Source organism: Daphnia magna, linkage group LG3 (genome assembly GCF_020631705.1).
Source record: "Daphnia magna isolate NIES linkage group LG3, ASM2063170v1.1, whole genome shotgun sequence".
NCBI lineage: Eukaryota > Metazoa > Arthropoda > Branchiopoda > Diplostraca > Daphniidae > Daphnia > Daphnia magna.
Genome location: NC_059184.1, coordinates 3,850,685 through 3,963,624, shown reverse-complemented (window position 1 = coordinate 3,963,624; position 112,940 = coordinate 3,850,685). Strand labels below are relative to the sequence as shown.

Sequence of the window (112,940 nt, the reverse complement as noted above, 5' to 3'; positions counted from 1 at the left end):
GCTTTTCTGGCTCTTCTGGGCTTTATCTGTTTGATCACAAAAATTATTCTCGATCACATTGAGACGCTTGCCGAGCTCGTGGGCCCTTGAACGCCACGAAATTTTCTCTCATTGACTTGCAAAATTGCATTTGATAATAAAAAAATAAAAATAAATATAATTTTGTATTGTTTTCATTTTTTGTGTCTGGGCGCCCCCTTACGAGATGGAATGACGGAAGCCGAATGAGAAAAAGTATTCTATTACTCTGCTATGAGCTGCTCCAATTTCAAATCCTTTTTCTTTTTAGACCATGGCAACACTGGTGTAGGAGATATATATTAATAGCCGTTTGAAAAATGACGAAATGTCAAGATCCGAAACGGATTAGCAAAATTAAATGGGGAAAATCACAGTAGACAATGTGGAAAGATTACACATACTTAAGGTATGCATTGGTGCATCGATTCAAAATTGAATGATAATCACGGAAATCAATCTTGTTTTAATCAATAATTGAATTACCCTTCCCACTTTTTCATTTTTGGGCAAATTTTAAATGTTGCTTTAAATACATGATTTCGGAAATTGGTTTAGCGTTGAATATGTTTCTTTATTGCAGTCAATATGCTTGTCATGTTGTGTATTGAAACCGTTCTCATCAGTTTAGCAACATAAACAAAACTTAATTACATGACAATATCTTCCTTAATAGGCATAATAAAAAAAAAAAAAACTAAGTTCATGTATCACTAACGAAAGATTTGAATATGGAAAAATCTCACAATGGATTCGGAAAACATGTACAGTGTTATGTTAACTTTAAGTAATACTGTCACTTTTGAAGTGTGTGATGAATGGTCGTTTACAAGAACGTTCGCAGCTCGTCGAAAATTGCTGTGTTGAAATTCACGTCGCACGTTTCCTGTATAAACAAATTGAGTACATGAATACCATTACGATGCTGTCTGCGAGATCGTCCATATTTTCAGGGCCTCGATCATGCTCTCGAGCGCAATATTTTTATTTCGTCTTCCGTTCACATTTAATTGTATACTATTTTTTTATTTGTTTTTTTTTTTTTTTTTTTTCAGACGAAGCAATTTATAGATGTCTGAAGTTTCATGCGGTATTGCATGCCAATAAGTAGTCGAAACCAGAAACAAAACGAAACTTGCCACAAATTCCGCAAACGACACAGTTGATGGTACTTACTTTCGTTGTAGTGTGCTCTCTACCATGGGTGAGAGGATCATTTCCAGGCTGGAGGCTCTTCGATTTTTATTCATCGCATTCTCCGGATGTAGTGAACTCGATTGATAACCAACGGCCAAGTTGTCATTCTGATTTAGCATCCCACACACCAAGGCCAAAGCAACGCAACCCAACACGGACAACAACAACAACAAAAAAAAATCCATAAATATGATATGCGAAAGCAGTTGCATGCCAAATCCAAGAATCAACACACTTAACAGGGAACCAATTAACACTCGCCACACCAAGCACTGTATAGAATTACACGATCAACCAAGCATAACGTTAAAAACTATATCCAATCGTCCATATTCACGAAAGTAACGTAACGCTTCTAACAAGCATTATCCTTAGTTTAATGTATGCATAAGTTATTTTCATAATTGTGCTTGTAGTAATAGCAAAGGGAACGATTGGATAAAATTCAAGATTACTAACCGCGACCCATGCCAATACCAAGACTTTGAATTCTAAAAGTCATCTTACCTGTTGCGCAGCTGCGGGAAGATGTCGGACCAGACGGGGTAGGCTGGCATGCCAATTGGCAGGAGGATTATGGTCAGGGAAAACAAACGTCGGCGAAGGTTGAATAGCAAATTTGCCGTCCATCACATAGTTCTGGCTATTAATTCGTGCGTTGCCAGACCGGTTGCCCCGGCCCGGTAAGGTCTGACACTGAGACTGGGGAAAGCGTTGGTACTGCCCAGGTTGACCAGGATAATGAGGGTGAGTAGTAGTAGTAGTAGTAGTAGTAGTAGTAGTGGTAGGGTTCATTGCAAATGTCTGAGGTGTGACTGGCGTCTGCGGTCGTGTGACATATTTCGTCTGCATTGTCTGGCGCGAGAGCATGTCGCTGAAATGAGACTGCAACTGGTTGGTTACCGTAACACCGTTGGCAAGCGGAGACATGGGCATCGACCCTTTGTTCTTCTCCATTGAATGAACGGAATTGTTGCTACTACCACCGCTACCGCTGTGGATAGATGGAGTCGGCGTGCTGGGTACGTTCAAGCGAGGCAGGGCCATCGGGGCGGCGACTGAAGTCTTGCTAGCTTGTTGGATTGAACCGGCTGGAACAACCTGAGGACTGTTGCGAATAAACCAACGTGTTACACTACAATCCTATGAAGAACGTCAGCTATTAGAGCAGGCGAAATTCACTTACGAGGGGATGGAATGGTTAGCCGAAAATGCAGTTAAAGGTAGACCAACATGATGGGGGCTGATGGGGGCCGACGCGTTGGCCTGCGATGAGTACGGGTAGTGAAATCCGTTAAACGCCGATGACGAAGATGATGACGACGTCGAAGAATTGCTTGCTGACGGAGGTGGCACGGCTGGCGGCCCAGTTGCGGTTCGTCGATTGTCCTGATGATGATACTGCATATTGTGGTGGTTCATGCTGCTAGTGTTGTTGCCATACTGCTGTGCCGGAACGTGACCTGGCGTAACGCCAGGCTGTGCATAGTGGTAGCCGTTGGGAACCGCGCTGTTCCCCGGATGGTGCACCGAAGTGTTATTGGCCACGGAGTATTGAGGCGAATAAGAGGAAGACGTTTTCTGGCCAGCCGAGAAATCACCTTGCGGCCTCGTTGGTTTATTGGGCTTTGGTCCGGGTATCGGTGCTGGAGGGGGCCTGGACGGCAAAATAGGACATTTAAAAAATTAATTGGATGATTGCAAATATTTATCAGCGTCTCATCAAACGGCTTTTGCATGCCGTAAATTGGATAACACAACGGCATTAACTCCGTCCGAAGAAAAACAAAAGGAGCATGCCAAAATGGCCATGCAATCAAATGACGGCCATCGAGACGGAATGTCGATCGTAATCCCGCATCTTTGATGGGCTCAAGAATGCCATGTTTTTCTTTTCTTTCACAGATTTCTATTTTCGTTTAGGGAAGTGATTCGACCATATAAAGAAAAGTCATGCTGACAGTGCGCCCTTTTTTTTTCCTTTTTTTTTCTTTACCTTGTTGCAATAGGAGGAGGATTCGCATTGGGCGCTGTTCGAGCTGTTCGAGAGTGAGTAATAGATGAGTTATTGGTGTCACTGTCCGGCCGTCCGCGTGAGCGACTGACAGGCGGGATGGTCAGTGATGCGAGGGACTGCGCCAGCGCGTCCACATTTTGCGGAGGGGAGTAAGGCGGGGGTGGGCTATCGTTGTCCACTGATATGATCTTCCTCTCCTCCGGATACCTAATGGAAAATAAAAGCACAAAGTCAAGTGGAGTGCTACTTTGGTCATTTAAAATTGAGTTGAAAACATCAGACGAAAGGGAAATTATTCGATGAATAATAGATAAAGCTAGAATAATAGGAAAGTTTCTTTTCGATTGAATCATCCGTAGATGATGGACTTCCCACGTCTCTTATTCAATAAAACATGACCATTTGCTTGTTATTCAGTTGTTTTTTTTTATTTTTATCTTTTTTTGTTTTTTTTGTTGTATTATTATTTTACTCCGGCATCAAAGCTGCCATCTACTTTCTACTTTCTACAGAGGGGGGAATCAACAGACAATCCGAGAAACGGACAGGTGAATTTAATTTTGGAAGTCCTGATTCAACTCGTCATGGTCATAGGAAAGAAAACGTTAAGACTATATCCGAATCTTTCAATAGGCTGAAGCCTTGGCTTTTTAGATTGGCACAACATCTCCTTTTCCTCCATCATTCACCCGTCGAGAAACCTGTTGGCCGTTCCGAATAGAACAACGACTTTCCTTGTATATATTGAGGCTATTGTTGCGTTGTTATATTATCATTATCTTTCAGACGTTTGTCTATCGGCGGGGGAGCTCTAAAAATGGGGGTCCTGCGAATAGTTCTTTTTCATCAGGCGATTTTCAAGGATTGACCTCCTCCCAACTTTTCCATCATCAAAGCGGCCACATATGGAATGGGCATCGTCGGAAATCGCAACACCCGAGAGCCAATCGCCAGTGAATTATTGCCAATTTTTCCGTGTGTCGATTTTCGGACCATACGCTCTCCTCTGACAGGCCGGCCAAAACGGCCACAAGGTCAACGACATTGTACCAAAACAAGACAATCAGCTTTTTAATCACGTCATCTCATCAAGGAGTACGGACGTTGTCCAGCTTTACAGATGGCCCGACGCTTCATCCCAGTTTTTATTAAGTTAATCAAGTCTAACTGCATTAACGGACTCGTTTCAGTTTGGCGTGCAACTGTAGACGACCGCCACCTAGTGGGCCTTTTTTAAAACGGCTGATAAAAACCAAAACCAAAACCCCCCCTCAAAAAAAAAAAAAAACTTACGTCGTCGGATGTAAGTCACGATGTCGTTTTCGATTGAGATTATCAGCCAATTTACTCTGGTGGTCATTGCTGTCGTCCACCGTGTGGTGGAGGGCAGAAGACGGAACGGGCTGCGGACTGGTTACAACCTGGTAAGGAATTTCTCTCAGCTGGTCCGATGTGGAGCCGACTGGAGGATCTACCAGTTGGAATTGGAGATGCGGCATGATTTCACTCGGCAACAAGGGCTTGGCACTCTTCTCGGAATGGCGAGAGTGAGACCTAAATCATAATACCAATAATAATAATACAAATATTCAAAGATTTGTGAAGATTTAAAAGAAAAAAAAAACAAACAAAAAGGAAAACGATTGAAGTTAAACAAACGCGACCAAGCGGACAGAGTTTCAGAGCCGGTTTCACCTGAACTCGTACCTGTGCTTGTGATGATGCCTGTGATTGTGTTTGCGATGGTGGCGATGGCGAGAAGACGAAACCTGGGAATTGGTCTCCACTGTTGTCAAATCGCTTTGCGATTGATCCAGTAACGAATCATTGGCGCTTGACGTTGAAGTATTGGCCGCGTTCGTCGATGATTTGCGTACGGTGGCCTGTTGAATGGGCGGCTGTTGCACGGGAGTACTGGAAGCCGCCGGACGGACAGTTGCCGTCTGGCTTTGTTTTATACCTTGGCGTTCTTGAATTTCACGCCATTGGGCCTCCGAGTCTACAAGTTCATAAGTCGATCCTTGGCTACTCCGCCGTCTTTTGTCGTTTAAATAACAAAATTAGTTCATTTTTTCCCCCTCCCCCAATAAACGAAGGCTGTGCAAAATAGGAAAATTATAAAAGAATGAAGAAATTACCTGTTTCTCCTGTGAGAACGGCGGTTAGAACTCTGATGATCAGACTCGCTACCAGACGAGTCACGTGAAGAGCGATGTCTCCGTCTTCGGCTATTGCTGCGGTCCGACTCCGAAACACGTGATCCTTCACTTTCGTTGTCTGAATTATGTCGACTTCGACTTCGGTGATTCTTTCTGCTCACGGCCAAAAACGGAGCAAAAGAAGAAGCAAAAATGAAAAAACAAAACAAAAAACAAAATAATAAATCATTTTTCTTGAGAAATACAACGCCAAAGAGATAAGACCAAGACTGCTGCAATGTAAAAATTGATTCCGACTGACTTGCTCTAGCCATAAAAAGGAAAATGAAGTAAACAATAACGGCTATCGGGTAACGCCCCTTCTTTAGGTCGAATTTCAATATTCAGATCGAATTTATGAAGAGAGAACATAAGACAAAGACGCATCAGTTTTGTTTTTATCGTTCGTTTTTTTTTTTTTTAGAGTCACGGCAGCCAATTATGCAAATGGGACCAACAACAAGCTTGGAATTCAAATAGAAGAGTTGCGAAAATAGCGCATACCTGCGGTGCGATCGTGATTCGACGCTACTATCAGCGCTACTCGGACGTCTATTCTCTTTGCGATTGCGGCTGTGGCTTCGGCTGCGGCTACGACGCGAGCGCACCGACGACGCTTCCGTCCAGTTGTCTACTCCATTGCCCCCACCACCCAACACGGGTGGCTTCGCTTCGCCAATTTTCCTTTAGACATTGAATTAAAAAATAAACAAATCAATAAACTGATTAAACGACTGCATTCCGACCGCTAGACGAGGACGCCGTGTCATCCATCAGTGGATGAACAATTCCATAAATCAAATGAAATATTAGTTAGTTCAAACTTACGAATGATAGGGTGAAAGTAAGTTAGCCGTTGATGCGACGTCCAAGGTCTTGTCGCTATCGCTCGTACTGCACTCGTCCATCGGCGGAGGCGCCGCTGAAAAGGACAAACCAACAGATCAAATATTGAACTAACAAGTCCTCTTGATTAAACAACGACGCATCTTTCAGTCTCGAGCTTTTCTCAAGTTTGTACAGCAAATTTCGCTCGATTCTATTTTTTAAAATTCAGATTTCAAAAATGACACGCCGAAGCACCAGACGTTCGGCTGAAGAAAACACAAATAAATCACGAAGGTTGGCTAGAAAAAAAAAAAAATGAACAAGGCGATCACACAATGTTGTAGAGAGAAAAGAGCCGATTCACGGTAGGCAATTGTCGGCTTGAGCCACCTTCTTTTTCGCAGCGGCAAGGACACCCAGTACATTCGTCAACATTTCCCCATATGGTTATCGCTTTTCGGTGGTTGCTTCAACCTTTTTTTTTCTTCTTGTTTTCGGTATAAACAAATCAGATTCCCATCCTCCACGACCCCCAAAGTAACTTATTTTGGCAATTCTTTTTGAAATATCCCACTTGACTACGCTCTTCATTGTTGTTACGTTGAGGGTTATCTCGTGTGTCAACGTACATTTGCGTGCAGTACGCACACGTTGTGTGTCTGCGTTTCCTTGAACTTTTTTTTTTTTTTTCGTTTCTGCTTTGTCAGCGAATTTCCGAATAAGGCGGACTCTTCCGATGCCGACTAATTGCCGGTCGGGGCCGGCCGTTCGGTCAAATTGATAATTGGAGAGGAAAGAAGGCGTTCGATTCGGAATCCCATGTTCTCACCGTTCGTTATCCGTTTGTGTTTTGTATTTGGTATGCTGTTTCAAAAGAAACAAGGCCAATGTGTCATGTCTTTGTTCAGTCAGTCGACGTCTAGTGGGAGTATATGTGTACCAAACAAAGTTATAGGAGGCTCCGCTCCCGGCGAATGATGATGATGATATGCTCACTGCCTGACCTCGGCATTATTTATTTATTTTTTTTTTACCTCTCTACGAGACTCCCCTCCCGAGATGCTCCGACATTATCATTTTTTTTTGTGTGTGTCGGGTTGTTGTTATTGTTGTTGTTCCTATTGGCTTGTTTTCATTTACCGACTCGTCTCTATGCTAATCCTATTAAGGCAACTGACATCCCAGAATTTTTCAATTCTTTTGGGTTTTCCTCCTGTCCCGAGTCCCAAGGAGAACATGTAGGATAGAGATAAGGAGCCGCTTGTTTCCAGCTTCGGTCGACCACCTCCGCCAGTGTAACAAGCAAAGACAGCGGAAAACAAACAACCAACTTAATAGACAACAACAAGGGGGCCAAAAGTAAAAAAAAAACAAAACACGGAATGAAACAAAACGCAAACAAAATAGATATCATCAGTTTTAGCCAAATGAACAGACAGGCAAGCCTCCAAACAGAAAACAAAAGAACCCCGAAGACCAACATGCAAAAAAGAAAGAAAAAAAAAAAGGTGCATGATTATATGTGTTTATAGGTATAGCCTTCTGAAAGATTGAAGGGGGGGAATGAATAATGGATGAAGGAGAGTTCGCTCGAAAAAATTTGAAAAAGAATTTTTTTTTTTGTTAAAGAAAAGAGAAAAAGCGAAAGGGAATTTGAAAGAAAAAAAAAATGATATGGGAACAAACTTACGGTGACTGGCTCCATCGACGATTCTTCGTTGGTGGCGCCGCGATGGCATCCGCCGGAACTGCGGGGGGGAATTGTTTTGAGATTCCTGTTGGCCGTTGAACGACGTCGGCGCAGCGGCTCCGCTCAGTTTCAGAAATTTGCTACCGATGCTGTTAAGGCTATTTTGATTGCCATTGGTGTTGGTGCCGGCAATGGTGGAGGTCGACGCGGACGTCAGTAGCGGCCCCGACATCTGGACGAGACGGAAAAAGGCCAAATGCTGCGAACAGCATTTGTACAGCGATTTGCAGGCACTCTTTGACGGAGTTTCGAAACCGAATGTGCTCTCGTCATTCTACAAAAACCAAACAAAAACGGGGAAAAGTTAAACAACAACAACAAAAAAATATCTTCTAAAATATGCAAACAACATGAGCAAAAAAAGAAAAATGTAATCACAATGATAAGTAGAAATGAAAGGCAGTAAGATTGAGAGGCGTAGAAAGAGCCCCCCAAAAAAATGAACACAATACAAGGTTCCATTGCGCCATTAATAACAGTTCTCATCATCCGTACGCCAGCCCCAACAACAACTTTCTACATCCACTACGGTGCTAATTTCCAGCCGTTAAGCTTTACGCTTTATTTGGATGCGAAAAAAATAGATGCAACTACGCATATTATATATATATTTTTTTATCTTCTTCTTCTTCTTTTTGCTGTACACTCTGTTGTTGCACGCTCATTTCTGACTCCGAGCGATGCCTTACAAGTTAACTCTTAAGGTTTATGTACAGTGCTGGAACCCGCCTACTATCCAGCTAGCGTGTCACGGGCTAATTAAATCACCGAGCGAGAAAACGGTACGTTCCAAAAGAAAAAGAAAAATGAAAGAAAAAGATGAAGGGGAGAGAGAGAGAATGAACGGCCAAGAAAATGGGGTTTCCGTGTGTTGTTACTAGAAAATGCTCCGTGAGTGGGCCATTAGACGATGCGACCAACCGACCGCAGACGTGGACGCTCCAAGGAGAGAGGCAATGAATGAAAAAAAGAAAAAAAGAAAGAAAGCGATGATGAGGACTGAAGAAGAGGACGAAAAATGAACAAGAGCAAAGGCACCAGAGCAAAAGAGAAATTACGGGGGGGAAAGGGGTCCGTTGCCTGGAATGACAATCTACCGCTGGAATCAGAGCGCTCCTCCCCTCTTTAATGACTTCAATTACACAGCGTCATTATCGTCATCATCATTATCAACACTGTAACACTCTTGTCCCGAGAAAAAGTTTCAAAAAAAAAGAGAGAGAAAAAATCGTTAAAAATTTAAAAAAAAAGTCGGACATCTGCGTCTTTGTGCTCTGCTCAAATTCTAAATTGAAAAAAAAAAAAAATGGGAGAGGGAAAAAACTAAACACGTCCAGTAATTTCAGTGGACACCTTCTCCAGTTTCCCCTTATTTCTTGTCCCCCCTCTTATTTTTTTTTACTTTAAATTTTAACACGAAAACATTAAACGTTGAAAATGACTTTTTTTTTTGTTAACGTTTCAAATTGTTGTTAGTTGCCTGTTGTAAAACGCTCTGCATCTTTTCGTTGTGTACAGTCTCCTAATTTTGTTCCCCCCTGCCCCCTTCCAACAGGGAGATGCTAATCGATCCTCGTCTCACATTCACAATTCCCCCCTCTGTGTGTGGGATTTATTTATTTTTAAATCTTATTCTACGGCTCTGTCTTTTTTTTTCCAACCCGAAATAAGAATTTCTCTAAAAGTGGAACGTTCGATGTCGCCTTACTCTTTAAAAAACAAACATGGACGGAATGGAATGCGACGAGAAAATGCAATTTGTTTGTATACTAACGGTCAGAGTTCAAACGTCTCACCGGCGCCGCAGCCAATATCTTAGCGGAATGGATGAGCTGGACAGGGCCACGGGCCAAGTGGTGTAACCTCCATACCATAAGCCAACGCTTAATTTTTTGTTTTTTTTTCGTTTTGTACGAAAATATAAATATATAGTGTGTATACAGACCCACAGGTATAGTTTATTGCCTGCATGAAACCTACCTCCCCCCTTCCCCCTTTTCTTCCCCCCACTGGTCACTTAAGGTAAGAGACAGAGTTAACAAAAGACATTTTGATACCGAAGGTATTTAGAATTTTGTTTTTTTTTTTCGTTTCTTTTCTTGGGGGGTAAAGTGAAATGGGAAAAAGGAAAAAAAAAAGAAAATGCTTGTTGAGTTAATGCCCGAATCGAATGGCCACACAGGCACGCCAAGCCAAGAACATAACTGTCTGTCCCATTTTGAAAAGAAATCGAATAAATCGACCAACATGGCTGGAGCCAATAGCCATTATAAAGAGCCCAATCTGCCAATATAGCCAAATATTAGTCTTCTGACTGTAAAAAGATGTTGCAACATTATACGCATTCACACGTAGCCAACGTTAGGGGAGAAAAGAAGAATAGCTAAGAAGAAAAAAAAGAAAAATGTGTTGAAAAAAAAGGAGGAAGAAATAGACAATAAATAGTGGGAATAGGTGTGTGTGTAAAAATGACTCACGCTCTTGTCACGGACGCGCAGCATGAAGTATCGGCCCTTGAACTGGATCTTGCTGATGCGCGGCCTGTTTAAATCGGGTAAAAACAAGACAAGATAAGCAAATGAGCTTGTCAAACATCATCATCGCGAGTCAACCAAATTTGCCCAATCAAATGAGGGACACAAACACATTTGAATTGCGCCTGCTGTCGGATATCTACGAAAAATGCATACAAGAACAACGAGATAAAAACAAAACAAAACCAATAACAAATGAAAAGTCTCTTTGATTATTCCGTCTCCGTTTTGTTTTTTGCGGAGAAGACAAGACACAACAAGATGTATGACCATGAACGAGGAGTGCCATAACTGCCATATAGTGGCAACAACACCAACAACAACACACACAAAAAAAAAAAAAAGGTAATTTTTTTTGCCCCTGTCGTTATTGGAAAATTACATAGCGATTTTTGCATATCTTAATGTTAGGGAGTTCACCTCGCGGCCATTCATCTTCTCATTGTGATGCAATCTCTTGCGAATCTCAATAGGGCACGTTTCGTCATCCTCATTACTTGGATGTATTTTGTGTTTTTCTACCTTTTCTTTATCAAGCTAACAACTTTCTAGACGAATTTACATGATGTCGTTCATCAACAATCAGCTTGAGAAACTGTGCTCGTGATTGCCTGAACGCGTATACAGCTACCGGAGCAACGATGGCAGCCATGACGCTCAAGCGAGTCTATTTCTTTTTGAATAAAATCAAAAGAAATGGGAAACAGGCACGCTCAATGCCCATTAACATCACCCATCATTGTTGAAAGTAAGTTTTGTTTTAATTAAAAAATTAAAAATTCTGTTTTTTTCGTTTGAACTTCCGACTGTCTGAGCTGCGAAAGTTTCAAAATTTCCTTTTCAAAACGAACTTCTATTTTGAAAAAAATCGTTTGTTTTGAAAATGACGGCTGCAACAAAGAAAGCCAAGGTCTTTTAAGAATCGTTCAATATAGTTCGCGATCGACGTTGAAGACGAAAGGCAACAACATTTGCAAGAGCGCCCCAAAGACGACGCAAGGTTCGTTTACTTTGAACAACGTCTCCGTCGGCTGATGCAATCCAAAATGGGCTCGTTTGGCACAGCCGTTCCTAGCCATTGTGTAGGTTAAGTATCGGCAAAAGTAGCCCGAGGAAAAAGAGAGGCAATTTTCTTATTTTTTCTTTCTCTCTCTCGACATGGCACACATTTTTTTGTTGCTTTGTTAAAGGACCAAACATTTCCTTTTTTTTGTTGCGTATCTTCCTTTTGCCAACCAACGAGGAAATGTCTATAAAAATAAAAATACGGGACGGTAGAAGGACAGGGACTTACCAAAAATAATTGCCCACTTTGGTCTTGTTGCGTAGAACGATGATGCCGCTCGGTGTGAGGCCCAGGAAATATTCCACCGTATCTTCACCCTAAAACATGGAAAAAAAAGAGAGAGAGAAAGAATTACACGCGTTGAAAAAAAATATGATGTTTATTGACCACCTGTTAAAAGTTTTTTTTTTTTTTTTGAAGTTAAAGTTTGTTTGCCAAAAAGAAATGAAACAAACGCATACAAAAAAAGGGGCAGATTTTGAAAATGTCATTTCCTACACGACATTTTTTTTTTTTTTGAAATGTGTTTTGTTAAATGTCGAGAAAATTCTAAATGGCTGAATATTTTTCAATTTTTTTTTAAAAAGACGTTCGTCACACAAACACTGAAGACTTTTTCTTTTTGAATATTAATGGCGGGTTGCGGCATCGGACGAAAGGAGGGCTTTGATTGGCTGGGCGGACACTGTCGGTTTATTTATTTACTTTAAGTTTATTCTTTTTTATTTTATTTCTTTTTTTCGTGCATCTGTGAACGGAAAAAGTTGTACTCTTTAAAAAAATAAAAAAAATAAATGAATGTGAATTGCCCGCCAATCTCTTTTTCCTTATCCACCTTCTGTTCCCGTACGGAAAAGAAAAGAAAAAATGCTGAATAAATAATGACCGTCGTTTGCAACTGTTGATGTCGAATCCATCATGTACTCGCATGAATATACTACACGAAATCACGCACAAAAAGAAAAAGAAAACGTTACTGGCGGCGGCTTGTTGGAAGGGAGGCGCCATGTTTGTCAGGCGGACGGGGCGAAAACATCAACCGGCCTAACGAAAGTGGACGTGGCCATCCACTTCAGAGCACACACACACACACACACACACAAAATGGTCGTGTTCACGATCTACGTGCATAACTAACTCGCAACTTGTTTCGTCGGGACAAAAGAAAAAAACAAAAACAAATTCAAATCAAATAATAAAAAAATAAAATAAAAGGGCGCCAACAGTTTTTCAAAAGTTAGATGGGGGTGCAAAACGGGTAAAAGCTTTCAACCCTCTCTGCTCAGTTTTATCTTTGGTATCTTTTGATTTTTAGAGTTTCTCAACAGGTAAGAATGAACCCCCCCCCCCCTCGACATAGTAAAATAAAAATTCTCCCTTTTTATTTTCAAGGCGATTCATTCGACACGCTGTAAATTATCGCTTTACCTTCGCCCCCCCCCCTCTCTACACACTCCATTCCTACACGTAGGGAAAACTTGTTCTTAAAAAAAAAAAAACATTTTTTTCATCGACATTAGACACGCACAGAGAGGGTAGCATTGGTATCAAAGTGGTGTACACCCTCTATAAATATACTGTGCTATGCTCATCCGGATGGGGTGGGGGGCAATATAAAATGACGACTGTTAGTTCAATTGTGTTCGACTTTTCATTTTAGAAATTCCTTTTTTTTTTAAGTTTTCGTTTGAGTTCTATGGATAATAAAACAACACACATTTTTTGTCGTTTTCAAACAACGAAAAGAGGGCGAACAACAACAACAACAAAAAAAAAGGAGACCTGTGCGTGCACGGTGTCTACGACTGTCTACATAATAAGCCACTTCTTTTTTTTTCTGTTGTTGACGACTTTGAGTGCAACATTCAAAGAGAAATGCTACCCAAAAGTTGTTTGTTTCTTTTCTTTTTTGTTGTTCTAGAAGAGAAAAGGCACAGCAACGTAAAATGGTAGCCAAGTCAAACCGCCAAACAATTGAATTTTCATTTGTGTACATTTCGTTTTTTTGTTTGTTCGCTACTTCGTTGAGAAATTTTGAAAAGAAAAAGTCACAATTTCTTAGAAAGAAAAACGAGCTCACGGTCCCCCCTCCCTCCTACGTCCGACAGGTGCGTTTGTGTGTGTGTGTGTGTGTCATCTATAACGCCGTAGCATGTACAGTATATATATAGGAGAACAAACACACACACATAACAAAACAAAACAATACGAAAACCTTGGGAGATCTGATTTCACCGCCTGAGGGACGTCAGTGAGCGTCGTCTCACCATCAATTCATTCTTTGTTTACTTCTTTCATTCCGTTGATTTTCGCAAAGATTTCTCACATGTGCGTATTCTCAGTATTATTATCCTCTTTCTCACGCCACCACTTTCATTTGAAATGCCAATTCTTTTCAAGTCTGCTACCTATACCAGTGCTACCTACTAAATCACGGCTAACTAACAAACAATGTCTCTTTATGTGTGTGTGTTTCTTGTACGCATCTATTATGTGGCCCGGCTGTTTGGCCAGTCAAGACAGAGACACCTACGTAATCCAAAAGGAAAACACCCAACGCTTGTCTTCCCATTTTTTTTTTAAACTCTCGACGCACTTGCCCCCAACGAGATAGAGAGGAGAGAGATATGGCTCATTCATCACCAGTCCAGTAGACGTCTAGAGCTGCGATATGCTGGCCCAGTCCGCAAGCAGTGTCATAAAGTCCAGGACCTTTTTTTTTTCGTGGACATACGGGCGGCTATAAAAAGCTTCAATAAATTTTCTTTTGTCCGTTGCTGTACGATTCTTAAGGGAGGGGGAATGAGATGGAAAATAGCAGTGAGTTGCTCGCTTCTAATGGGCCAATCCAATTTCAATTTTCTTTTTTTGCTTCCATTTTTTGAAAAAAAAAAAAAATGTTTTTAAATACCCCCACATAAAGAAATCCCGATTCTTAGTGTACCCCCATATATTTCTGTACGAACCCCACTTATGTCCCTATGTTATTGGCCATATCCATCGAGCCCTAAAAAAAGGAGAAGTTTATGGTGACTCTGCTCACAATAAATTGGCCCATTCAAAAGCTTCAGGTAAGTTCAACGTATAGGCAAATTCCAAAGCCCCACGAAACGAAATAAAAGATAAAAAAAACGTTGCGGAACAAATTCAAACGCAATTATTGCTCCACGGCTAAGTAAAACGACATATTCAGAGCGAAAGTTGTGATGAAAAAGCCCCCCCTTTAACTAAAAAAAAAAGGAAGGGATTTCAAAGATAAAGCAAACAAACCAAATTGCATGGCGTGCAAAAAGGGGATCGAGCTGGAAAGAAAATTGCAAGACCCTGCCCAATGAAATGGTGTAAACAGCCGATACTTGTTCAAGTGGTTAGACAGCGAGGGAGGCAAAATGGGAACTTTCTAAAATAGCCGAAGGTCCCAAATAACGAAAGAAAACGACCCCGAAATTGAAAAGGGCTTTCAAAAAATCAAACAACATGAAAAAAAAAAAAAACTCATTTTCTCCCAATTTGTCGACATTCTGATGTGACGGAACCGATGCGAACGTCAACAGCTCACGGGGCAAAATTAGAATTTTCACAAAACACACAAAGGAAAGAAAACATAAAGGAGAAACGGTCGATTGACATTGACGTTCGGCTTGCGGGATTCGATGAGCGAAATTAGCTGCTGTTCGTGTTTTTTTTTTTTTGTTCACTCGGTGCAAGAATAGAAGAAACGCGACAAGTTCTTATTTTGAAAGTGATTTTTCTTTTTAAGGGGGGAGGTGCAGAAAGCTGGGCAACTTACCAATACTGGATGGAGATCGACGCCGTACAAGTCGAGCCATTTGACGCGATCCAGATAACGCATTTCGGCCACAGCTGGAACGAGTCCCCTGTTCACATCGCGTTCGTTCAAGTTATAGAAATTCAAGAAAAGAACAAACAAATCAATCGATCACCAAACAAAAAAACCGTTTCAAAAAAAAACAAAACAAAAACAAAACAAGACCAAAACGAATAGTTTCCTATGCACCAGATGCATCACAGTCTCATGGAATTCAAGGTCTTTTATTTATTACGATTGGTTTTGTTTTGCTTATGTCATTCAGGTTTTCCCATGATGTACACACGTAGGAAGAGCAACAACAGGAATAGAAGAATGCTCGAGTGTACCTCATCGTCTTGTGGAGTTCGTCTATTTTGGTTTCGAGATCAGGACTCTGGTGGGCCAGGAATCGGAACTCGCTGACGTAACCCGGTTTGTAACGTTGAGGATCGTAATCTCCCAGCTCGGCTACACAACACAAGGAAACGACAAACAACAAGAATAAATATATTATACACGTAGCATACGTATGATGGGTGAATTATGCATTCGACACGGTTCCAGCCGTGGAACACACGAAGAAAAAAAAAGTCGGTCGGACGGGCAAAAAGGAGCGCGCGCGCGCCAGTTCCAACAGCGGACGTCATGGCGTTTTTTCAAAACTGCGCCCGGGAAAAAAAGAGGCAAGATCAATGGATGCAACGCAATAGCTTTCGTCGCTCTTCAATATACGTAACCTCAAACTCTCCTCCTTCTTGTTTTTTCCCCTACGCCAAAGACGGTGTAGGAGAGTTTCTTTTCACACACACAAACTGGGGGGGAGGGGAGGGTTTTAACCAAAAGATTTTTTTTTTTTTTTTTTTACTGTTACAACCAGAAAAATGATCAGGATCCACAGGTGGGATGTACAGCCCTAACGGATACACCACATCTCCCTCTTCTTTTTTGGAAAAAAGAAAAGTTCATTCCGCCTGCTGACCCCTTATGACACGTGTTTCTTGTTCTTCCTCTTCTTCTTCTATTTCTTCTTCATAAATATATTATGTAGGAATGGGCTGGAGAAGAACAAGACCTACCCTAGCCCTGTGGTTTGTCTTCGGCACGGTATGGAGGCTGTCGTTCATAACCACGGGGGTTTGAAAACAAGAGGGATGAATTAGGAAATGTCTTTTGAGAAAAGAAAACTCCACCCTATTACAACGATTGGTCCTGTCGATCGGGGGTCATTCAAATTTTGTATACAAGCTGTTGGGGGGAAATCGGAAGAATTTGTTTTTGTTGGTTTGGAACGGATGAAACATTCCATCACACACCCTGCGGCTAGTGTGCGGCTAATGCGAGTTGGACGAGTTTCTAACGAGTGTTCCGCACAATGTGTAAATACGTGATGCGTGTTTTGACTCAAGTACGTGAATGTTGATTTGAATGGTTCGCATTCCGTCATTTCCCCCCTTTGATTATCGTTGGTAAAAATGAAAAGAATGGCAAACTTCAGAAATCAAAACGGAGGGGGGAATTGACTTACATTGAAGGGCCAGGGCGGCCAACTCGGCGGCCAACTCCGTCGTCACGGGCAGCCGTCCTTGCAGTATATCTTTCTTGACTTGCAGAAAGAATTGATACCTGAAAAAAACAAAACAAAAAGAAACAAAAGCAGAGCGAGATTAGAAAAAAAGAAACCCATGAAATCGAATCCGAGGTTATGAAAACGCTGTAAAACGAAAATAAACTAGAAACATGAAACATTTCACACACGAAATCGAGACGTCTACGTTTATTTCTCCCATCTTTTCCTTCCAACTTGAAATTCATTTGAAACTGGGAAAAATCCCCTCGTTAACCCCCCCACTTTTTTTTTTTTTTAAAGTTCTAGACCAACACGCAATGGGTTTCCAGGTCCAGTAACCTTCGTCCCCGCCTCTCGAAAAAAAACTTAAGAAATAAAGGCCAGTCGGAGAAACGAATTTCATTTGATTGTGATTTTCATTTCTCTGTTCAAATGAGTCGGGGGGGGGGGGACATGCGTACATAATGTTACAAGCAATTTACATACTTACGAAGAGTATCGGTATACACGGCGTAGCCTTTACGGAATATAACGACTCTCAGTCACGAAACTCTTTTTCTTTGTTAATTCGAACGCGAAAACATTTAGAACCCCCCCCAGTATACAATTATATTCCCCACTCCGCCCCTTACTCATCTTCACCTTTTTTTTTTTTTCTTTCTTTCTTTCGGTTTGTGGTTTTCAACCCTCCATAATGAAAATAAGAACATTTTGGAGGGGGGCTTTAAAAAGTATGGGTAGGGGATTTCGAAGGGATGTTATAAAAACCATCGGCACAGACCCGAATATTTAAGAAAAGGTCGAATCATTTTTTATACGACGGGATCAGGCTCGTAAAAAAAAAGGGGGGGGGGGATTCGAAAAAAAAAAAGATGATGGAAGAAAAAATGTATAAATGTGTGTGTATGCATTCCTGACGAAGATTTCAACGCATAAATCGATTGTGAATAGGAAATAAATTTTTAAAAAATGCTGCCGAGTTCTTTTGCTCCGGGCTCCCTTTCTTCGTTTGACTTTCGATCTCGATCCGAAACGAAATGCCATTTGCATGTTGTGCTCTGTTTCGTCTGATTTAAAAGAAAAAAAAACCAAAGAAAATGGAGAGAGAAAGGTTTACACTTTCTCTAGGACCCCATACGAGGAGCCAGCGTCTATTGTAATATTAACCTCGATTCGCACCAGGCTCCTTGATAAAGATGACTGGTAATGAAGAGGCGATAAAGAGGGAGGCGGTTGATCTATACACGAAAATGGCCCCCGTAACAAAAACAAAAGGAGAGAGAGAGAATGGATAGCCCTCAGACAAGAGAAGGAAGGCTGGAACAAACGAAGAAAGAAATTGCTGGAAGATGATGGGGCCCGAGCAATTCCCCGAGACACGCAACACGTAAAACTCCTCCATTTCCATCAGGCCGATATTCAACTCTCTGATTTTCTATTCCGATAACAAGACAAAAGCGAGCGCGCCAGCTGCCGTTCACAATTGTCGGGGGCCATCTTTGTTTCGTTTCTTTTCAGTTTCAACCGTTCGGCATCACGCAAAAGTCAGCAATGCAAAACATGGACAGTAAATAAATAGCGGATGAATATGAACGTGTTGCACAAGAAGGAAAAGCAAAAAACAAGTAAGAGACGAAAGAGATCTGGCAATGGGGACCGATGCAGCCTCCAGCGTGACCACCCGTGAATGGTTTCACGATAAAGAAGAAGAAGAAAAATAATAAGACGATAAGAAGCGCACCTGGTTTACATATCTGTGCTTATCTTTTCCTATTCCAAAAAAAAAAAAAACAAAAAAAAGTCAGTTTGAATCGTCTTATCTCTTGATTTAAGAACGAAAGCTCACACGAAGGAGAACACACCTTTTTCTTTGGCTGCTTCACTTTCTTTCTCAATGCTGTTGTTGTTTCAATTTTGATTTCGAATTTGTTTTTTTTTGTTTTTTTCTTTTTAGATTAAATCGGATCGATCGTTTCATTTTCATGTCATCGTTGTTTCTTTTTCGTGCGAGATTGTAATCGCGCGGACCAAGGCGTCTGGTCCTTCTCAAATCGACGCACAAATTACAAACACAAAAACAAACACAAGGAAATGAAAATAGAAACATCCACGCCCTTTTTAAAATATTATCACTAAGCAAATCAGGTGACGGCTAAATAGTAAGAGCCCATACGTCCTACGTTACAAGGCCATCGTATAAGCGCATTAAGTTTGTCTTTTAAAAGCAAACGAAAAGACACGGTAGTAGCGTAGTTTTGACACGCACCAGTACAGTCATTAAGGTCAAGAGTTGAATGGTTGTTTCTATGTTATACCAGCTGATTACAGCTGCCCATAGACACAACAACATGACTTCACACAAATTTGCCCTAAAGGTGGAGGGAAAAAAAAAAACTGAAAACGTACACACATAACGCGATATCATACGGGCAAAAGGCGAAACGTAGCCTTCAACCCAATCAAATCGAAATTCCACTTAAACTGTGTTAACCATTTAATAAATAAATTAACTGTTTTCATTTTTGAAATGTTTTTTTTCTTTCTAACAATTCCTTCCTTTGTTTTCACGCCGCCGAATAGAAATAAAAAAAGGGGGAAACAAAAAAAGCCAATTGATCACGTGAAAAGGGGGGCCTCCCCCACCACTCTTTTCCGACAGGCTCTTTAACTGGAATTGAAACAGCAAAAAGAAAAAAAGAGAGGGGGACAGGTAATTTCTTCTTTTCCTCTCTCACCGCATCCATCCGTTTCCAAGTTCCAATTTTTTGTTTTAAATGGGAGAATACAGAAAGGAAAACAACAACAACATTTTAAGGTGGAAAAAAAGAAAGAAAGATGAGGGGGCGGCGGATCTCATCCAGGCGTATAAAGAGATGAACGTTTATCAGAATTCATGAGACGAGAACAACAACAAAAAAAAAAACTCCCGCCCCATATTACACGATGAAAATAATTGTTAGGCAAAACGGTCCGAAACAAACGACCATCATCGCGCTGCGCTCTTTGAGCGTGGGAAGAAGCCAACAATAAAACAAATTTTTATATTTCTATCTTCTTTTTTTTCTTTTTGAACACATCTCTCTTTCCTTGTTTTGCTCCTTGTTTTCAAATTGATCTCGACCGCGCCTTTTTGTTCAGTTAATCAAAGTTGATTTCTCTTCTTTAATAAGAACTTTTGTTAGGTCGAATTTAAAGAGGGAAAAAAAAAAAAAGAAATGACGAAGAAGATTAGCATTTCCTACGGAAACAGACAAAAAAAGAATCGAGACAGGAAACGTCAAATGTTTTTCCTTGCCTTCCTTCATCCGGTCAACATTCCCCCCCGCGCCTCGTACCCCTGCGCTATAGACGGATGCTATAAATATATGACACAAAAGGTTCGAAACAACAACAAACAAAAATTGGTGGAAAGTAGGGGGGAGGGGGAGGGGGGTAGCCAAATACTTAAAAAATGGGGAGAGAGAGAGAGAAAGACGGTACCTGGTCAATTCCTCGACGAGTTTGCAAGGGTCGACGGCGTAGAATTTCACGGCGAAATACAAAGTCTGTGATCCAGTTCCTAAACAAAACAAAACAAAACAAAACCCCCCCAAAAATTCAGAATTAAATGCCAAAACAAATTAAACTTTAAAAAATTGATGAAAAAACAAACAAAAGAGGGTTGAAAAATCCAGAAAGGTTTCGTGACAAATGACCAGTCGCGTGGAAAAAAGAAAAATATATTATCGCTATTGCGTTTTCCCTTTAAGTTGATGTGGCAACGAGGAGGGAAAGTAGTTGGCACCGTGGCGCGACATTTCTCTTATTCATTCCCTTTCGAACCAATTTTTATTTTTTATTTCTGATTCCCTCTTTAGATTTTTCTTATTCGGCCATCACGACACGTTGAAAAGGAGCCAACAACAATCACAACAACCCGAATAAAGAAACACAAAAAAAAAAAAAGAGAGAGACGAAATGTCGAATGTTAAAATATTACCTTTCAGCTGTTGCAGAACTCTTTTGTTCGGGTCCAGCCATTGCTGCAACAAGAAAAAGAAAGAGAGAGATCAAATAAAAAAATAAAAATGCATGACGCGAATCATTGAGATCACACGGGAATTTCAACAAGTCACGATACAACTGAAATGGATATCATGTCCATATCAAATCCGAGCCGGAGATATATGTACACACAGCGACCGAGAGACCAAACAACACGATGCATTTCTTATCGTTTCTATTATGGATTTTTTGTTGTTGTTGTTTAATTTATTATTTTTGGCGTTGAAGGGTAACGTACCGGTTGGTGAGTGGCATCGACGTAGCGAAGCCCGAAATACGCCGTCTCTAGCAAAGTGGATCCCAGGTGTTGGTAGACGACGTTCAGCACATCCTGGCCCGTCGAATCAGCCTATTTAAAATCAAATCAAATCAAATGGAATGGATGAAATTCGTTTTTGTTTTCTTCACCCTGTTTACGGTGAATCAAAAGAAAATACATCTCTAATCATTCGATAGTCTATAATCATCATCAGGTATGATTAGCATAGGCATAACACTGACCCGACCACGCAAAGAAATGAACGCGTCTTCCCATTGTATTTCTCATTTCGGAGGGGAACAAATCTAACGGAATTCAACAACATTTCAGTCGATTTTCTCTCGTTCTTTTTGGCCGTTTATAAATCAAAAGAAATGCGCATCCCCCCTCTCTTAATCTTTGAATGTTGTTGCCGGACTTACAGGGAAATAAATCCTGCGGCAATTGAGTAAAAAAAAAAAACAACATGACGAACGAGAAGGATGTGATTAAAAATGCATCGTCTGAACGCGCGGCTCTTCTTGCTCGATGCCCCGGTGAGATCTATTGACAGATGGATTATGCACCACATGCACACGAAAAAAAATAAAAATAAAATGAAGAGGAGGAATGATTTCGTTGATGCTCGAACGTACCAGCAGCCGACAGACGGACAAGAAGGGAAAAAAAAAAAAATTATTCGATCCATCAACCAACACACACTAACACACACACACACACTAACGCAAGTCCCACATGCCACACAGCCTAACGGCAAAATGTTGTTTTCGAGCCGGAGAGGCTTTTCTCTCACATCAGACAGACACACAAGCACAAAATTGTATAATGTCGTCGGTTGATCGGTTCGGAAAAAAGAGAGGGAAAATGAGAACCAAAGGAACAATGATCAATGCCTTTTCCTCCATCTTTTTCTTGATTTATTTCTTTGTGTGTGTGTGTGTGTGTGTGTGTGTGTGTGTGTAAGCGGATGAAATGGAAGATTCAAAAAGCCTCGAGCGAGTTGAAAAGAGAGATGGAAGAGTTCCGGGTATATTCTTTCAACGGCTGTTGATGAGATATTGAATTCGAAAAAGAAAAAAAGGAATTGCGTGAGCAAACGCGGGACAAGCCACCACTCTAAAAAAAGACAAGAGATAAATCAAAAGGAATTCAAAATTCGAGAATGGCAGGTGTCCCACCCCTGCGATGTAACTTATCTGACACGCGTATTTTAGAAAAACCCTTAACGTACCAATGAAATCCAAAAATCAGGTGACAGTTAAAAAATTAGGAAATATAAAAACGAATATTAAATGAAATGGACGAGAGAAAAAAAAAATAAAAGCAGGACAACTTCGGTGTCAGAAAATCGTTCACTCACACACGTCATTCTCGCTGTCTGCCTCCCCCTGTGTGTTACATAAATGGAGCGTGCGATAGTAGTCGAATGAGCAATCGAAGTCAATCGACTTTGATTTATGTCACGCGCGCTAACGCGCAACAGCGGCCAAGTCGGGCGCTCTCTTCTTATATTAACACACACACACACAAAAGACAAACGAGAGAGAGCAAACAAAAAATGGAACAAAACCGCAGCGCTTAAATGGGGTGCGCGTAGTCAGAACCCCCCCCCCATTTCTTATATTTATGTACCTATATAATAATATCCAAGTATATATACACAACAATATCCTACATATTTATTCCCAGACGCTCGCGATTTAAAAACATAAAACAAAAAATTTGACATGAACCGACAAACAAAAGCCGCTGGCCATTCACCGGACAATCAAAAGAGTTGGGGGGGTAGTAGCATGGCGTGCGACAGTAACACTGATTCAATCAGCTAACGAAGCGTTATCCCCCCCCCCCCACCCAAAAAAATAAAGAAGAAGAAGAAGCAACTGTTGGATTACAAGACATTCTTCTACCTTTCCGCTGGGTGTATACCGTATTATTATTATTAGGCATTGTTGTTGTTGGTGTAGTGTAATTTTTAAAGTGACTTGAGTTATTTATTTGATTTTTTTTTTTTTCAAAATGTGTGTATGTGTGTGTGCAAAAGGAATGAAACAGTTGACGAGCAAACTACAGCAGATGGTATGTCTTTTCTTAATATCTTTGCAATCCGAGAGTAGTAGACGTTTCCCTCAAGCGAAAGAAAAACATACAAACAAACGGGAATAATCAGTGAGTTTCTCCCCCCCTTTTTTTTATTCCTGGACATTTTTTTTTGTTTGTTTTTCCAATCTGGTTTTGGCGGTATGTACAACGTCAGTCAGCGGGAAGTCAAATAGCAGCAGCTTGTAAGCGAGCAAGGTTATAATGTTTGGTAAAAAATATGTACATATGAAAAGAACGAGAAATGTATTCATATTTTTTTTTCTGGTTTGTTTGTTAACGACTACTAACGAAATGAAATTAAGCAAGCCGAAATTCCAATCGTATCAGGCAAGGATTCGTCCTATCTCTTTGAGCGGAAAGGAGCCATGCAACAACGTCGATGACAGAAATGCCGAACATGCCGCAAAAAAAACTGGACGAAAAGAAAAAGGAAAAAAAAAAAAAAAATACCGCACAAGATTCTTCTTAATCCTACCCCCTCCTACACCCTGACGTACTGTTATATATACTATTATACACCCATACGTACTAAGTACAGTACCTCTATAGTTGCGGCCGGAGTATGCGGTACGCCTGGGCACGTAGATCGACTACGGTATATTTGCATAGCAAATGGATATGCAAATAGACACGCCCTCTCACCATCCAACTATTGAATCATCATTAACATAACTGTGCGTTATGACGATGGTGTTGGTTCCCCCCCCTTTTTTTTTTTTTTTTTGTTTGGTCAAACAATTCGATTGCCGTTGCTGCTGTGGCAGAAACGGATTTCCCTCGTTGGCGGTTGCGGTTGGGGCGGATGAGAATGGATAGATTTTCATACAATTTTCTTTCATTCTTCACGCAGAGAAGAGCGTGAAACGAGAATTCCGAAAGAAAAAAGCGGGAAAAAAATTCAATTTTCTTGAAAAAAAAAAATCACGCCGAGAAGTCCAGCTACTCGAGGGGTGGGGTGAGCGTATCGAAAGTCATGTTTCATCTGTTTGAAAAAAAAAAAAAAAACTGGCCATCTAACGTGCATAATACATCACGTTCTTAAGGCCCGAGAAATGGAACAGGCAATAAGAGGAGAGGTGTGTAGACGTTACGGTCTGAGAGTATCGTGACTGTACTGCGCCCCGCACATCTTTCAGCTTCTTATTCAAATTGAATTGGCCTCTCATAATACGCACATGAGCCACAATATCAGCAGCTTATCCGCTATATGCTGCCGTGCCTATCATCACGCACGCTGGGTTTTTCGGGACAGCGCCCGGGCATTTTCTTTTTTTTTTTGAATGTCCTCGATCTTTTTGTACGGAAAAAAATTGATGGCCTTTATCCTTTTTTTTAAAGCATCAAATGCGCACATTTCTTTCTTCTTTTTTCAGATGCTAATTATTCAGAATCGCCATCATTTTTCAAACATCAGCGTCATCGTGCATGTCTAACTGTCCAGTTTTTTTCCAAGCGATCGATCCGCACTAAAAATTGATTGACCGCTCCCTTTCACACACACACACACAAAAAAAAAGAAAAACACGCGGAGGAAACCACCGCCAAAATAGCCGGAAGATAAGCAACAAGATATTGAATATAGTATTACATGATGTACTGACGCTATCGAACTGGCCGCAAGTCATCGTCGGCCAGGGCCCTTCATCATAATATATAAAAACCGTGGTATGTTTTCCTGGGAAAATGTAGAAACAGAATGGGTCAATACCAGCAGCGCCCAGTAAGGGCGTCATAGGCCTTTCGTATGACGTCAAATCTTTCAATCAAACGCAACAAGTTTGCGTTGCACAGCAGCACTGGATGGAGGGAGAATAAGGCCCAGCGAAACACGCAACAATTTCAAGTAGTCCCTTGCAGCATTAAACATTTTTTTTATTATTTTTTTTTAAGGTTTTAGTGGAGCCTTTGCCCCAGGCCGATTAGTTGATCATTTGGGCAATCTATAATAATAAAACAAAACAAAACCCAAAAACATTCAGATACGAAAAACTATTCAAATGGCCGTGAGGTGCAGCTGTTGTTTCACCTGATCACGCCCGGCTGTTGTTGCCGTTTAATTGGTAATCAAAGACTTTAAAAAAAAATGCCTTCCGTATGCAAAAGAGGGGGGATAAAAAAAAAAATGAGTTGGGAGTTCTGGAACAAAACTCCTAAATTCGATTGACACTGAAAATGATTGGATAGGAGTGTCCAGGCTTCTCTATCTTAATGGAAATTTACAAAAAAAAAAAAAAACAGATGATGAATATGGAAGAAAAGAAAAAAGAAGAGATTCGAACTGTGTGTGTGGTATAATGGTGGCATCGGGAGTCGGTAGCGTGAACGCTCCTAAAAAGACACATCCCCCCCACCCGATACAAATCGAAACTGATGGAAGGTGGGATAAAAGAAATATTTTTTTTTTTTTCGATTAAAACAAAAAAGAGAAAGTTTTGACTTTCGTTGATCGTTGTCGAGCGCTGTGTGTGGCGTGAAACAGGTTCGTTCGTGACTGATCTTTTCTCCGTCTCTTTTCACACCTACAAAAGCTATAAAATAGTTGAGCTTTCCATTTGTTTTTGTTTCGATTCTCTTTTTTTGTTGTTGTTGTTGTTGTCCATTCGAATGAGTTATCCTTAAAAGGCGTACGCCATGTCTAGTCATTTTCAAATGAATATTCTCATTTTTAACTCTTATAGATCTTACTCTGTTTCGTATGGGACATGGGAGCGCAAAGCGAAGAGAGTTGAACGAATGGAGCGGAACACCGATGGCTGACATGCCGAGTGAACAGCGGCAGCTGGCGGGGACATCTTCCCTCCAACATGGTAAATATTATATATAAAAAAAAAAAGACACGCACAGAACAGACCCGCAGAGAATGAAGGCAATGACCGGCACCGGAGCGCCAAACTTTAGACCTTTCCACCTAGCGCTTGAATTTCCTTTTTTTCCTTCACAATTCTGAATCAAAACATATTTCAAAGACGTAAACACAACAGACGGAAGAGGCCGCCAACTTGTCCGTTCGTCGAGGCATATTTATGTATTAAATACACCTTAGTATATATATAGTACGATTGTTACAAAACCCGGTGCGCGCGCATTCTTTTTTTAAAAAACTATTTCAGTTATTTAATGCATTCTGGCAAAGATGGAACAGATGGCGTGTTCCGAGCTGGCTACCAAGGAAAGAAATAAAAAAAAAAACATACGACCGGACAACGATAACAACGTATCGTTCATCGTACGCCTTAGCCACCAACGTTCAGCCGTGAAACATGTCCAATAAACTTGAATTGAAGTAAACATATAGGAAGAGAAGCGTGAAATAATAATAAACGGCCCATCAGTTTTCTACTACTTTATATCGCTTCGAATTCAATTAGCGGTTACAGTGGCTGGATTTAAAAAAAACAAAACTATCGTTTTAAATGCGCGACGGTCATCTGGTCATCCCTTTTTTAATTTAAAAAAATAAAAAATAAAATAAAACGTAGCGACATTGGATTGCACCTTTCATCAGTCTCGGTACGTTGGTCTTCTTCTATTCATCATCGTGATAGAGCGTCATGGTTTATATATATATATATATACAGAGAGAGTTTTCCCGACCGTGAACTTGATAAAAGAAGAAGAAGAAAATAAAATGGCTGGCGCTATCGGGGAGGACAACGGCCTCTCATCTGTTGGACTTTCTTCATCTCGCGCTACAACATCCAACGGCAATTCTTTTATCTTGGCTTGAAAAAAAAAAAAAAATTATTATTTATCGCATCTTCATTCCCCCCCTCCAACTATCCCCTTTAGCAACTGTCTCGTTATTCTAAAGAGAAAGAAAAAAAAGGCGCGTTTTATTTTTTTTTTTCAAACCGGGATCAGATTTTCGTTCACAACAGCACACACAATAGTTTATGATACATCCATCTCGTCAGTGACGAAGAGATGCAACATGGCCCCCAGTGTGCCCCCCCATCACCATCGAACATAGTACTGTTAGCCGACATGTTTTTTTTTCTGTTTAGCATTTGATATGAAAGGAGAAACGATAGGATCCGGACGCTCAACGACCTCTCACGTGACTCGTTGATAAATGATGGCAACTTGCAAATGGGGGGTAGAGAAAATGTTTTTTATAACGAAAAATACGGAAGAAGAAGAAGACCAAACAAATAAGAAATAAAAGGAAAGAAATCGAAAAGAAGATTAAAGACGAGAAGCCAAAACAAATAGACGAGGACTTATTAGATAACGAATACAAATAATAAAGAGAAAAATCGAATAAATTAATAAAAATCAAACTAAATCAAAACAAAGAGGTCGCAAACGGTTTCGACATATTTGGAATGGAGAAAAGAAGGAGAGAAGAATTTCACGTTTTTCTTCTATTTTGTCAATCGCGCGCGTCGGTTGACGTTGGGCGACGATATTCGAAGCAAACGCCGGGGACACGCATAACAATATATTTAAAAAAAACAACCAAACAAAACGGGTTTAGTTTGACTAAAAAAAGCCTTTCATTTATTCGATCTATTATCAACGTAAACCCGAACGAGGAAAAACTATTTTGTCAGGCACCTGTGCTCCCGATCCGTCAGTTAGCGCGGCCGAAATGGGAGCTTTCCACTCGTTGACTTGCGCGGTCACGTCCTACCCCCTAACGACACATCGTCTTTAATGCGCGTTCATAACAGCACATCCAATAGAAAAATACGTCGTATAATACGATCGTGCGGTCATGAGGGACCGAACGCGGCCCGTCGTCTACCGAGCGAATCGCACCAATAGTTTTCATCGTCGTTCAACTGACATTTTTCTCCACGTTGTCAAAGAGACACAAAAGAAACTTGCGATCGCCATATATTGCAGCTTGAGGTTAATCGCTGCTGCCGCGTGAGAGAAATCCATTTTATACGTGGAACATGTTCCAGTTCAACTGGGCCCGTTTCGCATGACTCGGTTTCCTCATTCTCCCCCGAAATGTTTTTTTTTTTTCTGTTTCTCGAACACACCAAACTGACGAATGCTTTTTCAACGGTACATCGACATTGCCCTACTAGAGAGACGCGTGTCAGGGTAAGGCAAAAGTTCGTGCAAATTGCTGCGAGAGGGCTCCCCCCCCCCAAAAAAAAAAAAGAGAAATAAAATAAAGAGCGACGAACTCATCGTTTGCTGGAAAAGAAAATCTCACAAGAGTGCGTCCGCCCTTGCCACATAATGTCATAATTAGATGACTTGGCCTTAACGTTGTGCTTTTTCCTGTTTCTGGTTGCTGACTCTCTCAACCCCCCCTGCTGATTGTGCCGGGAAAAGTTGGGTGGATTAGCCATCCAACTAGCCATAAAACATCGTCAAGTGTCTTTATTCTTTCCCACAACATTAACGACCTCGCTGGCGCTGTTGATTGACGTGGAGAAGCGCGCCAGTGCGCGCCCCCCCCCACACACACACACAAATAAAAATAATACAGAACGAGCCAGCTGTTGGATTGACGCAATTTCCAGCCGCTCTCCCAACCCACCTGAAAATCTCTTCATTTTCATTTCTTTACGTTTATCCTTGCCGTTTAGTTTTCTCTTTTTTTTTTTTTTTTTATTGGCGCGCTCTTAACGACGGCTATGTTACGTAAAACAAAATAAGGAAGCAGATGACTGTCATCATCCGTAATAATTGGCGTCCATCAAGGAACCGAAAAACCAGATGAACGGGAACAACGAGAAAGACTATGAACATGGCCCGACTAATCAACAAGCGCTTAACTGGTCAGACGAGCTTTTGTTTTGTTTTTTTTTTTTTTGCTTTGGCAGTTCATTTTATTTAATTTTTTTTTTTTATTCTATCAAGCCGAAACAGTTACGACCTTTTTCTCTTTTGAGGGGTGGGGGGGCACACGTTGGACACATTGTGTATACAACTGCACTTTGCTTGGACCGGAATTTGTTTGCTGTTTGATTCCAAATTTCAAAAATGAAATCTCGTTTTCGAGCCCCTGCGCAAAACAATTCGAGAGAGTGGAGTAAAAAAAAAAAAAAGGGGGACAAATAACGTTGAAAGAAAAACAGGTCGACAATTGGAAGTCAAAAATGTTTGAAAAAAACAGAAATGAAAAGAGAAATAAGAGAAAAACCAGATTCAAGTTGACATCATTCAACAAGAGCAACAAGAGCAAATAGTACCGTAGTAGAACGAGAATGGCCATTTGAGGCGCTATCCTTTTAAAGGATGATGTTGTTATTCACCGTCGCTAACGTGCACTGGCTTGCGAGCGGTGCTAACAGGCGATTGCTCTCTTGACCCGCTTCTTTCAGTTCTATATCGATCAAGTTTGTTTTCTTTTTTTTTGTTTCTCTTCAAAATGTTTTTGGACGTTCATTTTCTCTCTAGCGAATTGCGTGCGAGCTCCGCTTGAACACATCGGGTCACTGTTCCCCACGAAAGAAAGAGTTACAACCATTACAACTGCGATGTTATCTGATTGTTCGCGCGATCGCATCTCTCCGCGACCGATACTTCAAAATAAAATAGAATGGGCAAGAGAGCTCAGTGATACGAGTCAATAGCCAAGCCAACAATAACAACAGCAACAACAAAAAATATATCTTTATATTTTTATTGTTATTACGGATCCCAGGAGCCCGTGCTGCTGCATTTAGCCGCAAACCGCCGCAACACGGTTGGATTCGTTACACCGCCAAACAACGGACTTTTTGGGCTTCCATTTTTATTTTTCAAGATATTTTTTCAACTGATCATCAACGGCGACACTTTTGGTTTTTTTTTTCTTCCATCCGCAACCGACTGGAAAAAAACCAAAAATCCCTCCCCAAAAAAAACTGACAAGAGAAACTGAAAAACACAAATAAACAAACAGGACGAAACCTAACGTCATTTCAAGACCAAGGGCGAAGAGAAAGAGAGAGAGAGGAAAACTCGAATAACGGAGATAGAGGCGTGTGCTTCTTCATCCAGCAACTGACACACCAGATGCCATCAGTCTTTCTTCCAGATCCGTGAACGAAAGTGCCGCTATGACTTAAAGGCATAATCCCATCTTTCTATCTTTTTCATTTCATTTCTTATTCATTTTTTGTTTTTTTGCCTGTTGTACTTTTCCATTAAAAATCAACTCTGATACGTTAGGGCGGCCCATCCGGTTGGAAATGGAGGAGCCTATGACAAGTCAGCTGATCCGGCAAGTTGATGGACGTTTTCAACCTTTTACACACATGCCATCAGTTTGTTTTGTTTGTGTTTCTTTTTCCGTGTGTGGAATTGTTTTGCTTGTTTGTTTTGTCTCGTTGGTCGACGTAATAGATGGTCGTTGTCGTATCCGCCCGTCTGTTTACGTATTCGTCAAAGGTATTTCCAGTTTCTACCGTCCTCCCCGAACAAGACTGAAGAAAGGAGGGACAAACGAACACGTCGGGGTAGGTAGATAGGCTTTGCCGAAAGGTAAAGGTGACCAAAGTTTCCTCCTCTCTTCTTCTTCTTCAAAAAAAAGAAAAGACATTCCATCATGGCCAAAATAGTTTTTTTTTTTAAATAAGAAGAATAATTTTCGAGGCGATGGGAATGACATCGACATCCATCCGGATGGGAGTAGTGAGAGGGGGGGAGGTAAATCATATGAATCAAAACAAAAAAAAAGAAAATGAGAAAGACCATTCTCTTTTTGAGTGTCTCACGCTTGTCAGAAAGTCATTGCCATCCCCACCCATTCAGATGTGTGTGCAATTGAAAAGAAAAAAAGGGGAGAGGCAGATCGAGTGGCTTCGTAAATCACATGCCCATCGCACACGCAATGATCGAACTCGAAAGTGTTCAATGAAGAAACAAAAGAAGAAATTGCCATTCACTTTTTTTTTGCAGATGATTGGCGTGCGCTTCGTACAAAGCGTAAAAACACAATTGAATGAATACGCCCCACATCAAGATCAAGGCTTTGATGTTGTCCTTAAATAATCAAGGCCCCCAAAAATTTGAAATCATTCGGGAATTCGAGAAACGGTATAGTTCCGCGAATCATCAACCGGATGAAATCAATAAGACATTCTTAAATTCTTTTGTTGTGTGTGTGCTGGACAATGCGCTAATGATGAGTTATTGAGCTTGGTTTGTTATGTTTTTCTTTTTGTTCTCGAAAAATATCCATTTCACACAGAACCATCACCGCATGTAACATACGAGGGGCAAATTGGAGCGGGAAATGCGACGCCTTCTGCCAGGGTTTTTGGATCGCACACACACACAATTCATTAAAAACACGGAAGAAAATGAATGTGTGTTGGTTAAGAATAACCAAACATTCGTACCGAATGCCTCACGCTACTGCCCGATGGGTAATATCGCTTTGTCATTTTCATTTTTCTCTACTTGTCAGTAAGAGAAATATGAAAAAAATGAAAATGAAAATTCTGTCTGCCATTACGGTTTGTACGAGACGCGAGTTACACCAAGGGTATAAAGGTTTTCAGTTTCGTATGATGCGCGCACCTCGGGCTCTTGGATTCCCAGCGATCAGCACCTCCTCTTTGATGTAACCCAACCATCCTCACACACACAATTTTTTTTTTCTTTGTTTGTATCTAACCTTTCTTTGTGTGTGTTAACTGGACGTCGGCGTGAGATAGCGGGCGCAGCTAGAGGTGGGGAAATGATAACGAGGGACGCACATAGGATCTTGTCTGTACAGGTAACAGAGTCCTACACTTTTATACACACACACACACACACACAAAAGATGATAGAAGAGCTGTTGTTTTTCTTCTTCCTGATCCGACACACGTTATTTGATCGTAACCTGAAGGCCCGGATCTTGTCTGCCTCACCTATAGTCTCTCTAATGCAACATTTCAAATGTATTTTTTTTTTCGCTTCTTCTGCCATGGATATTGAACCTTTTCCTACTGCATTTCATTTGATTTTTTTATAGCATCGTCATATCCAGGAAGTCATATTTGAGAAGACACACAAATACAAATGGATAGAAGGGGCAACGTCATGGCGGCAAGTGCCACAAAAATTTAAAAAAAAAAGTAAGAATTGCGAAAACAATACCGACGTAGATGAAGCGCGGCAAAGACCTTGAGGGATGTACGCACATGAGGAGTTAGCGTACATGTTGATATTCCCGTTTTACGCCACCGGGATTACCAATTTGAGAAGTACAAGGGGAAGAAATAAAAAAAAACAAAAAACAAATGAACGATACTGACGGTCTCTGTTTGCAAAAATAATTTAATGCTAAATAGTTTCCCGTCCGAAATGGAGAGGCCAATTGTTATTATTATTGTGCCTCACCATTTTCGAAACGAGAAAAGCTTTTTCTTTTTTCATTTTTAACTTTCTGGCCTTGCTTTTTTCTTCTTCCTCTTCTGTTGTTAAGGACGAGGCACGAAATGCAACACGAAGAGCAACACCTAAGTGACAAAGACAATCTTCATCAGCCTATCGATATCCTTTCCTCACCCAACCCCTTATTAAATAAACTGTCCACGAAATTCGTGTGCCGACAGTTTCCACGTAGTTTTTATTCTCCTTTTCGTCTCGACTGCATTTTTTGTTTTGTTTTTTTCTATTTAAAAAAAAATTTTACCGGCACGTTTTCCTCATGAAAGTTCAGCCCTTCCTCCCCCTCCTTCCTTGGAAAAAGAACCCTAACCTTACGTGACTGTTAAAGGCGCATCTACAACAACAACCCCTCTCGTTGTGCTGTGCATTTTCGTTTCGGAGCATTTCGGTACATAGAGCCGAATAATATAAGACAACCTTCTTTTTTTTTTTCTCTTTTCCTCGTGTCATGTTGGCATGGCCGCAGGACGTTCCCAAGACCTTTGCTTTTCACCTCTGGCCACACAGCACACATCCATTTAAACGTTACCCGTGTGTGTGTGTGTGTGTGCTCTCTTTCCTTCCTTGCATGACGTATATACGCGTACGTATTGCAGCACATTATAAAAAATATATATAAAAAAAATAAAACAGTTCTATCCTTTTTTTCTTTCTTTTTACTTCGACCAATCTTTTTTTTTTTTTTTATTATTATGATTATTTCACAATTTGGACCGTTCTAAGCTCCGCCTCTTGTTCCAAGCCCAACTAAATGTTGAGACTTGTTTCTAGTTACTTTTTTTTTTTTTGGCAAAGGGAAAAAAATAAATAAAATAAAATAAAATGAAAAGAAGGAAAAGAAAGAAAAAAAAATATTTGATTTTTTGTTTCAACTTGGCTCAATTTGAAGAGGTAATTTTTTGTTTCTTTACTGCCGGTCGTTTGGGGGCAATGAGGTCATTTATATCAGCTTAACCACTCACAAGACTCTTCTTCCTCCTACACACGACCTGTGATTTAATGATCCACTTTTATTCCTTTTTCTCTCTCTTTCCCTCTCGTAATTCTTTTTTTATTCTTGTCTTTCTCTCTTTTCTTCTTCATATAAAAAATAACAAAAAAATGAAAAATAACAACAAAAAAATAAAAGTTTATAATTCCGTGCTAAATCAAGGCGGTTTTAAACGCGTTCTGCTTCGCATTAGTTCATTTCAAAAAAAAAAAAAATTTTTCACCCATTTGTGTGTGTGTGTGTGTTTATGTGAGAACGTTAAACACACACGTAGATATATAGGTGATATAATAGTAGTTGGCTGTCGTCGCCGTTGATTTCGTTTCACTCCCGCCAGCGTTTCCCAATCTCACAAAGCACACACACAAACACAAAAGTTGTAAATTCAAAAAAAAAAAAAAAAAGTCCGAAAGTTAATTGTGGGTAGCGCATTCGTTTAGCTAAATTCCTTTCTTTTTTTTTCCCCCACCTTGATCCGCTTGATAAAAACACGCACTAGACACCAACCAACCCCCTAATCATCGCCTTTTTTTTCTCTCCTTCACTCGGACTGGAATTCACTTCACTCGGAAAGATTTCACCATTCAATTTTCTTGAAAAAAAAAAAAAAAATGAATGGATTGACGGGAGAATAAGAAAGAAAAAAAAATAATAGTGAAGGATTGCGTGTAAAAATCCGCTCGTGATAGAATATCCATTAGTGACACACACAGAAAAAAGCAGACCGGTGTGTTATTTGTTTGATGATGGCTTGTCTTCGCCTTCACCCATCATCGACTCTTTTGTTTTTTTTTCGTCCTATACTTAAAAAAATGTTGTCCATGCAAATGCTGTTCATAGAAAAAAGAAAACAGGACTTTTTGAAAATGGACCATACATTGTTTGTTTGTTTTTTTTTTGCTTCCCAAGACCGTCTGATGTTCGTCTAACAAAACAGTTGGAGTTCACAAAGTTCATCTGATTATGGGGACAACTACCTGAAAAAGGAAAAGACGAACGCGATCATCATCGTCTCTATAAAAAAAAAAAGAAAAACACGAGACGACGAAGGCAAGGAAATTTCCTTTTAACCTCTGCACGTTACGCAATGCACAAATTCGACTAAAAGGTTCTTCGTTTTTGTATGAAACAAAATAAAAAAAAGGGACGGTGGTTAAGGTCAGATGATGGGAGGCGGGGTTAGAGGTGACACTCCATAAATAATCGATTTTATATTACAATACATAAGTCTCCTTCCAAGAATTGTTCCAAAAGAACTCGTACAAAAAAAGAGAACAGAACAACAACAACCTGATGGATTTATCGAGCAAGACCATGACCACAACAACAACAAAGCTTCTCTCTTGTGCGTATGTGTTGAGTACATTAGATGCCATGGTGCCCTCGAATGACCAACAGACTGGCGGACCACTTTCACTGCGCTTAGTTATAACAATGAACAGCTTTCGGCGGACGGTACTGGCCTCAAAAAAAAAAAAATGAATACGATGCAAAGCGATAGGATAATAAGTTCTCCCTTTCATCTTGGAGAGAAGAGAAAATAGGAGAGTCTCAACGAACTAACGAGGCCTCATCTCATAGTTGACTCCATAAATAGGCAGAAGAACCCCTGGGCTTTGTAATTGGGCAAAGCACATCACAGAGAGGACGGACGGACCAAAAAAAATAAAAATAAATAAATAAAAATTGAGAAAAATCATTTTTCTCCCCCTTTTTGAAAGTCAAAGTGAAGAAGAAGAAGAAAAAAAAAAGAGCCTCGAAGAGGAACAAAAGGAGCGCTATCATCATTTGAATTTATCGCAAATATGAATCACGCGGATGGGCTTCGTCCGTATGTTCCATATGGATCACAACGATAGATAAGCGCAAGAAAACAAACTGTTCGTGTGTTTTAAAAAAACCAAACAAAAAGAAAACCCCAAGTCGGCTCTGCATTCGCTTTGTGAAGACGTCGTTGTTCCGATCGATTTCTCCCGATAACACGCAGTGGGGAACGTCAGCACCCTTTCCTTCACTCAAAACATCTTTTGAAAAAAGAAAAAAAAAAAATGGACGAACAATAGAGGGCAGAAGAGAAAAGAACGTTTGGTCCACTGTATCGTGACCGTGCCATAAGAGCGGCACCGTAGCGAATTTTGAATGCTTTAAACGCATACGAAGACAACAAAAAAAAAAAAAAGAACGCGATTCGTGCGGTGAAATGGAAGAGCGGAGGGGCGCAACACCGAATAATAAACAAATGAAAAAATGAAATAAAATAAAATGAATTGGAGTGGGGAGACTTACCAAGACTTCGTGGACAAGTTGCTGCTCGTCGAGCAAGACGATCTTGCAGTGAAGACTGGACACTTTGTCACCGAAACAATTGATCCTCATATTCAGGCCCAGGAGATTTTCCATGGAAAATTCCTCTTAATATATTTTTTTTTAAATATATATATCAGCGCACGCTCTAGAAAATCCCAAGAAAGAAGAAAAAAAAATTAGACAAAGAATGTTAAAAGATACAAAAAATGGGAGCGTGAAGAATCACGAAGAATGCGCTAGTACAAAAACATAAAAGTACGGAAGAATGTCGTCGTCGGCGATGAAAGAGTAATATGTATCAAAGAGTTAAAAAAAAAAAGCATTTCCCGAGAAATGAAATAAGGGGGGGAATCTACGTCGCTTTTCGTCATCCCGGTTCCACGCTGATGATTCGACACTCACAGACACACGCACAAAAACGAGCGCATCAGCGTCAGTTAGCACCGACTCTATTATGGCACACAACCCGTTCGTCTGCTGACTTTCTTTTCATTTGCAAAGTGCACCAGACGGACAGATAATGGACACGGAAAGAGACGAATGGAATGAAACAAAATAAAGAAAGAAAAAAATGGTGTCTGATGCTGGTCGCTGACGTACCTTTGAAACACTTAGTGATTTTGACAATAAGACGCTGGAACAAAACCAAAGTAAACAACAAACAAAAAAAATCCAAAATCCAAATCAGGTTCAGCAAGGCATTGCATCAATGGCCCGATCGGTCGGGAAAAAAAAACGATGGGAAAGAGCGGTTTGTAGGAAGAATCCTTTTGAGTGTCGAAGATAGGGGTATTTGAATTTATATTTTAAAAAAAAAAGAAAAAAAAAAATGAGGCACTCGATGCAAGAAAAAAAAAATACGCGCGCGGAGGTTTGATTCGTTTTGGGGTTCGATGGAGGGGGGAGTCGACAGAGCGTGGCGCACACAATTTCACAGACGTCCGTAGCGCAGGCAAGCACCTGAGCAACTGAAGGAGGGCACTGGTTGGGTTGCAGACCACAAGGAAGAATATAAAAGAAAATAAAAAAATAAAAAATGGAGAAGGCTGGAGCACCTAAGTTGCCCTCCCCCTTCACCAGACGCCAGCAGGTTTCATAGAAAGAAGTTCCGTCAGCGGAAAGCCCTCAAGGTGTGGGTACTATTAGGGTTGCCGTCAGTATTTATTTATTTTTATTTTCTTCCGTCGTCTCTTTAGAGCTCTTTTAAAAAGTACTTGGGCCAAATGAAACTGAAATATATCGAAAGTCAAGGTTGTTGTGTGTAAAATCCCATTTCAGTCTATGAGACGGACAAATGAACCGCGAACTTCCAACGAAGCCAAAAAAAAAAGAAAGAAAAAAGGGCGAAGGAGGAAAAAAATAAAATTAAAATAAATGGAGATAGAGACAATACACAATTCATTGTTGGCAACTCAGTTCCGTCCAGGTGTTAAATCATGGAGACAAGAAGAGCGGCGAGCGTGACGTTGAAGCAACAACTTAAGTTACCGAGACAAACCGATACAACTAATAACGTGATTTCCTGATCCGGAATAAACGTTTCAGCTGTCGCCACCGGTTTTGGCAGCCATCACTTGGACGATGGTACATGTCTTTTTTTTATTTATTTTAGGGTTGATATGAAAATTATTCGAGAAAAAATCAGGGCGTTGATCTTCCCCCCCTTTAAAGACGGAGAAAAATGTCGGCGGTTTAGAACGGACGCAGGTCACAAGCGAGTGAGTAAAAAGGGGATTTTTTTTTGTTCACATAAAGGAATGATGCCATTTCTCAGAGCAGCATTTCTTTTTTCTGCTTTGAAGGCGGGCGGGAGACATTCACGCAAGACGCGCTCGAGATCGGGAGATTAATAACGACATCCTTTTTGCCTGGCTTTACCATGGCCTCGTCTCTCAAACGGATAGATGAAAGTATGAAAACGCAATCCAAATAAAGAGGACGTCTAGTGAAAAGATGTATCGCTGACGAATCGGCACGACCTCGTGCTGTGACAACGGAATTAATCAGAAAGAAACCTATGCTAGATTCTTCAGCAGGAGAACGAGAGGGACGAAAATAATTGTGACCGTCATAATAGGCTCGTTAAACGGTACTCTATGAAAACCATTTAACATACCCACACGATCGCTTCGCCCTCGGAAAAAAATTCATCAGTGCCATCTACTGATGATATACGACAAGCAAGAGGAAATTTCGTTTTATACGGACAGGTAATAGTTGGGCCCCCCATTCACGATTTTGATCACTTCCATATGTATAGAAGGCTATAAAAACCCCAGACTTTCCATTCGTACATGATTATCTTTGATCGCACAGTCTGTTCTCTTCTTCTTTTAATGACGAGCCGACTTTTCATCGAAAATCGTAAAAAAAAAAAAAGAACTTGCTATGAATCTACCATTCGATTTTTGACTGTACGGCGCAGTTCTCACCTGGGTTTACAATGATCGTAGACGTAATCTCTTCTCCCCGCGTCGCCGCATCAGCTCCAGAGATTACGACGTTCTTCCATTTAGGGAAACCTAATAATCATTTATTAGCCTTGACTCACCCTTTTAATTGTAGAAAATTGATAGCTATACCTAGCCTAGCGCGATCAAGTGAAAGTTTTCTTTTTTTCTCGATCTTTTTAACCTATCAGTAACTAACTGGGCTTGGTTTTCTGAAAGTATGTGCAACATCTTGGAGCAAAAAGAAATTATTCTTTAATGAAAGTGAAAGCAAAATCATCCAAAGAAACCGGAGAACCTTACTGAAATGAAATGGGGCATTTAAGTTTTTATTTGAAAATCAACATGAAAGTCTAGAATACTTGGGGCTATTTTCAGTATTTTCTCAGCTTCATTAAACGGGATTGTCTCTGAATATTAAGTTTCCTGAGCCGTCTCCAATACTGAATGCTGTTTGGGTCCATTTCTTCCAATGGAGGAGGTTTAGCTTGAAAAAAAAATTAGATTTATGAGCAAACATGTAAATTATAAACATTGTGGCACATTCAGCTTACTTAGTCTTAGTGACCACAGCCAGTCTGGATATTCACTGTCTGGCTTCAACTGAGCATCTTGACCCTGCTTTAAGATATTGCTACCACAGACATAATTGACAAGTTTTTCTGTGTCTGTTTCAACGGGTAACACTATTTTTTCTGCAACGGGACCCAGTTTCCCAAGTTTGCCGGCCTTTTTAGAACCCAATCCAGCCACTGTAAGAGACAGTTTTAAATTAATGTTCATCATGATGATATTGGTTATGTAAAATTATCTAATACCTCCAACTGGTTTGGCAAAATCAGCTTTTTGAATATTCCACATGCATGGTGCTAAATTACGATGGAATAGTTTTTTACATGGAACCCTTAACCACGTTATTGCCGCCATGATGTCGGCGGGTGAACACTGAACAAGAGAACATCTGTTTGAAAAACGTCCACCGTTAGATGGCGTTTCAAAGCTAACAGAATACTAGCAGACGCTTTTTTTTTTAAGTTAGTTGTCGAAAAAAACGAATTTCCACGTTGTTTTCCAATTTACTTCCATGGCTGGAAAAGGACTAATTTTGAAGTCCTTGTTGCGCACCCGCTCACAAAACTTCCAAAGAATATGTAAAAAAAATTTACGGTTGCCTTAATTCTAGCTTTAATAGAGAATCGTGTTTTTCCATGTTGCTCTAGGTCTCCGTACATTTCTCGCCGATGCCTACAAATGTGAGGCTGAATGGAAGGGTAGACTAAACAATCCATTGCTTGAAAAATTGAAAAATGGTAAGCCTTCCTAAAATTTTCTTTTAAGTTATGTTAATTCTTTTTATTTAAATTTTTGTTAGAAAATTTTTATGGAGAATTGCTGAAAAAATTCCAGAATGATGGCAAAGCCAGTGCTATTGATGTTGATTTGGTTTGTAAAAACATATAAATTTCATTATTAGTCATGTTTTAGACAATCTCTTTTATTCAGTTCTCCACTTTTGTCTTGAATGAACTTCATCTTGAAGATTTAGAAATCATAACCAAAAAATTCAGAAGGTGTCCCAACACTGTTCATGCCCTGCCATCCACCAGCCATTCAGTTATCAGAACATATTTGGAATTCAAGAATACAGACACCTTGATGAGGATGGTTGATGATCGTCTTAATTATGGACTATTTCTAGATTACTACCTGAGCAATTTGCTGATGGATTCATTCCTCAAGGAAGATAATTTCCGTGGTATTTGACTCATCTTTCTTTGTTCTTTGTATTTTTATTTTATTTTTTTATTAATAATTTTTTATACATATACTATTATTTAAGATGCTGCCAAAGTCGCGATTCAGCTGATGCTTCAGGAAGAATTTGACCATCCAATTACAAGCAATCTGGCATTGTATTCCTGTTATGGCTACCTAAACAAACCACAGCCAGAGCCTTGGGATCCGCAACCTAAACCAAAACCAGTGGAACCTGTTGAAGAAGTTAAAGTTCGAGTGGACTACATCCGCGAACCCTTCTTTGATGATCATTTTGATCTCACGCAGCCTAACCATCTTATCGGCAAAACCTTAGTTGGATTCGGAAAGCACTTGTTACGACAATCCCCAGATTCTGTTGCTTATACGTCTCTTTTGTTGGGATGGACACTCTTTGAGAAACATGACAAGGTCATCGAGACACTCGATACTATTCTCGGATTGTCCTCCAAGCCTTATTTACTTAAAGAAGGATTGGACCGGTGTAAGAAGACAGTTCACGATTGGTCAAACCCACCAGAGGGATTTCTGGATAAATACAATGCCCGCATCCATCAGCTAGAAGCTGGCGGTTTCATCGTTCACGACAATGTTAGTGACATATTGAGGCAGCGGATCAAAGATGCTGTTAGCAAACAGGAGAACGATGATATCCAGCATCAAAAAGAACGTTATAGATTGTGGGAGCAGCAAAGAGAAGAAGAAATCCAAAGACAAGCCCAAGCTATTGAACGCCGAAAACGACTGGCTATTCTGGAAGCTAAGAAAAAGGATTTAAAAGAGAAAGAAGAACAGCTTTATTTCTTCGATAATCTCGACGAATGGGAGTTGAGACACGAGGAAAAAATGTTGCAGAAAGAAATGCTTCTAAAGGAAGAAGAGAGTCGAGGCAGAAAAGTCAGTGCCAAATCGCAGCGTCAAGCAGAAGAAGATGCATACTACCCACCAGAAATAATAGCAGTTAGAAAGCAGAAGTAGGAAACAAGTTCACATGTCTTAATCTCTCCTAAAGTTGGTATTCAAAATAATAGTCCCTGACTGTAATAACAACTCAGTCTGATAAATAAAGATCCATATCTTTGATTTGTAAAAGCCAATCTGCTATTTCATTTATCCTCTGTCTGTTACCGCACTTCTCAAGACCTTGGGTCAGGCACCAGTATGCAAGAGATGTGCTACAATTAAAGAAAATACAGAAATTTGCCGTTGTAGTACCGTAACTCTTCAGTTTCGAAAAGTTCATTTTTTCATCTCTTAGACACTCATTCAGATAGTGTTTACAAACGTATGGGTAGTAAGACTGTAACAAAAACATAAAAACAATCTCACTTTTAACTTTCTTCCATCGCTTCGTCTGACTCTTCATCATCATCATCAGACGAATCATCACCCTCCATTCCTGATGACTCTGAATCCGAATCAATCCATTCGCACTTAGCCTGCTCATCGTGAATGAGTTCGTCCCATTCGACTCCTTTGTGCAGATCTGGAAAAACCCTTAACAATTAAAATGTTATTTTGTTGATTCCTCCACAACTTACCTAGGGCAAACATGTCATTCAACGTGTACTGTTTGTCACCATCTTCGACGATTCCACCGTAGAGATACAAAACACCATGCTTAACACACAGTCCGGAACCCATGCGAGGGGACGGTATTGTAACCTGACAAAATAGTAACATGGTTTTGCTACACTAATCTAGTACAGCGAACGTAGCCAAATGAAAAATGTACTTGAACAGCAACAGCTCCAGTTGCTCCCGCATTGGCGTTCTCAGCATTACCACTAGTGGAAGGTCCGATTGTCAGCGTAAAGACACCGTCATCAACAACTATTGGTTGTTCAGCGTTGACCGACGCTTCAGGCTTTAAATATGCGTTAAGAATAGAAGATATAACATTAACCATTCCCGGTGATAAAAAATTACAGGGTTTGTACTTGTTCCACGTCTTGAACCATATCGGACTTAGCCCCTTCAGCATCGATTACTTCTTTTTTAGATTTTACGCCGTCAAGGGTAACTAGAAAAAGAACCTCGATAAATAATCTCTTTGCTAATATTTTCTAAAAGTAAAAATACTTCGGTTGAAATTAAGTTTTTCTAGATCAAGACAATATAAGTCGTTGAAAAAGGTGCCGGAAATGTTTTCTTCGTCTTCTTCTTCATCTTGGACACCACCGAAGAAATACGCACGGTTGCCTAAAAAATGACCAGAAGTTAAGTCTGCTAACTGCTTGGCGTGAAAACTATGTTCACCTATAGTATTTGCTACCACACTCATTCCAGTACGCGGAGAAGGCTTCGTTCCACTGAGTTTAACCGACTGCCATTTCCATTTGGTCCCATTAGTGTCATGCTCTACTCAAAAATAAAATAAAATTTTTTGACTGAAGGTAATGAAATGTAATTTAAAACGTGGGTACTATCGGGAACTAGAAGGAATGCATCGCTGTGTACAATGCCCTTGTCAATGTCTTTTTTCACTTTGTTTTTGCTGTAACCTCCAGTTATAAGTACACGACCGTCGGGCAAAGCAAGCATTTGGCAACCCGATCTGGGTGACGGCGCAATACCTTTCAGGAAAAAAAAATCTTAATTTTTAATTCATGGGCGTGACAGATAACGGAGTTCTTACCAGCTGGCTCAATTTTACGCCACGTTCTACTCTCTAGATCGAACGTATGAAGATCGTTATAGTACTTGTAATCCATTCCGTTGTCATGATAGCCACCAAACACTACCAATTGTTTTTTACATAAAACCATTCGATGGCCACTACGCGATGTGGGGCCAAGCGTAGCACTGAAAACAACAACGTTCAAATTATGTGAAGATGTTCGCCATCAATCGGGATTAACATCAATACTTAATTTTTTCCCATTTTTTGGTTTTTAGATAGAAGACCCATAAATCTTTGTAATGGTAAAATTGGGATTGAGAAGGTGATGCATATTCTCCTCCAAAGATCCAAAGCTGCCCTCCTTCTCCTGCAGTCAAGACCGCCTGATGGGCACAACGTGGAGGAGCAGCTCCAGGGGATTGAATCCTTAGCCAAGTTTTCTTTTTTAAATTATAAATAACAAGGTCTCCATAAACATATGTCTGTCAGATGAGAGGTAAATACAATTAATATCAATAATACCATAAACAAATTTAAATAGGACATGAAAGTTACAACCTTTTGGCCATTGAAATACTCTCCTCCAAACATAATGATTTCATCTTTATCAATATGAGCATTGAAAGAAAAGTTTGCCCTGCGACTTGGACCATCTTTTAGCAAATCTTCAACAATAGCATTTTTCTTTCTATCTGCTTCCTCAAGATCTTTGATAACTTGTTCTAAGTCTTCCTGGTTTTAAAACAGAATCATAGAAAAATAGAACACAGATAATTATTAAACTGCTAATTCATTGAACTGATTACCTCTCCTTTGGCAGCCAATTCCTTTTTTAATTTGTTAGTTTGTTTCTTCAAAGTTTTAGCAATTGTTTTCTCAGCTCCTTTCCCTTTCTTTGCTTTATCCTTTTTACCCATGATGGCCACTTACAATTCCACTGTTAGTAGGTTTTCTTTATGTGCTGACAAGTACAATTATAAAACGGACCGAAGGAAGTCAACAGATGAATTTGAGAGCTTATAAAAGTGAAACAACTAGCCAGTATACACGTTTTCCGTACGTCGTCTGCTCCCACATGTCAGAAGCATGCTACGTTGCCAAGGATTTCAATTGTCAAAAACACGCATGGATGCCGTTTCACGGTTTCAGAAACGCGAAAACTGCACAGATTTAAGGAAGCGCCTTACACTGCATGCAAAAAAGAACAAAAAAACCTGATGGCTGAAATTTAACTGTAAGGAGAATGCGAAACTACATCGGTATTTACTTGCAAACTAGCTGTCCGCACAAGAAGTCAAGAACGTACGGGACCAAACCATTTACACGAATAAAACCGAATACTAATTGAAATCACAGACCTTTCTTAATTCCTGGACGAACTTATATAAAAAACTATAAAACGCATAAGCCTTTATTTATGTAATTCACTCATCCTACAAGAATTTGTCGAATGAGAAACGAACTGCACAGAGAACGACAAATAGCCCTTTGCTGGATATTGCAAACTTTAGATTACAACGCAGAGTTAAAAGGTTTGGGAGTTTTTTTTTATATATAGGTCTCCGTAAGTATTTTCCAGGACGCAAGATTGAGTAAGGCAGGGAGAATCGTCAACTAGCGTCAAAGAACGCAAAAGAAGAGTAGGATAAGATTGCGCGATTAACTGATGATTACTTCTTCTTCATCTGAAGAGCTGTCTTCACTTGGCCACAAGTCGTCTTGCGTATGATCATGTAAACCATTGCCTTCTTCATCCATGTTGTAATAGATGACCATGTTATCTAATCTGGGGAGCGGAGGAGTGAACCGATCTCCGTCGTGGAGTCTCAACCGCTCGATTTCTTCGACTGCTCGTCGAAGACGGCGCCTTTCTCTTTCTTGCCAACGAGATTCATTTGACAGCGTTTCAGTAATCGCCTCTTGATTAGAAATGGATTCCGGTGCTGGTGATGGAGGGCTACGTGGTGTTTGAGGTGTCTGGGGAGTTTGAGGAGTGTTGGATGGAGCTTGAGGTGTTTGGCTAGGAGATAAACAGTTAGAAATGAGAGCTGCTCGACTGGCAGCAACTGAAAGAAGATCTAACGACGCGGAAGGTCCGTTTTCAGACTCGTCACTCTGTTCAAGTCGTAATCCAGCAATTCCTTTCTTCGGTATTGAAGCTAGATCACGTTTAATTCGCCTACGTCGAGAAGGTTCCGTTTTTCTGGATTGGAACATTTGATCAAAATCGATCATGTAGAGAAATCCGGCAATAAGCAACTCGCAAATGCGCTGAGAGCGCTTGTAGGCACATTCCATCTCAAAACTGGTTCGTTCATCATACGCCCACCAACCTAAAAGTACGAGAAAACATAACAATGACAAATTTCTCGAATATTCTTGTTTACTATAAAGCCGTACCGAGTTTTTTATTAGTCAAAGAATTCGTATACGGAGCGAAGTTTGATCGAATACGACAATACACAAAATTTAGAATTTTTTCTAAGTTTAATTCAATACAAGAAATTTCACAAGCGAATCCCAGCAACGCCAAGTTTCGGAATAGAAGCGTCACTTCTTTTTATTTTGCGTATTCTTCCTGCTCTATGCTTGGGAAATTGGATAAGTTGCTGAAAATCAATAACATAACTGGCTCCTGCTATGACCATTTCAACTGTTCTTTCCCCAAGTTTGTACATCTGTTCAAGATCGGCAGCGGTGCGGTCGTCATACTGCCACCACCCTTAAAGATCCGTGAGGAATTAAAAGGTATGTCGAGGTATCCATTTTAATACTAATTCATTCTAGCTACAAATTGCTAGAAAAAAAATCAAGACAATTACCGTTTCTCCCTTCATAAAACCACTGGTATCCGTCTTCTAAAGTGGATTCTTTCTCCAGTTGAGTTCGATCAAGTAACTGTGGGTGTATCAGGAAATCGGCAGGTATTTCTTGGCGACACATGGCACATCTTTTCGACTGAAATGCCACGCCTTTCACGCATAAATAGCAGAAGATATGAGAACAAGGTAGTTTCACTGGATGAATGCATGTTTGAAGGCAGACAGCACATTCTATCACAGTACTGCTATTGTCTCCCTTGTCAAGGGAGAAATCTTCTGTTTTGCCACTTGCACTGCATTCAGTCAGTTTCAGTGATGTAGCAATAGGATTATTTGACAAATCTTCTTGGCTATTTTGTAATGACACATTTTCGCTAGTTGCTCTTGAGCTTATTCTGTGTATTCTTGAGTATTGGTCTCCAGAAGTAGTATCTGTCTCGGACATGGTGTTCTAATAACAAAGTAAAAATATAAATGTTAGCCATTATAACAATGTTTTCTAACTCTTGACTATGGATAAATTTTGCTGTACTATTCTAATTGAATGTAAGATAGGTTGTTTTTAAAGTAAGCCTTCATAACATTGCTGCATACTAGAAACAACATTGAACACATCAAGAACATTCTTGAATCTATCTATTTACGGGATTACAAGTGAAAGTGAGACGAACGAAACTCTAATTAAAGTGAGCTACTAAAAGAGATTTACCTTGCTGAAACTAGTGTCTATTGGGAAAATTCGGTTCGACTATGAATAAGATTGATACTTGAAGATTCTGTAACACTATGTGGTTCGGGAATACTTAAAACTCCGCGATTAAATTGCACACGATGTGAAAATTGGTGCAGCCATCTTGTCATCTCAAGCTTTATCTACTATCTATGTGTATTGTGTAAACAGTAATAAACAGCCGAATACGCACTTGCTACCAAGCGATGTTGCCAAGTCTCAGAATAAGACATGCGGCTCAGTATGTCCGGAAGGCGGAATCTCCGGATGTTACCGGATGTCCCAGAAAATTCTTCGATGTGAAATCGGAAGGGTATTGAGAAACAGCCAATCGCCCAGCCAGCGCATCATTTGCAATCGAGGTTTTCTTTTTAAGGAAAAAAAGAAAAAACAAACAAACAGGATATGTGCTGAATATCGCTTTAATAGTTTGTATAATATAAAGACAAAATGCTCGACAAGTCACATAAATCATTCGTGGGAGGGTTAGGGTTTGGAAAGATTCAACAATACATCGAAAATTTTTACGAGACACGAGACACAACAGAGGCGCGCGCCGTACAGAAAGAAATCGAAGAAAGAACTGAAAAGAAAAAAACTGAAATAAATAGAACCTTATGAGAAAAACAAAAGAAAATACATTCAAGGCAGAGGACGAAAATGTACAGCAAAGGTCCACTAATATGCCGTAATATCTCAATACAAAATAGACAGATGCTTCTTCGTTTTTTTTTCCTCGAACAGAATCCAAAATATAATGGGAAAGAAATGGAAGAAAGACGGCAAAAACAAAAAAAAAACTAAAAAAAAAAAAAAAAAAAAAAACGAATAAAAAAAAAAAAAAATATTACAAATTACAAGTCTACACATGTCGCTTTTTTATGTCGTCAGATCTAACGCGCATGAGAGGAAATAGGGCAGGAAGATTGGCATGTGTGACGAAGGGTGAGCGAAAAAACGTTTGCACCGAAAGAAATGAGGTTCATTACGCCACTCGTTCGTCGAATCAAACACTGGAATTCCTTCACACTAAAGAAATAGAGGAGAGACAAGAGAAGCGATGGCAAGACGCAAGGAGAGCGTTTTTGAGTTTTTTTTTTGTTTTTTGAAGGAGATATTATGATGATGATGTATATAGGATTCACTGCACTTGTGCTATTGCTACCGCGACTGGGGGTCATCTTTTCGAGGATACGGATCCATCGGATTGAAAGGCGCTAAGCCAGATGAAGGATGCGGCGACGTCAAATCCATTAAAGGTCGGCCAATTCCGGAAGGTGGCGTACTGTTGGATGGTGGTCGAGCACCACTCATTGAAGACCCATGATGTGGTGGGAGCAAGTGATGCGGATTCATCATATGAGGAGATGGCGATGGCATCGGATATGGTGACAGACCTAAGCCGGAAGGCATTAGTCCCATGTGAGTACGTCCAAGCGAAGCCAGCGCCGACGATCCCGGCAGTGATGTCGGTGGTTGTCCTGGTGGCGGGGGCGTCCGTTTACCGCCGGAAGTTAACAACGATTGAGGCAACATCGACAATGGTCCCATACCACCACCTAGTCCAGCACCTAACAAACCGCCAGGACCAAGAGGTGGAAACGGATACGATGTTGAAGTGGGTGGATAGAGAGGCGGTCCTCCACCCATCCCTGGAAGGGGTCCAAAGCGATCACTTTGCTGTCCGTACGCTCCACTCTGTTGCCCAGCTAAGGAATACGATCCAGCCATAGGATGGCCAAGGTGAGGTGGCATAGATAATCCATCTCTATATCGATCGGGAGGAAGTCCAGGCAATCCGTATGAAGAAGGGGGTGTCCCATATCCATGCAATCCCGGTCCAGCTAACCCTAAATGATTCGCGGCGGCCCCAAAGTTTCTCAAAAACTGCGACTCACGATCCATACTCTCTCGTAATGGATCCATTCCACGTAGAACGTCTCTGAAAGGATCAAATGAACCATGGTTGTAACCATGGATTGGCGCGTGTAGTCCCATACGCGATCGGTCCAGCATGTTGGCGGACATCTGCATCCCGGTATGATACGATAGCGTAGGTAAGTTGCTGGACATGGACTGGGAGGCATTGGATTTTGAGGACTGATCGGATTTAGACGATCCACCATTGGCGGAGGGCCGTGAATGTTGATGAAGTGGGGATCGAGACGCGTGTCTTCTTCTTTCCCGCTCCCTTTCCTCTTCCCGTTTCTTCTCGCGCTCTTGTCTCTCACTCCTTTCTCTCTCTTTCTCTCTCTCTTTTTCCCGTTCCCGTTCACGTTCACGCTCTCGTTCTCGCTCCCGTTCACGCTCTCTTTCGCGCTCTCGTTCCCGTTCCCGTTCGCGTTCTCGCTCTCTTTCACGCTCTCGTTCTTCCTTCTTCTGTCGCTCCCTCTCTTTGGCCAGCTGATGGTTGGATATCGAAGAACCACTGTGATGAGGGGCTGCTGGTGACGGGTCGGATTTCATCGATGAGATCGATCCGGAACTCATCAACGGAGCCAGCCAAGGGGCCGCCATTGAAGAAGAGGAAGAAGAATGTGGCATTCTGGTGACAAGGAATCCGTATAGAAAACATTAACTGACATTTCGCATTTATTTTTGCATAAGAATATTCTTACCTATTCCACTGGTCGGTTGCTGGGCTGTGTCTCACCCCACCAGGTGGTTGCATCGAGTGATGAGAGGGGGGCGGTGTAGGGACGGAAGGTATACGAGGAAGGAAACCCGCCATGTTGTGGTGGGCATAACTGAAGGGTGAATTGTGCGAATTGAGCGAGCTGGACAAGGTATCAAAGCCGCCCGCAGACTTGGCATGGGTTGGATGAGGAGGAAGAGAATGAGACGTTGGTCCTGGAGGTGGAACTGCTGATATGCCCAGGTTCAGCTTAGGCGCCAGGTTTAAGTTCATCATTTTCTTGGGATCTGAATGCGGGTCACGCGGCTGTCTTTGCTGATTTTGGTGTATCTCCCAGGCTATTCGTACATGCATAGCATTCCACTTGCCAGGTTTCTTTTGGGGGGAAAAGGAAAAACATTATGCCACACGAGTAATAACAAGAATGTGCACTAAACTTGTGACATACCTTTGATGGAAGCGACAAGCTGGGTGGGGCGGTTGGAAGTGACATGCCCCCAAGATTGCTGAGAAGTCCTCCAGCGTTTTGTTGTTGCACCATCGCGGAGCTGACGCTCATGACAGATGACGGAACCGAATTCACACCATATCCAACAGAATGAGGAGGATACGGAGATGGATTTAAACCCGGTAGACCATGAACCATGGGAGGCATCATCGGGCTGTACAACGAGGAAGGATCCATTAGTTTGTTCGGACCTGATGTGGCAGAAAGAGGTGGAGGTGGAAGAAGCGTTCCCAAGTTGGGTGTCGAATTGAGGAATCTCGAGTCCAGTTCACGTCGAATCATGTATGATTCGGTGCTCATTTGCGAAATGGAAGAAGGACCCGGAGCTCTTCCAGCCACCTGCATTACAACATTCACAATTATCAGAGACGTTTTGTCTAATGGTAAGAAATCTGTTTTTGTACTTACCATAGGCAACGCATCTTTTCCAGGACTCTGTCTGCCGGAAGTGCGGACGGTAGGTGACGAACGTTTCGACCCAGGATTGGGGCTAGGGCTGTATTGTCTTGATGACTCAGGATGCGGCGGACGAGGCCACGTAGAAGATACTGTGAAAAAATATTAATGATGGAATGTAGCAATTTCAATAATGAATCTGAAAAAGTAAAAATAATGCAAAAAACTTGGCTTACCTGGGATGGGAAAGGTCGACGGTGCAAGTGGTGGAGGTAGACTAGGTGACCTCGTCGAAGAAGAGTGCCCGGGAAATGGCAAGCTGCCTGTTCTATTGGGTTCATGGTTGAACAACGATGACGATGTTCGGCTGCTAGGTCGTGAAGAAACGGGTGCAGTTTCTGCGGCTGACGTTACTGGTTTAGCTGAACTTATGGGCGCGAATGAAGCCGTAGAAAACGGAAGTCTTGCCATCAAAAACGATGGATCACTCAATGCCACAGTGGGAGCACCTAGAGAAGTGTGCTTTGGCTGAGTTGGCGGGGCGGCGACGGTAGGCGGCGACGGGGCCAGAAAAGGAGCTGGAAATCCGCTTGAAGTTGTTGAATGGCTGCTGTGATTCGATGTCGTCCGAACCATCGACATTGGAGGGAAGAAGGGGTAAGATGAGCTGGTGCTGAACACAGAAGGAGGTGCAGAAGAGGGCAGGCTAGACGTTGACGGGACAACGGAAGGCGCTGAAGAAAAGACCGGCCGGATGCCCGTAGAGTTGTTGGGATGAAAAGGACTGGGCGGCTTCACATAAGGGATGGGAGGTGGCGGTAATTGCGGTAACTTTTGAGACAACACTGGCGGGGCCGTCGGTGGTAGCTGCTGCTGCTGTGACTGCTGTTGTCTTTGACTCTCACCTATTCTACTGCTATCTGCGGTAGAGGTACGGGGGACAGGTGATGGTGGCTTAGGGCCGGTGGTCATCGACTGAGCCGACGTGTAGAACGGTGGAGCAACGTAGGAGAGAGGAGGACAGGTTGAAGGAGCTGTAAATTGTGGGATGGGGTGAGAATTAAAGCCGCTTCTTAAAACAGGAAGCGGGTTTATCGATGGGCTGGAGGTGTGTTGAAATGTGTTTAGTGGAGATCCAGCAACTGGAGGATGTAGCGGTAACCGAGGCGAAGGTGCTGCTGGAGGTCCGTCCGGACTTGGACCAGCCCCTCCTTCCGTTGGTTGGCAGTCAGATAATCGTGGCCCATTCTATATGATGCATATATTCATGTTAACCGAAAAAGATGGTGAACAGCAAAATTGTCAATTGACAAATACCTGGAGATGGCCAAGAGGAGCAACGGCAGTGGCTGGACGGGGACTTCCAGAAAGACCAACCCAACGTAAATTGTTGCAGTTTTCTCCTGCTGGAGTACTAGAATTGCTACTACTCGCGTTACTGCTGGTGCTGTGGCTATTGTTTGCCAGACTGGCATGGCCTGGACTGAAAGAACGCTTAACAGGTGCTACGAATTCGGTTGGCCGATTACCACCAGCAGGACTGAGACCTCTTAATTCCTGGTGGTTGTTGGCTTTCTCAAGTTCCTCACTTTCACTATCACACTAAGAAAAAACCGAGAAAAACAAACAGTTAGATAAGGTACGTAGAAAAAAAAAAGAAGTAGACGCACAAGGTAGCCTCTCGAAGAGTTGCTGTGTCTGCTGACATCGCTGAACCTATCAATGGAAGTGGCCCGGGAATCCCGAGATCCCGAGTCGATCGCCGCTTCCGGTTTAACGCCAACACTATTGGTTTCAGTAGGAGGACCGTTGGTGTGACTGACGGAGGGCTGAGAAGTGATGTCGAGAACGCAACGGGCTTTAATGGCTCCATTACTTCTAATGGTAGATTTTTTACTACGCTGTCCCGGACTGGAACGATTTCTATCTTTGGTATCCAAAGGTACCAAAGGATCTGGCAGACAAGATGTTTTGTCTGTAATCCTCACTGCATCCTGAGGATCAATTGGGAAAACAAAACCAAAAAACATTAGCTTTGTTCATGTAATAATGGTATTGACACCAGAAAAACTAACCTCCAAATCTTCATATGTTGAGAAGCTAATAATGGCAAATCCATCTATTACATCTTCCTCATACAAAGGTTCAACAGACTTGGTACCACTGCTACTCTTGTTTTTGGTTGGTTTTAAAGGCTTTTGATTGTCTTCACTATGGGATGTTTCACTATCTTCCTCCTCATTACTCTCATGGCACAATGGGCTAGAAAAGGCTGGAACCCGTGATGAGAAACCACCAACACTGTGTGAATTGGAATGGATGCCACCATGTGATCCTTGAGTTGAATCAACACATTCCTTCTGCTGGGCCTGTATGAAATTCAAAACAATCGAAAAATAAAAACTATGCCAACAATTTTGTCCAGTACTAGACATCAATTGTCTGATTTGATGTGTACTATAAATGATGTGATTTTAAAATGTGCTTCACTAATCATCACCTGCATGTGCATACGCTGTGCTCTTTCTCTTCTCTTAGTTTGCCGGATTTGTTGTTTTGCCCGACTAGTAATGGCCCATTGTTGGTCGTTGCTGGCCATTCCAATCAAGATAGCACATGTTCTCTTCTATAGTCTTCTTTAAAATCAAAAAGCATTGCATGAAATGGGTTGCACTGTACGAGCTATCGCTGTAGTTCATTTCATAATGCTCGGTTCCTAGTTTTTCATATACGTAACACAAGAACACGATGGGGATTGTCACTGTCACTTAACCCTCCAAGACCCCACGCCTCGACGAATCCACAAACATGAAGAATTCTTCAGATAGTAATGAGGTACACGTAAGAAATAAACGGAATCAATTTCGTAACCATGAAAACACTTTTCAATCCCAATATAAAGGAAAAACGCTCGTCCTGTGTTTCTTGGTGAACGAGGAATTCTTCGGAGTCGCAAGCAACACAAAGCCCAAGTAAAACACGAAAAAAGGAATGAGTGAGGAACATAGCCCACTTGATACCTAAAGCCTGAACGTTCCCAGTTTTGCCTGTTCTTAAAAACGAAGCAACCCCTGCCTCCTAAATTATGACACCCGCGTCATCTAGCGATAAGAAAATGAAAGCTGTTACTTTTGCATGCATGCAGTTTCTTTTGAACTTTGCCGCCGACATTTAGTGTAGTTAAAAAAATTTATCATTAGTAAAGCATATTTTATGTAGAACTTAGGAAGTACCTTGAATTTGGCTAAGCAAAACTTGAAACTAGGTGCCACAGCTAGCTTGCAGTAAAAAAAAATACGAATTTCCATCTAAATTGTGGCTTAAAAGAAATTGTCCTCTTTTGGTCAAATGTCTTGAGGAGGGATACATCAGTGTTGATATCAAAACGTACTCTCACAAATTTATTAAGGTCTGGAGTTTGTCAACCACTACCTTGTATCGAAATAGCTGCCACGTAAATAAAATTAAAAAAACGCTGATGGAATCGGTCAACCATGAAGGTGAGAGACTTGAAGTTCCACCGTGAAGTTCCAATTTTAGTCGATAGTGGCGCTGGCCGTCATCCCGAAGCAGGGCACCGACTATTGCCACTGTAGTTATACACTTTTGAACGCCCAACGTCCAGGCTTTTAGCATCAAGTAAGCTATGGCGAGAAAGAATGGAAGAGCAACGTTGTCGTGCTTTGCTTTTAACTCGAACAAGCGCATTTTTATTTTTTCCCGTCGCCCGTCCCACTTTTTTTTTTTTGCTTTTCTGATGGTCGTATTTCACTAATACGTTGCAGCTTAACAGCTTGTTTATACTGAAATCGGATTTATGGCTTGCTGAGAACAAATAAAAAGGAAGTTTAAAAGAAATATGTAAAGTACAAAAACGATTTGTATTTTACGTGTACAATCTAGATTCGCGCTGATGTCCAAAGGACAGTTCAATAAGCCAAAACAGAAAGAAAGAAGGAAAAAAAGGATAAAAAAAAAGATAAACACACAACCAGAATATTCCAACACATCCATAGCGAGGTAATGTTTTACAAATCACGAGCAATGAAAAGAGGAGCGAGAAAACAAGATTTCAAAAACCCACTGCACTGATGTTGAAACCGACGTACCCAACCACCGTCAATACGATAAGAGAAAATATTTGTTTAACATTAACACATGTTGATTACAGTCTGCTTTTCTCTACATTTTTATGGACTGTAGTAGTAATCCCAGCTAAAAATCTGGTTCTGCATAAGCACAGACCAAAGTACTTAATTTTTATAATAGCCTTTTTTTTTTTTTTTTTTTTCTTGCTTCTATCTTTAAACTTTTTGTAGTTATTGGATCTATGACCAGGACGCATATCGACAGTTACGGATAACTTTTTATAAGGAAGAAAAAGACATATTTTTTTCTTTATTTTTGGGCTAATTTTCTTTTTCAGACGACGACGCCCGAGTTGGGAAGGATGAGAGATCATAATCTTTAGAAAACCTTTGGCAGGTCACGAAGTATCATAGGCGTTGATGAAGCCTTGCTGTTGGAGAACAAACAAACGCTTCTCCACGGCTTCGCGATCTGTACAACCCCAAATATATTTTAAAACCTAATCACATGATGAATATTATTTTGTTTTTGTTTACATTTATTAAGGATGGATTTATCGGCGTGCTGCGTAACTTGCTGCGCCAGACTGTGAAACAATATATGGGCCGTTTGATAACGTCGGCAACAGCTCGCCGGATTGCCAAAGAGTTCATCCAAAGCAGCTGACTGGCACTAAGAAGGTGGATTAAACGAAAATTGTAGGCTTATGAAAAAAAAAAATTGAATTCTAGATTTCTAGTTTACCAAATCAATGGCGTGATTATATAACAATTTATCAGCCGTCAGCTGGGCGGCATTCGAATCGCCTAGCTGATTGGCCAGTGATTGACAGTTTAGCTGCTTACACTGCGACAAACAATGGTGGAACCTTTGGTTCAAAACAGCCACAACCTACCGGAAAATAAGTATTTAAAAAATAATAATAAATGATCAGCTATTTAAACGAGAACAGTAGCCATAAAAGGTGTTTATCCTGCCCCTTTCTTCATTACCTGTTTGACGGACTGTGAAGGATGAAGCCTTTCGGCTTGTAATTCCTCTTTGGATAAATTGAGGGCAGACGAGAGCAACTGTAGAGCACGTATGTACAATACCAGTTGCTCAGCTCTACGCTGGGCATCGGAGTGAGCCGGACTAATGGCGCCATCCCCTAATATGCAAAATCATTGTTATTTTGATTACCAAAGACCGAAATAAATTTTTCGGTCTTTTAATTTCAATGTTCTACCAGGCGGTGAAGATGCCATTGAATTTTTGCGAGTGTGTATCGACTCGTTAAGGGCCGCTGCAAGCGGAGAAGCTCGATTACGAGCCACATCCATAATGCATTCAACCAGAGCCAAGACGAAGTTGAGTTTCGCCAAAGTATCATTATGCTCCTTCTATAAATAAAACATTATTTTGACATGCTGCACACGATGCTAATGCTAATGTAAATGCGTCACACTTCAAAATACGCACCTCTAAAAGAGTTTCCTGCGTCAGCTCAGGAGCAACGAAAACAATGGGCCCTTCCATCGGGGGCGACGTACCGTAACCGTACGCTCCCTGTTCGAAACTCGACTTGCGCTGCAGACTCCAATTGCTGCCGTTGCTATTTTGCAACCCCGGGAAACATTGCATGGGACTTCTATTTCCACCATAACTCGGAGAGCTCGGCATTAACTCGGTCTGACTACGGTGAAATCCGTGATTAGGAGTCGTTCCGCACATGGTAACCGAGGGCGAGGCTAAGTGAAATCAGTCAAAACAAAGAAAGAAAATAACAAAAACATGCTTAAAGATAAGATTTTGTGCTAGAAACAAGATTTCAAGGCTGCGGCTTATTACCAGTGAACTCGGGAAGGGTCATAGTACGCGTAGGATGGTGATGGTGGTGCGCTAAAGTATTCCATTCCACGGCTGTCCCAGATCCTCCGGTATTCCGCCACTGCACCATTCCACCATTCGAGGGCGTAGTCGCCATTTCTGAAACATTGGCCAACGCCGACATCCTGATTGGCGAACCCTTGATGGGCGCCAGGGGACCAGTGGGGGCAGCGACTCCTCCGCTACCAGCACATCGGCGAAGAGGCGAGTTCATCAACTGCGGCCAAGGGGCAGCAAAGGGTGGAGGCGAAGTACCACAACTGCTACCAGATGTTGACCGGCGTCGACCAGGGACTCCGGGAGGAGTACCCACGCAAAACTGAACCTGAAAAAAAAAAATTTCAATGCAATTAATCTTCCCATCCCGGTGCTCATTAAAGAGCTTAATTGAAATTACTGATGGAGGGGAGAGTGAATTAATATCTCCAGAGACTCCGGTTCGCGAGTTGCTATCATTTGTTGGCGACGAAGCCTTTTGAGCAACACTGATTGGCTGTGATCGCGGTAATGGAGCAGCTCTGACCGCCGGACTGGAAGACGGACTGCCGACGGGTGAACAATCACTGTTGCGATGCGAAGTTTGCATCTGTTGGGAAAAGCCCAAATTGTTTGGTTTTATAATAATTTTTTGTTTTTGTCTTTACCAAGATAACAGAACAGGATTCAAGGTAATGCAGACCTTGATAAAGGCATCTCTTTGTGATGGAACTGGTAATGGTTGTGTATCGCCTTCATTTTCATTAGTGCCAGCAACGGCTGCACCTCTTGAACCATCACGCAATTGGCTGGGACTCGGAACCAACACGAAATCATCGGCTTCTTCCGGCGTAGTTGGATTGTTGTTTTGGGTTGCTGGAACGTTTGTCGTAACAGGCCGAATTGGAACGGTAACGGGTGGTGTTTTGGGGGGTGTTGAAAGGCGCGCTAAATTAGGAACGGGCAATGGCGGGGTGGCTGGAGGCGGTTGAGATTTACGAATGAACGAGTGATTGAAAAAATCATCAAATTCCATTCGATCCTTTGCATTACGTCTCAGCAAGCCAGTTAATAACGCTGTCAGTTCGGGCGAAGTGCCAGAGGGAATCCTGTAGGTAGAAAATCGATCGGTCAAGTTTTATGAAAAGCTGATGAAATTTGATCTCTTCTATGGTCTAGAAACAGGACCATGCATTGCATCATACGATTTGAACGATAAAAAAAAAAGTAGTACAGTTTGCATCAGCAGACGATTTCAACTTGGAATCGTGACAACCACTAAAGAACAGTTGGCCCCAAAACAAACCATTCACCATGTTAAAATGACGTCACACAAGGTCTCTACGCATTTTTTTTTCTCTTCTTTACATTTTCTCAAAAAAATGGATAGCAAGGGTAGCACTCCTTACTTGGGACTGAGATTATGATTCCTTTCGTAGTACATTTTCAAAGCTTGAGGCGTCTGAGCTGTGAAGGGCGCCCGTCCCGTCAGACATTGGAACACTATTGTACCTAAACTCCACAGATCCGCTTTGGCATCATATTGAAGGGACATGATAACCTCAGGAGCCTTTAAAAAGAAAAAAGAAATGAAATACGTCATGGTAAGGAAACTAATGAAACAAAGGGACAAAGAGATAAAGAGTGAGGAACTACGACGATTCCGGTTACACAAGAGATCGTACCATGTACATAGGAGACCCACAAAGCGTGGCTGCCATGACACCGTCTTGAAGGAACCGGGCGAACCCGAAATCCGCTGCTCGATGATAACCAGACAAAGAGAGATAAAAAATATATAGTTAGTCGAGTAACTTGACCCGGAGGTACAGAAATTGTAGCCGAGTCTCTATAATCAGGTCACTCACCGATTTTCAAGCGAATATCGTTTGGTTGCGGATTGGGTTTACCAGCATGGCTCAGCAAGATGTTCTGCGGTTTCAAATCACGATGCACTATGCCCTTGTGCTGCAAGGCTTTCATCGCTCCAGCTGTGAATAAATTTCGATTAAATTACATGTAACTATTGCTTTGGCGATAATCGAGTGTTGCCTAATTTGTTTTGACTAGATCCCTTACCAAGTTGTTTCAGGAAATTGCGAATCGTATCCTCACTTAGAGTTCCTTTAACTGTATGCCAAACAAATATTGATTAATGTTTAACTCATCCAACGAAATGGTGACAAGTAAACCTGAAAGATAATCCGCCAAATCTCCGCCGTTGCAATATTCCATGACGAGAAACACATGATGTTGGGTTTCCTGAAAAATATATCATTCATTTCCATTAAAAGAGTGCACTGGTAGATTGAACGGAAAAGGGATGCATGTTGCATGGTCGCGAGATAACTATTAAGGCCCAACCCATTGTTTAAAAATTTAATTTATATACGAAAATTTTATATAAATAAAAAAAAACATCAAGGTTACGACGCAAAGTGAGGGGTGGCCTTTCGTGCGTATACTCACTCTCCTTTGTTGTGTCATTACATTCTATACTATACAAATCAACGCCCGCGCGCCCGACTCGCTCCGCAAAACATTAAAAGGACAAAAAAAAAAAAAAAAAAAAGATCTCAACTTCATGGCCATTGCCTTGCGGCAGTAAACAAGCTATGTGTTAACGGGCGAACATTCGCTTACGTACGTCTTGATTACGAAAAAAAGTAAGCACAGTAACATTTTGTTTTCATTCTTCAAGAACTGCCTGTTTTCCCGACCCAGACAAAGTCCATTGTGCGAAAAAGTGGGTCAAACTGGCAGACGATACGATGCCAAAAAAAAAGTGACAAGTCTCGACAAATTATTCTACTGCTACTACGTCTCTTCACTAGTTGTAGTAGTAGGTCAGATAAGAATTTCTACGCAGGTAGCGACTCTGCGAACTCGCTGTTGCGTCGAGAAACTGTATTGCGTCACTAACTAAAACGTCTTTTCGAGGTCAAGCGCAGAAAACCAAGTAACAACAAAACTGCGCAGTGTGGGCCTGTCGTGTTTGTCATATTATGAAAAAAAAAAATCGCTGGTCAAATTCCCGAAGGCAGGTTTTCCCTCCAACATTTTGTTGGTATGCGCTGTGGCATATGTACATTTTCATTACCTAATGACGTCAACTCCCGAATTAAATGTCGGGCACCTCCCACTAAGGGAAATGCGATTCTGGGCATGCGCATCTGGTCATGTTTACAGCATACACCCAGCTCGGGTTTAATTTTAAACCTGCTCTTCTTCTATATATTCCTTATCGACAACACACCATGGGGGTAAGGGGAGTCTCGTTTCTTTCCCAAGTGTATGTTGTCTCCAACGAAGCACGATGCTCCCATATTACATTAAGCCTGGGGGGGGGGGTGAGGGTTTTGGAATATCCCCTTAAAGTTAAAGAGAAAAGAAACTCTTGCAAATAAGGTTGTCGACCTTGGTTGATCACGTGCAACACCCATGGTATCGTGAAACACACCTGGAACATCTTTGAGTCTTGTAGGTAAACAAAACAAAAAAGAAGGAGAAAAGGGTTTTACCTGGCAATCCAACAGTGCCACGATATTCTCATGATGCACTTCGGAGAGCTCCTGTAGAAAAATAAATTGTGAGCTTTTTTTTTTCCTTGTTTACGGAAATGGATTGTAAATGGTTAAACGCTTTCTTCACAAAGTGGCAGTGGATAGACAATATGTTGTTATCCTTATTGTCTGCTTACCTTGAGGATTTTGATCTCTTTTCCTAGAAGATTGTGCGACTTGGAAAGATTTTTCTTTGTGATAGACTTTATGGCGACGGGGGAACTCGAATTCTGCAAACATAAGTGTTGCCCAAAGGCAAGATTATCGCTGATGTCATTGCACAACACGCGGTATAGACGCCATCGTCGTGCAGGGGATTTAAAGGCAAAATGTATACAAAACAAAGTGACGTAGTAAACTACAACCGGAAAATGGGGAGAGACAAACGGAAGAGGGGTTGAAGAGTGGAAGTAGAATCGTATTACCTTTTTGTGTCTTCCCTTGAATACCACGGCGAAGGCGCCATGACCGATCAGGTCCTTGGCGTTATATTCGAAATCACCTACAATTTCCATTGTGTTTTTTACTTCGTCAATCGTTCGATTGAGTCAAGTAGCGCAGTCGAGCTCCATCAGCGCTGACACAACGTCGAACTGCTCAAAGAACGGATGCAAGAGCCGTTCAACTAATAATAACACTGGCACTTCGTAGCGGCCATTGTCGTTTGAGACGGCGCAGTCGCAAACAATGTTTGACGTTTTCTATCCAAAACAAACGATAACTCTAACAAATAAACTAAGATTGATGACAGATTAAATGGCACTAAACAAGAATAAACTAATCAATGTACACAAAAGCATATACAATGGCGATCCACTCCCAGTACTTGGGAAAGGTCTATCCTCTGAACCTAGCAACAAAGAACTGAATTCGCTTGCCAGACTGCATGCGAAACAGATGTTTTTTCTTCCGACGTAAACCAAATTGGTACTATGTATTGCCAACAGATGTCCAACATCTTTGTTTCTTTTTATGACAAAGAGCTATTTGACAAAAACTGATTAAACGAATGAGCTATACCAAAAAATAAGACTTAAAACAGTCAACTAATCTATTCTTACCCCGAATTTGGATTTTCGAAAACAGCTCGAGAATATTTACTGGTTTTTAGAGCAACTGATAGGAAATTGTAGGCAACACCGTGCTATACTAGGCTACCATTTTGTTTGATTACACGTCGATTAAACTGCATAAATTTTTAAGTTAAGGGCTGCATTGATTTTGGATATTTTTGTCTAGTTTTAATTTATGGGTTTATAAATCGCTGTTTTCCGAAGGAATACTGTACAACATGATAGCGTAGATGCGCACCGAGTTCCAGCGCCCTCCGCTCGAACTATGAGACATGGTATTGGTTTTAAAAATCTACGCCGACTACGCCAATGGACTTGTGCAGATAGAGAAGGATATCTACTTAGAAAAATTGGTATCGACTTAGAAAAAGGTATGGACAATCGATGTTTACTTTTACAAATTTTTCAAAGTAGATATCCTTCTCTATCTGCACAAGTCCATTGGCATAGTCGGACAGTTTAAATAGAGTTATTGTTTGAGGTATTAGATTGCTAACATTTGAATCACCCATGATCACATATTTTCTTGACACTAGAAACGCAAAAAATACTAAACAGCATCCCTAGCCTTTTACTTGAATTAATTTTCATGGATAAACTAGGGATGATTAATTATTTAAAATGACTGGAGAAGACGCAGAATGTCTTAAAGTGTAGTATTCATTTCCTGAATTGGAAAAGTATTACTAGGGTAAATAAATCAAAAACCCCCTTTTTTTCCTATCTCCCCCTGCAATCGAAACTCCCCTGGATTTTGTTAAATTTTGCAACGCAGCATCCGAAACTGGTCTATGGAGATGCTAACACAACAATTAGATGTTTCTAACTCAAACACAACAACTTGAAGGATAGCTAATAATTGCCTTATAGGTCATCAATTGATGTAAACAAAACCCTTTAATTGATTTTAGAGAATAAACAAGAGTTTATTAAGGAATTATAATTTGTGCATAATATTCAAATTGTTAAAAGAACAACTTTCTATGACATTCTGTAATATATTTTAATTTCTAGAACTAAATTCCCTCTTGGTTTACCAAAGGGGTTACACTCTACAGGCCCTTTTTTCAGTCCCTTTTTCTGTGATGCTACCATTTTCTACTTATATCTTGTAAACTGCATTAGGCTATAGATGTTGATGCTGGATAGCTTGTAATTAGCGTCTCGTGGCACTACCAATTATGAGTTGAAAATTTCTATTTATTATTTGCGGGAACAACGTGCCATTTCATGTTTTCTGGAGAAAAAAAAAGGCTGTAGCTACACATTATCAGCTGATAGTTGTTGGGACACCAGCGCCACCAGTCTTAACTATTTAAAAATAGCTATTGCCTACCTAACATAAGTGGCTATAAACACTTTGTATAGTGAAGTTGCCGTGGCTGGCTAGTGCCTCTTGGAAAATATATATATTTTTTTCCAGTAGTGCGGGGAACAAACAAAGAATAACGGAAACCATTTCGATTTAAGCGAAAATAGCACCACTCAGAGCAGAGTAATAGAATACTGGTGTAGCCACGCTTATGGCGGGCCCTCCCATTGCCTTTTTGGCCTGAAAGTCTTTCTGGCTCGTAACGAAAGCGCCACAGCGGCTGTGTTGTGAACTTGTGATGTATTAAGTTTTCGCTATGTTTTCGTTCGTTTTCGTCGTCTGTACTTCAGAAAGTAAACAAAAAGTGGCTTAATTAATTAGTGTGAAAAAAGTAAAAGTCTACGATTTTAAATGACAACTTGGAAACTGCTACAACTTTTGGACTGTAAACTAATGTTTGAGTATTCGTTTTAGTTATAATTTTGTGATATTTATAGAATATGTGTAGTAATAAGAAACAATTGTTTAACAACTGAAATTTTTGTCTGTATATTAATGAATTTTGATAGGTGAAACATAACATAAAATTTTAATATCAAAACAAACTTAACTGTTACGAATTCTTAGCTATTTTGAAGTTGGTTTGCACTTTAGATTTGGCTTGCAACACCAACAGTTTTCTAAGACGCTTGCTCTCTAAATGAAAACGTACCTTTACATATTCCATTACTAGGTATTTTAGGTTATAATCTCTGTGTTCGTCACAGAAAAGTGGAACAGTGTGTAACTCAGCAATTTTGGCACAACACAATTCAAATGAATCGTGGATGTAGATGTGGTTGAGATCTTCAAAATGAGATTGAATTGCCAGTTCAACAACAAGAATAGTTTTAAAAAAGGTACCGTTACGTAGACTAGATAACCACGATTTCTCATTGCTGTATATTGGTCAGCAGTGAAATCTTTAGGTAAGTCAAGTTCGTCGCAACGCACCAAATTCTTACAGACTTCGCAAGCAGTTAAATGTTTCCTCGTTTTTACGATGTAACCACAAAGGTCATACACCATCAAGTTTAAATTGAAATCATTTTTACCTCCTTTTGGTATGTCGTCTACATAACGTATAGTTAATTCGGCGAGCAACTTATCTTTGATGGCTTCCTTAAAGTCCTTCACGGTGATGTCAATGTCTTTTGCGTGTTGTTGGAGACACTGGGACATCGTTACCAGCATCTCAAGTGGCTCCTTATTGTCGATATTACTTCCTTTCACTTGCTTCATAAGAAAACTCAGGCGAGATTGTAGAGAAACGTATCGAATGATTTGCAAAAAAGATGTCACCGTTGGGTGGCTATCTACCGAACGAACGATTCCAAACAGCCTGAATTTTTTAATAAATTTATATTAATTAATGTTACTCACATAGCTTTAAAGATTGAAAACATAGTTAACCTCTCTAGAGGATCTTGATTAAATTTTCCTGTTAGTACAACTTTAATTCCTGCTTTGAATTGCTCCTCGATCAGATTTATTGCACTATTTATAGTTAGACGCCAGGCTTGAAGACTAGTCTCGGAAACGAACATTTTAACATTCTTTCCATGTTCTTCAAAAACACGCTCAGTTTCTGAGAGGGCTTGCAGCATTTGATTCAATTTGCCTTTTTTATTTTCCCAAGTCGCATGGACAATTCCCTCTTTACAGAAGCGCAGATTTAGTATGTCAAACACGTCATTCATCATTTTTGTGAGGCGTTCTATGTTTTCTGTCCCTATTTGCAAAACGAATAGTTATTCAATATAGTGAAAAAGTTTGTAGATAAAAGAAGATACCTTGAAAATTTGATTTTATAAATTTTCCAACTTCTGTGTCTTCTTGTTGATTCCTTAGGATGTTGAACGCCATCGCAGTTTTGTTTGAAAATAGTTGTGCGCATAAACGAACATTCATTTTTTGAAAGTTGTTCGGGTGGATGTGAGCGTAGGATAGGTGATATCCAAGGGTGATTTGCTTCGTCTTTGCGAAATCAAACAATTCCTCGTAATGTTTATAATTGACCAAATGTCCCTGGAACTACAAATAAAAATAAATGGAATGATTTTTTTTTTGTAAAATTGAAGGTTCATTTCAATATACCTGTACACAACGATGTGATTCCATATTGTTTCTTACAACTTTCAATAAATGTGGAACGTCCACCATAAAATGAATTTTGGAATCAGGTTGAAGTGGATGATCAAGGCAACTTGCTCCCTCTTCTTCTCCCGATATTCCAAATTGCTTCATTAACGATTTGTTCGTTTGATTTCCATCAAAAACGACATGTTTAGCAATTGCGCCATGATTGTGTAGGCATGCAAAAGCTTTGATGATTAGTTCTACCAAGATAGTACCAGAGGCACCACCTTTGGTACCGAACCAAGCGAAAGGTTGTATCCAACCAGCTAAGTAGGGTCGAAAAACAAATACCAGGATATGGTCAGCAAGGCCATTGGGAACCAAGTCGGAGATTTCTCCACCATAATCTACAGTTCCCTTCCAAGTAAGAGTACATGTGTCGAAATCGATTCCTTTGGCATTTGCCATCTCGTCTAACATTACTCCACCCCAACGTTCATGTGCAGATTTTCCTGACATTGCTTCACAAATGTTTTCCAAGGCTAGTTTGTTGAAGCCCAAAACACATTGTGATGAGCTCATTAATCTTCGTATGGTAGACAATCCTGGCAGCGGTAGGAGCTGCATTTCTCGTAGGAATTTGTAGGCTCGGCTGCTTTTCATCTTGAACAGCACACAGTTGATGAGATAAACATTTTCATACCTCATAGTGTTCCCTTTCTTATCTTTAGCTGGATCTATTGAACCCTTAACAAGAAACGTGCGGACCACCATTTGTTCCTATAAATGATAAAACTAAATGAAAAAAAATATGCGTAATAAAATCTAATACAAAAGTTCTAATGAAACTAATCTCAAACAAATCTCGATTTTGAATGCTAACGTTTACATTTTTTGTTAACACATAAGGAAACATACAACATAATAATTGTTACATTATGGTCAGCAAACAAAACACAAATTGCGATATGAAATGAAAATTACAGGAGAATAAATAATGCGCAATTAAATTGTTTGTAAACAGAATGTAAAAAAAATTGTCAGTCGCGAATAATAACTTTCAAATCAAATTTGGAGAAAATAGTCATTGAAAAAAGAAATGATTAAGATGTAGTAAAATAAATCACCAAATGTCATATAAGAAACATTTAATGAGCTACTAGCTACTTGAAAATAATAAAACTACCACCATTCACCATTTCTGAAAGATGTCCCATCTGGTTCTGAAAAGCACTTTTCTTTTCCTTCAAAAGTTTCTTGCAGTCACTGCGTAAATTTTTCACATTTAGGTTGCTTTTCTGAAATGGAAATTATTTCATTACAAATCTGAATGATTTTTTTAAATCAAATACCTCAAGTTTCTTTTCCATTGTGTTCAGCTTGCTTCGCAATTTTCGACATTTCTCGTTCATTGTTTCTTTTTTCTTTTTTAATTGCAACGTTCCTATCTTCTGCAGAAAATATCTCTTCAGTGCCCGGCAACGCGTGCATGATGTAGCGACATATATTGTGTCAAAGACATATGCACAACTTTTAGAACGCCAATTTCCGTTTTTGTCTTTCACACCAACGAAGTCATCTGAATATTTTGTTAGCTTTGCTGATGGGATAGTGATACCCTCGCATGGCTTCAGTTTGTCGAAGAACTGTATAATGGTGGAAAGCCTTTCAAACGTTGAAAATTTCGGCGGTAATTCGCAATGTGATATACTAATCCCATTGAATAGGTAGAACAGCTCTCCCGATAAACGGACAGCAATGGTTTTCACGATGACTGTGGCTAATTTTTCAGATTTACCGTAGCCAGTGCAAAAAACAGTTTCAAGTCCTTGGTTGAAAGACCACCCCCAAGAAATGGAAGGTAGTCTAACGAATGAAGACCAGTAGAGCAGCGAGCGTTCGTCACACACAGAAATTACTGTTGTGGGTCTTGTTTCGGTGGTCGATGAAAGGGGCTCCACAGCTTCCACACCATCTACGTGTTTTTGTATATGCTCAGTATGCTTTATAGTTGTTGGCGTCTTATCGACTACTTCTGGAACCAAACACATAAATCGATTTTGTCGAACGAGATCAAGGGGATTGGTTTCACCAGGAAACTCACTTTGTTCTTCAACCTGGTCAAGAGGGAAGTAATAAAAAGATTAACAAACATTGACTTAGCTTTGAACAAAGTGCTTATATTCTTATACCTGGCTTAGGACAGATATTGTTGTAGGAAAAACAATTGACATAGGTTCCTCAGCCAGCAAATATCCATGCATTGGCACAGGATTCTCAATAATGTCTGCCGTTGCTAAAACTAACTCAGGATCAGAAGAGATTTCTTCATGTTTAATTGCCTATTCAATAGATAATGTTCAGTTATTTTAAAAAATTAACTTGCTTTCTGTACTACATGCTTTTACCTGGACCTGATGTGAAAAAGTTTTAGGTAGCAAAACTAGCACAGCTTCCTCAGGTGGCTTTGCAAGTACCAGATCAGGAGGCTTAGTATAGAACAACAATCATTATATTGATCTCAATAATAGATATTAATTTTCTTGTACCTGAGCAAGAGGTGGGCTACTTTTCGAAATTACAGCTACCTTAGGCATCATTACATTTTCTTGCTTGCCACAAATTGGTAAATCCATCAACGCTCTCCTTTTCTGTGGCACCAAAGTAGTAGCTTGATCACTTTCCCTTGTTGTTCGTTTCCTAACTAGTTCTTGGGGATAATCACTGGGCAGCAACATATACTTGGGATAAGAACCCGTTTTCAGTTTCCACCTTACAAAAGGATGAAAAACATTCAAAATTTCTTTTCCCTTTTCAATTTCCTCTGCATCGAAATGACGTGAACAAACATAGGACGATTTGTTTAAATAGGGGATCACTTCTTTCCACTTCTCTACAAAATTTTTGGGAACACAGAATAATGTTACTCCATTTTCTTTATCCCAGGACGAATTGTAAGTATCACGACAAGGATGAACAACGCATTTATTTCTACCTGACATTTCTAAATCTAATGCACTAATTTAAAGTTTAAAGCTGGTGTGAGTAGAAAAATACGAGTAGAAAAATAACAACCCTTAAAACTCAATTCATAGATGGCAGTTACGGTTACGAGACACTTAAATCGATATCTTGCCTCATTTTCTCACAATCGATACGCGAAACTTGCAGCAACTTTTGGGAAAAAATCCGAGAGGGGGAGTTAACATGGCCGTGGCTACACCAGTATTCTATTACTCTGCTCAGAGTCATAGACCCCTGGTTCCTCCACTATAGAGGCAATTCACATCGCGGTTTCGCGTGTCAATTGTTTCGATGTCCGCCATTTTCTCTGGTTGTTTATGTCATGTTTTGCGTTGTCTGTATTGGCTGAAAGTGTTATTTCCCAATACAAAGTGGATTTTGTGAATCAGTGTTTAATTTTTTTCAATTTTTTTTTGTGTCAGTTAATTGCTACGTATCTTAGTTAGTATGTGTAGCAATTTCTGTTTCCAGATCACATTTCTTGTATTTTTTAAAAAATCTTTTCTGTAGGGCTGTCAGAAGATAAACGTAAGTATGCAGCAAAACTATTAATATTAGGTTGTGATTGCCCCTATACAATTCACGAAGAGTATTGGTGCAATGGACTTAGCATCGCAGGAAAAATGCCACTGGTAACCAATCTTGATTTGGTAAATTACCTGCTATGTTCCAAGTCTCCATACACACATGAAAATTTAAAGGCTTACAAGGGCCTTGAGACCTACAAGAGATTTATCGATGGGGGAATTGGATCATTTTGTGCAATCAGTCTTTTAAACAAAAATTTGTTGATGTAAGCGAAGGTTATTACTCTTCATTTGTTTATTTGTAACATTACTATAACATATAACTTTTTGTTGTCATAACGTATGAATAAATTATACTTCATAATTTGTATTACCTCTTGAACATTTAAAATTACTCTTCTTGACTCTCTATCCATGGCTGACTTAGCGTTAACATACACTTTGTCAAGATTCAGGGATGGGGCCCAGTCTGGGTGTGTTTCTCCAGTGTACTAAAAAGGTTTCCCTGTGTGATTTCAAATAGAAGAATTAGATAGACACATTCACTATTAATAAATTTGTCGAGACTTACCTAGAACAAAATGTGCATTACAAACTCTAATGTTATTTGTTTTTGCAACCCGGGGCACAACAATATTGAAAACCCATGAAAGCCCTACAGAAAAGATTTTTTTAAAAATACAAGAAATGTGATCTGGAAACAGAAATTGCTACACATACTAACCAAGATACGTAGCAATTACCTGACACAAAAAAAAATTTAAAAAAATTGAACACTGATTCACAAAATCCACTTTGTATTGGGAAATAACACTTTCAGCCAATACAAACAACGCAAAACATGACATAAACAACCAGAGAAAATGGCGGACATCGAAACAATTGACACGCGAAACCGCGATGTGAATTGCCTCTATGGCTATTTTCCCTCTCAGAAAAGGGGTACCCTCTTGCGGGGATTACTATACAAAAAAGCGAGAGTTTTGGGTTAGGGCATGGTCGGGGCGTATAAGTGATTTTCCGCCTGGTGGGACTGCCAGCTGTCGACAAATGAGTTTCTGCGTGGAGTGAAACAACACACCCGCAAGAGGCGCTCCCACCGGGCGGAAAATCACTCTTTCACCCCGACCCTTTTACACCATTGAGATAGGAATAGGAGGTAGTGGCGTCTAGCGCTCAGCCCCGCGCCAATCGGGGAGCTTTTTTGTCGATCCGGTGCGGGGATAATCTTAACTGGGGAAGCGATTTCGGTGCTCGGTGCGGTGATATCGGTGATCGATGCCTTCCCCGATTATCAATGAATAGTGATCTAAATTGGCAGTTGCCCTGCGGCCAACAAGAACAAAATGTGACCCTAGTCACGTGATTCTCGTTGGCCTATCCGAACTCAAGGTCACTGGTAAGACTAACCCCCTATGGCTGAAGCGGTGCTATCGGTGCAGCACCGATTATAGCACCGTTCCACACCGAAAAAAGAAATCCCCGTACCGAACTTTCCCGATTCATTTAAATCGGGGAAGCTTAGCGGTGTCCCCGATTAGAACGTGTTCGGGGCCAAACCCTAGTGGTGTCGCTGGCTGAGATAGGTTGCGTAGGCCTGTAGCGGTATCGGTATTCTACTACTGCTGGCCTTGTTTACAGTACAGTCACCGTCGTCTGCGACATCGCCATGGATCAATTTTGACTGCCATATATATCACGTTTCTATAATTTTCTGACTCTTTAGCGAGTCCAGCCCTTATTATAAAATGAGTAAACACAACAATAGCGCAACATCCCGTTTAAAGCAGGATTATTTACGCTTGAAAAAGGACCCGATTCCGTATGTTGTCGCAGAGCCTTTACCGTCAAACATTTTGGAGTGGCATTATGTCGTCAGTGGCCCTGAAACTTCGCTTTATGAAGGAGGTTATTATCACGGAAAACTTTTATTTCCTGCAGAATTTCCATTCAAGCCTCCAAGTATTTTTCATTCAATTGCGAATTTGCTCTCGTATAAACTTAATGTGATTATTATTATATAGGTATCTATATGATAACACCCAATGGAAGGTAAAAATATATTTAAAACCAAATGAGATCATTATTAAAGAAGAAACATTCCATTTCATTCATCCTAACGATTTTGTTGCATATACAGGTTCAAACCAAATACAAGGTAATGAAATTGAGATCGGAGTTTGGTATTTATTTTGCATCTATTACAGAATATTTATTAATGGATTTAAAAGTGTTATTTCAAGAGATATTTAAAAATTTTTAGATAAGTGAGACAAATTTATCTTCAAATATTTCTTAAGCCCTTTATATTCTTGTGAAAAGCTAAAACATTTTGCCTTATCTATCTTGGCAATTAAAAAAAAAAAAGGTTATGCCTATCAATCAGCGATTTTCATCCAGATTCTTGGAATCCGGTAAACTTCTTATTTGAAATTACTCTTATGACTCATATTTAAATGGTGTACATTTGCAGGCTTGGAGTGTATCGACTATTCTTACTGGATTACTGAGTTTCATGGTAATTTACAGCTCTGATTTTCTCTTTATGTATTAGATCACAAGTATTTTTCCAAAGTGGAAGATTTTTAAAATCTCCATTCTTTCAGTTGGAGAAGAGCCCAACTCTGGGAAGCATTGAAACCACAGACAATGAAAAGCGGTGGCTTGCTGAACACAGTCTTAAATTCAACCTTGGAGATAAGGTGTTCAATGAACTGTTTCCAGATATTGCAGCTGTATGAATTTATACATTAGTTTTTCTTAAGTTTCTAAACTAATTTGATATCATCCCAAAGAAAATTCAAAAGGAGATTGAGTTAAGAAAAGCTGCAGCCGAAATGGCAACAAATTCTTCGCTACCTACGATTAGCAGCGCAGAGAGTGGAAACAATCCTCTACCATTCCTTGGAGACCGACGGGTCGGCCGGGTGGATTACCCCGGACTACTAGCAAATGTTGTTGTGATCGCTGGCTTTACTTTATTTGCATTCATTGTCAAGCATGTACTGAAAAGTCTTAGCATAGACTAAACAAAATATACACATATATATATCCTCTTATCATTAAGAAGAACTGTTCCTTCTTTAAAAAATAAATATTTAAATTAAATTTTCCGATAGGGGGCTGAAAAGAATAGAAACATGAAAAAACCATAAACAAGCGTGAAATGGTTTTTGCAGAAAGTTTAATTAAATTAGATTAACCCATAGCCATAGTAGAAGAGGGGATGGTATGTTCACTTACTAGAAATTTCCCATAAGGCTAGATCCCAGGTTGCTTCGATAAAGGGTAGTGACACCAAGCGGATTTTCCGGAGAACTACGTTTGAAAGTTTAGCGCGGGTCAGTATAGCAATTGACATTACGGATGATATTAAAGGTACTATTGTACTGTAAATCAAAATTTTACGTACTATTTATGCTGTAACTCAAGAAATGTACTTTTAATATATAAAAAAATAATAAATGCACAAGCAAAACGACTTAATCTCCATCTTTCATATTCATGAAATACTACCCCATCTGTAAATCCTTTCACAATATCTGAAAGATCAAAATGCCTTTCACACAGGGTACGAATAGGATTAGAGGATTTGAAATAGACATTATTGCAATTCACAACGAGCACAATTAACAGCTTTACTTCTTCTTCGCTCTTAAAAAAAAACTGTTGAAGTTGGCGCTACGCTTGGTGGCAGCACCATTTATCGAGACAAAGAACTTTGAAAAAAACACTGAAAAACCGAGGATCTAGCCTTACGGGAAATTTCTAGTAAGTGAACATACCATCCCCTCTTCTACTATGCCATAGCAACACAGTCTTCACCCGTGAACGGATTCAGATCCAAGTACGTTATTCCATGAAAACAGATGCCGCGAGTGGTGACCAACGGATTCGTTTGAATATTGAATATATTGAATTATCGGCTAGACCGAGATATGCGTTACAGCGAAAAAACGGAAATTTTTTCATCATGATAGGATTTCTTTCCATATTAATATTTTAATTTTTTTTTTACGGAAATCGAAAGCTCTTAATGAGAGCTATCGATTGCCATAAAATTCATAATGATGGCACCTTTCGTTTGGATACAATAAATTATTCAATTTTGCCAACTTTGGGGGAGGAGGGGGGATGACGTAGATACACACCCAACTTTTCGTACACCGTTCGGATAATTTTCTTCACTTAAAGTAATATACAATGTACTTTTCGTGATCCTCTTATCACGAGGAACACGATGACACTTAGAAAAACGTCATTAAACATAGTTTTATATTAGGAATAAGCAAATATGTATGAGCCAATCGTGAAAGAGCACGACGGCGGCCATTATTTTTTGGCGCCAGTTAAAATTTCGTCTTTTTCCATTGAAAACTAAACGTAAAACACTAAACTATTATTGATTATTAATATTTAATAATTCAGTACTAAGTAAATAAAACTAAATGGCATTATTTCAGTAATTATCAGTTCAGTCATTCAGTTCTTCAAATTTCTTGTTGCTAATCATGCAAAACTTAAATATTAATTAATACACGTAAAACTGTTGTACGGCAAATCTGTTTTATTTCCTTAAGCTCTTCCGATAAAAGCATTTTAATCCAAAAGAAAACCAACTGTTGGAGAAAACAACAATTCAATCAATATTAATTAAGTAGTTTTAAGTGGTTAATGAAAATTAAGAATTAGGCACGTGTATAAATAAGGTAAACAATCCGTAAACGGAAACAAATCCTGTAAACATTGTAATACTTGTAATACAAATTTTACACTGAAAATTGAAATACAATCCGTGAACGGAAATTCAACATTCAAACCCTGAAAAAAGGAAACATTACTTTATACTTCCGTGAATGGATTCAAATCTGAGTGCCTTCGAACTATTATACTCACATGTACGGAGGAAAGGTGGCGCGATTACTTGCCCATCAGTGAAGGGAAACGAATCCGTTGGTCACCACTCGCGGCATCCGTTTTCATGGAATAACGTACTTGGATCTGAATCCGTTCACGGGTGAAGACTGTGTTGGCCATAGCCTAGTAGTAGGCTATGGAGTAAAAGAATAGTTCACATTTCACAATGCTGTTCCATAGCAGACGACAACTGAAACCAAAAACGCAAAAGGGTTTAAGAAAAACGGTACTTCGGACAGTTCCGAATTCTAAGGTGTGTTATAGACGTTATTGCTTGTTATTAACAGTAGGTCTTTAAAACGGTTGTTGAGTAGCTGAGTTTGCATGGAGGAATTGAAATAGAACCATGCATTTTTCCATCCCAGAAACAGAAAACATTCAGGATAAAGATGGGAGTTACTACCAGGTATGAAGCGGTATTTGCCGATTACGATGGTTTCTGCCTTTATCTCATTCGATAGTCGGCCATACAAGGCCTACGATCTGTGAGTTTTAACAAAAAGAATGTGTGAATTGTTTATATTATTCTAGGGATATCATGTTCACATTAATGGAAATCATCATTGCACACTTCGATACAAGCAATTAAGACACTTACATGACCAGTTGAAGAAACTGTTCAGTCATGATACAATACCAGAGTTCCCTTCTAAAAAGCTTCTTCCTTTGACCACCCTCCAGCTTGAGGAACGCAGATTATACCTTGAGAAATATTTACAATCACGTAATTTGTCTTTATCTATTATGATTTGGTGTGCCATCCAAGTTGTCACTCAATTTTTCCCTTTAAGTTGCTCTTGACCATAGAATCAGCAATAGTACCTTCTTTCATGCATTTCTTCGAATGGCTCAAAATGAAACACACTTGTCGAGTGATGACCAAAAAAATGTCCATATAAGGATTACTCTACCTGGGGAAGAAGTAATATCCATTCCTGTGACACCAATCCAAGAAACTGATTCAGTTATAAAGGTAAAAAGTCTTCCTTTTACAGGTATAGGTAATATATATTTTTTTTTTCTTTTTTTTATATATATATATTTCTATTTGTTTTTTTATTTTTGTTTGATTTCTATTTTTATTTAATTTATTTTTATTCATTTAAAAAATTTATTACTGTGTTTGTTTGTTTTTTTATTGTAGAGAGTTGCTCAACATATTGGGCTTCCAGAAGATTTGGCGGATTACTTTGCCCTTTTCGTTCAAGATGCTAATGAGTTTAATCAATATTGTTGTATGTCTTTACAAATTATCATCATGCACTGCCAAAAATAATTCCGTTTGTTCATGATCTAGTGGTTAGAAGATTGCTAAATTATGAATCGCCATTCTTAGCTGTGAAACTGTCTGGCGAGAGTGCAAGTCTCGTTATCAGGAAAAGGTACACATTTTCTTCTAATTGATTTTCTTTTCTTTTTCTTGCAATTTTATGACCAATCGTACTTTATTAAAATTCAGTTATTGGGATACTACGTATGACGATGAGCTTTTAAAAGACCCCGTTGGAACAAAACTGGTGTACAATCAATTCCAAGATGACTATAAAAGATATTGGATACAGCCGAACGAACAACAATTGATCCCACTGAAAAGATTAATGGAACAAAACAAGCAGCACGACGTATATGTTTTTAAGTTATGTTTGTGGCACAGAACGTAACCCCCCTTTTTTTTTTCTTAATAAAGGTATTGAAACTTGCGCGACAAATGCGTTTTTACGGGAGCGTAAATTTCTTACCGTGTTTAACGGACTTTCCTACCCCTCGCACTTCCGTATCTATTTATGCGCTTAATAAAGAACTAGTTTTTCGCTACCCAGATTTGTCAGAGAGGTCGTTTCGGGTAACGCGTATGCGTACTTGGAGAATTACTACAATTGTCCAGGTAAAACGAAGATTTCTTACATTCAGAATTGTCATTAACCAAAAAGCTTTTTCGGTAACAGGAACATAGTGTCGATCACCCTAAACTAGAATTGTCGTTTGAATACCTTTTATCTAAAGATCGATTACAGTGGATCACAGTAGAAAGTACCCAAGTCATTTTTCTTTCGTTGTGCCTGCAAAGCATGGTTGAAGAGCTGATGCGAAAGCAACAGGAAGCTGGTAGTTGCAGTACATTTCCGAAGGTAACTTAACGATTCTTTAACCGCAAAACTTTCTAATCAATTTATTTCTTCTAGTTGGCGGATGAAGTGATTCAAAAGCTAACATTCTTAGGGAAAAACGGAACTTTACTTTGTATTTCTGAGTCAACTGGGAAAACTAGAATTTCTAAGGTACAAATCGAACCGGTTGCTGTGGATCCTAAATCTAACACTTTGTTTTTAGGATCCAATAAAGAATCCACTTGGACTAAAAGAAAGTATCCGTGTTCGCTTTCGAAATGGAAGAAATCATTCGTTTGAAGAAGCGCGAATTGAGAATCACGCCTTTGAAGATATTCGTGACGAAGATTTGTGACATGAAAGAATACAAATCCTAAATCATAGGTTCCCTTTCCACTTTCTGGTTACAGGACATTTTTGTTTTGGATGAACCTGTAACTTCAGGCCACTTTTGGAGCAAAACTGACTATCATTGAAATTCTGTGGTTAACTGTCTCTTATTTGTTAATATGACTATTCTGATATATTACTGACTTTTTTAATTAAGTGTTTTCTTAATTAAATCTTTGTATGTGCTCGATTATGTCACAAGACAGAGGTGAACAAAACAGTGATCTATAACCATTTTCAATCTGTTTGGCTCAGTATCAAAGATGTTAAATTCGACCAAGAGGTTTATATTCTGTCTCTTACTGTAATCCCAGAGCTTTTAAAAATACACAGTACTGTGTATAACATCTGAGAATATTTTGACATGTGTTCTTCCAATCAAACATCTGTTGTAAGAACTAGGCACAGCAGCTATTTTTTAAATATCATTTACAAAGTATGTAGCATGCTAAACACTCCTAACTAATAAAAAACGAAAGGACAGTGCAACACCTTGAAATAGCCAAACTTACAGACGCCATGATTTCCGAGAAAAGCTGTGAATTGCAAGTGCATGCGCCAGCAAACAAAGCAAACGATGGTAGTAACTCTGCAGTCAACAAGGCTATTGATAGACTTTAAACGTTTACTACCACAAAAGTTTTTGAAAAGTGTTACGTAAACCCGAGGACGACTTGGATTTTAAAAATAAAATAATGGCAAACGTTATCCAGCAGAAAAAGAAGGTGTTTCAAGCTGTTGTCGAACAAGAGAGAAAGGATTTAGCTGAAAAACTGAAAGCCCTAGCTGACACAACAGCAAATTTATTGGAACCAGCTGTAAAAAAAAGAAGAAAAAAACCTTTCTTTCAACGATTGAAAAATTGGGCGACAAGCAAAAAACAGCATAATTTTGTTGATGTATTATTATCATCCGCGCTTCATTTCAACAAAAAAATAGGCAATATTCGCTACTCCATTACAATGCGACAAGGTAGCAGCAAAAATATCAACAAAAAGCCAAAAGCGCAATTAGCTTGTTAAACATTATAGAGGTTTTTTGAGCATCAAAGTATGATAATTATTAGCCTTCTCTGTCCTTTACTTTCATTCAACTTAGGCATTCAATTGTTTCATAAAATTTCTCGTTTTGAAAAAAATGATCTTTAAAATAAAACTTTAAAAAAACTTCGACAAATACTAGTCGTTTCATTCTCTAAAGACCCGTAGCAGATGCAGCGTTCTCCTGGTCAACGATTCATCTTAATTTGCATTTGGAATTCTAGAATAGACCAAGATCGGATGCTGAGTTGCCAAGGCTGAATTCCGACCTGCGGTATTTGTCCTCTCGGGCCCTATAGGAGGGAAATGAAAAATAATATATTTAATTAAGTTGTAGTTAGTTTTATTACAAAATCTTTTGGAATCGTGTACTATACCTCTGTGCTGATATAATACAAAAAATTTTATCTCCAAAAAAGCTGTTATTTTTCCAGGAAACTTTTTGAAAGGTACTTGTTTACATTTTTACAATGTACCGTAGCAGACGTTAAGTGATTGACTGTGACTAGTGACTGTAGTGTCAAACTGTTTTCGTTTTTTATGTCATGAGTAGTGTAGTTTGTGATGTCGGTAATGAGTTATTTGACACAATTAGTCTTTTTAAGTTATCTGATTATGCTAAAGGACTTATTCATAAGGAAACAGAAATTTACTTAGAAAAACGTCTGCTTCTTGTTCTACAGTTGTAATACGGGGAGGGGGGGGGGGGTGTTGTGGAAAGGTAAACAAGTACCTTTCAAAAAGTTTCCTGGAAAAATAACAGCTTTTTTGGAGATCAAATTTTTTGTATTATATCAGCACAGAGGTATAGTACACGATTCCAAAAGATTTTGTAATAAAACTAACTACAACTTAATTAAATATATTATTTTTCATTTCCCTCCTATAGGGCCCGAGAGGACAAATACCGCAGGTCGGAATTCAGCCTTGGCAACTCAGCATCCGATCTTGGTCTATCGGATAGATGTCTCTCACAGATGTCAACATATAAAGTTAACTAATTAACTTGTTTCATCAGCGTCGTCTGCCAAGTGCAACCGGTTACAAAGACGATAGTTAAATTTGCCACCCACTGATAACCACCTAATAACGTTATCAACTATTTTTTAGCCATCGTGAGATATTTGATTTCGTTCTATTACAAACTTATCAAAAGAGGAATTAAAGAAGTATTCACCAAGAACCAAAATCATATAACCATGGCCTCCTACAAGATTTTAACTTCGAAATCCTTGATTCCCATGGCGAGTCGCATATCCAAATCCAACTCCGCTCGAACGGCTCAGTTTTCTTCTTCGGCTGCAATGTATAACAAGGTTGGTTACTGGGTATACCTTGATAAAAACTTTTAACATTTCCATTGCTTTGATTAGGAAATTAAAGAGTATAAGGCACCACAAACAAGTGCCGCAACTGAAGTTAAAAAGCTTCAGCGCCCTCCCTTTGGAAAAAATTTGTTTCTAGGAAAGTTTGACACTGACATATTAGCTTTTCCGGAAGTTCTTGATAAGGAAAGGCTTCAGACACTTGAAGAACTGGTTGCTCCAGTAGAAAAATTTTTTGAGTCAATTGATTCAAAAAAAATTGATGCAGAAGGGAAAATTCCAAAGGAAACTTATGATGGACTGAAAGCATTGGGCTTGTTTGGGCAACAGATACCTACAGATTATGGTGGGCTGGGATTCAATGCCACTGAATTTGCACGACTTGCTGAAATAACAGCCTTAGATGCATCAGTTGCAGTATCACTTGCAGCCCATCAGTCAATTGGCCTTAAGGCAAGTTATTATACACAATTTAAGTAATTGTATAATGATTGAAAATAATATTTTTTTCAGGGTCTTTTAATAGCTGGAAATGAAGAGCAAAAAGCTAAATACTTACCCCGTTTGGCCACAGGTGAATGGACTGCAGCGTTTTGTCTCACCGAACCCAGTAGTGGTTCAGACGCTGCGTCTGTGCAGGTATAGCTCCACATTTTATATGCTTTCCTTATTCTATTTTTAATAGAAGTTGATTTTTCTTCAACTATCATAGACCAGAGCGACCCTATCAGATAATGGTGATTATTGGATCATGAATGGCAACAAAATATGGATATCAAACGGTGGTATCGCAGATTTCTTCACTGTGTTTGCGAAAACGCAAGTAATGCCTTCTTTTTTGTTACATATTCAGCACTTCTAAGGTATATCAATATAATTTGAATTTTAACCACAAGGTGAGGAATAAAATGGGTGAGATGGAAGATCGAGTCACTGCATTTTTGGTGGAACGTAATTTTGGTGGCGTGACCCATGGGAAACCGGAGGATAAGCTTGGTATTCGGGGTTCGAATACTTGTCAGGTAAATGCTTGTTGCAAACAGCAATGACTTAATCCCGAATACCATTTATGTTTTAATTAATAGGTGTATTTTGAAAATGTACCTATTCCGAAAGAAAATGTTCTCGGAGAAGTTGGAGCCGGATTTAAAATCGCATTGAATATTTTGAATTCTGGAAGATTCAGTATGGGAAGCTCCGGAGCAGGTTATCTTTCTCTAAGATTGCTATGTTATTCAATTGCTACAGATCGCAAAACACATCTTTATGATTTCTTGCTAGTTTTTTATAATCATCTTTATCTTTTCAAAGGAATGTTAAAAAAACTTATCGGATGGACAGCAGAACATGCAGTATCACGTAAACAGTTTGGCAAAGCGTTGATGGAATTTGAATTAATTCAAGAAAAATTTGCAAAAATGGCTTGTACCGTCTACGCCATGGAATCGATGGCTTATCTCACCTCAGGTGCCATTCGAAAAGAATTTCAAAATGTCGCGTAACATGAATTGTTGGCTCTTTGCAAATAGCTATGCTAGATACTTATGAGGAACCTGATTGTGCGATGGAGGCAGCGATGGTGAAGGTCATATTGAACGCTACCGATATGCACGACATTTTTTTTCCTGCATCGCGTTTTGCTTATTTTGCTATTGTGATTTTTTTCTAGGTTTTTAGCTCGGAGGGCGTTTGGAATTGTACAAGCGAATGCTTACAAATTCTTGGAGGTCTAGGCTATATGAAAGATTATCCGTATGAACGGTATCTAAGAGACGCGCGCATTTTACTCATCTTTGAAGGAACAAACGAAATTCTCCGTATACTCATATCACTCTTGGGTAAACCACTGTATAGTGCATTTGTAAAATGAAGACATTATTTTTAAATTTTTACATTGCAGGTCTCCAGCATGCAGGAAAACATCTTGCTGATATGGTTCGGAAATTACGTAATCCGACTGCCAATCCTGGGTTCGTCGTCAAAAGTACATGGGAAAGATTAAGACGGAACCCCAAAAATCCCAAACTCACTCTTCAATTAAATAATTTCCTTCATCCAAGTGTTAAGGTAAATGTTATGCAAATTGAAAAAAATGTCACAAACCACTTGAACTATTATTTAGGTCGCGTCGGAATTGTTGGAGAAACGTGTCCTGCAATTTCAAATGGCTGTAGAAACTTTATTAGCTCGACATGGAAAGGAAGTGGGCAATAAACAAATGGATCTTCGACGTGTAGCAGACGTCGCGATCGATTTGTTTGCTATGTCTGCAGTTGTTAGTAGGTCCTCTCGGTCCTACTGCATTGGATTACGGAACGCACAACATGAAGTATATAAGTTTTTTATTTCATCTGTAAATTCATACAAAACTGATTTTTATCCCAATTGTAGGTGGAATTGGCACATTCTTTCTGTGTCGAAGCCGATTTACGTTGTGAGCGATTAATAACCGAATTATTTGGGGGCGATTTGACCACCCAAGATTTGGCTATTAAGAAAATTGCTCAAACTATATTTCAGAACAAAGGATATTGTGCAGAACACCCTCTTAAACAAAATTGAATGTTCATTTGATTAAGTGAAAAAATGAAGCTGTAAATTTTTAATAGAAGTTGCAAGTTTTGTTGAGGGAATTTGGTTTATTATTTTATGTTAAACATGGATTAAGTAAAATTAACTAACAGACTGAGCATAAACAATAAATAGTTCAATTAGAAACTATCAGTTCAAATTTTTAGTCTAGTTAAGTATTTTTAATACTTATAAGTTTAAGGATTGTTTTCAAACAAACAAATTAAAATGAAATGAAACAGCAAATTCAAGGCTATCAAATTCTTTATTGTATTTATAGCCAAGTGGATATCCAGATTTCCAGATACAATCCCAGACAATTTTTCCCATTTTAACCGAAGTAAGTCTTGGGTTTGCGGTAGGACAGTTGGGGCATATCGATGGTATTAGCCCTGTGTGGAAGAGGGAATTTAATGGTAGAATCGTGGAACTGCTTAACATGCGGGCGTCGACATTTGTCGGCGGCTACTTCTTCTACTCGAATGATCTGTCAACAAAAATGTATTAACATAACATATGCAGCATGATTATTAAAAACCTCCTTCACAATGGCAGATTTGATATAAATATGCCAGTGGGCTAAACCTATTTACCTGAATAGCATGAGCGCGAGCACGATGGCGGGCTCCCATATCGCGGTAGCATTGTGTTACAGCAGCTGAGACAGTCAGGTCTCTGTATTCACGGTACATGTTGTGAGTACCAGAGCGAGAATCATATCGAAGCCAGATACCAAAGTTCTTTACTTTCAATGGGCTTTTATCATGAACCTGTGGATAATTTCAGCGTTACAACAATGAAGTCATTAAACACTATTGGTACTTACCATCTGGCAGCTGACAATTTCACCAGTAGCCTTCTTGAACTTACGGAGCTGACGCAAGAAGTACCAGAAACGTGACTTAGCCACAATATGATCAGGGGCAAAAATCCTCATTCTGTAAAGAGGTGGATTTGGTTCCTTTTCAGAAGGGAGCTTGCGCCCAACAACTTTGTATTCCTTCAACTGTAACCAAAAAAAATACAAATTACAAATGCACACATTCAGAAAACAATACTTGTGAAATCACACTTGTTATTCCAAGTGAATGCTACATTTAAGCTACAATAGAATTATTCGTTAAGTTACAAACAATGCGCAACTTAATCACCACACCAGCAGCACAACTAGAAATTCGTTACTTAAAGATGTGAAATTAAACCATGTGGAGAATCATGCATTGACAGCCGGTTATGCTCAACACCTGCACGGTTCGCAATTATGCTTGAACGAAAAAGCCACATTGTCCATCATAAACATTTACTTCCCTCAAAATAATTTTCACTTAATCGAATAAAACCTAAATTTTTGCAATAATTTACTTACCAAACCGCTGGCCTTCATTTTTCAGCTAGTGATAGACCGGAAAGGACCTACTCCTGAAGACACACAAGGAAAGTAAGTTTTCCTGTGAAATCGAAGACTACCTAACGTTGCAGCCCTAAACACACATATGGTGGAAAAATAAAATTAGACATTGTTAATTTTTATGTTATTTCTAAAGTTCCAGTAGTTTTTTTTCCCTAAATGTCAACCACTTTATGCTTATGTGGCAAAGAAAGGCTCTAAAATAATGTTGGAAATATTTTCTTAATAATCTTGATTGATAGAGAGTGTATAACCTTGTCGCTAATTCGAAAGCACATTTTTGATTTTTCGAATCCACCCAACAAAGTAAATGATTTAAAATAAAAAAATTGCAAAACGTTGACTGTAACATAAGGCTGCTTTTCTTTTATATTTTGATTTTTTCGATAAAGTTCATGGCTAGAAAAGCTTTATGAAACCACCCAGTCCCCAACATCCCAGTTCCCAGTTGGGACAAACGGTTGCTGAACCAAACATTCCCTTGCACCCGTGGCGGTTACATTCACACACTTTCAGTCAAGCAAACACTTTGGATTGTGTGGAAACTGACATGACACTCTGATGAAACTAGCAACGTGGTTTACGAATCGCGACGTTCTTCATATTTCATTGGATATTTGGAAATTGTTCACAGTGTGGTTGGAATGTCCTTAAAGGTATATCGGGAAAAGAATTAAAACGGTTGAATTAGTCGTAACTACGGATTTTCTCTGGTCCACGTGCTGGCCGTATTGGGTGTATGTCATTTAGCAGATTGAGCACGTTTCGTAATAACATAAATCGAAAAACCAAAAAACCAATAACAAGAGAACACCATGGACCTTCAATTACTACAGTTTTTGACCAACCCCTTGGATGCCAATGCACAATCTAGGGTATATAAATTTTAACTGTTTCATTATGAATTGCTGTCTAATTATAATTCTCGGCAGGCATTGGCATACTTTGAGCAACTCAAATCTTCAGATACTGGATGGCAACTAGCAACTAATACTCTCATCAACACAAACGCTGGATCAAGTTTGAATGATCATGTTAAGTTCTTTGCGTTACAAGTCATTGAAGTTTTCATCAAACAATCCTATCAAAAAAGTTCACTATCTCAACAGCAGGCAATGAAACACTTTCTAAGCCAATGGATTCAGTTGCAGGTCTATATTAATTGCATTAACTACTATGTTTTTAATCTTATATGTCAAGCTATCTTTTGATCACCCTTTTAATTTCAGCTTGCTCAGAAATATTTTTGTTTCCTAATTTGTATTGTTTTTTTTTGTTTTTTTGTTGTTTTTTTTTACAAGGTTTCTCAACCTGTACAGGATAAGGTTTTCATCAGGAACAAAGCTGCACAAATATTTGCATTGGTTTTTGTTTGTGATTACCCAAAGAGGTGGCCGAACTTTTTCACCGATTTGTTGCAAACCCTCTCTCTGGGACCTAATGCGATAGATCTATATCTTCGCGTTCTTCTTGCCATAGACTCTGAGGTTGTGGATAGAGAAATTCTTCATTCCAAAGAAGAAGCAGATCGCAACACCTTAATTAAGGACCATATGCGGGAAACCTGTGTAGAGTCCTTGGTTGACTCATGGTACCATATCTTGGTAACAAACTTAAAATATTTTCTTTAAAATCCTAGCTTATTTGAATGTTTTTTTGTTTTTTTTTTTAAGTCGGTTTATGAAACGTCAAACACTGATTTAGTGTGTCAAACCTTGGAAATTGTCGGCGCCTATATTGCGTGGATCAACATTGACCTAATAGCTAACATGCGATTTGTCGATCTTCTTGTCCGATTTTTGCGCGAGCAACCGCTGCGAGAAGCTGCGGCCGACTGCCTCCATGATATTGTCGCAAAAGGAATGGATCCTGTAGCAAAGACAAAGCTGGTCGAATCGCTGTTTTCAGTATTGGATTCTGCAGGCATTCTGAATGTTGACATGGTAATAATCGTTATCGTAGTTCAGATTTAACTATCCTGACCTTTTTTTTTTTTATAGGAGGATGACGTCGATTATTTATGCAAATTAGCTCGTCTTATTAATTGCATTGGGCTACAATTGGCACTCAGCTGGACAAAGTAAATGGCTTGTTTATCATTTTTTCCCCATTTATGTTGAATAATTTTATAACTACTTCTTACAGGCTTAAAAAGGCTGGCGATAATGATTGCGCATGTGCTGTGATGCAGCTACTTGAATCGAAAATTCCTCTTACTTTCCGATTTCTAAGCCATTCGGATGACGATGTTTCTGCTACTGTGATGGACTTTGTGAAAGAATATATTCAGGTAACGAGACAGATAACTTGCAATGCGAAGCCAAAATCTCATCTCTTCTATTATTCACAAGTTATTAAAACAAAAACCGGCCATTAACGAAGCGGAACGCCAAAAAGTGGAAAGTCTTCTTTTCATCATATTTGAAAAAACGAAATATGATGAAGGTTTTTATTTTGATCGTGATGGTGAAGAGGAAGCTATTTTCTTGGAATATAGGTAAGTTCGAAATTCTTGTGTGCCTAAAGTGGAGTATTTTTCAAATATTGGTTTTCTCCGCAGAAAACAGCTCAGAACATTGTTCGATAATGTTGCAGTACTTGACCGTGATTTGGTTTTGAACCGCGTACGAGATTTAGTTAACATGACTTTACCTCGCTGGCAAACGTCGTCTTTCGCCGAGGTTGAGGCTGCGCTTACTTTCCTTTACCAACTGGGTGAAGCACTTCCCGTTTCTCACGGGAATCATTTTTCCGGTGACCCTGTAAGCTTTTTAGATTGGACATCTATTTAACAATGTTTTTTAAAAACTGAATTATTCGTTGAATTAGGCCAAGGCCTCCGCGCTTCAGCCTATGATGGAATCGCTTCTCTCTTGCGGAGTGAGCAGTTATCCCCATCCCGCTGTGACCTTATGCTTCTTCGAACTAGTCGTCCGCTATGAGAAATTCTTCCTTGTTGAACCTCAATTTGTTGCACCAACATTGGTGGCCTTTTTAGACCAAGGAGGAATGAGGCACGCCAATCCTAAAGTTCGCAGCCGGGTAGCCTACCTTTTCTCGCGGTTCGTTCGTGCAGTCAAGTAAGGATCATTATAGCATTCTTAATAAGGGTGTCTGCTAAATTTTTTTCTTATTACGTAGATCCCACATGACCGACTACACTGAAGATGTGCTTCGTCGATTGCAGGATCTATTGATATTGCTTCCTGCCGAAAGTGGACCTCAAACGGCTTTGCTTACTCATGATGACCAATTGTTTATTTTTGAAACAGCTGGACTATTGATTACATCAGGAAATTTTGATGCTGAGGTAAACTTAGAAAAAATCTATATATCGTTAAATAACCTAATATCGGCTCATGCCTTGGCACAGACGAAAAGAAACTTGATGGACAGTCTTGTGTCACCAGTTCTTGAGAAGTTTGCCGTGTTGCTCGAAGAACTTATCCGACTCACTCCCCAATCCCCGAACACCGTTGGCGCGGCTGATGCGGCTAACCAGAAACGAAGGGCTATATTAGCTCAGTGTCTTTCTCATGCCATGTCGGCTGTTGCTTGGAGTTCGAAAGCCTTTACCAACAGCCAGAGTATCAAAGCATCTGGATGTTTGTCCGTATATTTGAAAGCCCTTGAAGTGTTTCTTCGTGCCATTCAAGTAATCTTGTTGTTGATTTTGAATGCAGTTGAAGTCATTTTTACTTAATGCAACAATTTTTCACCTAGCTTCCTGAAGTTGTTTCAGAAATTCAAGCTGGTTTAAGACAATATCTTCATAGAATGACCGTATGTCTTGGTGAAGAATTGCTACCATTCGTTCCATCGGCTTCGCAAGTATTGCTCAAATCGAGTAGCGTTCATTCACTCTCAGAATACATCCCGCTGATTAACCAGATCATTGCCAAGTTCAAGGTATTTGCCTTTTTTTTATTTTTTTTATTTATTTTTTTTTTTCGATATCTGTGCCAAGTCTGTGCTAATCTTTCCGGTGTCTACAGAAACAAGTTGTGCCCTTCTTGACCCAGGCTTTCGCCCCTATTATCTCGGCTATTTTTAATGCTCTTGCCGCCTCGTCTGCTACTGTTAATGATGAAGAAGCTCGTCTAGAACGTCAGTCACTGCAGAGATCCTATTTTTCTTTCATAGCTGCAATCGTTGGCAGTGGCTTAATGGAAGTTCTGGCTGCTCAGGATTCTGCAGTTTTACAGCAAGTTCTTGTCTCTCTCGTACAAGGAGCTGTCGACTATCCAGATCCAGTGGTGAGTAGCCGAGTTTGCAATTCCGTCACCACGGTAATCATTTACTTCGTATCTTTTTAGGCTCAGAAAACGTGTTTCTCCACTCTCCGCCGATTGGTGGAGATTTGGGGAGGCAAGGATGGGCCATCGGAGTTTGTCGAATTTGTTTACAAGCAAATAGTTCCCGCTTGCTTTCTGGCTCCACTGCGAGACACTTTTGACCTCAACGACGCCCAAACCACTATGGCACTGAGCGAAAGTGCCTTGTGCCTTCGAGCCATCCTTGAAAAAAGGGTAAGATTAAATTCCAAGCTCCAATTCGTCGGTCTTTTTTCACCTATCTATTATTTTTTATTCATTCTATTATTTTCATAGGGAGATGAAGAATTGATAACGTTTCTTCAATCTCAGTATTTGCCAACTTTGAAATTAAACCTGCAGCAGTCGCAAGAATTTTGCATGGCCTTGAGATCTGACCAAAAGCTGTTCAAATCCTATTATAAGGTAAGATAGAAAACAACCGCTAAACAAATGCGTTGATTGATACTAATCGACCTGATCGTGTTTAGATGTTCTTCCAGCAGGCTAGAGGATTATGACAATTGGCTGCATCACTAAATCCCATGTTGGAATGGCTTCATAAATTTTGATTATCGTTTTAAGAATAAGCTTTGGAGAAATCTTGTACATTTTTTGGTTACATTCGACTAAATGGGTTATCTTGTTTTCACCGAGATATGACGAGTAGAAAAACATTTTGGTGTTTGGAAAAGAAGGAATTTCAGCATAACGGTTTGACTGCGAACTTAGCGATGAAGATTGTGCCTTGTTTGCCAGTTTGTCCGCCACAGCGAAGGGTCAAGTTTCCTCTTTCGCTTGTTATTAAAAATTTTTTTTTTTTTTCTATTATTATTTAACCTTTGGTTTGCATGTTGTCATATCAAGACGCTTAAGATTATAGACTTCGAGGAAAGAGGGGATAAGCTATTTGCACATAGCTTAGATTGTGAGTATCAATCTGGAGAGTATATAGTATCGCTTATATATTTTTGTTTATCCCCTCATTCTCCGAAATTGAGTTAGCAAGTCACCGTTGAATGCTTGAGAATCTTTTCCCCCCAATCACAGTTTAGTTTCTCATTATGGGGTTCGGGCTTCATTTCTGTTAAAAAAGTTTTCTTGTACATACAAATTATTGTTCGACTTAAAAAAAAGCGCACATTTATTAATCGGGAAAACATTCGAACAATTGGCTATTGACCGTACCTTACCATTGTGTTATTTTGACATGTTTTGATTTCTCCGTCATATTTATCTGTACAGCGGTACGCGTATTATTTAAGAAAAATGTGTGAACTCTTCAAATAGCAACCGCGTCGGCTGTTGGAGCTGCTTCCGCGGTCGAAGATGTCGGAGGTTGCGACGTCGTCACCGTTAAGTTGGATCTTACTCTCTCAAAACGCTTTCTTTTTTTTTTTTTTGTTAAAAGAAAAAAAAATTACAAGATACTCTAGATTTGCTTTATAAATTGTCAACCACTCTTAAACTCATGGGGTTTGAAAGTTTCTCTTTCACTCACTTGGAAAAAAAGTGGTACACGTTCGGAGTGGAAATCACGTCGGGAGACATGGTCGGTTTGATAGCTGTGACTCGTCTCCTCTTGTTGAGATCCATTACGCTCTGGCGCAATTTCAGTCGATCCTCCGGTTGAATTGTAAGACTCGGGCGTGGTTCGAAATCTGTTGAAATTCGATCCACCTCCTCCGCCTGTGTTAATTTGACGTCAACCAGAATGGATGTCGGTAAGTCTTTGTTTAGACGTTACAGAGGCTTAAACACAGAAGTGATATGAATTGCTAGGGGACTTTATAAATACCTCGAGTGTTAACGGCCTGCTGGTGGTGCTAGTGGTGGCAGTACGGACTTGTGACATGGACCGCAACAACGTCGATCGGCTGTTGTGCTGCCTTTGCCCGTTGGCCATTAATATGGTCGCAGTGAAGGCAAGTAGCAAAACTAAGCATCTGCAGCTGTTGGGCATTCTTGAATAATAGAGGTAGAACGTGAGCTTGAGCTACGGAGTCTTTAAATGTCGTTCTATGATACACTATCGATTTGGGAATAGTACGTCGGTGATATATCTGTTCCAACACGCGAGATGCTCGCACGTAATACGTGCATCAAAGCGACAGAAATTAGCAATTCAGATGGAATAAGAGAGTGAGCACGCATCCATATATGCAAGTACAGTCTCGTTTGAAACTGGCTAAAAAAATACGTCATTCAGCCTGGACAGTCAGTCGCTATTCACGTTAAGAAAGGTGACCAAACTTATGCATACTCTTCTAGACTGACTGTCACCCCCAATCGGACATTCCGAAGTGATGGACTTCAATTGTACTAGAATTTAAGAATATATATATTTTACTGAAAATTACCTGTGGCGATCTACAAACAATTTCTGTAAAACTTCAGGTACGGTGGACAAATCCTTGTTCGGCTGCTGCGCAGGTGTGTCTGCTGTTGAATCCGGCTCGAGACAAGACGAACCCTCATTCAGGTGATCGCTTATATACACTCGCTTTTTTTTTTCCAGCATCTGCTACTATCTGACATCTTTCAACATATACACAGGAAGACAAAAAAAAAAATGGATTCTTCTTCCACTACCCGGAAACTGGGTTGAGGTCGCGGGCGACACTTTCTCGGATAACCGAATATGGCCGTGACCTCTTGGTGAATCTGAACTAACACAGACGTAGGTATGCTACGGGCTCACGTGCTATGCTGGAGACGGGCTAAATGTGAGAGAAGGGGAGGGGGTTGAACTGGGTTGTTTGTGCGGAGAAAGTTTTTGGAAATTTTTTTTTCTGTCTCTTTATTGTCCGTTTGCTCTTTATGAGAGGGTGTCTTGTGTACGGTCGCGAGAGGTAAAGTAATGGAAAGGACTACGCTCAAAAGTCTGAGAACCCTCACAGTAGGACGCTTGACAGTTTAACATGTCAATAGAGAAAGAAAAATCAGAACCCCGCCCACAGCTTTGACGATATTTTTTAGGTTCTTCGAAAAGAAAAATATGTAAGGCTTTCTATGCGTTTTGACTCCAGAAATAGAAAAACTATTGTTGTATGGGAAATCTTCGTTTTTTGGAAAAAAAAGAGGAAACCCTCTGAACATTATAGTTACTTTGGATGAATTCGTTTATTAAAATAAGTGTGTCTGTGTGTGTCCCGCATTCCTGCGGGAAAAGTAGATGCCGTGGGGATATCCTGGAGGAATAGATCCGGCGTTTTATTTCCCCCTCCTGCTTTATTGTATATGTAAGTATATGACATACAACTTATGGTGCCCTTTTCCCCAATAAACCATTCCCTTTTTCTTTTGTTCTTCATTCTCTAGTTCCCCCTCCAGCGTTTGGCCTTTGAACCCCTCGTCATCAACAAGAACAACAACCAATAATGCTACTCGACTGTCATAACAACAGAGAGTAGCTGTGAATCTCATTACTTGAAATGTAAGGTGAGCTTGATAAAAAATTCTTTTCAATTTGCTGCAACCATGTTTATTGAATTCTGTAACGTCGTAGAAATCTGTTTGACGTGAGAGACGAACTGACTGCAGAGTCCTGCCAACCGATTGGCTCACTCGGTTGACACGGTATAGAGCCATCGAGATGTCTGCGTCTGCGCCAAACGTCGCAGACGGAACCCCGTTAACTGTGTGCCCTATAGGAAAACCCCGACGAACGAAAGAAAAAGAAAATGAAAATAATAAAACCGGCAGTGGCAGACTAGCCGCTTCCGATTCGACCGTGGATCGTCCTGTCTTCACCAACTCTCTCCGACACAAGGAACTACTATCACTTGATTATTGTCGTCGTGCCGTGATCATCGATACAGTCCATCAGGCAACTCTATCCGCTCCGCTCGTCATCCCCCCCTTTTTTTCGAACCCCTCTCGTCGTAGTGCGTCGGAAAGAAACAACAAGCAACGATGATTAGCTCACTATGGACACTGTGCCAAACGTGCCCGTCCGTCACCGGCAAGGTAACGATTACACGTTAACTAGTAGTAGACAATGAAAAAGGAACAATACTCGAATCAACCAACATCGTACATTGGCTGATATCGATTATTGATCAAGACTTGATTGTAGCCAATACGAATGACATTGATACTGTTGCTGACTTCTTGAGAAAAAGGAGATATTGATAAGAATAAGGGAACGATTGCTGTGTTTTCAAGTGATGTAAAAGCTATGTTTGTTTTATCGCATCTCAATTCCGGTCTGCACCCACTTTAAGACGGGCGTGACCGCTACCCAATCTCTCTGTTCGCCCCCCCGACAGTTCAGTCGTGGATGGCTGCTCCTTTTTTCGTCAGCAAGAAAAGGGCGATCCGGCATTTTATTTCTTTAGTCGATTTCGTCGTCATTAGACGGTTAATGTCGATGCGATCGACACGGCAAATGAATCAAACGACAAGAGAGATTTCTTCAAGCTGATAGAGAAAAAAGTGCAGCAGCGATGTTAAAGGTTGATTACATCATACCGATCGATCAAGTTTGACGGACAAAAAGCAACTCTTTCTAGCCCCAGTAGAATTACTTACTTGAAACAGTTTTATTCATGATTATAGGTCAATTGCACTCATGTTTGATTGTTGTTCCCTATCGACTAAATTTCGTAGCCGTCCTGCAGCAACACCCCCTACCTAGCGTTCTAAGAAAATGAAATTGACAGATCCATCATGGATGACGTTGATATTATCAAGAAAAATAAAAAAAAACAAAAGAGCGGATAGAAAGAGATAGATTAGTACAATGGATAGAAGAAGAGTGTTTTTTCGAAGAGCTCTGGCAGCCGTGTTTAGCTTAGAGGGAGGAGTTTTGTGGGCAACGACCGTCCAGGAACTTATTACTTGATCCATTGGCCTCGTCGACAAGAGGCGAGAGAAATAGCTATTTTTTGAGGATTTCCAAATCATTCGCCGAGATAATGGGAGTCAAGCCAGAAAAGCGTGGCAGGAGAGAAGCAGCGATTTTTTTGTTCACGTTTTGCGAATAAAATTTGGGTTTGTCTACACTTGGTGTATGGCATATAATATCGATCCGCGTACCCAACCTCCTTTCTCTGGGGCTCTTCCATAACCTTCCCGACAGCAGAAGCACACCGAGTTTTATACCGGCTGCTCACAACAGCGGCGAGACTGCAGACCCCAACGCCGCAGTCCCCAAATGCTTTCTCTGTATTTCTATTTATTTTCTCTCTTTAGACTCATAGACTTTATATACCGAATGTTCTTTCTTTATTTCTATAGTAGCGTAGATATACTCTTGACAATGGCATGATGCAAAAAGTGTACACTCTACGATATCGGTCTGTACACATGTGTATTAGTGCTTATTGTACTTAACAGATGCGTTACGGTCTGGACAAATGGCGAACGGTTGCAGCAAATCTTTAATGTTAAATCTATTTAATCTATTTCCATTAGTATTTCTAACGATAGTGTTGAACTAAGCTTATTTAGACGTTGTCCACTTGGTCTGGTCGGATGTGACGTTTTTCTAATCGAATTAGCACTGGCTCCCATCACGTTATTGGCGCACGTTGCGGCTGTTTCCGTATAATTCAGTCAGTTTTTTTGTTTTTTTTTTGCAAGAAGGTAGGACAAAAAAAAAAAAAAAAACGGATCGATTTCTTCCAGTCGAAAGGGTTTTTTGTGTAGTGTATTAGCAACCGCTTGATTTGTTGAGCAGGTGAACTTTTCCCTGAGGCAATCATTTGCGCCTCCTATACCTTTCTTTCTTTTATCTTCGTCTTCCATCAAAGTGTATTGGATAACACGCTCCAGTTAATTCACCGACATTTAATGATGATTGTAGACAGTCAAACCACGCCCATCCAGCCCCCTTTTTCATCGACGCCATTTTCGCGACCCCTTTCTCCTTTTATACGGGAATGAGGACTCTTCAAGCTCAGTTTTTTTTTCTACAGTCTACGTTTGAGTTGGTCATTTGCCAATCCATGCGCACACACTGGCTTGACGAAGAGACAGATGTGGGCGGTCAATTAAGACCATCGACCTTTTCCATCGTGAATACGAAATTCAAGCGTAAGAAGACAAACAGTCGCGAAGGGCTGAACGTTGTTTGCTTGTTTTTTTGTTGTCGTTTCTGGAACTGTATTCTTATTTGACCGTCAGATGGCGTTTGACTAAAATTTATCTTTCTAAATGTTTTGGCGGGCTCCCTTTATTCGTTCTCCATCCGCTGACGATGTTGCATTCTTTTTTACTCGTATACCTTGCTAGGCTTTGGCCAAAATGACGACCACACCTGAAATGTCACTTGAGTGAGGATTCTAACTTGATTTCGTGCATGTAGCCACAATATTTGGAGGTATTTTTCCCGATAGGCTTTCCTGTCTTTCTTTGAGATTTTCAAGGATACTTTTTGACCACTGTTTGACTCGATTGCGGAAACATAAAACATAATAATAGGAAAAAAACACGATGCAAACGGAAACAGAAATGTCTGGGAAATAGTGGAAAGTCAAACAGAAAGCGTAGCAAATCAGAACGTTCTGCAATTAACATTTGCTGATGCATTTACGAACTCATCATTTGTTTAATAACGAAACCTTTTTGTCTGCCAACGTATTGACAAACGGAAACAAAGTTAGAGTGGTTAGACAGTGGAGCATAATCATAGAAAATGATAAGAGAGACACGACGAAGCTTTGGCACATGTCGGATGTCACGGATCGCGTCCCTGCACTGTTCTTTTCCTATCCAGGAGTTTCTTTTTATATTCTAGTTTTACTCTTTATTGTGGTGCTGCTCTTGATGTTTAACCACTTCCTTTGTATTTTTTTCTTTTTCTGGTTTCTTCGTCTCATCCGTCCTGGACACGTGATGCCAGTTGGATGGCAAGTATCGTTGGACCGAATATCGGGATGTGCCGACCGCCGCCAGAGTCATCGAACACGCTCCACAATGTTCAGGTAATTTGTTGCATAGAGGCAAAATGTGAGACTTGATTTGTTTCGTAAAAGTTGAGTTGACAAAATGGTAACAAAACACTGGGAGGTTAGGAGAAAACCACTCGGGTTCGTAGAGGAGGCGGGTATTTAAAAAAACAACAAAAACTTTGACTTGGCCGCAAGAAGAAGTAATGGCATAACTCCGCCTATTAACTCATCCTCGTTCCCATCGATGGACGTTAGCGGCGACAGAGACGTCGTTTCAGCTTGCGTGGAACCCCGAAAACCGCCGAGGCGTAGCTTTTCCTGTCTCAGGTGGACTGGAAATGAACAAGAACAATAAAATATGTTTTGCTCATTTTTAAAAAAGAAAAACGAAACACCTGCGCTAGAAAGTTGTTGAGGCGTCGCAACGCTTAGCTTAAAGGACACGAAGTGAAAGATAAAAACAGTAATAAGTTTTATTCAACTAAAGTCACGGGCGAGAAAACAACTGCATGACGCTCCTCGGGATTCGTATATGCCACCGCGTGAGAAAATTAAAAAACAAAAAACAAAAAATTCGTGAATGATTTTGTATACAATTCAGCCGTCCGATGGCGCGTCGGTAGTTGCGCTCGTTTGTGATTCGTGCGCGTCGACCGGAAAGTCATTTGGTATTCGGATTCTGCGCCTCGAGAAACGACGACGACGCCGGTGTGGACGCAGAATAAACGAGTCGCAACGTTAGTAACAAACAGGACGACAGAGACACACAGCAGCAGCGTGGGTTGCCTTGAAACACAAAACAAAAGTTGATCGTAGAAAAAAAAAAAAGGTTTTGTTTTCCTTTTTTTGCGCGTTCATTACAGAACATTCACTAAAGACGATCGGGCAGTTCAAAGCTGATCGTGTTTTGTTAGTGTCTCTCTTTTCATTTTCAGGAGGAGGGTGGGCTTTTTCAAGTTTTGGGGGGAACAATTTTTTATTCCTCTCGCCATTTTGAAATTTAAAAACCAAGTGCCAAACTTCCAATCTCGTTAGTGTATCTATGTGAAAAAAGCAACATTTTGTAATTGAAATCTTCGCGTCCGCAGATTCGCTCGAGGTAAGTTTATTTCGATTTTGAATAAATCGAGTGCTGCTACTTGTTGGTATTTACTAGTACCAGACACAAATGAGTCAATATAGACGAACATGGCGTCTTTTCATTTATAATACGTCATGTTTCGTATACTCATTGTCGACAGCCTGACTGACTTTTTATTGATTGATGAATGTGAGTGGCATACGTAGATAGGGTTGGCCTATGGCGTCGTCCATCTTATATCCATCCATCCATTTGCCGGCTTTTCTTTTTAACGTATTGCTGCTGCGTGTTTTATTAGCTCAAGCATGAAACGATGTTTAACATAAGCAGGACTGAGCTCCCTTTTTCTTTTATCTTTGTGAATCTTTAATTTTCTTTTTTTCTTTAGCGTTCAATAACTCGTTCCTCTTTTTTGAAAGAAAAACTAGTCGATCAATAAGAATGTCTGCAAAGTGTCGCGTGCGTGAGCATTTAGATTTCACGCGTACACAGATTGGCGAAAAAAAAAAATTGCGATGGTGGTTGTCTAAACTCTTAATCGTCACCGTATATCATCGATCTATTTTTCAACAATGCTTTCCCCACTGGATATCAGATGCATTTTGATGTATTGCAGCGCTCCCTGTTGGATCAACACTTTGCGTGAGCTTTTTGCAAAAGGCCGCTATCCGGCGATAGCAAAAATAGAGCAAAAGAGTTGGCCAGGAACCGACCAGCAATGGCGGCTAGGTGTATGCACAGGGATCGATAATCGATCGTCTACGGTGGGCACTCCTGCAGTCGTCCGTATGAAACTGGTTAGGCTATTATAATTCACTGATCTTTTTTTCTCTTTTCAAAGAGAATGTGTGCTAGAGTCAGACAGTTTAACTCTTGTACTCGCTACAGCTGACGAATGACATAGGAGAGAACCTAATCAATATTTCATAGAGGAGACGGTGGGCGGAGCGGAATGGGATGCCTGCCATCTGACGGGCGGAATGGAAAGAAGTGTGGTGGAATTCGCTCCGGTTTACTACGGTTGTAGATAGAGGACAATAACCTTAGAGAAAGGTCTAAAGAGCGCAAAAAGGGCAGTCATGTGCATCATTTGCTCACTTTCTCACTTGGACATTTGTTTTTTGCGAATGGGACGTAGAATTTGGATGGCGGAACTGAAAAGAGACACGAAAATTTCGAAAGAAAAGAGGAGGCCGTGTCTACGTCGTGATGTTGTTCACACGACGGACCGCAAATGAACGACGAACGTGACGTGCACTTGAAAAAAAAAAGAGAATGGAAAGTTTTTCTTGACCTTCTTTTGTATTTCATTTTTGTTTTTCTTGCTACTCACGTGATCGTGTGATCTGTGCTCAGCCCAGCGTTCGACAGTTTTCCCCATCCGTGTATCATTATTCCGTAGCAATGTTCACGGTTTCTTGAATGTAACGGCATCCGGTCAGTCAAAAGAGGACATTCTGTTCACGAAAATATTGAATGATGCAACAACGCACGACTATTTTCATTTCGTTAGAGCGTGAGTTAGCCAGCCATTAATAAAGCTAGTTTGAGTAGTTTTCTTTCTTTTGAAATTAAGTACCTTGTGCCGACGACTGATATACCGATTACTATCTCTCGTGCAAAGGAAAGCTCTATTTAATACATTAGTAGTAGAAGCGTCAGGTTTTCCGAGTTTTCTCACGCTGCGCCATTCCCCCTAAAAAAATGACACGCCTTCTTCCCCCCCTCCCTGACGACGTCGTACAACAATCAGAAAAAAAGGGAACCGCAAGACATTTTTTTTTTAAGAATTCTACTGATTCAGTGTGTACACGTGTGTGAGTTGGAAACCCTACCTCGCCAGTTCTATCTAAGCTTTTTTTTTTTCTCTTAATTTTGTTTGGTTTCTATTAAACTTCTTTTTTCTCCACCTTCCAAACGAAAAAAGAGGGGGAGGGGGGAGCTATTTTTCTTTGCCTTCTTACGTCGTCTGTCCTGCCATTACAATTTGTCCGTTCAACCCGTCGAGTTGCCACTGAGTGTGTTTAGTGACTTTCCATTTTTCGATTTGTTTTTGACTTTTGTCGTTTCTTGTGTCGATATGCTCCCTCCGTTCACGACGCGTCCGATGACAGGGCATTCGGTCACAGAATCCTCTACGAGAGTTCGAAAGGACGGAGACGACTCGCAGCAGGATTTGACGAGTGGAGGAGTTCATGATTTCATGGAACCCACTCTCCTAGCTATACCTGCTCACTTGAAAATCGACGTAAGTTTTCTATAGTCATCGTCTATCTATGTCGTTGTGCTATATCCCGTTTCATTATTAAGTAACCCCACGCGCGAACGTCTCGTGTTACTCCTGTACGTCTATAATTATCCCAGCGTTGAAGCCCCATTCAACCCGAATGTTGTTCCCTGTGTGCAGCATTTTCAAATTGTGTGTAGTGAACAATTCAGCGAAATGCTGGTTTACTTTTTCTCATTGCTAACCGTGATAATTGGCTAAAGACGCAAACGCAATCAAACGCGATTTTTCCGCGTGTTTGTGTGTGTGTGAATGGGGCTTGCAACCGTTTTGTTACACGTTCTTTCTTTTTATGATGACTTCACATTGTGAACAACTTGTCGTGACTTGCATAGCTTTCTAGATCTTGCAATCAGTACTCACGTTTAGAATTTTCCAACTTAAGAAGCAAAACAAACACAAAAAAAAATCCCTTGAAACAAAACCCGAAAACAAAATATGCAGAATCAGCTGTATTTGCAAGTCTTGCGACGAAGTCAGTCAGAAGGGCCTCATCAGCGCAGCACTCTCGGAGGAGGCGGTGGTGTAGCAGCGTTCGAACCAGGTCCCATGGCCGCCTGGGTACACGGAAGACGACGTCATTTCACCGAGCAGCAAAGACCCGAACATTGGCTCGTTCCAGCTGTAAGACATTATCACCTCCCTCTCCATCCGCCCTTGAACAAAACATGAGCACTGTTTTTCCAATGAACTTGATTCGCCATGTATAAAATTTGTGTTCTAATGTAGTAGCATAGGAAAACACGCTGGTGAAAGTGAATGTTTAACGGTAGTGGGTGATTAGCAGTAGAGTTTAAATCGGTTTGCATCTTACATTTTTTCTAATTAGAATGCAAATTGTTTTCCCAGCATGTAAATCCCCATTTAGATCAACAATTTAATTTTGAAAAGGTGGGTAGGTTTTCATCATAAAGCACTGTAGCCGTCATTATTCAACAAAAATTATTGAAAAATATCAAAGGAGGAAGAAGAAAAGGGTTGGAACAAGTTCAATTTTGCGTTTTACGGACGCAATCGATGATGGAGCATTATTTCCTAAATTGCTGAGGGAGGAGATTTCTAATTTCTTGTTAGAGGGTTTTCTTTAATGTGACGACCAAGACGCACATTTCTTTCCTCTTTCTAATTTTCTACCACTATCGCCTCTTAATCAGAGACTTTTTGTTGTTGTGCTCTGTTTAGCTTCCCCGTATATTCCTATGTTTTTTATTTCTTCGCCCCTGTATCAGCTCTTTAGTTTTTTGTACTTGTCGCTTTCGATTGGTCCTTCCGTTTGTATTGTGTTGTAGAGGCTGTGTGTATAGAGCTTTTTCTGTAGCTTTGGCTAGTCCTCCACGTACACAAAAGATTCCGTCTCTCTCTCTCTCTTGCGCAGATGACACATGACTGATGATGTTTCCTCTTTCCTTTTTTTTTCATGATCTCCCATGTTTTATCGTGTGGTCGATGATCACAGGGCGCCGCTGCAGCTGGATCTTCATCTGCTCTGGCCGCCGAGAATCGAGCAGGAGCTTCCAGCTCCTTCCTTCAGCAGCAAGAGCACAATCATAAACGGGTCGTCGTCGTGGCCGGCGAGACGACAACAAACAAGAGGACCATTACAACCGGCTCTTCTGAGTACCAACTTCAATTCGCCTGGCCACCACCTTCAGGCAAAAACATTGCTAATAACAGCAATTGTTCATCAGCCTTTACCAACGCCCGCAGGATGCCAGAATCACTTGACAGTCTCTTGAATCACTCTCATGGTGAGTACTTTCCTTAAAAGAGATTTTCGGTTTTATACTTGAGGTATTCATAGATATTTTGGCTGCTGGTTTTAACTACGCAGTTGATTCACAAAATGTCGTCCGTTTTCAGGTTTGAACTTTGAGGAAACGGGCAAAGTTGTACGCTCATTGAAAAGTTGGTTCTTAAAAGTTTGACTAGGCGAATGCTCAGCTGATAGGAGTAAATGTCTTTTGGTTAAGTCTCTTAAAATTTCGTTGAACGTGTGATGATGGCTTTCAATAGGAACTAGTCGGGGACATCGCTTCGTTCGTTACAGGGCCACTCGGTGCGTGTCGTGTATGTACATAATGTAGTGTCACGTTTTACGAAGGGAACGATCCAGATGAAAACCCCAATTTTGCAGAATGTTCCAGCGTGAGCTCAGAGATAAAACAAGTACATTCGTTGCTTAGCAACTCTTTTATTGCGTTTCGTGGAGAGAAAAAAAAAGAAAAACACAAATTACTGGAAGTTCCGAACTTTGACGTCTTTCTTCCTTTGCTCATAAATGAAATAGGCTTTTTAGTCCAATCGAATCAATCGAATCAAAAGAGTTTCACGTTTCATTAGGTGGGTCGTTTTCATTGGCCGCCATATAAAATAGACAGTGCGTTCTCTGTGCACCAGATATCTAGGCTCTCCCGCGTGATAACGTATCCTTTCTTGTGGATCGCTGCTGCCACCGCACCGTCGGTATTGATTTTTTTCGGGAGGAGGTCGCAGTAAACCAGCGACTTTTGGAAGGGGGATGGGTTGTTTGGTTTTGGTTGGAGTTATTCCTTTTTTTTTGTTGTGATTCTTGTTACTGGAAAACACAGCAGACGATGTTCTGATGCATCTCCAGGCAGGATTTGTTGTGAGTCGGGGCAAAAAAACGGAAGCAAGTACCGCTCCCCAGTCAATAATAGGTTTATTTCTTATTCATCCTTTTGCTCGAAACATATATTTTCATGTGTCCTGTAGTCCGCTCCATGTATGCGGGATGTGTAGTACCTAAATTGTATAAATAACTCGTCGACGTCACGGATGTGACTTCTTTTTTTGTTTTACATGACTAGCCTTTTTCCGGCCACGTCATGCTAATGATGTTTAACTGTTTTCACGAGAAGAAAACTTTTTATTTTTTGCACAAAAAAAAAAAAAGTCTGGATTCTAATCTGATTGTTTGGTATTGCGACAGATGGAGAGAGGGAGGCAGCCGGCCTTTTGAGTAACAGCAGAATCAACAATGGAACTGGGACAACTACACGCAGTCAGGAGATGGTTTATCACGCGGCCGAAGAGCTTCTCCTAAATCACCAAGAGCAAAATGAACTTTCCGATGATCAGCCACGCAGACGGTCAGTGAACTCTACAGATATCGAACCATTGCGTCTCGACGGTATAACTATATATTACAAAGGTCTACCTGTACATACGATCGATCGTCTTATTCTTGACTTTCTAAAAATGGCGTTCATGCGTGTTGACCTTTTTGTGCCAAGCGCGGAAAGAGCAACAACAGCGCAAACGTATAGAGTTGGGCTATTTTCTAAACTGACGTGTGCACTGTTGTTGTTACCAACGATATGTGTGGACTTGCAACTGATTTTCGTGTGCTGTTTCGTACCAGGCGCTACAAGACTGAATACAAGAAAAAATTTCGACCGTTTTCACTCTACCAGTACGTCGATGGCAGGTTCCAAAAATCATCTTCGGATAAGATTCAGACGTCTTCGTCCACCGTTGACGGTGGACCGGCCACTGCTCCTCCGCTTCAATCTGATGGCATTAAAATGGACAAGGATACTTGGTACGGCGAAGTCCTGGAGCTTAGGAAGAAAGCTGGAGAATACAAAGTAAGCCTTTGAAGAGAAACACGATCGTTTGAGCAGAATACGTGAACAGATGCAGGATAAAGTTTTAACATGTAGTGCAATATAAGGCTATAAAGTTAAGTTTGGAGAATGTCATAAAAGAGCAATACGAGATGCATCGACAATGAGTTGAAGCGTGGAATGAAATGAAATGGATTTATTTGACAGTATCGAGGTTTGGGCGGAGAATTGATGTCTGATCACATGGCCGACCTTTACGCCAAGCAGATGGACGTTTGGGAGCAAGTGTCTCGCAGGAGCTCGTTATCCGCACTTGCTCTGGCCGCTACAACGCCTAGGTACGTTTATCGTGATTGGATGACTGGAAATGAAAATGCTTATTTGAATTGATTCTTTCATTTTTATAGGCCAGGGTCGGAGAAAGTGGAAATGACTTCCGCAGCCAACAGCAAACGTGGTTCACCGGTCAAGACGGCATCGCCGCAGAACTCGTCCACCCGTCCGGGACACGCCCAACCATTGGTCTCGTCTTCTCGTAACAAGGACAACAACGCTCGTAACAAGGTAGACTACTAATCGGATTAGAGAGGCAATCAATGGAACACATTATCATCTGCTTTTCTCCTTTTTTCTGTAAAAAACAGGGAAGTGATTCGGTTGAACGAGCTAGGCGTGACATGAGTCAGCATCGTTCCGTTTCTTCTGGTAAAAACCCGACCACGGGAAATAGCTTGACTTTTGTTGTGTCAGCGGTAAACGAATAATTGAATAGTGAATTTTTGCGCATTTTTGTGCAATTGCAGAGGGCAGCAAATCGAGATCCAAATCTGCCAAACCGGCAAAATCACCAGCCCAGCAAAACGGAAACGGAAATGTCACATTGGCTATTCGTCCTAGTCTTGGTAAATTGATTATGAATAATAAATACCATTGCTTAATTCAATCACTTTGGGTAATATTGCATCCCAGGTTAATGCGTAATTTTTTAAATATCTTGTTAAGGTGCTATTTTCCATCCAATCAGTCGACCTCCAGCTCGATCAGCTTCTCTCGGTCCGGAACGTCGCATGCCTAAATCCGCTTCTTCCAACACGACCGGAGGAACAATCGGATCGTCGACTACCAAGACCTCGCCCGTTAAAGCCCGTCCAGCACACACTAATGAAGGTACTTGCATGTGACAAATCACCTCAATAAAATTTTTATTATACAACGAATTCTGAATTGAAAATCAGACGGCGTGCAACCGATTGTGGTAAAAAAGAACCAGAAAGTTTCCATCATTGCTGGCGAAGGCAAAGAAAACATCATCGTGGACGAACCCGCCAACTCGCTGCCCGTTATTGAACAGGAGCCGTTACCAGCTTTGATCAAGGCGCTTCCTGAACCGACGCGAGTCAAATCACCCGAACAGTTGGTGATCCGCTCTCCTGATCCGGTCAACTGGACTGTCCCGCTCGACACTGGCAAAACGTTCACGGTCACGCAGAACATTCGAGGTGGTGAAGGATCTCGACCCCATTCGGAATTGAAAGTTTCCATGACAGTCCGTCCGCTACCGGTTCCTGCCGCTCCAGTTCATTCAGTCTTGACTCCGATTGTTTCAGTCATCACAAAACAGCCGATTCAGCAGCAGCAAGAGGCTCCACTCTCCGGTGCTCCAGGTACACCCCCGCATGACTCTCTTGGCTATTTTTCCGAGCCGGAAATCATTGTTGAATGTGGCTCGTCGTCTTCTGATATCTAGAACATGTAGATTAGTTAATGCTACGGTTCCAATTTTATTTTTGTTTCTGTCCTTATTCACAGCATTTTTATGATTTCGGGCAAAGGGATTGGTTCACTAATGAGAAATGATTTCAGTTTGAGTTTTCTTGTATCTTTTTCTTTTTTTTCCATATACAAAATTTTAATCCGTTTTTAATTTGATTTTATGTTATGCATTGCACCCATTTTATTTTGATTATGTTTTATCATATCCTACCCCATCAGCTTTAATTTTTTATAATTTGGCTGCTAATCTTTTTAATTTGGATTTTTTTCCTAATTAATTTCTTCTATTCTTTTATATTTTTCGCTTTTTCAGTGTGTAGTTTCTTCTTTTGTCAATGGACTGTAAAACGACGATTCACTATTACAATACATACACCAAGCCTTCTATTTTGTGTTTGTTGCATCTTCTTTGCTTGCCAGTAATTGATCATTTACTGTTTGTAATCAATACTCTATTGTTTCCTTTTACTATCAGATGAAAGCGCTGACGTCACAGCTTCTTCAAATGAAACAGAGGAGACAAACAAAATGGCTGACGCTGAAGTGATTGAAGACCTTCCTGCCGAAGAGCATCCAGTGGATGATGCTCCCCCAGTTGATGAAGTCCCCCCAGTTGATGAAGTCCCCCCAGCTGATGATGTCCCCGCTGTGAATGCATTAGAAACGAAAATGATGGAAGTTCCAGTTAAAGAGATGGAGGAGGATCAGTCAGATTGTAAACCCGAAGAGATACAAGCTCAAAAAGAAGAAGAAAAGAAAGAAGAAAACCAAGAAAGAGAAGAAGAAGTGAAAGTAGAAAAAGAAGAGGAAGAAAAAGTAACAGAAAAAATCAAAGAGATTGAAAGCCTTCCAGAGAAACAGCAAGAGCAAACTGGCCCCGTGAGTGATCCTCTTGACACGGCTGTTGTCTTAGGAAAAGCGCCATTGATCGAGGAACTGCCGGCTGTCGTTCCCGTTGAATCTGTGACAACTATTGTGCCTGGAACCACTTTGAGACGCCTAGAGGATCCGACGCCTTTCCTTTTCTCACGACCCGGCACGCTGGGCAGCCTGACAGCTAGTCAATCCTTTGCTGGCACGTCTCTACCCGATGTAAAGCCTAAAGCACCTCGTTACCGAGTGCTGGAAGCGCCTGGAATGATGAGCGATCCAGTTGTAGCCCACCCAAAAGTTCACGAATTGTCGAAACCGTTCCAGAATCCGAAAAGTGAGCCATACGAACAGATGGCACATCCTTTACAGAGCAGCACAGCTCCGATGATGACATCCTCATCGCCTTATAAAGGACGTGTTCTAGAGGCTCCGTCGTCACCGCCCAAAAGCTCTGCGGTCTCGTCATCGCCAAGCGATTCTCAGATATCCAGCCGGTCGCTGGCCTCTGACGTCCTAGAGAAAGCCCGCACCCGTTTCGATCGATTCTGGACTAAAAAAGAAAGCGATAAGTAAAGTAAATAAAGAAGTTTCAGAAAAGGGGAGGGTAGATCCTAAACGAAAGCCAAGCGGGAGAGCATTTGAAAGAAAAAGAAATTAAAATTACGTTTCAAAACATCGGAAAAATCGACTGCGACTAGAAATTTCCTTTTTGCGTCCCGATGTCGATTTCCTCTATCTTTCTTTTTACACCATATATACTTTGATCCATATATAAAGTAGGTTATTTATCAAATTTATAAAAACTGGCTGGCATTTGGCAATTACGCAGAGCCGTTTTCGAGTGAATTTTTACGGGCGATGATGGCTATCTTAACCGGCTTCTTCTCAGCGCTTATTTGTTTTGTTTTTCAGGACATCAGACAAAAATTAACATATAAATTGCCTGTACTTGTTTTTTAAGTTTTTCAACATCTCTCGTGTATGTGTTCTGGTACCAGTAGATTGATGGATCCTTCCACGCCAATAGGCGAATAATTCTGAAAACAAACGTTATAGGGATTGATGAATTAAAGAGCTGATGCGCCTCCCTGCTGCTTGTGAAAAAAAAGGTGTCAATTTTATCGTATGGCTGTCCACGAACAAGAAGAGTGAGCTCAAGAATATCATCAAGGTGTTTGTCGGCCAGCCTTTGGCTCGATGTGATGGAGGTTGGAGAATAAAGGCGCAAAAAGAAAGCCACGAAACCGATGGAAATTTTGAATGGCTAACGTGTGTGAACTATATAGGATCTCAAATCTGATGGTTTTTGCTTATTATAACATCACGGAGAGTGCAGGGTAGATGAAATTGTGTTTATTAGTCCACTCTCTAGATACAATACACCTATTTACCCCGAACGCAGGTAATCTCGTTTCTTTCTATTTCTGCAACTTGAGTCCCAAAGACGTGTACCAATCTTGGTTTTCTATCACAACGCTGCTGTTCTGGCCTTCGATCTCAATAATCGGCTGGCCCTCGTTGTCTGTCTGGTATTCGAACAAGCTACATTCGCCGTTGGTCACGACACTCCCCATCTTCATCTTTTCCGGTGTGACCACGATCGATCGAGCAGTGACACGAATGCCAAAAGGGCAATCCACTGGAACTTTCAGCGTCAGCGAGCCGTGAACGATGCGAATCGAGGAATTTTCTTGCAGCTGACTGATTTGAATTTGATGTTGGCCTTGGCCTAGCTGAGCATCCAAACTGCCATCCATACCAGCTGGGGTAAAGAAAATCAAACTAGAATTTAGTACAACAGTTCAGTATGAGAAGGCTGTCATGCTTACAAGCAGTTAGATTTCCAGTGCTCGTAATTTTTACATTGCATTTTCGGTGAAGATTTTTCAACGTGATGTTGCCAGTTGCTGAAACGAATCGCGACTCGTCTGAGTACACTGATTCTGCCGTGATATTTCCTGAATTCGTGGCAACTACTAGCGCAGGTCCTTGAAATTTCTGGCCGTGAATGTCCTAGAATCATACTACACTTTGTTAAGATAAATTTTATGAAACAAAAGCTATATTGCATTCATACCCCACTGCCACTGTGGATGGTAATTCTTCCCTGAGACAGGCCTGAGCATTTAACATTACCAGTTTGGGTGAGTAAGCTTATAAAATCTCCTTTGAGGCTGTTAGAGGTGATGTCTCCAGATCCAGTGGTGATTCTGACTGAAGCTGATTCCATTGATTCAACATGAACAGAGTTATGTCCCAAAATATTAGCAGAATCAACATCTAAAACATAAAATGTAGATGATTAATAAATGTATTGAACTTAAAAACAAAGATAAAATTCTTACGGTATTTGATAGGAATACTGATTGAACAATGACTTTCCTTTGGATGGTAAGTTTTGTTGGCGAGCAAAGAAACCTTTTCGTCTTGATAAATGAGCTGTGGGGCTGTTTGTTCAGTTTTAGAATAAAAGCTACATATTACTTTATTCATGTCAGGAAACATGTTTGGGCATGTTGGCTTGATTGAAACGTCAAGATCCAAATTGTTAAGTTCGAGGTATCCATACGGATTCACGGTTTTCTCGACGGTTTTAACGAGTTTAGTGTCGTCTTTCTGCGACGTGCAACTTGTTTGCAAATGACGAAAAACGTTGTAAATAAATACGTTTTTGTTCATACGAGACACTGAGTTTCTCCCCGAAATCGTTTTCAGGTGATTAATTAAATATAAACTGTTCCTATTAATAAACACAGGCATAACGAATGAAATTTGACGAAAATTTTACTGACGAAATGTGTAGCACGGAAGAAAAGAATGTGTTTAAAACGCTGTAGAATTTGTGTTATTATCTTCTTTGCCGCAGTTTTTAATTACAGACGACGCAAAGCAAACGACACCTTTCGGTGCTATTACCAACTCTTTATGAAGGAAAAAAATAATTCGTAAAGGGAAGTTGTTGCAACGTTGCTCGTCACGAAACTCTTCACGATATCCTGATCGAAAAATCTCCGGCAAAATGGCCTCCAAAATTTTGCGAGTTTCTCCAATGCTATTGAAATTAGCCAATGGCTCTTCATTGGTTAAGGTAAAAAAACAACTAAATCTTTTATTAGCTTTAAGTTATATTGTTAGTTATTCAATAATGGCATGTTTGAGGATGGAAAACCTTTTAAACATAGTATGAGAATACTAAGTAATCCTCTGATAAAACCACTTCCTTGCATGTAGAATTCCACGAGGCTTAGGGCTACTTCTGCTGCTCTTAATTACGAGCAAACATTGGTTAATGTCCCTCCAACTAAATTAACTGTGCTGGATAATGGGTTACGAGTAGCTTCAGAGGACAGTGGTGCCCCTACTGCCACCGTTGGAATCTGGATTGATGCAGGATCCAGAAACGAAACCGAAGCCAACAATGGTGTAGCTCACTTTCTGGAGCATATGGCATTCAAGGTATGGAATAACAAAATTTCATTATGCAGAGCTTATGTTATAATATTACATTGATAACAGGGCACTGGCAAACGATCCCAGACAGACTTGGAGCTTGAGATTGAAAACATGGGTGCTCATTTGAATGCTTATACTTCTCGGGAGCAAACTGTCTTCTACGCCAAATGCTTATCAGAAGATGTTGGTCGCTCTATCGAAATCCTGTCCGACATCCTCCAGAACTCCAAATTGGGAGAGCCAGAGATTGAACGTGAACGCGGCGTTATCTTGAGGGAAATGCAAGAGGTCGAGACCAATCTTCAGGAAGTGGTGTTTGATCACCTCCACGCTACTGCCTACCAGGGCACTCCATTGGGCCGCACCATTCTGGGCCCAACAAAGAACATTCAGTAATACTATACGCTTTAAAGTCTTCTAAATGAAATATTTTCTCTTAATATTTTTTTTTTAAGGTCGCTCTCTCGCAATGACTTGGTAGAGTACATCAAGACTCACTACGGTGCTTCTCGTATGGTTTTGGCTGCTGCTGGTGGTGTTAAGCACGAAGATCTCGTCAAGATAGCCCAAACACATCTTGGCTCTTTGTCTGCCTCCTTGGATAGTAAAGTCTCTCTGCCAACCCGCTGCCGATTTACAGGTGATTGCAAAATCTGAATAAGTGATATTTGCCTCGTCGCTAAACCCATTATATTTGTAACAGGATCGGAAATTCGTGTGCGTGACGATGACATGCCATTCGCACACATCGCGATCGCAGTTGAGGGTTGCGGCTGGACCAATGCCGACAACTTCCCATTGATGGTGGCTAACACTATCATTGGCTCGTGGGACCGTTCCCAAGGTGGTGGTGCCAACCTGGCCTCAAACTTGGCCAGCTATTCTGCCCAGTCTAATCTGTGCCACTCCTTCCAGTCCTTCAACACCTGCTACAAGGACACTGGTCTTTGGGGCATCTACTTTGTTTGTGAACCCATGAAATGCGAGGTAAAAATATCGAATTAGAATTAAATCGTGCATTTCCGTTTAAGCTCTTTATTTCTGCTTTTCCCAGCCGATGCTATACAACATTCAAAGCGAGTGGATGAGGTTGTGTACAGCTCCAACCCCGATGGAAGTAGAGCGTGCCAAGAACCTCCTCAAGACTTCGATGTTGTTGCAGTTGGACGGAACAACACCCGTTTGTGAAGATGTCGGTCGTCAGATGCTTTGCTATGGACGGCGTCTCCCTCTCCACGAGCTTGAGGCACGTATCGACTCGGTGACCCCGGTCGATGTTCGTGACGCTTGCAACAAATACATTTATGACCAATGTCCAGCTGTAGCAGCTGTCGGTCCCGTTGAAAACCTTCCCGATTACAACCGCATCCGCTCGTCCATGTACTGGCTTCGAGTGTAAATTAGTATCGAAGAGAGAAAGAGAAGAAAAATACAGCTTCGTCGTAGTGGAAAATTTCCCCCCCAGTTTGAATTATCAAGATGTGCCGTTGCTGCTGTAAATATATGGGATTCAAAATCTCTTAGCTTCAAGGTATCACGTTAATTTTTTTTTTTTTAATTAAAATTATTCATCAAAAGATAGGTGATATGGACCGATAAAATGTATTTCAGTGGTTTGACTGACATTTGATCACATCGTGGCGCAAACGTTTCGAAATTCATTTCCACAGCAAAATAAGTGAATTATTGCGATGGATGAAAAACATGGCTGCGAAATGGCGAGTGTTTTTTTTTTTTTTTGTTTGTTTTTTGAGAAAATAACATGAGGATTGCGTATTCAGAATTTCAAACAATTATAGGGACAACAAAAACAATTTGGAGATGCACGAAGAAGCCAGTTGATATATTATTATATATATTTATACATATACGTATATAAGTATTTGTCTTTATTTAAAAAATTTTCCCTTTAGTTGCATGTATAATTGTTAGTGCATCTGATTTATTTTAATGGGTCGCAATTTTGTCATCTTGAAAACTGTAGTACAGCAGTTGGGGTATTTAACAATAAGCTAGTTATGAAAGTGTCTCACGGGGTGTGAGTGCGTTTGGCCATTAGATGGGACCATCGGGAGGAATGAGTCGCCGTCCCGTGATTTGCCGTGATCACGGCTGGAGATCGGCTACCGTGTTCGCGTGACGACCTGATGATAGGGTACTCTCTGGTTGTACGGCTTTCGGATCCGTGGGCGTATCCACTGCTTTCTTCTCGCTGTGGTGGACGGAACATTTTAGGCTGCTCGTCATGGTGCCTCGGCAATGACGAACGACTGCCATGTTCTCGACTACTGACACGTAAACTACTGTCATCTCCTAGAGGTAATGGACTAAAATTGGTGCCAAATGGATCCATGTCAAATTGTTGGTGATGTGGATTTGGGTGCCTTTGGTGATGGACGATTTGTGGCACTGGAACTAATCCGGGTAAAAGGGTTGATTCTGGTTTTGTTATTTTAGCAGGTGACTGGATAACTGAAGAATGCTGTTGTACAGATAACACTGTGTCGGCTACAGTAGCAGCAGTCAAGACCCTTGACGGATGACCAAAATTTACGCTGATGGTAACTGGATGAAGCAAAGGTTGGGCGTTGTTGGATGACGACGGTGGATTAAAAAGAGCCCTCACAAGTGATAGCTCGACACTCATGGGAACGTAAAATGCACCTTTTGGATGCAGTGCAAAAATAGGGACGTTTTCAGCTGGTTGGATTATTTGCAAATTCGCTGATTGCTGTTGCTCTTGTTGCATTGCTGTGTGATCGATGGTATAGGGATCGTCTATTTCTCCAGAATGAAGTCTTTGGCCTCTTGTCGTCGGAGATGATGGTGGAGGTGGAGGAGGTATGTCGCCATTCCAACCATACCTTGAATTAGCGTGCCTATGAATATCTCCGTCCGACTTTTTCCTTTTGAGGCCGTGAACTGAATTCAACATAAAAGGTAAATATGTTATGTAAATTCTTACTAAACTATATGGTTAATTGTGGGTTCTTACATTGTTCAAAGTTTCGTTCGATTAACGAATGATGGCTAGGTTGTTGCGTCTGTTGTTCAGGAAGACTGTTACTCGAGGAAGAGCCGGAAGAAGGTGTCATCACGCAGCTGGATTGTGGGAAGACGTGCTCCAGATCGGCGGTAAACCTCTGATGAATGTTTGTCTTGAATTTCTTGTACACACTGTTGGAATCGTCCGTACTGCTATGTTGAGTGGTGTTGCTTCTACTGCTGCATTGGCTGGATGACGAACAACTTTTTGTTCGGCTCGATTCGCTGTTGGATAGCAACATTTGACGCAATTGGGAGGAAGATGTTCCAGACCTCGAAGAGGAATGATTAGATCCTCCACTGTGACTAGAATTGTCCATGTCGGTAGGTGATGATCCATCTGTTGTTGGATTGACGGGCGATGGCGTATCTGAATTACGTGTAGCTCTGTTTGACCGTGATTCGTCGCTATCACCGCCAGATCCGGAAGATGTTCGTGTCGGTCTGTTGTCGTTGGAATGTTGTTGTTGATGCTGTTGACGGTGATTTTCGGTAGAAGTACTGCCACTATTCATGTAGGTAAACATGCCTTGAACTCGATCATCCTTCATCTTATCACTTTCTGCTGTTGTAAGTAAACTTTTAATTAGAAAATCTTTCGTTGATGGTAAATGTTTGTTTTTTTAACCTGTGTTATCGTTTGACGTCTTGAATTGATCTTGAACGCCCTGGGGTGCAGTGCTACAGACTGAAGGTGACTTGATGACAAAGTCTTCTCCGTCGGCGACCGGCGGTCCTGCACCATTCGTATGACCTGTCCTTGTCCCTGAGGTCACAGCGGTTATTCCGTTTGAATATTCGCCAGTTTCTGAACTCGTTCCTTCGCCTGGAAATCCGAAATTTATTTGGAAAAACAACAAAGAACACAATGAAACAAAAGTGATCTAAAGGAATTTATCTAAAACATTGTTGGAAAAAAAAACTACTAGAAAAGGCAAGCATTTCGACAATGCAGCAAAAAAAGAATTGAAGCATTCAAATTGAAAAATAAAACAAAAAACGCAGAACAAGCAGCAAAAAACAAAATAAAAGATTGCCGAGTCATCCAGGCGACTGTCAGATGGAAGTATCCATTTTCAACAGGGAAAAATAAGAGCGTGTAGAGAGAGAGAGACACACACAAACACAGACAACATTTTTCTTTCTTTTTCTTGTTTTACCTGCAGCCATTGCGTATGCATTAAGTTTGAAAAATTTATCAAATACTACTTCTTGGTTATTAATTACTGAAACATGGTGAGTTCCTTTTTCTGAAAATCAATAATTTTTTATCATTTTGAATTTATTTTTTTTTAGCCTGGTGATTTTAAAGGGTTATTTCCTTCGTTGCAGGTGTCAAAGGGAAATGAGAATGGCAGAAGAAACGGAATTGAAAGAGACAGAAATTCGGACATACCGCGACTGATTTTTTCATAGTGGTTGTGCAGATGGGCGACCAATCGGCTACCGAAGTCATCTCCAGGATAAAACGGTCCATGATGATCGGCCTGATGGTGACCAATAAACTGGACTGTTTCGGTGATGCATTCAAGAAATCCGGATCGATATTGATCCGATTTCGTGTTGCTATGCAGCTGTTCCATCTGGACGGCTATATCGCACGATTCTGTCGACGTGTCATTGCAAAGTTTAGTTTTCGATCTTTTTTTTTTATTATTTTGTAATAATTTTGCTTACCCATTTCTTTGCAGGCGTGAACCTGCAAGTGTTTCATGTGCTTGATTGTCATTTCAATGATTTCGGTTTTTTCGATCCTGCCACGCCCCTTTTTCATGTAAGCGGATGGTAAGAGCCGGGACAAATCAGCTAAACAGTTGTTCATCCGGTCACGCCTTCTTTTTTCAATAATGCGATGCGATTGAGGATCGCGAGCTGATTTCGTCTTTTTGGAGAAATTTGAATATGCCTCTTCATCTTCACTTCCGATGGCAGCAAAATTTAAATTCCTAAAGTAAAGAAAACATTTCGTTAAGTTTAATTTATTTATAATTTTTTTCTAATTTCAGTTGTGCGTCATATTTGTCTCCCAGACCAGTTCAACAGTTTATTCACCCAGAAAAGAAAACATATATTGAAATCCGGTTGCAACGGATACGGTTGGTCACACGCGAGAGCCACGTGATCGACAAGGTCATCATCCTTTGGTCATTTTGCGCCGGATAACATAATGCGAAGTATTACATAAAACACAGTTTTTAAAAAATTCATTTTAGATCCAAACATAGAAATCCCATTAAAGGAAATGACTATTTTCTTCTCTGGTTTTGTGGTAGAAACGGCACGTGATACCATTCACGCACGTGATGTCTCAACAGTTAGAAGGCGTTGACTTTTAAAAGACCAGAGCTAAAGGCAGGGGAATTTGACCGCACCCATTCCTATTCTTTTTTTCTTTCGAAAATGCTGAATGATCCTGACAGCACGTGGGCAACAATCACCTCATCCCCTGGAGCATTAATGGTAAAGGTGCGTAAAAAGGCATATAGAATACCTTTATCTTACACCCATCTGTTAATCTTGTTTGGGCCTCGTGACTTTTAATTTCCAATACGCAAGCATAAAGACACAACCTTAAAATAAAAAATGGCAAAACGAAGTTTACTGATTGCAATTTGGTATCTTATTATTATTTTTGCTATCGGTATGTAAAAATGGAAAGGTTATGCGTGCCATAGCAACGGAGATTATCAGGATCATCAATGTCGTTTAGGTGCCGTGAGGCACGTGATGTTGCCACGTGACTTTTTTAGAGAACTTTTTTTTATTTATTTTTTTTTATTTTGCATTTCCTGCTATGGCATCGGTTAGAAACGGGTATTTCGATTGTTTGGTCCGCAGATCTAGTCAAAAATAATGAGAAGGTGTGGTCCAAAGTTCATATAGTTGACGTGCCAATACTAAACAAGAGAAAATCTTTCACCTCCGCAATCCTATCGCCAGATGGCTTTTGTGACAGCTGACGATCGCAAATTTGCACCGTCCGAGTCTTTCCTTGTTGCAAACTGGACAAGGCCATTCTGAATTCTTGTTTCCCTTTTTTGTTGTCTAGTGCGTATTGTTAATTGGATAAGTTTCAAATATTGAAAACGATCTAATCTTTAGTGCATGTTTTGTTTTTTTAACATACTCGTAGCTTGGCTTTGAAAATGTATCGCCCTTGAACCAAATAATCTGTAAAAACTACGCCCATTTGCTTCACATGAGGCAAACGCTCATGTCTCGGAGCGGAATTTATAATACTCAAGTTCCTTCTGGTATTCTCTCAACATCGTCAAGGTCATGTGGAGGGCTGCTTATAAATCTTCTACTAGACTTATATAACTCTTGAGCAAAAAGGAAGTTCAACTACAGAATCATTTTGCACGAAAACTTACCGGTCGTAATGGCACTGGTTGGGTGAATCTACCCAGTATTTATCCATTTTCGACGACGAAGAGTTGCCAACATCCATGGTGATAACGTCGACAATTTAGTTTATGTTTTACGAGGTAATTGTTTAACGAGTAACAAAATGCAAATGTTTTTAACGATCAGTTTTGCCTTTTCATGGTTCACTAATTCACTGGCAGAATTTTCTTATTGTTCAACTTCAAAATCTCTTTCTTTAAAAAATGTTGTCGGTGAAAAAAAAAACAAAAACATGCGTGTCTGAATTGGCCTGGAACGCAAAGTTGACTGAGACGGTAGAGGAGGCAAACCGGGAGGCATATCACGACTAGCTGGAGTGGGGTATGGTAGGGGACGGTAGGGGGTTGTGCGGGAAAGGGCAGTCCCGAACGAAGTAAAATAAAAGAGGGCGCAATCGCATACACGCGAGAGAGAGAAAGAGACGCTTGATCACGTGTTTGAGACAGGCGGGCCACACAGCTCTCTCTTATTGCTGCACATGCGTCCAGTCCTTTTTTTAAATTTCAATTTGCCCCGACTGCACTCCAGACCTCAAAGTGCACCAACGACACGTTCAAAAGTTTATTTTTGATATTGCATTTCTTTATCTCTGATTTTACAAACATTTTGTGCGCACTATGCAACCTTATAGTAAAGCAAAACAAAGAATTCTTCAGCGTTTCGACACATTCCAAACAATGCACGTGACAGGCAAAGAAATGTCGTGTGTGTTCCAAAAGATTGATTCGAATTCTTTTTTTCCCTTTTTATTTTTTAAATAGACGAACCCTTTCATGTTGACCATATAGGGAAGAAAACACAACAACGGGTTATCTTTTGTTTTTTGGGCCTGTCGGTTGTTTTCAACAGATTTCTTCGACATTCACGTGACTACAAAAAATGCCGTAGCCTGTAAGAGGAATAAATAAAAAGAGAAAAAAACTAGTAAAGAAAAAGAAAGGATAGCAACCCATG

At 40.4% G+C, this 112,940-nt stretch overlaps 18 protein-coding genes and 4 long non-coding RNA genes across 37 annotated transcripts; 9 read left to right on the top strand and 13 right to left on the bottom strand.

Annotated features, from left to right (window-relative positions):
• Window positions 1–607: 607 nt before the first annotated feature.
• LOC116919522 (band 4.1-like protein 4) lies at window positions 608–38,744 on the bottom strand. Of its 6 annotated transcripts, XM_045171606.1 has the most exons (22): window positions 38,603–38,744; window positions 38,453–38,542; window positions 36,000–36,165; window positions 21,269–21,379; window positions 20,966–21,008; window positions 20,467–20,545; window positions 16,945–17,042; window positions 15,767–15,887; window positions 15,399–15,486; window positions 11,837–11,925; window positions 10,486–10,549; window positions 7,949–8,282; window positions 6,259–6,352; window positions 5,935–6,114; window positions 5,371–5,544; window positions 4,940–5,269; window positions 4,526–4,786; window positions 3,212–3,439; window positions 2,402–2,872; window positions 1,723–2,323; window positions 1,195–1,322; window positions 608–904 (listed from the first exon to the last, which is right to left on the bottom strand). In XM_045171606.1, exons 3-22 carry the CDS (start codon window positions 36,111–36,113, stop codon window positions 889–891), a joined length of 3,624 nt encoding a protein of 1,207 aa, XP_045027541.1. In that variant the 5' UTR covers window positions 36,114–36,165; window positions 38,453–38,542; window positions 38,603–38,744; the 3' UTR covers window positions 608–888. The 6 variants fall into 6 exon arrangements, with proteins under 6 accessions (XP_045027541.1, XP_045027539.1, XP_045027540.1 ...); XM_045171604.1 differs by lacking the exons at window positions 38,453–38,542; window positions 38,603–38,744 and adding an exon at window positions 36,621–36,989; XM_045171605.1 differs by lacking the exons at window positions 38,453–38,542; window positions 38,603–38,744 and adding an exon at window positions 36,624–36,989 and having other exon boundaries at window positions 36,000–36,167.
• Window positions 38,703–39,449, bottom strand: LOC116919526 (39S ribosomal protein L54, mitochondrial). 2 transcript variants are annotated; one of them, XM_032925543.2, is made up of 4 exons: window positions 39,289–39,449; window positions 39,025–39,222; window positions 38,833–38,957; window positions 38,703–38,772 (listed from the first exon to the last, which is right to left on the bottom strand). In XM_032925543.2, exons 1-3 carry the CDS (start codon window positions 39,395–39,397, stop codon window positions 38,845–38,847), a joined length of 420 nt encoding a protein of 139 aa, XP_032781434.2. In that variant the 5' UTR covers window positions 39,398–39,449; the 3' UTR covers window positions 38,703–38,772; window positions 38,833–38,844. The 2 variants fall into 2 exon arrangements, with proteins under 2 accessions (XP_032781434.2, XP_032781433.2); XM_032925542.2 differs by lacking the exon at window positions 38,703–38,772 and having other exon boundaries at window positions 38,784–38,957.
• A 13-nt stretch (window positions 39,450–39,462) lies between these two features.
• Window positions 39,463–41,343, top strand: LOC116919524 (28S ribosomal protein S27, mitochondrial). The gene is made up of 5 exons (XM_032925540.2): window positions 39,463–39,621; window positions 39,691–39,780; window positions 39,843–39,913; window positions 39,974–40,226; window positions 40,311–41,343. Exons 1-5 carry the CDS (start codon window positions 39,555–39,557, stop codon window positions 41,222–41,224), a joined length of 1,395 nt encoding a protein of 464 aa, XP_032781431.2. The 5' UTR covers window positions 39,463–39,554; the 3' UTR covers window positions 41,225–41,343.
• Window positions 41,344–41,469: 126 nt separating this feature from the next.
• Window positions 41,470–44,122, bottom strand: LOC116919523 (kelch domain-containing protein 4). Its single transcript, XM_032925538.2, has 11 exons — window positions 43,676–44,122; window positions 43,428–43,601; window positions 43,116–43,351; window positions 42,885–43,051; window positions 42,673–42,822; window positions 42,506–42,607; window positions 42,329–42,448; window positions 42,187–42,269; window positions 41,982–42,113; window positions 41,788–41,911; window positions 41,470–41,732 (listed from the first exon to the last, which is right to left on the bottom strand). Exons 1-11 carry the CDS (start codon window positions 43,784–43,786, stop codon window positions 41,578–41,580), a joined length of 1,554 nt encoding a protein of 517 aa, XP_032781429.2. The 5' UTR covers window positions 43,787–44,122; the 3' UTR covers window positions 41,470–41,577.
• A 142-nt stretch (window positions 44,123–44,264) lies between these two features.
• Window positions 44,265–46,592, bottom strand: LOC116919525 (E3 ubiquitin-protein ligase rnf146). Its single transcript, XM_032925541.2, has 3 exons — window positions 46,401–46,592; window positions 45,692–46,142; window positions 44,265–45,202 (listed from the first exon to the last, which is right to left on the bottom strand). Exons 2-3 carry the CDS (start codon window positions 46,134–46,136, stop codon window positions 44,529–44,531), a joined length of 1,119 nt encoding a protein of 372 aa, XP_032781432.2. The 5' UTR covers window positions 46,137–46,142; window positions 46,401–46,592; the 3' UTR covers window positions 44,265–44,528.
• A 233-nt stretch (window positions 46,593–46,825) lies between these two features.
• Window positions 46,826–53,689, bottom strand: LOC116919521 (mucin-5AC). Its single transcript, XM_045171603.1, has 9 exons — window positions 52,461–53,689; window positions 52,036–52,329; window positions 51,631–51,954; window positions 51,278–51,562; window positions 50,197–51,208; window positions 49,973–50,112; window positions 49,505–49,903; window positions 49,040–49,431; window positions 46,826–48,966 (listed from the first exon to the last, which is right to left on the bottom strand). The coding sequence occupies exons 1-9, from the start codon at window positions 52,557–52,559 to the stop codon at window positions 47,583–47,585; spliced, it is 4,329 nt and encodes a 1,442-aa protein (XP_045027538.1). The 5' UTR covers window positions 52,560–53,689; the 3' UTR covers window positions 46,826–47,582.
• A 133-nt stretch (window positions 53,690–53,822) lies between these two features.
• LOC116919519 (serine/threonine-protein kinase ULK2) lies at window positions 53,823–60,329 on the bottom strand. The gene is made up of 17 exons (XM_032925535.2): window positions 59,883–60,329; window positions 59,595–59,687; window positions 59,416–59,466; window positions 58,087–58,156; window positions 57,974–58,024; window positions 57,763–57,885; window positions 57,580–57,653; window positions 57,304–57,464; window positions 56,598–57,003; window positions 56,316–56,504; window positions 55,880–56,243; window positions 55,511–55,779; window positions 55,278–55,431; window positions 55,042–55,199; window positions 54,794–54,940; window positions 54,586–54,721; window positions 53,823–54,520 (listed from the first exon to the last, which is right to left on the bottom strand). The coding sequence occupies exons 1-17, from the start codon at window positions 59,970–59,972 to the stop codon at window positions 54,447–54,449; spliced, it is 2,610 nt and encodes an 869-aa protein (XP_032781426.2). The 5' UTR covers window positions 59,973–60,329; the 3' UTR covers window positions 53,823–54,446.
• Window positions 60,330–61,733: 1,404 nt separating this feature from the next.
• LOC116919518 lies at window positions 61,734–62,055 on the bottom strand. Its single transcript, XR_004391933.2, has 2 exons — window positions 61,867–62,055; window positions 61,734–61,767 (listed from the first exon to the last, which is right to left on the bottom strand). It is a non-coding gene; the product is annotated as an uncharacterized LOC116919518 (long non-coding RNA).
• A 525-nt stretch (window positions 62,056–62,580) lies between these two features.
• Window positions 62,581–67,050, bottom strand: LOC116918888. Its single transcript, XM_045170677.1, has 8 exons — window positions 66,510–67,050; window positions 66,369–66,449; window positions 66,153–66,302; window positions 65,313–66,077; window positions 63,979–65,258; window positions 63,675–63,915; window positions 63,295–63,613; window positions 62,581–63,223 (listed from the first exon to the last, which is right to left on the bottom strand). The coding sequence occupies exons 5-8, from the start codon at window positions 64,732–64,734 to the stop codon at window positions 62,581–62,583; spliced, it is 1,959 nt and encodes a 652-aa protein (XP_045026612.1). The 5' UTR covers window positions 64,735–65,258; window positions 65,313–66,077; window positions 66,153–66,302; window positions 66,369–66,449; window positions 66,510–67,050.
• Window positions 67,051–67,374: 324 nt separating this feature from the next.
• Window positions 67,375–68,081, top strand: LOC123470781. Its single transcript, XR_006644622.1, has 2 exons — window positions 67,375–67,429; window positions 67,495–68,081. It is a non-coding gene; the product is annotated as an uncharacterized LOC123470781 (long non-coding RNA).
• On the bottom strand, window positions 67,792–68,144 carry LOC116921853. Its single transcript, XR_004393625.2, has 2 exons — window positions 68,083–68,144; window positions 67,792–68,016 (listed from the first exon to the last, which is right to left on the bottom strand). It is a non-coding gene; the product is annotated as an uncharacterized LOC116921853 (long non-coding RNA).
• Window positions 68,145–69,078: 934 nt separating this feature from the next.
• Window positions 69,079–70,570, top strand: LOC116919517 (ubiquitin-conjugating enzyme E2 J2). The gene is made up of 7 exons (XM_032925534.2): window positions 69,079–69,473; window positions 69,536–69,563; window positions 69,652–69,669; window positions 69,880–69,925; window positions 69,985–70,029; window positions 70,118–70,246; window positions 70,307–70,570. The coding sequence occupies exons 1-7, from the start codon at window positions 69,260–69,262 to the stop codon at window positions 70,538–70,540; spliced, it is 714 nt and encodes a 237-aa protein (XP_032781425.1). The 5' UTR covers window positions 69,079–69,259; the 3' UTR covers window positions 70,541–70,570.
• Window positions 70,571–72,529: 1,959 nt separating this feature from the next.
• LOC116919515 (sorting nexin-17) lies at window positions 72,530–75,273 on the top strand. 2 transcript variants are annotated; one of them, XM_032925531.2, is made up of 11 exons: window positions 72,530–72,654; window positions 72,716–72,834; window positions 72,960–73,152; window positions 73,220–73,401; window positions 73,573–73,663; window positions 73,726–73,810; window positions 73,888–74,050; window positions 74,116–74,313; window positions 74,375–74,557; window positions 74,612–74,707; window positions 74,760–75,273. In XM_032925531.2, the coding sequence occupies exons 2-11, from the start codon at window positions 72,775–72,777 to the stop codon at window positions 74,889–74,891; spliced, it is 1,383 nt and encodes a 460-aa protein (XP_032781422.1). In that variant the 5' UTR covers window positions 72,530–72,654; window positions 72,716–72,774; the 3' UTR covers window positions 74,892–75,273. The 2 variants fall into 2 exon arrangements, with proteins under 2 accessions (XP_032781422.1, XP_032781423.1); XM_032925532.2 differs by having other exon boundaries at window positions 72,533–72,681; window positions 72,743–72,834.
• Window positions 75,274–76,983: 1,710 nt separating this feature from the next.
• On the top strand, window positions 76,984–79,919 carry LOC116919514 (complex I assembly factor ACAD9, mitochondrial). Its single transcript, XM_032925530.2, has 12 exons — window positions 76,984–77,282; window positions 77,340–77,744; window positions 77,805–77,930; window positions 78,004–78,114; window positions 78,188–78,313; window positions 78,377–78,497; window positions 78,603–78,758; window positions 78,821–78,876; window positions 78,961–79,129; window positions 79,192–79,358; window positions 79,414–79,620; window positions 79,683–79,919. The coding sequence occupies exons 1-12, from the start codon at window positions 77,166–77,168 to the stop codon at window positions 79,851–79,853; spliced, it is 1,932 nt and encodes a 643-aa protein (XP_032781421.1). The 5' UTR covers window positions 76,984–77,165; the 3' UTR covers window positions 79,854–79,919.
• A 189-nt stretch (window positions 79,920–80,108) lies between these two features.
• Window positions 80,109–81,387, bottom strand: LOC116919516 (60S ribosomal protein L18a). The gene is made up of 4 exons (XM_032925533.2): window positions 81,229–81,387; window positions 80,689–80,868; window positions 80,456–80,632; window positions 80,109–80,349 (listed from the first exon to the last, which is right to left on the bottom strand). The coding sequence occupies exons 1-4, from the start codon at window positions 81,244–81,246 to the stop codon at window positions 80,194–80,196; spliced, it is 531 nt and encodes a 176-aa protein (XP_032781424.1). The 5' UTR covers window positions 81,247–81,387; the 3' UTR covers window positions 80,109–80,193.
• Window positions 81,388–81,747: 360 nt separating this feature from the next.
• LOC116919504 (exportin-T) lies at window positions 81,748–86,241 on the top strand. Of its 3 annotated transcripts, none has more exons than XM_032925513.2 (17): window positions 81,748–81,926; window positions 82,021–82,145; window positions 82,203–82,421; window positions 82,572–82,874; window positions 82,944–83,213; window positions 83,271–83,350; window positions 83,416–83,560; window positions 83,622–83,767; window positions 83,831–84,032; window positions 84,100–84,350; window positions 84,412–84,580; window positions 84,644–84,925; window positions 84,994–85,179; window positions 85,266–85,526; window positions 85,587–85,799; window positions 85,881–86,009; window positions 86,075–86,241. In XM_032925513.2, the coding sequence occupies exons 2-17, from the start codon at window positions 82,086–82,088 to the stop codon at window positions 86,102–86,104; spliced, it is 2,946 nt and encodes a 981-aa protein (XP_032781404.2). In that variant the 5' UTR covers window positions 81,748–81,926; window positions 82,021–82,085; the 3' UTR covers window positions 86,105–86,241. The 3 variants fall into 3 exon arrangements, with proteins under 3 accessions (XP_032781404.2, XP_032781406.2, XP_032781405.2); XM_032925515.2 differs by having other exon boundaries at window positions 81,996–82,145; XM_032925514.2 differs by having other exon boundaries at window positions 81,749–81,926; window positions 82,024–82,145.
• Window positions 86,242–86,703: 462 nt separating this feature from the next.
• Window positions 86,704–88,134, bottom strand: LOC116919511. Its single transcript, XM_032925528.2, has 4 exons — window positions 87,944–88,134; window positions 87,382–87,547; window positions 87,085–87,272; window positions 86,704–86,971 (listed from the first exon to the last, which is right to left on the bottom strand). The coding sequence occupies exons 1-4, from the start codon at window positions 88,102–88,104 to the stop codon at window positions 86,866–86,868; spliced, it is 621 nt and encodes a 206-aa protein (XP_032781419.2). The 5' UTR covers window positions 88,105–88,134; the 3' UTR covers window positions 86,704–86,865.
• Window positions 88,135–89,294: 1,160 nt separating this feature from the next.
• Window positions 89,295–103,477, top strand: LOC116919505 (nuclear protein MDM1). 6 transcript variants are annotated; one of them, XM_045171594.1, is made up of 14 exons: window positions 89,295–89,552; window positions 92,431–92,512; window positions 95,675–95,808; window positions 96,292–96,471; window positions 97,304–97,595; window positions 98,798–98,957; window positions 99,230–99,455; window positions 99,642–99,772; window positions 99,842–99,998; window positions 100,079–100,139; window positions 100,238–100,336; window positions 100,437–100,601; window positions 100,670–101,098; window positions 101,683–103,477. In XM_045171594.1, exons 1-14 carry the CDS (start codon window positions 89,499–89,501, stop codon window positions 102,651–102,653), a joined length of 3,141 nt encoding a protein of 1,046 aa, XP_045027529.1. In that variant the 5' UTR covers window positions 89,295–89,498; the 3' UTR covers window positions 102,654–103,477. The 6 variants fall into 6 exon arrangements, with proteins under 6 accessions (XP_045027529.1, XP_045027531.1, XP_045027532.1 ...); XM_045171596.1 differs by lacking the exon at window positions 96,292–96,471 and having other exon boundaries at window positions 89,296–89,552; XM_045171597.1 differs by lacking the exons at window positions 89,295–89,552; window positions 92,431–92,512 and adding an exon at window positions 93,250–93,578.
• Window positions 103,419–104,967, bottom strand: LOC116919508. The gene is made up of 4 exons (XM_032925521.2): window positions 104,426–104,967; window positions 104,158–104,360; window positions 103,910–104,093; window positions 103,419–103,842 (listed from the first exon to the last, which is right to left on the bottom strand). The coding sequence occupies exons 1-4, from the start codon at window positions 104,838–104,840 to the stop codon at window positions 103,499–103,501; spliced, it is 1,146 nt and encodes a 381-aa protein (XP_032781412.2). The 5' UTR covers window positions 104,841–104,967; the 3' UTR covers window positions 103,419–103,498.
• A 40-nt stretch (window positions 104,968–105,007) lies between these two features.
• On the top strand, window positions 105,008–107,051 carry LOC116919507 (mitochondrial-processing peptidase subunit beta). The gene is made up of 6 exons (XM_032925520.2): window positions 105,008–105,168; window positions 105,312–105,536; window positions 105,597–105,925; window positions 105,989–106,173; window positions 106,237–106,520; window positions 106,588–107,051. The coding sequence occupies exons 1-6, from the start codon at window positions 105,100–105,102 to the stop codon at window positions 106,930–106,932; spliced, it is 1,437 nt and encodes a 478-aa protein (XP_032781411.2). The 5' UTR covers window positions 105,008–105,099; the 3' UTR covers window positions 106,933–107,051.
• A 68-nt stretch (window positions 107,052–107,119) lies between these two features.
• On the bottom strand, window positions 107,120–112,304 carry LOC116919506 (transcription factor cwo). 2 transcript variants are annotated; one of them, XM_032925519.2, is made up of 6 exons: window positions 111,953–112,304; window positions 110,256–110,524; window positions 109,975–110,184; window positions 109,207–109,404; window positions 108,529–109,140; window positions 107,120–108,455 (listed from the first exon to the last, which is right to left on the bottom strand). In XM_032925519.2, exons 1-6 carry the CDS (start codon window positions 112,027–112,029, stop codon window positions 107,563–107,565), a joined length of 2,259 nt encoding a protein of 752 aa, XP_032781410.2. In that variant the 5' UTR covers window positions 112,030–112,304; the 3' UTR covers window positions 107,120–107,562. The 2 variants fall into 2 exon arrangements, with proteins under 2 accessions (XP_032781410.2, XP_032781409.2); XM_032925518.2 differs by having other exon boundaries at window positions 108,529–109,143; window positions 111,953–112,302.
• LOC123470779 lies at window positions 109,402–111,174 on the top strand. Its single transcript, XR_006644621.1, has 4 exons — window positions 109,402–109,814; window positions 109,911–110,529; window positions 110,585–110,752; window positions 110,852–111,174. It is a non-coding gene; the product is annotated as an uncharacterized LOC123470779 (long non-coding RNA).
• Window positions 112,305–112,940: the final 636 nt, after the last annotated feature.

Coding starts and splice junctions, on each gene's coding strand:
- LOC116919525 (XM_032925541.2), bottom strand. CDS start 46,136: ATGTCCGAGACAGATACTACTTCTGGAGACCAATACTCAAGAATACAC. Junction 45,203..45,691: donor GTTTTATGAAGGGAGAAACG/GTAATTGTCTTG, acceptor TCGTACTTTTAG/GTTGGTGGGCGTATGATGAA.
- LOC116919519 (XM_032925535.2), bottom strand. CDS start 59,972: ATGGAAATTGTAGGTGATTTCGAATATAACGCCAAGGACCTGATCGGT. Junction 54,941..55,041: donor CTTCACAGTCCGTCAAACAG/GTAATGAAGAAA, acceptor ATTTTCCGGTAG/GTTGTGGCTGTTTTGAACCA. Junction 54,722..54,793: donor ATAATCACGCCATTGATTTG/GTAAACTAGAAA, acceptor CCACCTTCTTAG/TGCCAGTCAGCTGCTTTGGA.
- LOC116919506 (XM_032925518.2), bottom strand. CDS start 112,029: ATGGATGTTGGCAACTCTTCGTCGTCGAAAATGGATAAATACTGGGTA. Junction 110,525..111,952: donor AACCAGTGCCATTACGACCG/GTAAGTTTTCGT, acceptor TCTTTACTTTAG/GAATTTAAATTTTGCTGCCA. Junction 109,144..109,206: donor GACGTCAAACGATAACACAG/GTTAAAAAAACA, acceptor TACTTACAACAG/CAGAAAGTGATAAGATGAAG.
- LOC116919505 (XM_045171594.1), top strand. CDS start 89,499: ATGATTAGCTCACTATGGACACTGTGCCAAACGTGCCCGTCCGTCACC. Junction 96,472..97,303: donor AACATTGGCTCGTTCCAGCT/GTAAGACATTAT, acceptor CGATGATCACAG/GGCGCCGCTGCAGCTGGATC. Junction 99,456..99,641: donor AGAAAGCTGGAGAATACAAA/GTAAGCCTTTGA, acceptor TTTATTTGACAG/TATCGAGGTTTGGGCGGAGA.
- LOC116919514 (XM_032925530.2), top strand. CDS start 77,166: ATGGCCTCCTACAAGATTTTAACTTCGAAATCCTTGATTCCCATGGCG. Junction 77,283..77,339: donor CGGCTGCAATGTATAACAAG/GTTGGTTACTGG, acceptor TGCTTTGATTAG/GAAATTAAAGAGTATAAGGC. Junction 78,314..78,376: donor GGGGTTCGAATACTTGTCAG/GTAAATGCTTGT, acceptor TTTAATTAATAG/GTGTATTTTGAAAATGTACC.
- LOC116919517 (XM_032925534.2), top strand. CDS start 69,260: ATGAGTAAACACAACAATAGCGCAACATCCCGTTTAAAGCAGGATTAT. Junction 69,926..69,984: donor ATCCAGATTCTTGGAATCCG/GTAAACTTCTTA, acceptor GTACATTTGCAG/GCTTGGAGTGTATCGACTAT. Junction 70,247..70,306: donor TGTTTCCAGATATTGCAGCT/GTATGAATTTAT, acceptor ATCATCCCAAAG/AAAATTCAAAAGGAGATTGA.
- LOC116919522 (XM_045171606.1), bottom strand. CDS start 36,113: ATGGAAAATCTCCTGGGCCTGAATATGAGGATCAATTGTTTCGGTGAC. Junction 10,550..11,836: donor AAAGTGGGCAATTATTTTTG/GTAAGTCCCTGT, acceptor CGATTTAAACAG/GCCGCGCATCAGCAAGATCC. Junction 8,283..10,485: donor TGCGCGTCCGTGACAAGAGC/GTGAGTCATTTT, acceptor TGGTTTTTGTAG/AATGACGAGAGCACATTCGG.
- LOC116918888 (XM_045170677.1), bottom strand. CDS start 64,734: ATGGTGGTCCGCACGTTTCTTGTTAAGGGTTCAATAGATCCAGCTAAA. Junction 63,614..63,674: donor TATAAAATCAAATTTTCAAG/GTATCTTCTTTT, acceptor TTTTGCAAATAG/GGACAGAAAACATAGAACGC. Junction 63,224..63,294: donor AATCAAGATCCTCTAGAGAG/GTTAACTATGTT, acceptor TAAAAAATTCAG/GCTGTTTGGAATCGTTCGTT.
- LOC116919507 (XM_032925520.2), top strand. CDS start 105,100: ATGGCCTCCAAAATTTTGCGAGTTTCTCCAATGCTATTGAAATTAGCC. Junction 105,926..105,988: donor GGCCCAACAAAGAACATTCA/GTAATACTATAC, acceptor TTTTTTTTTAAG/GTCGCTCTCTCGCAATGACT. Junction 106,521..106,587: donor GTGAACCCATGAAATGCGAG/GTAAAAATATCG, acceptor TGCTTTTCCCAG/CCGATGCTATACAACATTCA.
- LOC116919511 (XM_032925528.2), bottom strand. CDS start 88,104: ATGCTGGAAAAAAAAAAGCGAGTGTATATAAGCGATCACCTGAATGAG. Junction 87,273..87,381: donor GCAGGCCGTTAACACTCGAG/GTATTTATAAAG, acceptor AAATTAACACAG/GCGGAGGAGGTGGATCGAAT. Junction 86,972..87,084: donor GTGTACCACTTTTTTTCCAA/GTGAGTGAAAGA, acceptor AAAAAAAAAAAG/AAAGCGTTTTGAGAGAGTAA.
- LOC116919516 (XM_032925533.2), bottom strand. Junction 80,633..80,688: donor AAATTGTCAGCTGCCAGATG/GTAAGTACCAAT, acceptor AATTATCCACAG/GTTCATGATAAAAGCCCATT. Junction 80,350..80,455: donor CTCGCGCTCATGCTATTCAG/GTAAATAGGTTT, acceptor TTTTGTTGACAG/ATCATTCGAGTAGAAGAAGT.
- LOC116919523 (XM_032925538.2), bottom strand. CDS start 43,786: ATGGGTAAAAAGGATAAAGCAAAGAAAGGGAAAGGAGCTGAGAAAACA. Junction 42,449..42,505: donor TGTGGTAGCAAATACTATAG/GTGAACATAGTT, acceptor GTCATTTTTTAG/GCAACCGTGCGTATTTCTTC. Junction 41,733..41,787: donor GAATGACATGTTTGCCCTAG/GTAAGTTGTGGA, acceptor GGGTTTTTCCAG/ATCTGCACAAAGGAGTCGAA.
- LOC116919504 (XM_032925513.2), top strand. CDS start 82,086: ATGGACCTTCAATTACTACAGTTTTTGACCAACCCCTTGGATGCCAAT. Junction 82,875..82,943: donor ACTCATGGTACCATATCTTG/GTAACAAACTTA, acceptor TTTTTTTTTAAG/TCGGTTTATGAAACGTCAAA. Junction 86,010..86,074: donor TGTTCAAATCCTATTATAAG/GTAAGATAGAAA, acceptor GATCGTGTTTAG/ATGTTCTTCCAGCAGGCTAG.
- LOC116919508 (XM_032925521.2), bottom strand. CDS start 104,840: ATGCCTGTGTTTATTAATAGGAACAGTTTATATTTAATTAATCACCTG. Junction 104,361..104,425: donor CAGTATTCCTATCAAATACC/GTAAGAATTTTA, acceptor TTTATGTTTTAG/ATGTTGATTCTGCTAATATT. Junction 103,843..103,909: donor CACTGGAAATCTAACTGCTT/GTAAGCATGACA, acceptor TCTTTACCCCAG/CTGGTATGGATGGCAGTTTG.
- LOC116919515 (XM_032925531.2), top strand. CDS start 72,775: ATGCATTTTTCCATCCCAGAAACAGAAAACATTCAGGATAAAGATGGG. Junction 73,153..73,219: donor TGAGAAATATTTACAATCAC/GTAATTTGTCTT, acceptor TTTCCCTTTAAG/TTGCTCTTGACCATAGAATC. Junction 74,558..74,611: donor GTTGCAGTACATTTCCGAAG/GTAACTTAACGA, acceptor TATTTCTTCTAG/TTGGCGGATGAAGTGATTCA.
- LOC116919521 (XM_045171603.1), bottom strand. CDS start 52,559: ATGGCCAGCAACGACCAACAATGGGCCATTACTAGTCGGGCAAAACAA. Junction 51,955..52,035: donor CAACATATGAAGATTTGGAG/GTTAGTTTTTCT, acceptor ATTGATCCTCAG/GATGCAGTGAGGATTACAGA. Junction 50,113..50,196: donor GTCGACCTTTCCCATCCCAG/GTAAGCCAAGTT, acceptor ATTTTTTCACAG/TATCTTCTACGTGGCCTCGT.
- LOC116919524 (XM_032925540.2), top strand. CDS start 39,555: ATGGCTGGAAAAGGACTAATTTTGAAGTCCTTGTTGCGCACCCGCTCA. Junction 39,622..39,690: donor ACAAAACTTCCAAAGAATAT/GTAAAAAAAATT, acceptor ATGTTGCTCTAG/GTCTCCGTACATTTCTCGCC. Junction 40,227..40,310: donor CAAGGAAGATAATTTCCGTG/GTATTTGACTCA, acceptor CTATTATTTAAG/ATGCTGCCAAAGTCGCGATT.
- LOC116919526 (XM_032925543.2), bottom strand. CDS start 39,397: ATGGCGGCAATAACGTGGTTAAGGGTTCCATGTAAAAAACTATTCCAT. Junction 39,223..39,288: donor TTTTGCCAAACCAGTTGGAG/GTATTAGATAAT, acceptor TGTCTCTTACAG/TGGCTGGATTGGGTTCTAAA. Junction 38,958..39,024: donor GCTGTGGTCACTAAGACTAA/GTAAGCTGAATG, acceptor TTTTTTTTCAAG/CTAAACCTCCTCCATTGGAA.